General features: G+C 43.2%; 2 protein-coding genes across 2 annotated transcripts; one reads left to right on the forward strand and one right to left on the reverse strand.

Moving 5' to 3' along the window:
- The first annotated feature begins 3,630 nt into the window (after positions 1-3,630).
- Got1 (glutamic-oxaloacetic transaminase 1) lies at positions 3,631-24,816 on the forward strand. The gene is made up of 9 exons (XM_051199695.1): positions 3,631-3,810; positions 12,029-12,210; positions 17,842-17,965; positions 18,387-18,499; positions 18,770-18,874; positions 20,617-20,767; positions 20,855-21,020; positions 22,108-22,250; positions 24,034-24,816. Exons 1-9 carry the CDS (start codon positions 3,693-3,695, stop codon positions 24,171-24,173), a joined length of 1,242 nt encoding a protein of 413 aa, XP_051055652.1. The 5' UTR covers positions 3,631-3,692; the 3' UTR covers positions 24,174-24,816.
- A 5,208-nt stretch (positions 24,817-30,024) lies between these two features.
- Cnnm1 (cyclin and CBS domain divalent metal cation transport mediator 1) lies at positions 30,025-86,095 on the reverse strand. Its single transcript, XM_051199811.1, has 12 exons — positions 84,422-86,095; positions 58,431-58,574; positions 55,614-55,754; positions 54,127-54,296; positions 52,319-52,418; positions 51,693-51,740; positions 47,702-47,764; positions 39,836-39,999; positions 33,571-33,754; positions 33,279-33,428; positions 31,226-31,327; positions 30,025-30,109 (listed from the first exon to the last, which is right to left on the reverse strand). The coding sequence occupies exons 1-12, from the start codon at positions 85,992-85,994 to the stop codon at positions 30,030-30,032; spliced, it is 2,919 nt and encodes a 972-aa protein (XP_051055768.1). The 5' UTR covers positions 85,995-86,095; the 3' UTR covers positions 30,025-30,029.
- Between the last annotated feature and the right edge of the window lie 58,084 nt (positions 86,096-144,179).

A 144,179-nucleotide genomic window follows, 5' to 3' on the forward strand; every position in this document is an offset into this window, starting at 1 on the left:
AAGAGAATCAGGTTACCATCCCAGGACCCAAACCCCTTAGGAGGTTTGTGTTTATTTCACCCACCATTTGGCCACACAGCGACTTTTGAATCTATCTTCTCTCTCTCTCTCTTTAAAGAAATATGTGTTCAGCATCAAACTCAACTTGTAAATGATATCCTTCCCTTCATGAGAGCATACATACACCCAAATATAACCACCCGAAGTGTTTGGTGCTTGAGGGAGAAGGATGATCAACTCCTCTGCCCCAACTTGTTCCTAAGTTTAGACATCCTAGGTGCTTCGGGTTAAGACTAAGTAAAACAAGCAGGTGTGGATTAGCGTAGAGGTCCGGGTAGTTGCCAGTGATGCTCTGCAACCATATTGCTAGCCCTGGAGGTTTCAGATTACTACAAGAATATATCTAAAGGAAAGGAATTCATTCCAGATGCAGCTTCCCATGTGGCTTCCCACCTCCTCTTTTACACTTTTTTTTTTTTTTTTTTTTTTTTTTTTTTAGAGAAGAGATGGGGGTCAGGGTGGGAGCAGGAAGGACTGCCTTGAACATCTTTAGAACCTTGCCAGGAGGCGATGCAACTCCCAGCCTCCCACTTCTCACCTCAGCTGCCCTTTCCCTGGCCACTCTGCTGGCTGCCTTACCTCATTGCCTGGCTCTGCTCTTCATAACCCTTCTGCTTGAATTATTTCTTCAGCAAGGAGGCAGTGTTGAGTCAATTCTAAGTCAAAGTGTTAAAATTAGCAATGACCTGGAAGGCATTTTGTTTATTTCAAGTTTGGTATTTAATTAGAGGGTAGCTTACAAGGCTCAAAGACAGAAGAGTTCTGAACAGAATCTCCAAGACTCACATTACTGAGGGCGGGGGGAATGAACATTTCAATCCTACATAACATAGACTTCCTCACCTCTCCAATCCCTTAAAATCCAGATATAATGGGCAGGAACTAAAACTGCACACAAAGCTTTCTTTGTCCCTATCAGTCTCAGTTAGGGTTACTATTGCTATGATGAAACATCATGACCAGAAGCAAGCTGGGGAGGAAAGGGTTTATTTGGCTTAAATGTCTACACTGTCCATCATTGAAGGAAGCCAGGACAGGAACACAGCAGGGCAGGAACCTGGATGCAGGAGCTGCTGCAGAGGCCATGGGTGGGGCTGCTTACTGGCTTGATCTTCATGGCATGCTCAACCTGCTTTCTTCTAGAATCCAGGACCACCTGCCCAGAGATGGCCCCACCCACAATGGGCTGGACCCGCCTTCATCAATTGCTCATTAAGAAAATACCCTGCAGGCTTGCCTACAGTCTACTCTTACAGAGGCATTTTCTTAATTGAGGTCCCCTCCTTGCAGGTGACTTCAGCTTATATCAAGTTAACATAAAACTATCCAGTACACTGTCACCACAGTTTTGACCGTGGAACTGTTTAGGCCATCAATAAATATTTATCTGGGAGATGACTCAGTTGGAAAAGAGCTTGCTGTACAAGGAGGAAGTGAGTTTGGATCCCCAGCACCCATGAACAAGTCAAGAGTGATAGCATGCTTGTTACTCCTGTGTTGAGGAGTGGAGGCAGGCAAGTCTCTGAGCTCATTGACCATTCAATCTAATAGAATTTTTGAGTTCTAGGTCCAGTGAGAGACCCTGTTTCAAATAACAAGGTGGAGAGCAACAGAGGAAGACTCAGTTCATCTCTGCTGTTCATCTCTGGTCCCCACACCTGTGCACACAGGTGCATATTCACCCCCACATATGTGCTGCTTTGTACCTAACAGAATGGACACACACACTCAGAACGAACAGAGAGGGAGGGAGAGAGAGAGAGGAGAGAGAGGAAGAGAGAGAGAGGGACAGAGAGAGGAGAAAGAGGAAGAGAGAGAGAGGAGAGGAGAGGAGAGGAGAGAGAAATATTTACTTGATCTTAGCCACACTGACAGTGTTTAGGTAACCTAGGATTGCTTTTCTCTCTGGGAATGACGCAGGGAGTGACCATGACATTGTTGGCTAATGCTGTGAGGACCACACTTGCAAATCAAATTCTAGGACGGCCAGGCTGCAGAAACACGCCCCCTCCACAGTTGCCCTCAGGCTGTGATTTTTGGAAGCACTAAAAGTACATGACGGCTGTTGGACCTTCAGGGTTAGCTTGTGACTGTTAGAGGGGAACAGTGAAACTCTGTGGGCAGTTCCCTTAAAAAATAAGGTGATGTTTTTAAAAGAAGAAGACAGAAAAGGCCAACAGCTACTGCTTAAAGTTTGTAGGCTTGTGTTTATCCTCTGGATGAAAAACTCATGTGAAGATTTATCATGCACTCCTAAGGAAGCCATGATATTGTTTTCTCACGAAATACCAAGGAACTGGCTCCTTCCATCATTCGTTGAATATTTAGTGTAAGAAATGGAGGGAGGCTTTCCAGATCCCAGGCAAAGAGGCCTATCATTTACAGGGGGTGTGGATGGTGTGCACTAACAAAGCTAGTATTTAGAGGGCACTTACTGTATGCAACTAAACACTTTATGTGTATTAACTCACATAATCCCCACAACAACCCCGAGGAAAACATCATTCTCTCCACTTTACACAGCAGGAACAGGCCTGCCTAAGTTGCTAAGTGGCAGCCAGTCTCCAAACCTAACTTTCCTGGCTCCAGAGCTGGGTTCCTACTCATCAGAACATTTCTAAAATTGTAACATCAACAACAAAACACCCGACACATACGAAAGAGAGATTTCTAACCAGACTGAGAGCTAAGGCAAGGTTTTATGGCGGGCTGACAGATGTGAATCTGTGTGGAGAAAGGATGTGGGCAGGAATAGTCTCGGGGAAGCAGCCTGTCAAAAAGAAGCAGCAGTTTGGGTATCAGCCAATCGATGACAGCACACGTAGGAGGGTAGCTACAGACGAGGCCTCGCCAAATCCTTGAAGGTCCTTGAGGACTAGGCACCCCTCTCCGTGAGTAATCCGGGAGTAAAATTCTCAAACTACATCATCCCTTACTTTCTGCAGAGCCTCCCTTGCCAGCGATCAAGGCAAACAGCACTCCCAGGTTTCTTTTCGGGGAAATACTGGGTGGAGATGGTCAAGGTCACCCGCGCTTGAGTACAGCGTGTCCAGGCTGACCACTCGAGTTCTGCGCACCAATGCCGGGGACTTGGCTGTCAGCCCAGCCTGGCCAGATCAGGAACGTGCGCACTGCCGGGGCCCGGCGGGGACAATCACCTGCTCAGCGGGTACAGGGACACCTGTCCTCTGCAATTCCCACGGGCCGGACACCGCTCCAGGTCTCCAGGCCCCAGAAGGTCAAGGAGTCTGTCCTCTGGGGACTCAAGCCACTCGCAACATCCTCATCACCGCAAGGAATAAAAGCCTTAGCGATTGGAACAAGCTCTGCCAATCATTCTCATCCCCGCCCACACCTCCTCCGGTGTAACTCTCACTGGTTGCATCATGCGAGCCTCCGATAAGATTCTCTTCTTGAATTGGCCAACAGAGACTTGTCACGCCTAATCCATCTTTGTCGGAAGGTTGTGATTGGCTAAGCGCGTTGCCAAGTTCCGGACGCGGCTCGGCCATTGGAAGCCGCGGGCTGACCCCGCCCGCCCGTGAAGGTGAGCGTCTCCTCCGGTCATCACACTCAGCACCGCAGCGAGCAGCTCCCGGCTCGCGCTCGAGGTCTGGGCAGGTTCCGTCACAATGGCGCGTCCGTCACTCTTTGCCCAGGTTCCGCAGGCCCCTCCAGTTCTGGTCTTTAAGCTCACTGCGGACTTCCGGGAGGACCCAGATCCCCGCAAGGTTAACCTCGGCGTGGGAGGTAAGGATGCCAGCAGCTTGGGGGACCGTGGGAGGAGCCGAGGCTTAGTTTGGTGCCTCCCTGAGAGGGGGCCGCGGGAGAGAAGGCTGGGGCCACGAGGTCACTCACCAACCTACCCATTTTGCAGATGGTCATACGGAGTCCTTGGAAAGAGGTGGTGTGTTCAAGGTCACGCAGAACAGGTGTAGCATGTAGGACAAACCGCAGAATAGGTAGAGCATATAGGACACAAACGTAGCTTTTCTGTTTCTCCATCCTGTATTCTTTATAGTACACGTTACAAAGCAACAACACGGCCAGGGATTTTAAGGAGAGAGAAGTCTGGTAGCTTTGGGGTCGCGGTCAGCCGGGAAATGGGAAGAAAGCTGTTAGCCTAAAAGAGCCGCTGTCAGGGCTGAGTGAGCAGGAGGTACCAGTTAGGAAGCCGGTCAAACCACGTGGTCCCTGGAAGAGATAAGCTTGCTTTGTTTTCAGAGTGGAGCAGATGAGGTGCACCCCAGCTCAGGGCCCACACATCTGGGTCTTCACTTCCTGATTGTTTTCCTGGAACCAGTTTAGCCTTCTGCTAAGGAGGTTTGTGTTGGAAAGTGTCTGAAACTCCTTTTAACTGGAGCCTCCGGCGACTTTATTCTGTCGCTTTGATGTGGGAAGCTCCACGGAGCTTGGTTTACATTTGTCATATACAGAGGCCAGTCAAGGAGAGAAAAGTGAGTAGGACAAGGAACTGAAGGCGCTAGAAGGTTTGAAAGGAAGTTTGTAGCCGAGGGTGATGTGAAGGGGATTCAGAATCGAGATTCCTATAGGAAATTGTATGAAACCCTTCTCTCTCTCTCTCTCTCTCTCTCTCTCTCTCTCTCTCACACACACACACACACACACACACACACACATACACACATACCAAAAAAATAGGAGAGGGGCCAGAGAAAAGCTTAAAGTGCTGTTTTATTGATGGTGGGTGATGATGCATGGGCATAAATGATATACATTATCTCAACTTTTATGTATGTTTAAAACTTTTCAAAATAAAGCATTAAAAAGTCAGTGTTAGTTGTTCCTCCAATGGAGGGAACTATGGTTTTTTTTTTTAAACAGCCAGCAGAACAGGAGAAGTACTATTTATACTGTTTGTCTTGCATAAAAACCCAAAAAGCTCTCTATTTAAATCCAGTGGGAAAGCTCCAAGTGTTTCTTTACATCCTTATGTAGAAGAGCTGATGAGGTTGACTGCCTTGGCCCATCTTACAGGGTTTTTGCAGAGACTAAACGCCATCATAGGCTTTGACTGAGGTTTTGGTGTATAAGCAGGAGTTACATAACAGTAGCTATTTCTGTTGTTTTGGCATTTCTTTTAGTGGGTCTCTTAAAAAGAAGCTGAATAAAAATTAGCCTACCAACTGAAAAAAGGAAACAATTTATGACACTGGTTCAGAAATACAATACTCACGCACACACGAACCTCCCTGCTCTGGTTCTAGTCCAGACAGCCCGAATCAGTCTTCAGCTTGGGTACCCATCTCAGCAGCGACATGCCTTTTTCCAGGAACCTAAGAACGTGAGCAATGAGCTGTGCGTGTAAGTGCGCTGTCTGCCCACGGCAGTTCTGGGAGTTGTTTTCTCTCCCGTTTGCAGGGAAGGAGTCTGAAGCCCCGAAGAAAGTTTAGTTTGACCCCTACGAGTGAAACCTGGGTCTCTAGCCAGGTCTCAGGCTCCAGGGTCTCTGGCCTCTTCTCTGCTTGGGATACTTTCAGCTGGCCTGGGGGTAGTCAGTAACCTGCAGAGAGAAGAGGCAGGAGCCTTGAGTGCCCTGCCCCTGTGTGGTCGAATGAGGGTTATTTAATGCCCTTGAAGCCGAGGTAGAATGAAGTATCAGTACTGAATGACCATAACAATCTATCAAAAGTCAACTCCAAGATTGCCCAGCATGCTCTGTGAGTCTGTTAATAGGGTAATTCTACAGTGTGGGGTAATTGTATTGACCCCATCAATTGACCATAGAATAGAACGTGAAATGTGATATACTAATGAAAGGTGTTGGGTATAAACCTATTTGGTGTGGGTGATAGATGGCAGCTAGGAGTCTAATCACAACAGAGGAATAAATGGTCTTGTTCTATATTTATATATCCTGTTTACTTACACACATACATACCCCAGAATACTCTTTGTAAATGAGAGTAATTTCTGACTGAGAGTGATGCGTTCTCCCAAGGTCAAAGGTAGTGGACACAGCTTCCCCCCCCCCCCCAACCCCTCAGTTCTATCGATGCTGGACAGTTTTAGAAGGAACTGCTACTATAATCCCGTGAGCTGCTTCCCACTTACAGTTTCCTCAGAGACTTTTCCTCTTGCTGGGTAGATTTCAATAGTTTTCTTGTCATTAAACAGAGCAGTGTGCCATTTTCTTCACTGTTAAGCACAATGCTTACAGAGTTGATGGACTTAGTGTTTCTCAAAGCCTCTGACTGTAGAGCCATTAAGGACAGGGAGACGGAATTCCAACCAGAAGCAAAATTTCTTGTTTGTTTCTGTGTGTGTGTATTGTAAGGTTATATATTCATGTGGAGGCCAGCTGTTGACATGAGTGTCTTGCACTATTATCTATTTTTTCTTTTGGGACAGTGTTTCTCACTGAACCCAATTCTCACTGATGGCGTGACCAGCTAGCCAGAGAGCTCAGGGAATTGCCTGTCTTTGTGGTAGGCACTCAGTAGACTGAGCCATCTCTCCAGCCTCCAATCCAATCCTCCCTTTTTTTTTTTTTTAAAAAATGTGAACTTATCCTTCTTTTGATCTAGCTCGTTCAGTTATTTTCAGTGTGGCTTCTCTGTCTCCAGATGTTAATTGTTGGTTAGCTGAGCTGTATTAAGTGTTCCTCAGAGCCCAGGGGTGGAGAAGGGTCTCAGAGGCATATGTGCATGGGCTCTTGGGTGTGGATAGGTGAGGGAATTGGAACCATTAGGAGGAGATGTGGGTGATAGTTGGACCATTGAACTCCGTTCTTCTTTCTCCCAAGCATAACTGCTGGCCCTGCTGGCCCTGCTGGCCCTGGGTGTCCACCCTGACGCTCACTCAGGCAGAAAGACCATGGTCCATAGAGCAGGGCTCAGCTGGACGCTGATAAGAAGGCCTCGATAAAGTGCTGTGGGCTCAGAGCTTGGCGATATCCTTGGGCATCACCTAAAAATCAAAAAGAAAGGAATCAAGCTTCTGTTGTACTCAGTAGAGTCAGCCTAACTCTTCTTATCTTTGGCAAATAGGTTCTGGCCCCTGTCTCCTGATTCCTAATACCCATCTATTTTGTGGTTTGTTAAAATAATTAAATGAGAAGAAAGAAATGTATTTAGCAAATCCTTGTTATTACCGGGCCTTCAGATTCCACTAGTGTCTGTAATTATGAGAGCTTTCCATCTTGGATCTCCCGGACTAGTGCCCTTCTTATTCCCCACCTTGTCTGGCTCCATCAGCTCCCTACCCCCCACCCACTGGCTATCTGGACTGGATGGGCCCTGGGACCACCAGCCACCCTTTTACTGGCCCCACCTGTGTGTGCTTGGGCTTTGGGTTCTAGTTTTGCTTCCCCAGAAGTCCGTCTGGGTTGCTTCCCTTGTCTTTATCCCCCTTTCCACTGCCGTATTTCATGGCTTCCTTATTGGGAGCCTCCTGACTTAGCCGGAGTCTCTTTTCCTGGTGTCACACAGACGATTCTATTAAAATGTCACTGGTTTTGGATGTTCCAGTTAGAACAGGAGATCCTTGAAAGAAACTCCCCAGACTGTGAACTCCCTGCTGACCCTCCACAGAGCCTCCTCCCACAGCTGGAAAATGCAGAGCCTCAAATGCCTGTGTCTTCCTGTTCTGGGGACCTTGCAGAGTTGTCCCTCGGATTGGAATGTCCCTCTTCCCTCGTCTACCTTTTAAACCCTTCTTTACTCACCTTTCACACTTCTACCTCCAGAGGATCTTCCCTGACCCGTTGGGGAGAATTTAGGTCTAGTGTGCTGTTGTTTCCTAGAAAATAGAGGCAATCTCGGTGTAGCCTTTGCTAGCCAGAGCCTGGTCTCAACAGTGAGTGCTTGTTGAATGATGAGAGGGTGAGCAGCAGGAACAAAACAGGATGGGAATAAGAACTCCCCAAGTGAGCCTGCTGGCGGTGACGCACGCCTTTAATCCCAGCACTTGGGAGGCAGAGGCAGGTAGATCTCTGAGTTCGAGACCAACCTGATCTATAAGAGCTAGTTCCAGGACAGGCTCCAAAGCTACACAGGAAACTCTGTCTCACCCTCTCACCCACCCAAAAGATTCCCAGGGGAGAGGAACAGTGAACAGTGGCTATCCATAATGCTTGCCTTCCTTGTTCCAGTCCTTTAGGAGTGGTATACAGTCTTGCTTCACTGAGATAAGCAGCACACTCGGGTGTGTCTGGAACTGAACCTGGGAGAAATTGGGCAAAGAGGAGGGAGCCGCTGGAGCCGCTGGATTGGGCAATTCACCTTTTCTCACAGTAAACAGCATCACTGCATAACTCCCCTCTCAAGCATTGCAGGTTGATTTCTTTATGGTTTTAGAGTATGTAGCAATGTCAAGAACAGCAGTATAGGGGGTTGGAGAGATGGCTCAGTGGTTAAGAGCACTGACTGCTCTTCCAGGGGACCTAGGTTCAATTCCCAATACCACATGGTGGCTCACAACTGTCTATAGCTCCAGTTCCAGGGGATCTGATACCTTCATCCCAATGCGCATAAAGTAAAGGTTAAATAAATTGTAAAAAGAAAAAAAGCTCCCATCTGTTTCTTAAAACAAAAAACAAAAACAAAACAGCAGTATAATGGCTTTTTCTTTCTCCTACATGTTTTACATTAACTTAGGAATGACATTATCATTAACATTAACACATAGCATATCTGTGTTATCTTGTGTGAAGTACCCAGTCGCAGATCTGAAGTTAGAAGCCTGACTTCTAAAAATGCTCACATTTGGTGAGTCTAGATGGTATCTTTTCTGTGGTCCAGACGTGCATCCGTTCCGTGACTCCTGGAGCCCTCTTTGAAATGGCCTTGAGCAGTGGGGCTCCCACAAGAGACTGTCTTTTCATAATTGCCTTCATACATACCATACAGTTTGTTCAACTCTTCTCCGTGGGACTGATGTAAGTTCCACATTTCCCAACATTATATGGCTTTTCAAAGGATGAAGATTTAGTAGTATTGAGGACATTCACAGTGATGGCAACCCTCCTAAAATCAAGTCCCCCAGAGACTTCCAGGACTATTTGACAGTGATAGCCTTGGGATCTGGCTAGGTGAACTGAGCCAAGAATAGCCCTTCCTCAGAGGTAGGTATTTTTTGTATGTCTTTCTTTTTACTTTAGCCAAAAAGTGAACAAGCAACTATTATCATCAGTAGCCATTTTGATGGGTGATGTATCTTTGTCTCCATTCCATCCTTTTCACCTGCCTACTTCCCAAAAGCCCCTCTCTGCATACAGCTCCAGGCTTTCCCCATGACATACAACAAATATAGCTTCTTGCATTTCGTAATATACAGTGTACTACACACTGTTCTGTCCCATGCTTTTCCCCCTTGGCGAGCTCTTCATATTTGTGCACAGAAAGCATCTTTGTCCTAACTGCTGAATAAACCAGATTTTCTTTGCCAGTCTCACGTCGAACATCCAAGTTGTTTATAATCATAGGATAATGCTGAAACAATGCTTCACGGACCACCTCATACATCTCACGTGCTGACAGTACATCTGTAAGATGCAGGTTTGAAAGGGATGTGTGTGCATTTGGACGGATACTTCCAAGTTGCTCTGCACAGCTCTCCAAGACGACCATTAATTTACATTTGAACCAGCAGTGTCCGCTTCCCCACAGCCTCACCAAGTAAATTTCCAGTATGAATGTGTACTTTGTGTCTCACGGTTATTTTCATTTGCATTTCTCTTACTTTAAATGCAGCTGGAATTTTTTTCTTATGTTTGAGCCATTTACAGCATCACCATGTGGTGAGATAGTACTCTTTCCTATGTATGAATTATTAATTTTAACCATGATTTCAATTATCTGCTGTTAGAGACATTGTGTTGAGTATTCCTATATCACTAGCATGAGCATATTCATAGAAAATACTTCTAAATGTAAAACTACTAAGCCAAAATGTGTACAACAAACAAAATACTTCATAAATTATGAGCCCACTTCAAGTTGTATGACTATTTTCTATTTGGTCAGCTGACTACATTTTCCAAATATGTGACATCTGTCAACCTGAGAAATGTGTCAGTGCTTAATAGAAATGTGATTGGGTTCCAATCTGTGTCACCCATTTACCTACCGACAGCCTCTGGGTTGGTGAAGCAATCTCAGAGTATGACTAATAGCATTCAGATAGCCAAACTAACTTCCTTCATCAAATATAAGAAGTCTACTTAATCAGGAGGGACCCAGTTTTTACCATTCAGAACAGTTACTGATGATAAATATGCTCAAGTGGGAAAAAAGCCACATATTGGGAAGCCCTGTGATGATGATCCATATTTTATAAAAGGATATGCACACTGACAATAAAGATGACAAGGTTGTGTGTTCCTGCTCCTGTAAGGACTAAGGTTTTTTCGCCCGCCGCAGGTCTTGTCCTGCCACCGCGCCAGCCCCAAATAACGCACAGAGACTCTGTATTGATGTAATGCTGTTGGCCAGTTACTTGTTTCTTATCGGCTAGCTCTGTCTTAAGTATTAACCCATTTCTGTTAATCTAATATTTCCATGTGCTCTTACCGGAGAGCCCGCTGGCATCCTGCTCTCTCCAGACTCTCCATCTTGACTCTCCATTTTCTCTTTCCTCCTTGTTTCCTAGTCCCACCTATCTTGCTTTCCTATTGGCCAACAGTGCTTTATTCATTAACCAGTATAAAAAACATATTTACAAAATGACATCTCCCATCATGCTCCTGTACTGGAATGCTGGGATTGGGGGGGGGTTCATGGTGTTGTTATTGTGGACTCTTTGGCTCACCTAAACTTTTTACAGTTAGTGTGTGTTGTCCAGTAAGTAAGATACCCTAAAACGTGAGTTTCTATTTTTCTTAAAGACAGGGGCTGATGGGGGGCAGAAATTAACAAGATAAAATGCAGTCAGGATCACTGTTAGAATTTGGTCTCACCTCAGGTGTAGGGTTCTTGGATGACTTACACATTGGAGTAGAGAAGAAAGTGACCCCTGTGGGCAGTCAGCTCAGAGAGATTATTGGCGAGGGTCAAGGCCAAAGCAGCTGCCTGCCGAAGCTGCAAGCTGCTGTAACTTTTTTAGAGTAGTGTAGCAGGGAAATTGGAAGTAGGAAACATCAAAGTAGCCTAAGAATATGCTAAACACTAAAATGGTGAAGAAATACATAGAAATTGACTACGATTGAATGCCGTGAAATAGAGAAAACTAGGTCAGTACAAGGCAATGTGAGGCAGCTGGTGTGTATGAACAGTGAAAATGGTAAACACTGGCAGATTTCAAAATACACAGAGAGGACAAAGATGGTAAGTGGGTCCTTGGTCATTGTGTAACCGGCCACTGAACACAGGCACAGGACATTGGCTTCTTGTGTGACATGCTTCTTCATCGTTGGGACAACCGGAGGAGGCAAATGTTCTTTGATTTTTCTCCTTCTTTCTCCGTGTCTGTGTTTGGAGGCACAGAGATTTTGTGAAGTAGTTCCAAGCCACACGCCTCCAACCTTTGACACTGCAGTGTAACATTGCCATTGTCTACAAACCTGTTGGGTCATGTCATGTTCATAGCTATCCTGAGACACATGCAGGGTGTGGACACACCTGACCTAGACTTTTCTGGAACTCCGTTGGAGGCATGCTTATAGAAACTGATTGCACACTTGGTATCTGCAGCATTCGGAGAGGGCTTCAGTTCATAGACATCTGCCTCCCTCCCTTGAGCAGTGTCTGTGATGTTCCAGTTTCATCTCAGTATTCTAACTCCGGAGATCACATTACAAGCTGTGTGATCTGCAAGGGGATAAAGCAGGCTGCCCTGTGTGCCCAGCACTAACCCAGGGCTCGACTCAGCAAGTGAATGCATTTTGTGTTTTTGTCTCTGCTCTGCTTTGGCTGGAAGGCAGTGGAACTTTCTCTGTTTGCGGTTCCGAACTCTCTGGCCTGGATGGTGCCTGAGATTCATGCATGTTTCTCTCTTTTTCCATGCTCAGCGTACCGCACAGATGATGCTCAGCCCTGGGTTTTGCCAGTGGTGAGGAAGGTAGAACAGAAGATTGCTAATGACAACAGCCTCAACCACGAGTACCTGCCCATCCTAGGCCTAGCGGAGTTTCGGAGCAGCGCTTCTCGCCTCGTACTTGGGGACAACAGCCCAGCCCTCAGGGAGAATCGGGTGAGTTTGGAGCATGGATAGTTCCTGTTCAGGAACCATGTTTAGAAAAAAAATAAATTGAAAATTCAATTTGTTTGAAGGTGTCAACATTTATGTCTTGAGAGTTGTCAGAAAATATGTTATTTTGTTATTTATGTCTTTGAAGGCAAACTGACCTCTTTCTAATCTTATTTATTTACTTCTTTTGTGTGCATCCATGCCTGATGCCCAATGAGGCTAGAAAAGGGCATTGGATTCCCCTGGGTCTTCAGTTGTAGATGGTTGTGAACCGCCATATGGGTACTGGGAATCGAACCCAGGTCCTCTGGAAGAGCAGCCAGTGCTCTAAAGGCCTGAGCCATCTCCAGCCCAGCAAAAACAGTTTCAATTAGTGTGAGCAGATAATATGGCCTTATCTAGAGCTCAGCTTCACTTGCTCGGTTTGCCCAGTATATATCATCAGGCAGCTGCTGGCTTTGAAGTAGTTACTGGAGATGCCCAGCAAAGGGAAGTTAATGGCATCTGAAGAGTCCAGGGTGTGTAGACTCATCTCTTTGTCTCTGCCACTGCTTTTGGGCAGAGGCAAGCCATTTACCTACTCGATTTCTGTATCTTCAGTTTAGAAAGAAAATAGTTTGCAGCTCATAATCCCATAAGGAGTTCTTGGTAGGGGCTTTCTCTGAAATTACATGCAAAACTTTTGTTTATTTCTGGGGGAAAGTCTCCTTAATTTTAACCAGATTCTCCAGAAGTTGTGTGTGACCCCCCTCTCCCCCCCCCCTTCAGCATTCAAGAACCAGAATCCCTGCCCTGTCTTATGTTTGGTAATTCTTCCAGCCTTTTCCTCAGTAGCTCTCATCTAACTGCCCGTGTTACAACTACAGACAAGGAAGAATAGTGTTAGAAGCAGACCCTGTGAGATAGGATGCACATGGAAGGAAGTGGTGGTGGAGAGATTGGAGGGAGAGGGAGACCCCCGAGGCTGCAGATGGGACTTGAGCTAATTTTGAAGGATGTGTATACATGACGCTCACCCCTTGTAGTATATTCATTAGTGTTACCTGCAAGTTTGTAAACTGGACCCTGTGAACCCCATGCCGAGCCATTGTGACCAGAATCTTGGAGGGGCACTTCAGCCCTCCTTTCTCCCCACAACCCCAATGGGATTATTTTTTAAAATGTACCTCCCCCCCAACTAACTCCACCCAGGGTCGAAAACCACAAAGTAGAGGAGATAACAAATCAGCAGTACTGCCCTTGGGCCAGGAGTGTGGGGAGTGGCCCAGGGACAGAGGTGGCCAGAAGCAAGTCTGGGTTCTATGGAGACTTGCCTAAAGACTAAAGTTTATGCAGGGGTTACCTAATGAAAGTGTTGTGGGAGAAGTTAACCTGGCTGGCTGGGTGGGAAAGGTGAGAGCAATAGTCCAGTCAGGTGTTGTGTAATTGAAACCGGCCTCCCTTGTCACCTTCCAGGCCATGCAGGCCATGGTTCACACATGAAAAGACCACATTGTGGAGTCATGTGAGGTGTCCCTCACCTGGTGTTTACAGCAGGTTTTCCCTCTCCAGGTGCCCTGATAAGCTGAGCCGCAGGTGAAGTTAAGGTCGCACACAGGCATTCCTACAGGTGTCTTGAAGCAGGGGGGCTCTGGTACCCAGGTCACCGATTAGATAAGTAATCAATCAAAGTTTGGACTAGGTGTCTATGGAAGGCTTTGACTTGCCCCAGGGGACTGAAAGTGTGGGATATGAGTGTTGGGGGCAAAGGGCATGGAGAAGCTGCCCTGAACAAAGGGTAGCATGGAGAAGCTGCCCTGAACATCTAGTGTTTCCCCAGACAGAAAGTGGACGGTCTTTTAAAACATATATAATAGTTTTATTAATCCTTTGAGAATTTCATGCATTGAATTTTGTTCATACTCACCCCTAATTCTTTCAGATCCACCCCCCCAACTTTGTGCCTTTGCTTTTTTAAAAAAAATACACTGAGTCCAGTCTGTGTTGTCCCTGTACTCGTGGATGTAAGGCCACCCATTGAAGCATGGGGCCGACTGTGCTACCCACCAGTGGCCACAGGCTGAAGAAAAACTGACCTTTTCTTCCTCCAGAAGCCATCAGCTCTCAGTAGCTCCTCAGTTAGGGCTCATGAACTCCTTCCCACCCCATGCTAGAGTGTTGACTGGCGTGGTCTTATGTGTGACCACAGCCGCTGTGAGTGCATGTCTGCAGGGGTCCTGTCATGTCCAGAACATACTGTTTTGCACCCATCCTCTCCAACCTCTGACTCCTTTCTTACCCACCTCCTCAGCAGTCCCTGAGCCTGATGTGTGTGTGCGTGCATGCGTGCGTGTGTGTGTTACAGGTGTCCTATTTGTGGCTGAACACGCCACTGACATTTACCCTCTGCAATTTGACCAGCTTTAGGCGATCTTAATGAGGTTTGAAAGTGAACAGCTGGGTGTCTGTCTCTGCATGTGCTATAGATTAATTATTTGGGCTGTTGCTGGCAGATGAGAGGCCATGTTGGGGAGTTGGGGGGCCGCTTCCTCTAGGAGGTCTGCATTCTCACATGGCTACTTTCTTGGCAGGGTTCTTCTGACCATGGATCTGGCTTTTGACCTCCTCTAAGACTATGAGGACCTGGGCTGGGGCATACATCGTGTTTTGATTTCAGGACAAACTGAAATATCAGTCTTTATGGCATCACATACATAGCGTTCCTGTTCTGGGATGCTTCCCAGCAGCTGCTTTGCCCTAGGTACCGGCTGCTCCTGAGCGCTGAGCCTCTGTCCTGGAAGTTCGCTCCGTGCCTGGGCAATGTCCTTTCGGCTCCTGCAGAGTCTTGCAATAGCCTCACTGACCTTCTGGCCTCCAGTCCCCTTTCCATGACAGTGCCTTTTCACACTGCAGTCAGAGAGACCTGTCCCTCAGCCCCACGGCCTGAGAACCCTTGCCTGGCCTTTCGCTCTGTTAGAGTGCCCTTCTGGCTTCCCCAACTCTCTGGTCCCCACCTCTTAAGACCTTCAAGACCTGATCAAGGGTCACTTCTGTGCTGAATCATTCACTTTCTCAGGTGTGGCCCGTTCCTCATGTTCTCAAATTACGATAGTGTGACAGTTGGCTGTCTGGAAATAGCAGAACCCACCGTGTTATAACTATAATGTCTCATTTAAAAAAACTATCCTTATTTTCTCTGTGTGAGTGTTTTGCCTGCATGTATGTGTGAGCCACCCATGTGCCGCCTGGTACCCATGGAGGTCAGAGGAGTGTTTCAGATGGCTGTGAGCCAACCATGTGTGTGCAGGGAACTGAAACCGGGTCCTGGGTCCCGTGCAAGGGCAGCGACTGCTGAGCTGTGTCTCCAGCACCCTGTAGTGTCTACTTTTATGAGGCCTTTTCTCGGACAATGTGTGATCCTGGCCGGGGATCGTGACTTACTTATTTACTTTGCACACATTCCACACTTAGCTCACGGGACTTCTGAGAGTCTCAGATGTTTGAGTTAGTCATTCACTCGCTTGTGAGAGGGGCCAGGTACTTTACTTTGCTAGTATCCGTCAGTAGACAGAGGAGGGGGAGGCATGCTAGCCATGGAGGAGGGAGTGAGGCTGGACAGATTTTTAACAGAGTGGACAGGACAGGATGATAGGATGAGGCATAGTGGAGACAAGACATGAAGAATGAGCCAGGAGTCAGATAGTGGCGGCGTCTTCCTTATACAACATCCCTTTCCAGGGTTAACATTAGCCCAGTTTCTAGGACTCTACCACTTCTTATTACTTTTCCGTTTTCAGACATTTCAGAAAATGTCCATTTTCATCTCTTGTAGAGCAATGTCAAAACAGGTAGGAGATGAGGAAGTTGTCTTGTCCAGTTGTAACCATTCGGTTTCTTGTTCTGGATACCCCCCTCTATCTGGAAACCCCTGTCTAGCTGCATACTCCTGTCTGGATCTCTCCTGCCTATCTGCATACCGCTGTCTGACTGGGTACCCTGTCTATCTAGATACCCCTGTCTTTCTGTCTGGATACCCTTGTCTTTCTGTTTGGATAACCCTGCCATGTATCAACTTGAGTTCAGGGGACTAATTCCATGAATTGTCTGAACTTACTTCCTTGGATATTAATGACTTTCCCTTGTACCAAATACATAGTACTTTCTTGGCCAAAAATTAGTTCCAACAATGACCAAATTGCTACTTTATTTATTCATAAAAAGCAGTTTCTGTTAATTACTGATTTTAGATTAGCTTAGTTTTCCCTGGAACTATCTCATGTTTAATTTTCAGAGCATGATGATTTGCGAGTTTGGTATTTTACATGCCATGTACGTCATGAGTGGGTATATGTTTTTAAGGACCATTTCCTGTGTACCTGTGCTCTAACACTGTTTGCTTCTGGAACAGGAGGGAGGGCTGGGCTAATGTCAGGCTCCCCACTACCTTTGCTGTCTTTTAGCATTAGTGGCAGCTTAGTGTCCCCTCCCCCCCACCCGCCATCCCCAGACAGGGTTTCTCTGTGCAGCCCTGGCTGTCCTGGAACTCTCTGTAGACCAGGCTGGCCTCAAAATCAGAGATCACTGCCTCTGCCTCCCAAGTGCCGGGATTAAACGCATGCAGCAGCACCACCAGACTCTTTCTCTCTCTTTTTAATTACATGGTGCTGGGGATTGAACCCCAGCCCTCTACATGCTAGGCAAGTGCCTTACAACTAACTAAACCGCGGCCCCAGCCACCTCCTTCTGTTTACAGAGTTTTTTCCACGTGATCCTTTTTCCCCCTCCCTCTTGTAGATATATTAGGTGACATCTAATTTATGTCATTTCTTTACTGAGGGAGTTATGTTGAAGCCTCATTAGAATCTGAAGGGTCAAATCAAAGAGATAGATGGACTGACTGACATACAGAAACAGAGTGACCCGACCCATGGCGGGGAGTCCTCATTTGTGCCCATTCCAGCCAGCTGCCTGTCCTTTTGTGAGCCATTTATTTCTCTCAATCTGTCTCCTCGTTTGTCAGCTGGGGACACAGAATTTACTTTGTAGGATATGTGAGGACCATATAAGACCCTGTATTTTTGTGAGTGGTAAAAGCAGGCTTTTTAGTATTGCCTGTGTTAGGACTCTTTAAGCTGAGAGGGAACTGGGTAAGAGGAGAAGAGTCTGCCTTTGTTTGGGAGAACGCATTTCCAGGGGTTAATAAACTGTATTCTGCAGCTCAATGGTGTCAAGGGCCAGCTGGACATACGTTTCCAGGGTAACTGCTGGAAGGGGTGATCCTGAGGCGCATGGGTGCTGTGAACAGAGAAGTTCCCGTCCAAGGCACTCACTGACGAGGCCTAGGTCCTCCTCCTCTCTGAGTTCAGGACAGAAGTTCTCCTGGAGTCAGAACTATGAGCTTGATCCTGGTCACCCTGCTCACTGGCTGGTGATAGAGTAGGGGCTTCATCTCTTACCTTTCTGTCTCTGTTTCCCTTACTTGTGAACATGAGCGGACAATAGGCTCTTGGGTAATTGTTGGAAGTTTTGATGAGCTTATACATTAGGGGGTCCTCAAAGAACAGGCACAAAGTAATTCCTTTCTATTGTCTTACTTGTGTGAATATTAGCTGATGTCACCATTGTTAATCTGTGACCTCAAATCTTCTCTTTCAGGTGGGAGGTGTGCAGTCTTTGGGAGGAACAGGAGCACTTCGAATCGGGGCTGATTTCTTAGGGCGATGGTACAATGGCGTAGACAACAAGAACACACCCATCTATGTGTCGTCGCCAACCTGGGGTGAGCCTGTTAGCTGTCGGAGAGGATAGCAGAGCAGCTGGGAGGGCTGGCCTCAGGACACTCGGTGACGGCTTGGAAATTGTAATCTGTATGTGGAAGGCAGCTTCAGGGAATTTTTTGGCACGGGGTTATAACAGCATCCGGAGAAAGCTGCTGCTCACATTTCAGCCAGGAACTCCTTTCCCAAGGTTCTCCATAGTCTTGCATTTTAGCCTATGCCGAGAGCTTCCAACAGGAGGTGGCACCGTAGTTCTTGTAACTGGTTTAACTTGTTCCTGGTACTCTAACTCAGTAGCTAGCTAGCCTCCACAAGGCCTGTGGAAGCTGGGCCTGAGGGCCTGAGGCTCACCTGTGTTCCTTCTGATTATGCCATCACCTCGTGTTTGTAAAAGCTCCTAACTTTTGTCCCTTTGCTTTTCAGAGAACCATAATGCTGTGTTTTCTGCGGCTGGTTTCAAAGATATCCGGTCCTATCGGTACTGGGACGCAGAGAAGAGAGGCCTTGATCTCCAAGGTTTCCTGAATGACATGGAGGTGGGTGGTAGAGAACAACAGTAGAGAATTCCCGTGGGGTCAGGAGCAGCAGGGAAAGAAAGTGTGTGGACTAGTCCATAAGTGAGAGGCTGAGGCTTGTTCGCCAAGTCAGATCGTGCATCAGAAATGGCATGTAAGAGTGATTGCGTAAGACAGAGGTGTGCAAGGCTGAGGCTGTGGTTGCTGTTGGCCCTTTTGTGGGGACCCATGTTCTGCTGACCATCTGAGTCCCCTGCTGTGTCAGAGCTGATGTGGCTTTCCTTTCCTCAGAATGCTCCTGAGTTCTCCATCTTTGTCCTCCATGCCTGTGCTCACAACCCAACTGGGACCGACCCGACCCCTGAGCAATGGAAGCAGATCGCTGCTGTCATGAAGGTAGCTGCTCTCCCAGAGCGTCTCTGTTACATAGGGTGCAGGGCATAGTTTTATTTAGTCACTATACTTAAGTATTTAAAAGCACAGCCTGCTTATTGAAGAATCTGGAAAATGGAGAGAAGTCCAAAGAAGAAAATAGATAATAACTGTAAATCCTGTTACCCCAATAGACAATACTAGTGTTTTGGTGGGTGGAATATTAGGGTTTGCATGGTCTTTAAAATGTACATATGTTTCACAAAGATGGAATCATTTTGTAAATATTATTTCACAGCATTTCCCCCTTCTGTTTCTTTATTTACACGCCATTTAATGTTTTTTTTTTTTTTTTTTTATGGCATCAGTTTTCATAGCCATCTGATCCTTTCGTGGATATGGCATCTTGGGGATTGAGTAAATCGGTTGAGGAATGCTTTGATTTAGTTCAGATTTCTTGAACTAATTTATTTACACAGTAAAACTTGATCTCTTTAGGATTGCTTTCCAGATGAGAATTTCTAGCTCAAAGTGTATATTTTTCGTCAGTGTGTTTATGGGATGCTTATGGGATATTTACCTGACAACTGTAGGTTTTAGGTACCACTGGGGGCTGGTAGTGAACAAAGCAGGCGTAGTCCCATGCTCTGAAGAGCACATAGCCTGTTTGGGAAGAACAGTATAGTCTTAGAGCAATTGTGATGCTTTGAGATGCTACATGGTGAGTTCTGTGGAGTGCACAGCTCAGATTTTATTGCTAGTGATAGGCTAAAGCCTTTCTGGAAAAAGCGGTCTCCATGCTGAATCTTGGAAGAAAAGCGATGAGAAGACATTGTCTGATGGGAACTGATGGAAAGCTGGTAGAGGGGGAACATGGCCACAGCCTCGCCCAGGCACATAGTGTGTCCATTTAAGGAAGTGAAGGACATTTTCATTACTGCCTGGGGTTCTGGAGGGCCAAGGGGGAGGCTAAAAGTGATGTGTCTAGTGAGTAAATAGGGCTGACCCATAAGATCACCTTGATAACACCGTGTGGAATAGGTCAGAGGGGTGGTAGATGAGATAGGCAGGAGCCATGTGATGTCAGACTGTTTGGAACCCAGCTCCCTACAAGACAGCTGGGAGAGAACTGAGTTGTCAGTGTCTGAGAGGGTGTTACTAGGAACCGGGGATGTAGGCGCAGTGGAGGGACAGGGTTGCCTCAGGAGACTGGGCTGCCAGGGATCGGTGCTAACATGAGGGGGATGGGCTGCAGGGTTTGAGTAAAGGTACACCTGGGCTTCTGGTTTGGACAGTTCAGGTGAAGCAAGAGGTCTGTCCACTCAGCGTCAAAGGGGCAGGTTCAACATGGGGGACTCTGAGGAGAAGAGAGCCATTAGAGTGGAGAGCCTGCCTCATCTTGAGCAGCTGGTCGGGTAGCACTGAGTCCAGGAGGCCCTGAGGTTGCCAGACCTCAGTTAGCTGATCATCCCAGGAATTTGTGCAGAATTCGTGCACGAACACAGGACAGCATCTCCAAGCTTCAGAAACGAGCCTGCTGGCAAAGCTGGGAACTTTTGAGAAGGAAGGTTGACAAATGGTTGCTGCTTGCTGTTCGGTAAAACCAATTAGATGCAAAGTGGCAGGTGGCTAAATGAATGCACAGACAAGAAATATGACAGTTCAGGGTAGAGGTCCATTCCAGGTGCCAAGTGGGGAAGGAAGGGCCAGTATGGGAGGCTGCCTGCAGAGGACGTCCCGCCCTGACTTGCTTTCCTTCCTCGCAGCGGCGTTTTCTGTTCCCCTTCTTTGACTCAGCCTATCAGGGCTTTGCATCTGGAGACCTAGAGAAAGATGCGTGGGCTATTCGCTATTTTGTATCTGAAGGCTTCGAGCTCTTCTGTGCCCAGTCCTTCTCCAAGAACTTCGGGCTCTACAGTGAGTGCTTCCCAGAGTCGCTGCCCTGCCTCCCTGCCCCCTCAATACTGCCTCAGCAGCTAAGCCCAGTTCTTCTCTTCTCCTTAGACGAGAGAGTCGGGAATCTGACCGTGGTGGGAAAAGAATCCGACAGCATCCTGCGGGTCCTTTCCCAGATGGAGAAGATCGTGAGAATCACTTGGTCTAACCCCCCTGCCCAGGGAGCGCGGATCGTGGCCTCTACCCTCTCTGACCCTGAGCTCTTCAAGGAGTGGTAAGGGGCTTGGATCCTGCTGTGTGAGTGAGGGAGTGCAGAGCTGAGTTGTTCTGCTGCATTTGCCTAGGCTTTGTCCTTTTGCCAATGGAGAGGCAAACCCTGCTAACCTCTCTGCAATTCAGGTATTCCATGAAGTGGGACTGGTACCCATGTCACATGTGTGTGCTAGCACAGCATCTGAGATGTGGAGTAGCCCTGCGACGATGTCAGGTTCTCACTCACTATCCAGTCTTCCTTTTGTAAAGCTGGAGGACAGCGATTCCCTGAAGAGTAGACTGTCTGACTTCAAGGCAGTGTGTCCATTTTGGAGCTCCCCCTTTTCTTCCGGTGCAGATAGCTTACACATCTTTGCTTATAGACTGTGTCTTAGCTTTTAGCCTAGACTCAGTAGAAAAGGCTAGTAATAATAAGGAATAAAGGAGTGGAGCCATTGTAACATTTCACTTTAACAATCTTAAGAAATCTTCTTGAATTTTCCACTTAATGTTTTCTGACCATGGTTAACCAAAGGTAATTGAGGCCGCAGGAAGAGCTAAGGGTGAAGACCTGTATTTTATCTTATTTGAGAGGACCTTGGCTTTCATGTAATGGCTAGTGGCTCAATTAGGCCTACTGGAGTGCAGGATCCTCCTGGTACCAGCACCCCAGTGAAGCCTGAAAGGCCGTTAGTGTGCTACAGCTGGAGTGCCGCATTGCTCACTGGACTCCCTCAGTCCGCACGTCCTTGCCGATGCTTGCTTGTGACTGTGTCCCTGGCTGTTCATTCATCTGTCCGGGAACACGGGTACCATAGTACACAGGCTGTGATCCCATGTTAAGCTTACAGTTTAAACTGCAGAACGTTTTGCATTTTATGTATTTGTTTTGGGTACAGGGGTCCCTCGATGTGGCTCTAGCTGGCCTGGAACTGTAGACCAGGCTGGCCTTGAGCTCACAGAGATCCTCCTGCCTCAGCCTCCCGAGTGCTGGGACTAAAGGTGTGTGCCACTACCGCCTGGCTAAATTAGAGTTTTTAAACCCATGTATTTCTGTGAACTGTCTTCATCTGTGTGAATGGGTGTTGATACCAGTGTCCCTGCCTCAGGACAGGTAATGTGAAGACAATGGCTGACCGGATTCTGACCATGAGATCTGAACTTAGAGCACGATTAGAGGCCCTCAAGACTCCAGGGACCTGGTCGCATATCACTGAGCAGATTGGAATGTTCAGCTTTACTGGGTTGAACCGTAAGTGGCCCCCAACCCCCTGAACACATGTATGCACTGGGATGGAACGTTTCTTAGCCTGCTGTTGCCAATTGGTCAGATGCCCTTTTGGATCAGAACAAGTTAGGTTTTCTCAGTTGTATCTCCTGAGCTTCTTGAATCTCAAGACCATCATTGTGGTCTGCTCTCTCAACCCATGGTTTTGGTATTTTCATTTTTAGGGTTAGAAAACAGCTCAAAATTAGCTGAGAAATAACAGGATTTGTAACTTGGATCTTTTATTTATAACCAGCTTCTCATAAATTGTCAAGAGCCTTTGACTTTAATTATTTATCACAAATACTACATATGATTCCTTAGGTGCCAAAATTCTTTTGTTTTGTTTGTTTGCTGGTTTTTTCGAGACAGGGTTTCTCTATAGCCTGGGCTGTCCTGAAACTCACTTTGTAGACCACACTGGCATTGAACTCGTCCTCCTGGTGGCTCTAGTGAGGATGTGTGCTAGTCTGAAATGGGCTGAGGAGAACAAACGAACTAAAGGAGATAATTAGGAAGGTGTGAGAGACTGCTTGAACCAGGTTGTGTTGAAATGAGGCTGCTCCACAAAGTGTAATGGTTAGGTGTAGGTGTCCTCATGTGAGATAGAGAGCTCGTTGGTTGAGAATTCATCTTTGTGCAGTCGCAAAGATAGGGATGTGGAAATGAGCATCCGGGTGCCATCCCCTAAAAGCTCATAAGAAGAGATAACCTCCCTCCCCCCAAGATAGCTTTATTCAATGACTATTCAGTATAGGAAAATGGTTTTATTGTAACTTGGAAAGTGGTAGGAATAGACTGAACCTAACTGTCCTTAGCATTTGACATCATTCATTGTTTTTAAGTAACAGTTTTTTCTTCTCTGTGGTGGTACACAGCCTTTAATTCCTTCACTTGGGTGGCAGAAGAGGGGGCTCTACCTTTCCCATGCCCCATCTGTGAAATGGGGATGATAAGGTTATCAAGAATACCGAAATGTTTAGAAGAATACTGCCAACCATGTTGGGTTTGCCCAGCAACTAGTGTGATTTTATTATTCTAGTCTGTGTCATTAATGTGCTAATTAAGCAAAAACCTGCAAGGATTCTGTCACAGTTTTACAGTACCACAAAATCACTGTAATGATTGTAGAATGGAGGAAGTATAGGCGTGCCCTTCCTCTTTCTTGTACTTTTCTGAAAACGTGGAATCCCTTCCGCGGCTGGGGAGGCTGAGAAGTGAATGGGGATCTGATGGTCTAGGTCACGGGGTCTCGGTAGTCTCTTCTCAGCCTATTGGTCCATTCACATGTCAATTACCAGTACATCCTGATGGGCTCCCGCCAAATGTGTAGTGATCTGAAATGGCTGACTGGAGGTTGTTAGATGCTCAGGTCTAAGCAGCCACACTGGGGAGACACAAAGCGGACTTTGTGTAATCAGTTTTCCCTATCAGTGTACTTAATGTCTGATGGTTATTTTCAGTGGGAGGGGCTTATGCTTGATGGTTATTCTCAGTGGGAGGGCTGTCTAATGTGCAAGGTCTGGTCAGGAGGTAGTCCCAGATTCATAGCTAACCTTCCATGGTAGCCATATTGTGAACATCCTGAAGACTGAACATGAAGTACTGACAAGTCTTTCCAGGCTCTAATAAGTAGTCTTGTATTTGTTGGTTGGACAAAAGGACAAAGTAGCTCCTTTTGTTTAGCTTGTTTGTGTTAATGAGGGTAGGTCGCAACTGTCCTGTGGTCTCTGAATGTCACCATACTGCTCTCCTGTCTTCTTTACAGCCCAGCAGGTTGAATATCTGGTCAACGAGAAGCACATCTATCTCCTGCCGAGCGGCCGGATCAACATGTGTGGCTTGACCACCAAAAACCTAGATTATGTTGCTACCTCCATCCATGAAGCCGTCACCAAAATCCAGTGAAGAAACTCCACGTAGTCCACGCCACCAAAGCGGCTCTTTGTCATGTCTTTCCTGCCTGCGCAAACCTAGGTGTACTTGTCCTGGATTAGAGATGGCTGTGGTGAGGCGGCTGCTGTTTAGCTGGCCCCGCATGAAGAAGACATTTCTTGAAATGAACCAGGGTGGGGATCAGAGCCTTTTGGAAGCCAGAGAAAATCAGTTATTTAAGAATAAAAAGTACTTTGCTAAGAGATTAGTTACCTTGCTTTCCTCTAGTCTCCTGCAGGGGCTCTGCCCAGGGAGCCATGGGCTCCTGCTTGTTGTTTGACTGTACGAAGTCCAGTCCCAAAGATCAAGTTGTCTGTGGAGCCAGGTGTGACTGTGGGTGTTGGCTGGGGCATTGAACTCATCATCTGCACCCAGAGTCTCTTGTCTCCCTGATCTTGCTGCATGGTTGTGTCCCCAGTCTGAGGCATTAGTTTTTAAAGGCAACTGTGGCAAATATTTACATCATGACACACAAATGGCTATACATATTTAACTGAAATAAAAGTCCCACTAAATGGTATTTGCTCTTGTGATGTGTAGGACAAATTGTGATATTTTCTTAGTCTATTCTGTTGTGTTTTGTGTTGTTTAAAAAATAAAGATGCTGATCAAGGCACGTGGAATCGAGCTTGTGTTCCATTAATGAGTTGTGACCCATATTTTAGAATGAAGGCTGTAGAAGGATTCACTCATGGCTAAAGGAAAAACGAAACCAAACCGAATGTGTTCGTGAAAAAGAAAGTTCTGGTGGAATCATGGCTGTGAATCCATGTTATTTTTGCTGGTTTATCATCCAGAGGCCAGCCATTTTCTTAAGAAACTAGGATGAGGTCACATTTAGAGTAATTCTAGAATACCAGCCCTTCCAGTAACAGCTGAATCACCTCCTGGCATATTGGAAAAATTAGTGTTTCATAAACACATCACAGTTTCCAGAGAGTCCAGGACTCTGCCAGCTATGGTTGTGGAAAATTGGTAAGGTTGTGTCTTAGTTTAAGCAACAGAGTTACTACTTGGGAGTTTCAAAGTATTTCAAAGCGATTTCAGTATTTCTTGGGCCTCCGGGAGGTATAAAATCCTGTAGTTTTGAAGACCATTGGCTCCTGGAAGTCGCCAGGTCCAACCCCCCTCCCCTAGTGAAACCGTCTGCTTCATGTCCCAGACTTATCCCTTTCATCTGGGTGTGGGGAGAAATTCTTTCCAAGCTTAGCAAGGCATTCTCTTCTGCTCATAGGGCTTTGAGTTTAAAAAGATCTTTTACCTTGAGCCAGGGTCTGCTTTATTCCCCCATCCCTCTCAGGCTCAGTCCATTGGTACTGACACGGTGGCCTCCTACCTCTTGAAAGCAAGCAGTGGTTATTTCTGGTTTTGCTTTCCTGTGCAAAGTCCTCTACCTCTGTCAGCATCATTGCACAGATCCCTCTGCTGGCACTTACCCCGATGGTGCCCTGGGCTGGTCCATGTGGATGAAGGACAGGTTAGGGGTTGGCTTGCCATTTCTTTGTTTCCTTTTGTACTTTTTGTTACCATTTGTTCTTCCAACTTTAAGATGTTGCCATGAGTAGAATGAGGTTCCTGATGTTCTCCCTAGGTGTAGTTTAAGCCATCGGATGACAGTACCTTCACTAGGGTCAGACTTGGTTGTTGGGAGCAAAAGAATCCTGAGTTGTCAGGAGGGATGACCCCGGGGGTTGATTGCTTGTGGCTCTTGCAGAGGACCAGGGTTTGGTCCCCAGCACCTACATGGTGTCTCACAACTGCCTGCAAGTCCAGTTCAAGGGCATCCAATATCCTCTTCCGGCTTCTCTCTCTCTCTCTCTCTCTCTCTCTCTCTCTCTCTATATATATATATATATATATATATGTGTGTGTGTGTGTGTGTGTGTGTGTGTGTATGTATATATACATATATACACATACATATATGTAAATATTTTGTTTGATCACCTGATCCAAAAATATCCTACATTAACTTTTACTAGGATGTATTTATTTATTTATTTTGGTTAGGGAAAGGTAATTTTTTCTCTAGGTGAAGTGCTAAAACCATTAAAAATAAGGCAACAGCTTCAAGTACCTCTACCAAATGTGCTGAAGCTGTTTTTAGTAGGAAAAGAAAAAATCAAATGAGGATTTGGCCATAATAGTGGGTCCTACACTGTGTCTGGGGCTCTGTGCATGTTTGGGGAAAGCTGTGGGACCTCTCAGACATGGATACATGGTGGACTTCAGAGGTAGGATTAGTATCACACATCCTGTCTGTTCACAAACAGGGCACTCAGACTTGCTAGTTCCTGGCCGGGCAACCTTAAGAAGTTACCCAATTTCTCAGGCACTCTCCACAATGAGCTAATGGATCCTCATTACAACACTTAGTAGGAAAGCCCAGAGCAAAACAATTGTTACTGTATTAGGAAAGGATAGGCTGTATCGAGTCTCCAAGAGGAATCTTTAACTGTTCTGCACAGCTCACTGATGGCGCTGTTACACACCTTCCCAGCTGCTTGACTGTTCCAGCCTCCAGAGCTGGCTCACAGCTGGCCTGCTCCCCTGTCCTTGCCTCTTGCCTTTGCTTAGAAACTGCTGGAAGGATGCCATCACCACTTCTTCCCAGAGGGTCTGCAGAAAGCTGCTGCTGTGAGCAGCAGAGTCTCCGGCAGGTCTGGGTCTGGCCTCCAAGATCCTGAACTTCGCTCGCAGTCATGGTTGAGCAGGCAGCGGCCCTTCTCATTACCTGCTTAGTACCCATCTGCCTCCATTTACACCCAGGCTCGTGTGTTACTTCCCACTTCTGCCATCCATTCCCGTAAAATCTGACCTATCTGACCTCCCACAGTGAAATAACGGAACTTTCCTGTATCCTTCCTGAGGTGGTATTTTGTTCATGATCTAACAAATAAAACTTGGCTGAAGATCAGAGTACAGAGCTAGCCACATTAGTTAGCCATAGAAGCCAGGCAGTGGTGGTACATCTTTAATCCCAGTACTCGGGAGACAGAGACAGATGAATCTCTGTGAGTGTAAGACCATCCTGGGCTACACAGATTGACCTGGTCTAAAAGGGAAAGCCAGGTGGTGGTGGTTCACACTTTAGTCCCAGTACTTGGGAGTCTTGAGCTTTAATCCTAGCGCTAAGGAGGTGGAGATTGGAAGGGATATGGCTGGGCACAGAGAGGAATATAAGGTGGGAGGAGACAGGAGCTCATTGCATTCAGTCTGAGCACTCATCTGGGCATTCAGTCTGAGGGTTCATGGGCACAGGGTCCCTTCAGTCTCAGGTTTTGTAGAGACAGCGGTCAGTCTGAGGATTCGTAGGGACAGGATCGCCCATTCAGCCTGAGGGTTCGGTAGAGGTAAGAACTAGTGGCTGCTGCTCTTTGATCTTCAGCATTAACCCTGATATCTGACTCTGGGTTTTTATTATTAAGACTGATTAGAATTCCCACCCCACCTTACCCCAGCCCACACCTGCATCCACTGGAGTTGTCCCGGGAGCAGGGCCACAGGGGAGAAGTTCACACCTGTGCATTGCCCAGCACACACCTCCGATGAAACCACATCAGAACTCCTTCACACCTGTGCATTGCCCAGCACACACCTCCGATGAAACCACATCAGAACTCCAACATTCCACGGGCAATTAAAATGGCCACTGTCCAGGAAACACGTTTTCATTTTATTTAAAAATTATTTACAATTTATTGAGCCTTCATAAATGCTTTATTTTAAAATCTTGCTTTTTAAATTTATTTTAACCTGAAGAAAATGTGAGGGTTTGGGAGATGGGGGCAGGGGTGGTGACAGGCTCCTTAGAGGTTCTGCAGTGGGGAGTGTATAATGCAATAGCAGTAGTCTGGGCCTGGTGCCCTAAGGGACAATGAGAGGGAGCTGTGTTTGTCCAGCAGGCTCCCTTGCCAATTCTTGCTCCGAACTTGTCACTTTCTGGCCTAGGTCTGAGACACCCAGCACTGAGTGCCGGCCCCGTCTATTCTGACCAGGTAGAAACAGGCAGAGTGGTGGCTAGACACGTGCATGGCTGAGCCTCAGGCCAGCCAGGCTAGGCAAGGGGTATGTGAAGTCAGTGACACACACAGAAGAGGCATCCCTGGCTCCAATCTTCCCTCTCATGGGCTGAGGCCCTCTTGGCAACGCCAACTGTGGCTTGGTAGATGTAGGCGTTATGTGGGATATAGGCTGTACCATCCTGTGTGGTGTGCCAAGGATTTCCGAGGGCTGTCTTGATGGGTGCCTACCTTCCCCCACTGACGAGAATGCCTGACCACCTATAACTATACACCATTCTCAAAGTGCCCAATATTTACTCTGCATTGCAGAAATGCCGGGCTGAAAGTTACACGATTTAAACCTACTGAACGCCTTGTGGGTCTGGGAACTTTGAGAATAGCAAGAAAACTTCAAGTCTCTGGGACACACACAACACTAAGTTCCGACAGTTTCAAGGGCATCATAGGCCCTCTGAAGTCAAACTATGACTCCCCTGGGGTAATGGCCCCAGGTTAACAACCCCTGAGTTAAATAAAGTTCCTGTGGGTGAGCATTTTCCTTTGAGACGAAAATGACATAGAGGAATTATCAGCTGTCCACCTGCCTGTGACTGAGTGGGGGAGGGGAAAGGCGGCTTGGGAATGGCTTGTTGATGCGGCAGGCAGAATTGCATCTCTGGGTACTGACTGGAGGTGTATAAGGGGTGGGAAAAATCAGAAACTCAAATTCAAACTCCAACTTGATTTACTTTTTCCCTTAGGCTGGCGGTTTCCCAATACCTACATTATTTTTAGGAGTAGATATTCACGGTCGTTCTGCCATCTTGTGGTTGTGATTGGAATTGCATTTGCCTCAAAGCCCAGGACTAAAAGCCCAGGATCTGGTAGGTTTTTGGAATACTTAGCTGACCAGCAAGGGATATAGTAAGAGGCTGACAGTCTGGGGTGGGGGTGGAGGGTGTGAAAAAGAAAAGTGAGCATTCAACATTCCTGTGTCAAGTACATTGAAGTTCCGTGATAGCACGGAGCATCCTTCCTGGCTGACCTGGGCACTCTTTGGTTTACCATGGCTAAACTCACTGTAACAACCGTAAGTTTTTTTTTTTTTTCCCTGCTTTGATTTTCACGTAAAACCTGAAGTTCCATGTCTGGCTCACAACTTGGTCTCCAAGCTCCCTGATCCTCCTCTTGGGAAGCAGGGTCATTGACAGATGTATTACTGGAAACCCAAACACACACGCCCTTGGGTGATACAGTGACTCAAGGCTTCCTCGCTTGCCCCTCCAGGCACTGACAGTGAGTCACACACCTTGAAGTTCTGGTAGAAGAATCCTTGTCCATTCCTGGAACCGACCTTCACCTTCTCAGCTGCCCCTCTAGACTCTAATACTCTTCTACCTGCACCACCTCCCGACCTCCTGAGCTAATGCTAAGCATACACTACGGTGGAAAGTGCATCAGGTTTGTTCTGGAAGAAAGGATGGTGAATTCCAGGACATGGGTCTTCTGTGACCCAGGGACACCAAAGAATAAAGGATATCACCGGGAGCCTCAGAGTGGCACTGGCAGTTGGGGTCATCTCCCTGCCAGTCCTGCACTATGCTATGGACAAGACCATTTCTAGCATCTTCCATTACAGGCATCTCCTTCTGTGTCAAACTGCAGGCAACTGGGAAAGCTTGCCGAACTGACTGAGAGGGGTTTAAGATGGAGGGCAGAATGTTCTGTCACCTGTGGGAGGCCGTGGGGGAAGAAAGTGATGGGAGGGTGAGTCTTTCCCCAAAGCCTTGGAATCTCACACCCAGACAACGAGGTCTTCCCCTCATCATGTGATCAGAGGTGTTAAATTGGAGTTTTCCTCAGAGGCTCTCTCTCCGTCCGCTGACCTCTTCCTTTTCCGACCACCTGAAACACAGGTTGTGGGCATCAGTCTGTAGCTAGGGAGGATGTTCTCAGTGGGCAGGCGACTCCTCTCTTCAACCAGAGACAGAGCCCGGCTTTGGAACTGGTGCTCCATGGTGCTGACATCAGCACATTTACACCATGAAGCACTTCCCCCAAAGAGGAGCCTCTTGGAAAACCACAATCCCAGGGAGTCACCTGTGACAGAGTTCAATGGAAGGGACTCCGTAGGCCCTAAAATGCCTTCACTCCCTTCTCTGAAGAGCCTCAGCTCAAGTGACTGCCAGACACCCCAAAAGAGTACCAGTTGCCCAGTCTTTGATGTCCCATGGGCCGGAGTTGTTGGGTAGAGCTGGGAGCCATTCCTAAGGGCTGTGGTTCAGAGCATCTCTTGCCCACTCTTGCTCAAATGTCAGTGTCCTCAAAGATGGAAGACACCTGCTTGCAGTACTGCAGTTTTCAGAGAACATTTACATCCTCTCTCTGACCTCTGTCTAAGGACAGTGCTCTCTTTACTCTCCGGAACATTTACTGTGTGTGTGTGTGTGTGTGTGTGTGTGTGTGTGTGTGTGTGTGTGTGTGTGGTTGTGTGGGAGCCATGATATTCATGTGGAGGCCAGACCACTACTTGTGAGTCAGTCTTCTTCTCATCATGGGTGGGTCCTGGGAATCAAACTCAGGTCCTCAGGCTTGGCAGCAAGCATCTATCCACCGAGCCATCTCAGTGACCCTTGCTTTCCTTTCTATGGAGTCTCCTGGACACAGAGTTTTTCTTCAAAGGGCTATGTAGTGAACATTATGGGTTTTATAGCCTCTAAGGTCTCTGTTGTGACTGTTTAACCATGCCATTGGGGCCACATAAAACAAAATCCAAAGACCTCTACCTTTAAAACACAGGAGAAGGAAGGAGGTCCGGTTCCGCCTCAGGGCATGCCTGTGGACTCCTGTCCCCAGATCACCAATGGAAAGGGACAGATTTGAACAGTATCACAGGTGTGGCACTGGCTCAGGCCCTGTTGTGGGTCTCCAGAGTTGTGACTCCTTAGGGAGTTACAAGGCTTCCCCTGGGAGAAAGACCCTAACCTGCTGCGCCCACTACTTGGTTGGAGAGATACTCACTCAAGGTTCTCAGCAGCTTCTTGCCCATGGTCTCCTCACTGTCACTGCTGCAAGGGCTGGCCTCCGGCCCCAGCTGGATGCTACAGCATTCGGCCTCGGGAGCTGAAAGGAGAGCAAACTCAGGCCTCCAACCTAAATGCCAGGACCAGGCAGGGGTATTTGGGGGGATGCCGCTCTGAGTGACAGGGCGGAAGGGTAGGACCTCTCAGTGAGTGACAGTGTCCAACAGTGTGTGTGTGTGTGTGTATGGTGTGTGTGTGTATGGTGTGTGTGTGTGTGTGTATGGTGTGTGTGTGTATGGTGTGTGTATGGTGTGTGTCTGTGTGTGTGTGAGAGAGTGTGTGTCCTGAAGGGTGTTGTCTATTAGTTACTGAACTGCATTTGTTTACTGCCACAAAAGGAAGAGACAACAAGAGCTGCAATCCGACAGTCTACTCTAAGTTAGAAATAATTCTCTCTCCTCAAATGCCATCTGGCAAGAATGGAGAACATACTCTATGCTCTGGCTAGTCTGTGCCCTGGATGTCACTTTCTTTCACCTGTAGAACCTAGGACTCAGAAACAACTGGACACATTGCCCTGGCTTCCTAGACTCTCGGAGCCCAGGAAGGGTCCAGGCTCAGAGGCAGGGTGGTGTGGGAAACTGACCTGCACCCAAAGCCCTGGTGTGGAGTCCATTTCTAACATGGTCATTGGGTGTGGGTGAGCTGTTTCCTCTCTGTCAACCTCATGGGTCCTCACACTAAGAGGTAAACTAGATGGTCTTCAAAGTCTACCCATCTCCACCCCCACTCCTTCACTCCATCTCCTAACTACATGCTTTGGTGGAACTACTAAATTTGGTGTGTGGGGGAGAAAACAATCTCATGATTTTAGTTCAAATCCTGGACTGGTGACTGTGCTTTCTGGGTTTGGCATGTGTTGTCTCACCGACCTAACAGACTCAGGAGCCTTTTCAGATCTTTGCTTTGTACACTTGGTGTAGAATGGGGCAGGTCTGAAACCCTGGGGGAGGAATTACTGGCCTGGTGGGTAGGTGTATGGTGTGCCCAAATATTGGAGCTGTCCACCTTAGTGAGGAAAACTGAATCTCATAGCTGCGGGGACACAGGGAGCTTTGAACATCTCCACTGTCAAGACAGAGGTACCCCGTGCCTCAAATGAAGGGATCTAAGAATGCAGGGGACGTTCCAGAGACTTTGCCTGCTCTGTGGACCAGAGGAAGTGCAGAGTAGGGGTGATGGATGATGACCGTTCTCCTTTATCTTTATCATCTCTTCCCCCTCTTCCTCTTCCTCTTTTTCTTTTTGGCTACTCTGGCTATCCCGGAACTCATTCTATAGACCAGGTTGGCCTTGAACTCAGACATCTGCCTCCTGAGTGATGGGACTAACGGTGTGCACCACCACCTGGCACAAAGGTGCATCTTGATGCCAGAGTACATCATGCTCTACTTATCTACAGGGTAGCTCTAATATTTATGAGTGACACCAGGCACTGGTGTGTCCTCTATATGTATTACCTCACTACTTTATGATATAACTACCATTATTCATATTCATTAACTCATTCAAGGAAGCTTGCCTATTAAGATAAGAAAACTGAATCTTTGAGTAATTTACTTAAGATTGCATAGTTTCTAAAACCCAGTGAGGTGGTGCATGCCTGTAATCCCAACACTTGGAAGATGGAGGCAGAAAGCTCCAAAGTTCAAGGTCATCCTCTGCTACAACAAAGTGGGGTCGAGGCTAGCCTGGACTACACGAGACCCTGTGTTAAAAAAAAAAAAAAGAATCTGAATTGAGGGGCTAGGGTCTGAATCCAGGCAGAAATAGCTCTTACTACTGATCAAGTTTTCCTGGAAAGATGAATTAGAAGGGCCAGATACATGATAGGTGCTTGGTAAATGCTGACAGCCCCCCTCTCTCCCTCCCCGTGTATGTGTGTTTGAGCCCACACATGCTAGGGTCCCAGGGTCCCCCAAGCCAGCTTGTTCTGAACCATGATTGTGTCCAAGAGTGGTGGCTCTTATTCCTCTGGACCCAGCTCTGACCTGCTGTTGTGGGAGCCGCCGCAGGGGATGGAGAGAGTTGCTGTGTCTTGGGCTCCTCGAAGCTGGTCATTTCTTCCTGGGGGAAGGCCATCTCCTCCATCCTCAGGTACACGACCTCGCCGGGACTTCTCAGACCATCCGAGCGGCTGCCTGGGGAGGACAGTGAGGACGTTACCGCTGTGCCTCGGAGGAGACCTGGGGCTCTGTGAGGCACAAGATTGCTGCTGGGCAGAAGAGGAGGAGTAAGGGAGGACTGCTCATGCCCCACAGCAGCCTAACCCATCTGACTCACACGGCAAGCTGGTCCTGTTGCTCAGGAGTGTGAGGACTGGGTCATCCTTTGGAGTCTGGGGTGTGCCCCGGGTGGTGGGGGCCTTGGTGGAGTCCCCATCAGTGAAGGCTTCCATGTCTGGGGACTGGGGTGAGCTGTCCATGTGGCAGGCTGTGAGTGCGTTCTGGTACTGCTGTCGTGTGATCTGGAAGGAAGGGGAGAGAGGCTCAGGGGAGCTATGTAGACACTCGGTCACAAGCAGCTCTACTGGGATGCTTTGGAATTCCTGGTCTGAGGCCTGATGTCACCAAGCAGGAATCCTACCCAAGCTGCATTAAGCCCAGCAGGGGAGGGACAATGAAGGGTCTCTTACTTGCAGACCACCGAGTCCCACCATTCAGTTTTACTGGCTTTAGGCTTGGAAGAGTATTTGGAAGATCCCACATGGGCCTGTTCTATGTTGCCGCAGCAAAATATCTGAGCCTTGTACTTTATAGAAAAGAGGTTTATTTGGCTCAAGACCCTGGTGGCCGGAAAGTATAACCAGCATGGAGCTGGCACTTGGTGAGAGCTTCCCTGGCTGTATCACATGCCACAAGAGCATAAAGGGAAAAAGCTGACGGTAGCAAGGGCTAGACACATAGGCCAACCTTGTTTGACAACAACCGGATTTCACAAAAACCCATCCAATTCCAGAAAAATGATACTAATCCCCTTCGAGGTGATTCTCCCCCCCCCCCCAACCTACTCATGTTCCTCTAGGTTCTACCTCTGGAATATTCACCTCATAGTACCATTACATTGGGGACTTTGTTAACTTTTAGGGACATGCTCAAACCGTATCCAAACCAAAGGATGCGGGCTAGACAGAACTGATTCTCACACCTCAGTATCAGACCTGAAGGGTTTGTTACACCCAGGTTTCAGGGCCCAGTTCAGAATGTTTCTAATCTACTGGCTCAGGATCTGAAGCAGAAGTGACATTGTGGCACCTGGGGGCCCACTGACTAAGACCTATGATGGGAGATGTCATTCTGTAAATATGTTTCTCTTATTGGTTAATGAATAAAACACTGTTGGCCAATAGGAAAGCAAGATAGGCGGGACTAGGAGAAAAGGAGGAAAGAGGAAGGAGTAGGGAGGAGATCCAAGATGGAGGACGGAGGGAGAAGAACGCCAGCCCCTCTCTCCAGTAAGATAAGAGCATGTGGAAGTACTTAGATTAATAGAAATGGGTTAATAATTAAGACAGAGCTAGCTGATAAGAAACTAGTAACTGGTCAACAGAATTATATCTAATACAGCATCTCTGTGTATTATTTGGGGCTGGCAAGGCTGTGGGACCAGACTGGCCAGGCAAAAAACCTTACTCTTAACAGACCTAGTTAATATGAGGCATAGGTTCTGCTCAGTGTCAGTTCCCCCCACCCCCAAAGGACACAGACTTTGGTAGTTTTCAGGTGGAACCCTAACCTTTTCAAAGATTCAACAGAGCCAACGCTCTTGCTGAGAATGCCTCATGCCCCAGCCTCTCCCTTCCCTCACTGAGCTATCTGGCCATACTCCATGTAGAAATTTTTCTATATGACATTTGATAAATCCCAAGAGAGCAGTTGATCCTCCCATAGCTGTGTTCTTTAAAGAATTATCTTTATCTTATTCTTCATTAACATTTAATTTACAGTGTGTGTGTGTGTGTGTGTGTGTGTGTGTGTGTGTGTGTGGGTGTGGGCATGTGTATGCATGCTCTGGTTCTTTCCCAATCTTTAAAGATCTGGACATCCTTCAGATAATATAGGCCTATAATAATGCCACATAGCTTAGTGCTTGCACTACTTATTGTTAGTCAATTTATTCTCTTTTAACTATTTGCGAAGTTGTCTTATATAGAACATTTTACATGTTTACATCTTGAATTTTTTTTATGTGTCTGAGTGTTTTGCTTGTATGTATGTTTGTGTAGCATGTGTTTCTGGTGCCCAAGAAGTCCAGAACCAGGGTGGTGGATACCCTGGAACTGGAGTTACAGATGGTTTTAAACTATCATGTGGGTGCTGGGAATTGAACCCAGGTTGTCTGGGAGAGCAGCCAGTGCTCTTAACCACTGAGCCATCTCTCCAGCCCCCATATTTGTATCATATATATTTAACACACTGCATAGTAGCCAAAGAACATTGATAATGTTCAAGAAATGCATCCTGATTGGCTGACAAAGCTAAGCAAACTAATTTTCAAGTCTTAGGAGTAACTTGAGTTTAGGTTGTTTTTTCATACGTTGGCCAGTTAATAATGTACGAATCTCCTAAATTATTATCTTGAAATTAACAAAAGGTAAGCTTTCCCTTTTGGGCATTGTGACAAGTCAACCTTTAGGCTATGGATGGTTCTTGTCATTTCATGAACTTGTGATTTGGGGATGGTTTATTAGCCTTCAAAACACGATCCTGCAATTTAGGGATTTTACCACTAGATGGTGATGGAGATCTTGGTCAAAGTCATACAGCCCCCACAGCAAGGTACCCACCAAACATTCTTAGCTTAACAATGATGCCTATAGGACAGATGGACAGACAGACACACTCACACACACATATACACACACACCAAACAAAATAAAAAAAACAAAACAAAACCACCAACTAACCAAAAACCAAAACAAAATTCACAAGGATTGGGTAGCTTCATAATGTATTAATGTCTATGAATGAATCACGGCTTTGTTTAAAACCTTTTCCAGAAACTACCTATCTCGTCTTAAACTTGTCTGGAAACCATATTTCTCTTGAACTTAATAATTTGGAACTTTAGTTGATTGGACAAGGCGGGTCATGGGGGACCTTCCCTGCAGCCTGTGGAAGCACTTCTCCAAGAATGCATGCTCCCTTTAGGTCCACAGGGACAAATGTCTCAGAACACTTGCTGGGGTGTTTGGGGCTCCAGGTTCGATTCTTAGAACTACAAAGTCAACAAGAAAGCACAGAGATTCTCCAGGTTAGAGAGAAGGCCAGAGCTGGGCGAGGAAGGTGGGAAGTTGCCTTAGCGCATCCCTGAGCATCTTCTGAACCTGGAGGAGGTGGTTTTTCTCACATTTTAAGAAAGATCTTACATTAGACAGCAAAGGAGAAAAACAACCCTAACACATTTGTCTTGAATTTGAAAACTTCCTCCTCAGTAGAGCTAAGAGTTTTCTGAAGCCACCGGTTTAAAGAGAGTTTGACTAATGCTTTAAGCAGACATCCTTCTCAATTTTAAAACATTCAGGTGGAAAAAAAAAGGACTAAATTTGGTGTGTCCTGGCAGCTTGGGCAAGATCACGATCCTCTAATGTGACAAAAAGAACATACGGTTCTCAGTTCTCCTTGAGAACTGGCCTTGGATTCAGGTTCCACCTCCCTCTGTCTCAGGTTGGGAAAGTTTTCCTTGTGATTTGTAGAAAGTTCCCTCTTCTTGGGTCTAGGAATGGGGACGAATTTTAGGAAAACCTTCACAAATTCTCTCTATCCAAGGTCCTCTTCTCAGTACATTCCTCTGAGGAGCTGCCATGTCCGCATTTGATTGTCCTTTCCAATCTCAATCAGGACAAGGACCACTCCTCCAACCCTTCAGCTCCCACAGCTGCTGACTTAAACTCGATGGGAAGATGTCATTCACTCCAAAGTAGCAAACCAAACTCTATACTGATTTTTTTTTAACTTCATCTATAAATGGTGCCACAGGATGCCCGAAACCTAACATGCTAAAAACCTAATCCCCTAGGAGAAGGCATTGAGGGGAAGGGTTTCCAGAGTGGATTAGGAGGGGGTTGGGTCTTAAGGGCAGTAGGTGCTGTGATTATTCTTCCATGAGGGCTTGCCTCCTTTCTCTGCTGTCTAAGGACACAAAGGTGTCGGGGAAGTACACCCTCAACACACACTGGATCTCCTGGCCCCTGACCTTGGGCTTGCCAGACTGAAGTAGTGTAAGGTGTACGCACTATGGTAATTTGTGACAGCATGAATTAGCTTCCCCTTTTCCCATCTATGTTTTAAAATCAAGAAGGCGGCCAATTAAATGCCCTTTAAACCTGTGTCTTCAGGAAACTATTAATTCTACTTAACAGCCCCCCCCCCAGTTGCTGTGGCAATGTGCTAGAAATAGAATCCAAATCCCACATGCTGCCCCAGAGGGCCCAGGGCCTCTGCTCAGGAAGCCCCATTCCTGTCTGACAGCAGTGCCTGCCTCTGCTCTTCACAGGCCAGTGCTCAGATCCCCGACACCCCCAGCACTGAGGCTTCTATTCTGAGCTCCCTCCCTCCCTCCCTCCCTCCCTCCCTCCCTCCCTCCCTCCCTCCCTCCCTCCCTCCCTCCCTCCCTCAGCAAGTGTCCTTCCCTCGGCTCTCTCTGATGGCCACGTCAGAAGCAGCCGCCTCACCCCTCTGCCCTGTCTCTCTTTATGCCACGGCTCTGTCGTCACCACTAGACCTTACCTGGTTTATGACGTGCAAACCTGTCTCCCTCACCCCTTGCTATTGGCCTGTAGCTCTAGAAAAGCACAGGGCCTCATCGATAGTAAGCACCAAGCAGACAGTGGTGAGGTGGCTGACAAACTGTGTCCTGAAATTGTGATACTACAAACCACCGGCGCTAGCACACCGACCCCTGTTCCAACTCTCCTACCTTTCCCTAGGAGAAAGATCTGTATTAGCACTGAAAGGTATTTCAGTGTAAGCCACGGGGAGTGAGGTGAGCCTCTCGGCTCGCAGGCCCGTTAGATGGCCAGCCACACCCATGAGCAGTCCTCAGCTAGGCTGTGGTTGCTTCTCCCTGAGCTAACTTTCCACAACTCTCCCTGAAGCCCAGTGATCCCAGGGCTTGGACTCCAGCAGCAGACAGAAGAGTCAGCTCTGAATCGTGACTCTATCATTTTTTTTTTCAGCCAGACGAATCTTGCACTCAAGCCTCCAAGTCATGTGTACGGTGGGAAGGGCAGTCACACCTATCTCAGAGGGCAGCCATGAGATTTGCCTAGGCGAGTCAGGTAAGGGGCTCACAGTAAGGAGCCCCGCAGAGAGCTCTCTACCTAGCAGTCCTGATCCTGCCCTGCCTTGGCGTTCTGTTGCCAAGAAGAGCCATCATGACCATGGCAACTCTTAGAGCGTAAAGGTTTTAATTGGGGCTGGCTTATAATTTCAGGTTTGGTCTATTGTCCTCATGGAGGGAAGCATGGTGGCGTGCAGGTGCTGGAGAAGGAGCTGAGAGCTCTACATCCAGATCCACAGGCGGCAGAAGTGAATGCCACATAGGCCTGGCTTGAGCATCTGAGACCTCAGAGCCCACCCGGAAGTGATCCATTTCCTCCAACAAGGCCACACCTACTCCAGCAAGGCCACACCTCTGCATGGACCAAGCATTCAAGCACCTGTCTGTGGGGACCCTTCCTATTCCAACAACCACATGGCCCATCTGGCAAGTTCTGCCCCTTTAGCTGGCTACTTATACTGGCTATCGCTAACCTATCTGCAGAGTCCTGGCACGGAAAACCAGCCAGCACACCGCAGAAGTAATCAGTGTTTTGGGCAGAAGGAAATGACCTTCCCTCTGTGTGATTTCAGTGGCTGGCAGTTACCAAGTGTTTCACTGGACGGGATAAGTGGGGCTCTAGCTGAGGTCTCAGAGCCAGGTCTATAATGGTTTCCTGGATGTCAGAAAGAAAAGAAAAAAAAAATCAACTAGAGGGAGGGAGAAGATTTACAGGACTCCCGGGCACTGCTACCCCAAGAAAGATCTGAAGAGACACCAGCCTTTCTCCTCAGTGCTTCTGTCCATGCTACAACTCAGGGTGGTGCTTCGGGGACCCATTTTAACATTATGGCTTAGGAATACTATCACGTAAGTCAATATATGTCATCACGATCTTTCTGTTTGCTTGGCTGACTGACCTTGAGATAAATGACTAGACTCACTCTGTCGCCAATGGCAGGGGTCCAAAAGAGACAGTTCTGCCTAGAACTGCATCTCTATCTCAGGCAAGCTCACCTCCCTTTAATCTGTGCTCTCAGGCAAACTCGCCTCCCTTTAATCTGTGCCTTAGTGTGTCCACCTGAAATAAAGGACTGGGAGTCTTGACTGTGACAGATGGCAAACATCAACAACAATGACAATAAGCAGAAACCATCACGCCTACTAAAAGCAGGGCTTTGTACAGTCAGGGAGGAATTGCCACTCAGCCCTATCCAGGGACAGGAGAATGGACCGTGCATAAAGCTCTGTCCCGCACCCCAGCTAGCTGTCCTCCTGGAGGAGTTACCTTCACAAACTGCACATCGCTGAGGATGTGCACCGAGTAGTCGGGAGTGTAGAGGTTATTGCTGCTGCTGTACAGCTGTGTGTTGCTGCCGCCAAAGTCACTGCGCTCTCGGTTCGGAGACTCAGAGCGATTCAGGCCGCTGCAGCGAGAGGGGGACCGGTTTACTGCAGATGGTGAGGAAGAGTGGGGGGAGCGAGAGAAGGAATGGCAGGTGGGGGAAGGGGAGGAAGGAGGAAGAGAGAAAAAGATGCTGTTTACAGAGGTCCCATGCCACTACCAGGCAGCGGTGGTAATGCAAGGGCAGGGGCCCACAACCCCACTAGAGCCCAAGAAGGGTGTGGCTCGTTGGTGTTGCCTCCTGCCGGGCTTTGCCTGACCTAGGGCAGAGGCCTTAGGTGGTGGGCAGAGGTGGGAGGCTGTCTTGGCTCTGGTCTTCAAGTTAGATGCAGGAGCCCCCCCCCATACACAAGGATAGCTATGTACGTGGTGTATAGTAGTGACCTCTCTATTGGAGCAAGACACTGTAGGCAGTGCACTGACAAACTCCTTAAGAAAGACCAAGTTCTTAGGTCTGTCTTCACAATCCCTTGTCACTTCGCCATGGTCATATTTTAGGGGGGGCGGGCTAAGGGCTAACACAGTCTGTCTCAACAGTGGCAGGCCCTGGATCAAGAGCGTAAACAGAGATCCACAAGCCACAAGGATAAATAGTTACGAGTTGTACAGCATGTTAATACAAAGTTAAAATGTTTTACCCTTGCCTTTCACAACTGTTTCTACCAACCTGTAAAGCAAGGTTCAACTCCTTAAGTTCTGTGGCAGAAACAAGGCTGTGTGGGGTGAGCTCTGGGTTTAAGGCTTCTGGACTCAGTATCTTTCAGGGATGCTTGGTTGTTGAACTCTAGGACTCTGCGTATTTGAGATGTGTAGCAGGACCTAACTCCCTTTGACTCCATGAATGTCTTGTCTCACCCAGACATGCAACACTGAGAAGAGTCAGTGGTCCCTAAAAACGTGGGTCATGGAAAGGCTCATTCTAACCTAAATGAAGCCCGGAAAAACCTGCAGACTTTCTGCCAAAGACATAAATGACTCCATAGTGCCTTTAAATTCAGTAAAGACTATGCCATTTGGTTTTAAATGGACATGAACTATCTTCCCTAGGACCAGTAAGGATGGGGAAGCTGAAGGTTATCAGAAGCATTGTCTCAACCATGGGACAACCCTAAGGAGAGAATACAAAGCCTTTTTTATCCCTCTGTTTTCCAACTTATACGACTACATGTCTTCCCCAGAGGCTAAGGAGGCTGTAAGCTACTTCAGAGAGCTCAAGTGAAGACTCCAGTTCTTCAAAGTTTTTTTTTCAGGGTGAAAATTCTGGATGTAATCCTGCCTCCTGAGAAGATGCTGGTGTCAGTCAGGCTGTCTGACTAGCACCTACTGGCATGAGTCACAGAGTTGGGTGATTTGTCTGTTTGCCAAGCCATTACAGCTTCGGAAACCATGGAGCAGACATTAAAGTAAACATAGCTTGGGCCACTTTCTCTCTAGAACCACAAGGACCGCTGCTCTCCTATGTGTAGAATGGAGGACCCCGCTTTTATCCTAGTTGTCTGTGCGAATGCCATTTACCCCCAGAAACCCAGGAGTTAGCCCTGACTCCTCTACTCCACAACAAGTCCTGCCATTGGCCATTAACCCAAATGGCCCTGTGCTCTCTCTCTCTTTCTAATCAAGGACAGTTACTATCACCATTGCTTGGGCCACAATCTGATCTCCTCACTCTTAACCTCAAACCCAGCCTTCCATCTCCCAATAGATGCCTAAAACTCCAACAGTACAAATCAAACTTCTATGCTGTGTTTCCCTACACATACATACATATGATAAACTTTAAATTACAAATAAGAGACCACCCACCACTATGTATTAACTGATATAGCAATATACACTTTAATATAAAATTGTTTATACATTACAAATTACCTATCTCCTAAATTTTCAATTTAATATTTATGGACCTTGATTGTCAGTGGTGAACGTCTGAGACCCATTTCCATAAATTCATTTCTGATTTCTCTCTGAATAAGCCCGGACTCCTTGCTGATCCCAGCTCCCTGGCTGATTTCCTCTTGGTCCCGCCTCTCCTCTCTTGGGCTTGGGGCCTCCTTGGTACCCCAGGCACTTGTGTGTCTCCCTGAGACGATGCCAGTCCCTTGGTTCTCAGCCCCGCTTCCTTCTCAAACCCTAGCTGTCACTGGAGAGGCTCACTTCTCTGAAGACCCCACCTGGGCACCCTGAGAAGACCCCCCATGTTCACTGTTGCTACCCATCTCCAGTTCCTTAGAAAGTTCTTTCCACCAAAACGAATCACACATTCGTAGATCTGCTTAACTCTAAATTTCAGCGAGAGTAGAGACCTCGCACCATTGACTGTGAGTTTTAAGACCGTGATCTTGAGCCCTTGAAAACAAAGTGATGAGTTCTGGCTTGGCTAAATCTGTTTGTAGCGATTCAGGGTGGCAGCTGGCTAAGAACGCCAGCGCTTTCTCTAGGGTAGATGTGGGAATAGCAGGTAGTCTCGCTGGAGGGCAGCTTCTTTGGCATATGATCAGGGTCTGGAAAGCTGAACTCAACAGGTCGTGGCTTCCACTCAGTTTGGGTACAACTCAGGGAAGAAGATGTGAGCTCTCTTGTGGCTTTAGCTACCCTGAGACTGCATACAGCATTGTCCGGTTTTCCGGACCAGACAGGGTCTTCACAGCCCACAGCTTCTGCCCTGAATCCTTATCTTAGGTCATGCTTCTATATATATTTGAAAAGGATGACAGGTAAACTGACCTACCTTATCTACTGAACTTTTCCCATCTACAGAAGCTTCTGCCTGAGTCATTTCCATTCCTTGTCTGGAACAGAGGCAACCACGACGTCCTAGTTCCCCCACAAAGCCCTTGCCATACATTAACATCCAGGATTAGGAGGTCACCCTGCTTCACTCAGGGATTCATGTGTCAAACACACTTACATACTTTGCTGTTGTGTTGTAAGGAGGAACATAGTTTTGATTTTTTAAAGTAAATACACCATTGTATCGTTACTTATAAAATCCCAAAGATTTTCAACACCAAAAAAATACAATTGTCTTGTAAAAGGAGTTTTTAAGAGCAAAAAGAACCCTCATTTCGTGACAAAGAAAGTCCCAGCTCATCCGAATGTCGTGCAAGATGGATGTTTTAGTGTCCAAAGGCCTGACATTCCTCAATAGGTAGGATGCTGATGACTAGGCACTTCAGTAATTATGCACACACATTCTGAGGCTTCGGAGCGAGGGGAATGGAAACGGAAATGCTTTTAATAAAAAAGAGAAGAAATCAGTAACAGACGAGTGTCCCAGCAGCATGGCAAACTAGTTCAAGTTGTCTAATTCCCCTTGGCATTTCCTAAGAGCACAGAGGCACAGCTTGGGGGATGAAGCAACGTGGAAAATCCTCAGTGCATCACGAGGAGGTCTGCAAGGGACAGATCAAACAGCAGTACACAACACTGCTGACCATGGCTCCCCCCCAATGGGCGTGGTCAGTGCCACAGAAGGACTATCTCACTACCAACAGGAGGCAGTCCAAACCAAGTGGCCAACGTGCCTTCGGCCTGCTTTTGGCATGATATCATACCACGTAGCTGGCTCTGGGGGTTCTGGGTGGAAGGGAGCGCCATTTTCTACTCAGCTTCACTAACTGCTCTGGAAGACTGTGGTAGACTCCTGTCCTGAAGCCAGTGTGTGGTCACTCTGCAAGAGCTGTCTGTCCTGGTCAGCAGCTCAGTGTAACTGGGGTTGGCGGTGGGGGAAGATATTGCAGTAAAACTGAGGGAGAATGGGAGGTGGAGGAAGGTATGGATGGAGATTTTACATAGTAACCGATGCTGGAAAGAATCCTCTTCATTCTGTCCTACTATACAGGAGCCTTGAAGATCGCCACCCAGTTCTGGAACTTACCCACCTTTATCTAGGGAGCCCTCACACCCCTATTCAGGGAGCAAAACTCAAAATTCACAAGTATAATGCTTGACTCCCCTTGGGAGCATGAAGATTTGGGGAGCAGAAGGGCTCTGTGCCTCCCTGTCTACATCTTTTGGATCATCAGAGAGGGCTGAGGGGAACGGCTTCGTTTGGTCATGGTTACTACCACAGGCCATCTGTATTCCCCAAATTGGGTGGGAGTGGGGCTTAATTACACAGGCCTATAAGAGTACCAATTAAGATTATTAAAATTCATCATTCTTTGGTAGTTTTTTTTCTTTTTTAACATCAGAAAACCAAATGCCAAGAGCCAGCCCTCCATGAAGCCCCATGTGAACCCTGCAAGTCAGACCCAGCTACGATCCCAGATGAACTTGCTCACGTTTCAAGGGGTCTTAATGGTTCCCAAATGTTTACTGCATAAGAGCCAACCCCAAGGAACATTTCCACTTGCCACATTGTACAAAGCTGAAAGATTATTTTTAGGGACTCCTTGCATATTCTGGGAGAAAAAGCCATCGCCTTTGATCCGAAAGCACATTACGGACAGCCAATTGAAGCCTTGATGTCTCCCCTTTCTCGGTGTTCTTGTGGACTTTGGGAGGATTGCCATGGGGAAGTCAATACTATCTCCATCAGGAGAAGAATGAACGGATGAACGATGACTGCGGTGGGGCCAATGAGAAGTTTCAGTTTTAAACAAAAGCACCTGCAAAGTCAGCTAATTGCACTGTACTCTGGAGGTGATCCATGGACCACTAAGCTCCCTTACTCCAAACTCAAAGAAATGCCCTATGGATAATGATTTGCAATCACATGCTCAATATTGCTGAAATATTTGGTACAAGGACTCTTGGACTCAGTCCAGTGTGAGTCCCATATTCATTAGTGTGGCTAATGCAGACACACTGAAACCCTCTAGGGGGCGCAAAATACCTACATATGGAGATGTAGGAACTGTCCCAGGCACGAGAAAGAGGGATCTAGGGACCTGGATTCCTCATCCCTCTGCCTAATTACTACACAAAAGGGACTGACCAAATGGCTTAATTTCTGGGAGTCTGTTTCCCTAGAGTAATTTCTACCCATCTCCAAAAGTGGCTGTGGGGAGTATGATAATGTGATTCCTTTTTTAGAACTTTTTTCTTAACTCTTTGTTTGTTGTTTGTTTTTAAGACAGGGTTTCACTGGTTAGCTCTGGCTATCCTGGAACTTGCTTTGTAGACAGGCTGGGCTTGAACTCACAGAGATCTACCTGCCTCTGCCTCCTGAGTGCTGGGATTAAAGGTGTGTGCCACCACTGCCCAGCCTTCTTAACTTTTAAAATTTACTTTTATATGTACAAGTGTTTTGCCTACATGTATATACATACATGCACCATACAGACTACCTGGTACACATGCAGGCCAGAAGAGGGCACTGGATCTCCAGTACTTGGAGTTACAGAGGGTTGTGAACTGCTATGTGGGTACTGGGAACTCAATCTGAGTCCTCTGCAAGAGCGGCCAGTGCTCTTAATTTTAATTTTTGATCTCTCTTTCTAGTACTCTGGTTTGTTTTTAAACTTGTCAGTTTCTAGGGTTTATCTTTTTCCCTATGCAAAACAGGTTAAGGCTTTATATATATATATGTATATATATGTGTGTGTGTGTGTGTGTGCATACTTATACATATATATGTGTATACTTATACATATATATATACATATATACTTACACATATATATTATATTATATTGTATTTTTTGGAGCAGAAATCAAGACTGGGATAAGAAGCAATGCAAGGCTTCTTTGCTAAAACTGGACAGAAACAAGAATGCCATAGGCAATGCTGTCGTGTAGAGGAGTCCTGAGAGCGTCACCCAGTCATCATGGAGACTAGCGGGCTGTCGTGTAGAGTCCTGAGAGCGTCACCCAGTTATCCTGGAGACTAGCGGGCTGTCGTGTAGAGTCCTGAGAACGTCACCCAGTTATCATGGAGACTAGCGGGCTGTCGTGTAGAGTCCTGAGAACGTCACCCAGTTATCATGGAGACTAGCGGGCTGTCGTGTAGAGTCCTGAGAACGTCACCCAGTTATCATGGAGACTAGCGGGCTGTCGTGTAGAGTACTGAGAACGTCACCCAGTTATCATGGAGACTAGCGGTTGTCTCAAAACAGGGACCGACAACAAGAATGGAGGAAAGGGCTGAGGGAAAAGGCGCTGGCTACTTGATTTCTCTTGTTGCATCTGTGACTGGTCCACCCCGCAGAGCTGAAGCAAGACTGGAAAAGGATGGTCTTGTTTTCAACTCATTTACTGGTGGTTTCCTGTTGGATTGAACATCCATAGTCATGGAGAATGGGGGAAGGTGGAAAGAACCCTCTGGGGCATGCATGAGCCACAGTAAGACAAGTCTCTGCCTCTGGTGGGAGAAGGGCCACACAGCCAGCGAGTCTGTTTACTCTCCGAGACTGAGCTACATGAAGGTTTTCATAAGAACTATCAGTGAACTACTGCTATCCCTTACACAGGGAAATTATGACTAACTGGGTTGTCTGGCTAGCTGAGGGTTAATTAAAAAGAAAAATACATGCCTGCTTTGATTCTTCTGGTTTAAAATCTTGTAAAAATATGCACACCCTCCCCGCTTTCTGTAGCATATTCACAATGCACGCTTGGCATTCTCCAAGATTTGAAGGTCCGTGATGTGGTCATTTCTAATTTTGCTGGCATGTGGGGTTAGACCACGTAGCTGGTGTGGATACCAGATTGGCATCTCACATGGACTGTTCTAGCCTGTAGCCATTGGGAAGGCATGAACTCTCACAAAGGGAGATGAGCTTTGTTTCTTAGTGGAAAATTACCATCCACAGAGAGAGAAAACTCTGGTGAAATTTGAGAAGGTGGTTAACTTGTCTTGAACAGATAAACATGGGAACCAGATGGTTCTGGATTGAAAAACATGATTTGGGAGAGAAGTTAAAGTAACTATGTTTGAAGCTATGAATATGGGATCTGAGGTCTCAGGGCATGGTCTTTCCGATGTAGAAGGTCAACCAACCAGGACCAGACATAACTGAGTCTTGGATCACAGAGGATGTGGTGGGTGTGGGTAAGGAGACATAGATGAAGAAACCACAGGCAACTGGACTTTTTAGCTGCAGGAAATTTTAACTAATGCATTCCTGCTTTGGTCCTCACTCCATGGTACAAAGAGATCAACCTCTAAAGATAGAAGCAATATAAAAACAGCTACTTAATTATTCAGATTTATTGTACTCAACTCAGTCTTTGGGTTATTGAGCTCTCTATTAGGCTTTACTCAGTTCAGAACAAAATCACCAAATTGTTATTTCATTAACAGGAGGAGTTACATGTAACAAAAAGCTATGTGGCCATTTTTACATACCTGCTCATACATGCCTTTGTATGAGCAGGACCACAGGAAATGCAACTATCAGTCAGTAGATCCACTAGGAAGAGGGGGATGGGTGAGTGGTTAACGGCAGCAGGAAAAGAGGTGGTAGGAACGTAGGACACTCTTCCATCATTTCCTCCTCCTTCCCTCCTGCACTTTTTATCCCTCCACCCTGTAGAGTCAAATTATTTGGAAGACCTCAGCCTACTTAACACCTCAACCATTATTCAATGTATATACACAGATATGTTCTGTCAGGAAAACTCCCAACTAAAGCTGCTGAACCAGCCCGCCGTGAAATGAGTATTATTTGTGCAATGCACTATGCCTTAGTCACTGGAGTCCCTGTGGGTAGAGACCAGTTCTCATGCAGGACAGTGAGGGAGATCAAATGCCTCCTGCTAACCCGACTGGATCTATAGAGACCCGAGATACCCATGCATGTTTACCTGGGGAGCCTGCCAGGGAGTCCCCTCTGCTGAAGGCGAAGGTACGAGACACAGAGACGGGCACTAAAAAGTCAGGGGCCAAGGATATGTGAGTAGCAAAGGGGAAGATAAACACAAAAGAAGAGAGACAAAGAGCAAAATGGGTGAGACAGTCTGTTCCTGGTTCTTCACAATATCACATTGCATGGCAAAAAATAAAACTTGTTTCAGAAAACACAGGAGTTGCATGTTTATGAAGTCACCCCAGAGAGACAAAATAACATGAACTTGACTGAAGGTCTCCTGAAAGGATATGGGATAATCTCAGTGGCAATCGCAGATGCTTCTGACTAGCACAGCCAGTGCCCTTGGAGGGAACACATAAGCAGCTTTCTCTCTGAGGTGCCCACCTTGAGCTAGCAAGTGTGCTAGAGGCCAGTACTGTCCCCTGCCCTCTGCTCTCCCAGCTGTCTCATGTCGCCCTGTTCCTACAGAAGAGCCCTTGGGTAGACATTCAGAGGCCAGGAAGCCAGGTGCATGCTGGGAGGGCATCTACTGGGAGGCTGGGTCCTGCCTAGGCTCCCAGGTGATGCTCTACTGTGGGCACAGTGCTGGTGAGGAGCTGAGCACTGCTAGAGGCTGGGGGCAAAGGCCGGGCAGGTTTCTAGAAGCTCAACTGTGAATAAAGCAAATCCCAGGTACTTTGTAGAAATCACAAGCATTCTGAAGCACCTCTCTTTCTTTCCTTCTCTTTTCTCTCTCCCTTTCTTTTTCCCCCGGGGTCAGAAATGGCAGTAGCCATCATTTAGGCCTCAGAAGAGCAGACTGTGCAGGACTCCAGTTCTTTCCTGGTGTTAACCCTGCTGCACTACACAGGATGTGTGTGTGCGTGTGTGTGTGTGTGTGTGTGTGTGTGTGTGTGTGTGTGTGTGTGTGTGTCTGTCTGTCTGTCTGTCTGCCTGCCTGTCTGACCATTCTCAGAGTCCCTTCCCAGGACCCAAGTGAAACTGATCTGCAAGCTGAAGGCACACGGAAACAGGGAGCTTCTGCAGTTTTCTCTTCCCTGATCTGAAATTACTTATCCTTGCAGGCGAAGAGGAGGGTTGTTCGTTTAATCTGTCCAATAACCATTAGTACTGCCATAGGATGTTAATGAGTGTCTGAACTGGCCTCTGTTCTGAGACACACTGGTCTCAGTTCTGCGAAGCAGATGGCAGGCTTGTTCTCCCTCTGCATACCTCTGTGTGGCCCTGTTCTACCTGAGCTCATGTGAGGTTCCTCAAGAAAACTGGGCTCCCTCATCATGGGCTCCCAGAATCCTGGCAATCAACATCAAGATAAAGAGTAGAGTGTGAGCCTGGCACGGATGCTTGCCTTTAATTCCAACATTCGGGAGACAGAGGTACACAGATCTTTGTGAATTTTGGTCTACATAGCAAGTTCTAGGCTAATCAGGCTACATACTGAAACCCTGTCTCAAAAAGGGGGTGGTGGTGGATGGAGTGTGGATTGTGCCCCACTCAGATACACCTGGGAGAATTCTTTGTAACTTCAGGTTCACCTCTGAGGTCACAGGTGTCCCCGCAAATACACAGTCTTACTTTCTACCTCAACGAGTGAGAAAACCGCACCCCTGCTAGTTCAAGGCCCTGCAAGAGTTCACTGCCCTGTGGTTTGGGCTCACTCTCCAGCTGCATGCAATGCTCTTGGTCAGTAAAACGTGGAGCTCGGAGCCCCTGAACGTGACTTCAGCATCAACGTAGGGAGCACCCGTGGGGTGTGGGTGACTTAGCAGTTGGTCCGCCCTTCTCTGGAAGAACTTGATGGATGGTGGACAGCAACTCTTTCCCACTCCTGACCAATGGTGTTATCTTTCCTGGATATGTATAAAGGCTCAGAAGCATGGGAGGGGACAGAGAATTTAATGCTTCCTTTAATTAGTTAAATTGAATATAAAGTATAATGATTCATGGATATGAAGATGCCATGATAAAACCCATTATTTTCTACGCTAACTTAAAACAAAATTAATAAAATAGCTGGGTGGTGGTGACACTCGCCTTTAATACCAGCACTTGGGAGGCAAAGAGGCAGGCAGATCTCTGTGAGTTCAAGGCCAGCCTGGTCTACAGAGTGAGTTCTAGGACAGCCAGGACTGTTACACAAAGAAACCCTGTCTTGAAAAACCAAAAACATTTAATAAAACATGAAAAAAAAAAAGACCCTATTGCAAGATTATTCTTTTTTTCCACTGATTAAAGCAAATGATTTTTGATAGAACTAGAATCAGAGGAAGCCAGATAGTATCTTTTTACTTGAAATTGTTTTTTATATTTATTGATGTGTGTGTGTGTGTGTGTGTGTGTGTGTGTGTGTGTGTGTGTGTAGGTGAGCTGGTGTGCCACGTATGAGAGTGAAAGTCAGTGATCTCCTTTTCCAGGGGCCCTGGAACCAAACTCAGCCATAAGACTCAGCAGTAAGTGCCTCCCTGCTGAGCCTTTCTGCTGGCCCTCTTCTTTAAGAAAGTCATATGAGGTAGGGAGGGAGAGGGTGGGGATGGGGAGATGTATGAAGCTCTCATTTTCTTATCTCACAGTTCTTTCTGGAGTCAGCATTTCTAGGCAGCATCATAGAGTGCTAAGAGCATCTCTACTGTGATGCATGGGCAACTCCTTCTGAGAACGAAGGGTTCCCTGGCCCTGGAAACTCTCTCACCTGTTCACCTCCCTATGCTGAGTACTGATGCTTTCTCTCTCAGATCTCCCTACTCAAGTTCTATATCCCTGTGGGTAGAACAGATACTTAAGACTTCATTTCAGCCAGCTGGTGAGCCAGGAAGCAAAATGACATGGTAAGTTATTCTATCATGTCCATATAGCAATAGCATTCTGGAACAGGGATCTAAAATTCTACCCATTGTGCTGTGGGAAATAATCATGACACAGGAGTGATCCTATCCAGGTAAGTCATCAACTGGCTGGGTGATATGGAACAAATTACTTCTTTGACTTTTCTTATTAAAAATTTAACTGATAAATTTATTTATCTATTTTTGTGGTGCTGGAATTTGAACTCAGGGCCTTGTCCATGCTAGATAACTATTTGACCACTGCTCTGTATGCCCAACCCCATTTTCTCATTCTGAAGCAGCATGTACCTTGCTCTGTCCTTTGAATATCAAGCTCCAAAGTCCTCTGATAAATTCCAATAAGAAACACTATGCAAAATCCTTTTTATGATTAAAAGAAATATCCTATTTGATATTAAAGTGGCCACCACAGTGCACAATTTAACCAGTGAATCTAAATGACACCTAGAGAAAACTTTCTGCGACACACATCACAATAGAAGCCATGCCTTCTACATACAAACACACCAAGTCTGCACAGAAAACAGCAAGAAGGTACAGCACAGAAGGCCAGCTCAAGCCAGCTGGCAGCCCTGTGCCAGCCCCCATCCCCAGGCAGCATGCACGGCCAGCTGGCAGCCACGTTGGCACCAACAGAGAGGTTGTAAGTAAGGAACTAGCAGCAGCTAAGTAGCAGATTGCACCAGCCTTGATTTATAACACTGAATGTCACAGTCACCTTTCCCTGAGAACAAATGTCACAGACGAAATCATAGCACTCCAGGTAAAGGGCAGAGGCGATTACCACTACAGTGAAGGGAAGACTGAACCACCAGCAGAGCACACAGAGCAAATGCCAGCATGCCCCAGCAGGTGGTAACTCACTGTGCCCCCTGCCCGCCACACCGCACACCTATCCCCCAGACTCCCATTCATCATGTGGGTGTGAACAGAGAAGCCACAGCATTCCAGACACACACGACCTAAGCCTCCGTGCTCTGTGGGTACCTGGTGGGAGGCAGTGTTCTGGCAGAGCATTACAAAGAGGCTGCCAGCATTTGTGTCAGCCCAGCCCATGTTCAAATAGCTTGGTTCGGGTTCCCCAAGTGGGCTGAGGCAGGGCCATGGCGGGGAAGACGAGGAAGGGGTTTGAGAGATACATACGAAAGACAGAGGATCCAGCCAGACTTCCAACCTTCCGCACGTCATTATCTAAGGACAGAAGGATGCAGTGGGTTTCAGAAGTAATTCAGAAAACATAACTTCTTATGGGGATCTCTACTTCCACTCCACCCCAGCACCAATTAACCCTGCAGAAATCAGGCATCAAACAGGAGGGTAGCGAAGAGGGGTAAGAAGTGAAGCAGCTTGTCTTTTCAATACACTCTCCCTTCTCAACACTTGCTACATGATTTCCTTTTTCCTTCCAACTCAGTTTTCCTCCTTTTTTTTTTTGAGACAGGGTTTCTCTGTGTAGCTTTGGAGCCTGTCCTGGAGCTAGCTTTGTAGACCAGGCTGGCCTTGAACTCCCAGAGATCCATCTGCCTCTGCCTCCCAAATGTTGGGATTAAAGGCGCCAACACCACCTGGTTACTTCTTATTTTTTAAACTAAGCAAAATCTGAAGGAAACATTATTTTTACGTTCATTTGGCATGAAGGAAACCAGATCCAAGGAAGTTAAAGAGCTTATTTGGAGGGTCTTTTAAGGAGCCAGGCAAAGAGTCGCGACTTGAGCCTTGGGAGATCTCATTGCTTCCCCTGAGCAGCTGGGGCTTGGGAACTGGAGTACCTGAGCAAGCAGTGGTCATGATGGCAGGAACACCATAGTAGGTAAAGGCTCCGTTCTCAAAGCGAAGGCCTTCCTTACCAACCTCCACTTCCACTCTACCCTGGAGAAAGAAGGGGCATAAGCAGTGTACCAAGGCTGTGGCGAGCATTTCCAGGTCTTGTATCCACTCAGACCCTATGTACTTTTCTATGCATGACAAGTGGACTTGCATTCTCGCAGGGCAGTGTCAAGTCTACCTTGATTTATGTTACAGAACAGAACCCTCCACATTAGAAGCCCTTTGCAGTAAGTTCACTGCGTAAGTTCACTGCTTCAGCAATCCTAGAGTAGCACCCGGGCACGGATGACCAAGCTTTCTGGACGCTCCATAGTGGTCTTTCTAGAACACAGGTCTACAGCACCAGCTAAGCCAGAGTTCTGTGAGCAGCTTCAATGACTTAGTGTCACATGAGACCATTTCCAAGTGTGGATGAGACAGACTCTGACCTTGAACCCATCATCTGTGACGGTGATTATCACTATGAGAGCGTATAGCTACATCTGTGCATCTGACTCGGTTATGTACACCGCGTAGATGCTCACTGTCAGTCCTACAGCTCCACCAAACATGTAACGTTTTTATGTCCAGTTGATGGATGCATTGATCTAGGCTCAGGAGAAGGCTAGAACAATGAAATCTTAAAGGCAAATCTTTCTAATTCCTGAGCCCACCTTCTTTCCACCACATTTTGTTCCCTTCAGCTCTTTATTTGAAAACGTTTGTTAAGCATTGCATGTGTCCTTGAATTACATGAACAATGTAACAGGAACCATCTCTAACAGTGAAGAAAGTGACCCCATTTTTTTTGGGAAGAACAACCATTTTATTGAGGTTATTTGGAACTATATATTTGAGACAAATCACTGTGTCTGGGAGGACATGCTGAAGTGGATTGTAACAAACAGAGGCTACTTCTAACTTAATGTAACTTTTACTTAGATCTTAAACCAGTCACTCTGCTGAGAACAGACACGGAGCCAGTTGACAGAGCTCACGGTGGGGGCCAGGACTTGATGGTTACTTCCATTTAATTAATTAATTTTGAGATGGAATCTTGCCAAGTGGCTCTGCACACCCTAAACCCAGTATGTATACTGACCTAAAACTCACAGCTATCCTCCTGCCTCTGCTTCTTGAGTGCTGGGTTACAGGCATGTGAAACCATGCCTAGCTTTGATACATAGTTAATATAGGCCTGTTCAGATATCTAGGGCAGGCAAGTATCTTTATGAAAGTCCTGGGGAGGTGATTATTTATTTCAGTCATTGCCTCCCTTCCTAATCCCCTTCAGAGAGAGCTGTTTCAGGAAGCCACACAGAATGAAGTGTGGCACAGTGAATGGACGTGTTCCATGTGCTCCAGGAAGCAGAGTGAGGACCAGTATGGATGCCAGAGATGCTGAGATGAACATAGGTTTTTAACAAGAACCATCTATATCCCAGGAGGCAGTAGGGGACACCCAAGCAGATACCAGGAACTATCAGGGCCCTTTTCATTCAGAAGCAGAATGCCTTACTGAACATACACGCTTCTCACTGTCTCCCAAACATACATGCTTGAACGCTCACATGGAAGACTACTGAAGAAACTTTGGCTCCCAGGATATCACTTGTTCATGCTTGGACCCTTCCTGTATGTAATGCAGGATGCCTACTCTACTTGCCTTGTTCTCTAGGCATCTTGCACTGAGGGACAGCCATAGCCAATCCCCTTCACCCTTCAGATGCCCTCCTCTTGCCCTTGGAAGTTCCCTGACCTTGCCACTCACCTGTAAAAGCAGCACGAAATAGTCCACAGGGCGGCTGCGCTGGTAGAGGTAATGCTCTGGGGCCTTCTTATTCCTCTCATCAAACTTCAGCTCCTGGATCACATTGGGATGTTTCAGTAGCCGGAGCAGGATCTTCTCGGAAAGGTACAGAGACTTAAAGGGTTCCACTTCTAGAAGGCAGCAGGGGTGGGGGTGGATGTCAGCACTCCATGCCTCCCCCCCCCACTCCAGCAGCAAAAGCTGGAGGAGGCAAGGGCAGCAACCGGGCTTTCATCTACAACAAGCCGGCCAAGTAGGCTGGGGTTCTGCAACTTCCTTGTATTGAGGAATTTTAGTTCCCAGTGTGCATCCTGGAGCCTTCCCTACCAATGCCTTCTGGGAGTGACCGTGGCTTCACTGGCATCTCAGGAAAAACAGGTCACCATTTGGGAAATGTCAGTATTGCTATGAATTTCCTCCTTGTTTTTAGTTAGAGTTGGACCTAGACAACTAAGCCATAGACACAACAAAGTCTTTAATTTTACAGTAGAGTGCCACACTGGGGAGTGAGTCTGGTTTATTTGGATAACATCCACCTGCTGGGTGAAATGAAATGCCAAGTTAATGGAGACTGGTAATTACTTCAATATTAAGTTGTCAATAATGTAAAATATCATTTATCATACTTAACTATTAATAGATATTGTATATTGATACTTGCAGTATAATACTAAGAAGGTAAAGCTGCTTTGCTTTGGGAAATTGGTTTGTGATGAGAAGAAATTTGTATTCATAACAAGATTATATGTTGAAAACTCTGTGTTGGAGGCTCTATCCTATAGTTGCCTACTTTTCAGGACCTGGAACAGTGCTAGCTAGCTAGCCCTCATTATATCCCCCATAGATAAATACTATATTAGTAAAATGGAACTTAGTGATGGATTGATCATCCTAGGTCATCATATTAATTAGGGGTGAATGACGTCAGAGGTCAAAGGCAAATGCTACCCTTTTCACAAAAAGGAGCTTAATCCTTCACTTGCTTTTCTTTTAAAGGTACCAGGCTTCCCAATCCAGTTGTCTATTTTATGAACTCATAGTTCACAAACCTCTATGACTCCTGGAGGGGGCCGAAACCCAGGGGCTTGCTGCTTGGTAGGACAATGCTTTTCCCGCTGGGACAAATGCTCCAGCACACCCCAATTCCAGCAGGATGGAGGATGATGGCCTTAGGCTCCAGCGAGGAAGTAAGAAGAGGAAATGGAAGCACCCACAGTGGTTTCCTTAGCCCTTTTCTGGCAGAAAGGAGACCACTCACTTCCTCTCCACAACACGGCGAGGGAGGGAGCTGGGAGCTTACCAGGTCACACTGTCTTCCTCAAACAATGGTTCTCAGTGCCAGGGGCACACAGGAATGGGGATGGAGGGTACAAAAATATGTGATGTCTGGTGCTAACTTAGATTCTGCTAGCAGTGCTAGGGTAGGGAGTGGGTGGGGCAGGTCCTACCTGTGGCCATGAAGCGGTGTGTGGCCAGCAGCAGCTGTGGCGAGATCTTCACTCTGATCTCAGAGTCTGAAAGCTTGAAGAGAGAGAAGTCATGCCGCCTCCTCTCCCGGTGCGGGACCCTCTGCTTTTTCCGATTGTCAGCTATAGGGGCACAGGGGAGAGTTGACACTGAGAATCACTGTTGGTCTTTGGAGGCTTACCCAGATTCTTTGGGACCCCACCCATTCTGCAGTGCCAACTGTAGAAGGCAAGGTCAGCTCTCTCCCAGTAGGAGACAGGCAGGCAGCAGATGGTTCTGTGTTTGTGCGTAGGTGGTAGATGAAAAGGGGCTGCCCTGGGCAGGGGCGGGGGTGGGGGTCCTAAGCCCAGAGTTCTAGGGCTGACTCCCTTACCTGACAGCTGTGCGAACTCTCTACACATTAGCATTTTTGATTGTTTTAATCCATACAAGAGAGCTATGATATTTAGTAGCTTTTCTACCTGTGCAGTCAATGCAAGATCTCAGTAGGCACCCATACATGGCAGCGTTTGTGCAAAGTCATACAAACATGAAGTGCTCGTATTCTGGGCGTTAAGGGGTTTGGGGTGTCTACCTCTGTCTTCTCCCGTCCCTTTGAGCTGGGTTCCACAGTCACTTTCCTGTGGGCTTAAGCCATGTGGTACCTAAGGTATGTCACTCTGTGACCACTCATAACTCCCCTGCTTCTCCCTAGACCCAGAATCAAGGGAAACGGAAGGGAAAAGAAGGGGGAAGGCGTAAGAATGCACGCATACTTTCTAACGGCAGGCTCTTCAGATGGGGACCCAGGCAGAGCCTGGAATCTCGGATCTTGTACACTGGGTATGCGCCTATTCACAGAGAAATTACTTTCTCCAGTTTATTATTAACTTGCTGTTCAGAAGGAAAGGTCTACATATGTCTACACATGTAGAGACACACGTTTTTGTACATATATACATGCACATGTGTACACATATTCATAGATTTTTTGTAAGTGGAGGAGGAAGTGTTTACTTTGACCACTTCTGTTTCCCAAGAGTGTTTAAAAAAGAAAAAAAGAAAGAAATCGCTAACCCACCTCACCTGCACTGAGGGGAGGGGGGAAAGATGTGTTTCTGTTCTCAAACTCTGCCTGGAAACCAACAGGGCTTCAGGGGGCTTGTAGTACAACAGGTACACTAGGGACCAATGGACTGTGTCCTCACGGCAGGGGACCAGGTCCCCAGAATCCAGCTTCCTTGTCTCATGTCCCTCTCTTCTTTAGGAGCAGGCTTCTTTCAGGCCTTCCTTTGGATTTTCTCCCATCTTCCAAACTTGAAGCTCTCGAAGCCTCTACGAAGCACCCGACTCCTGCTTCTTTACAGGGATGGGAACCCCTGGCCCTTCCTTCTAGAAAGCCTCATCTGGAAAATGAGCACTGGGTAGAGATTTAGGATCCGTTTTCTGTGCTCTCACTAGTGAGAAGCCTTCTGGCTTACATGACAAACTTGCTTCTGTGTCTATCAGCATGTCACTAAGCTTTCCTAGTGGAGACGTTCCTATGACCTCTCCATTTATCACTCTTATTTTAACAGTGGGTATTTAAATCCATGTCCCAGGAAGAGACGGCTCCTTTAGCTTGCTGCCAGCTACTAACACTTTACTGTAAAGGTCTTCATCACTTTACATTTAGAAATTTAGAGATACTGGGGGATTCTAGAGCAGGAGTGGTGGCCAGGGAGAAGGAAGGGAGCCTGGAATGGGAGGGATTCTTTCTGAGCTCTGCCTTGTTTGAAAATGCTCAGTACAGCATTGTCAGGTCCCTGAAGGGAGGTGCTGTGGCACTCAGCTTATTATGTTAAAGGCTGGCTCATTTTTTTTTTCTTTTTTTCTTTTTTTTTGGCCTAAAGGTGTCACTGCCATATGGTATCAAAGCTTTTTTTGCTGTGAGGAACCAGTTTCTGGAAGACTGCTCTGGCAAACTGAGGTGGCTCATCTCAGATGAGTTATCCCTGGGAAGGGCAGAGGATGGCTACCTTAGGAGATGAAAGTCTGAGGAGGAAACATTTCCTGGGCAGAGATTCCCATGGACTTAGATAACATTCCAGTTCCATAGACAAAGCAAGCCCTTGTGTGGCTGGCAAGCAAAACTATGATAAGGCTCACATGCCCCAAACTCTCACTCTGCAGAGGCCAGTTCATTTTGTTCCTAGTGGGTTTGGGGAGAGGAAAAGCCCAGAGGCTGAAACAATAGGAGCCACACAGGGACCTGATCCAGGGGGCAGGAGGGAATGGGAGACTTGGGGTGGTGGTGGGGGGTCGGGGAGGGGGGAGGGGGACGGGAGTCCGTGGTGCTAAAAGGGACAAGACCAATATCCAACAAGGAGGATTGAATACATTTTTGGCTTGGGCAAAGGGCAATGCCATGACAGTGTTTATTGCTCACTGGTGGTTGGGTGTAAGTGGAGCTCGGGGGCAGGGAGTTGGGTTCTGCAATAGGTAAATAAAGAACCAACACGGGAACCCCTCTTCTTGGGCACACTGTATTTCCCGTAGTCATTTTTTTTTTTTCTTTTGAAGGCTAGGCTATCTTTTCCCAGTTATGCCTGTGTTCAGCCAAGTTCCCTTCTGATAACATTTTGCCAGCATGTTCTCAGTGACTCAGGATGACCTGAACCAGGGTGTCTTGCCATGCTAGCACTGGGTAGAGGTGGATGACACACACCCGTACACAGACTTGCCTTGATGTCCTTTCAAACCTTTCAAACCAATGCTCTCCTGGGAGTATCACAGGAAAGGCAGAGGACCCGGGAGAATAGCCCAGGGCACACACTTACTGTAGAGGTCAGTTTCATCTAGGATCTCTGACTTGATGATCTCTTCTATGATGTCCTCCAGCGTGACAATGCCCATCACTTCATAGAAAGGGTCCCCTTCACCTTCATTGTTCACCCTCTGGACAATGGCCAGGTGAGATTTTCCTGGAGAACAAATGGAACTGCTGTTAGCATCTGTATCATTTTCAGAGATTTCTGTTTGTGAGAAAACAATACAAAGTTGCTGTCTGACCAGGATCAGGACTGAACTCACCCTAGAGCCATCTGAAAATAGGAAATTTGGGTGCAAGCTCTTAAAAACAGAAGCCTGGTACTTAGATGAAATACAGTTGTGTATTGCTCAATGACAGGGATGGGTTATTAGGTTACAATGAAACTGTTAGCCAGTGTCACTGTGTGAATGCTGAGTAAGTTTGTGCTGGCTAGTTTTTGTCAACTTGACACAACCTAGAGTCATCAGAGAGAAGGTAGCCTTAAGTGAGAAAATGCCTCTATGAGATCAAGCTGTAGGCAAACCTGTAGGACATATTCTTAATTAGTGATTGATGAGTTAGGAACCAGCCCATTGTAGTTGGTGCCATCTCCAGGGTTGGAAGTCCCTGGTTTTAACAAAGCAGGCTGAGCAAGCCAGTAAGCAGCACCCTTCCATGGCCTTTGCATCTGAGGTTCCTGCCCCGAGTTCCTGTCTGGCTTCCCATCATGGAATGTGATATGTAAGTCAAACAAACCCTTTTCCTCAACTTGCTTTTGGTCATGGTGTTTCATCACAGCAATAAAAACTCTAAGGTAGCATTAATGCAAACTAAGATGGTTATGACATCACCAGGTGACAATTTCATGGGAAGACCATTATCCATTGTTTATTGTTGGCCAGAACATCACCACGTGGCACTTGAATATATTTTATAACTTTATTTGGTGCATAGGTAGGACACATTTATAGGGTACAGTGTGATATTTGAGACCATTTATATAATGTATAATGGTCAGATCAGGGTAATTACCATGTCTACCAGCTCAACTCTCATCGTGTCTTGCATTAGGTCTGTATGTCCTAGCTGTTTTGAAATGTATGGTTAACTGTTGTCAAGAGGGATTCTGTACTGTGTTCTGAACCATTAGAAAAAACTGTCTACCACACCACAGCACCAGCTAACCACCCTCTATCTCTCCTCACCATCACCCACTTCTCCTTGCTTCTGAAAACCCTCTATATCCATGTTTCCTTTTAGGGAAGCTGTCTAACATATTTACATGCATATTCACATGCATGGTTTTTTCTTTCTCTGAACTTTCACACACTGACAAGCTGGAGGAGACTGAATAATCTAATTGAAAGAGCAAGACTGGGAAGGATTAGAAGTCAGTCTCCCTGCTTAAGTCATACCAGTCACTGCTTTTGGGCAGCCTTCAATGAGTTACCATTTCTCACATGGAATCAGGGACTAGTAAAGTGTGGTGCTTAGAAAACAAGGCTGTCCCCAGGCACACCTTTAATCCCAGCACTCGAGAGGCAGAGACAGGTGGGTCTCTGTGAATTTGAGGCCAGCCTGGTCTACAAAGCGAGTTCCAGGACAACCTCCAAAGCTACAAAGAGAAACCCTGTCTAAAAAAAAAAACAAAACAAAAAACCAAAAAACTAAAACCACAAGGCTGCCAGATTCCTGCAACTGCCTCTCTCTAAGGATGTGGCTAATACATCCTGCCCCTGAATCGGTCGGGGTGTGTGTGTGTGTGTGTGTGTGTGACTACTTGAACCAGTAACATTTAGAGGTGTCCTGGGGCTGGATGATAAAAGGCAATGACTTCTGCTGTAGAAAGCCTGTGAGGAGCCTGCTGACTATCCCGAGGCCACCACGGTGAGAAGCCATGATGAGAGTGGGCACTACATTCAGTTGATACAACCTTTCTTGTCTTCTCTAGCAGTGGCCTGGGCAGTATGGACAGCAGAGAGAAGCCATTCCTGCTGTATCTTTCTTAGGGCCTGGTTCATAGAAGCCATTAGCATAATAAAATAGGGACTATTTTCTACTTGTTTTGGGGGTGTCTTGTTAGCAATAATAGAAACAGAATAACCAGTGCGCAGGAAGTGGCCGCACAGCTGGTGGATATGCCAAAGGTTTTGTATGCTGTAATACTGCACGGACAGATGGTGTTTCACCTTGGTTTCAACTTGGTTGGACTGAGAGGTGTCTAGGAGGTTATTAAAGCACACGCCTGGGTATATCCATGAAGACATTTCCATTAAGGACAACAGAAGAAGGAAGATCCACTCTGAATGACTGTGGCCCCACAAACACGCCTTAGCCCAGATGGGATAGCAGGGAAACAAGGAGAGAGCCTGCATCCACAACCATTCTTTCTCTGCTTCCTGGCCACCATGATGTGAGCTGCTCTTTCTTCCAACCACCAAGCCTCTCCACAGAGAAAGGATGAAACCATGAACTAAATAAAGCCTTTGCTGTTTAAGTTGTTTATACCAGGAACTTGTCACAGACATAACAGTCTGACTAGCATTGCAGGTGTTTTGTTTTTATTTCTTAATGACTTAACAGCTGCTAATGCTTATTGAGCTCCTACTACATGCCAAACACTGTTTGAAACGCTTGACACAAGTCAAGATATTTAATCCTTAAAAAAGTCCCCAGACGAGTAGCAGCATTACACTCATTTCTCAAAGTGAGGCACAGATTGGGTTAGTGATAGGCCTCAGCCTAAAAGCACAGCCTAAAAGCAGCAGAGTTGGACTGCTGGCTTCAGTCCTAATCCGAGGCCTTCTGTTTCCCCCTTTTCTCCCAGTAGAATTAGATCTAGGGTTCACATGTGCTAGGTGAGTACTCTATGTTGAGCTCTATCCCCAAACCCCATTATCTTGAGGATATATACATATATATGTATATATATAATGTATATATATATATATATATATATGTATATATATATATACATTATATATATACATATATATGTATATATAAAATTTATAATACTGTATACAATTAGAACACGGTGTTGAGTACTAACAGAGTGCTGACTGACGGGGTAACTTAGCATTTGTACCTGCCCACTTTGTATGTAATCTCCTTACTTCCCATACTTCTCTGCTCCCTTCTCCCTCCCAGTGATTTCTCTTTCCCTTGCTGTGTCTTCAGTTCTGAGATGAACTGAAAACACAGCAACTATCATTTTGCAATTTTTCTGGAATTTTTGATAAGATGAGAGCAAGGGTGTGTTGTAACTACTTTCTAAAATTTGGAGGGGCTGATTTAGTCTTAGAATTTACCTCATGTTAAAAAGACTTCATGTGCCAGGCAGTGGTCATGCACACCTGTAATCCCAGCACCTGAGAGGGATAGGTGGATGGATCTCTGTGAGGTCGAAGCCATTCTGGTCTACAGAGAGAGTTCCAGACAGCCAGAGCTGTTACACAGAGAAACCCTGTCTTAAAACAACAACAAAACCAACCAACCAACCAAACAAAAACCCACAATATTTTCCCCAGACATCATCTTCATAGACAATTCAGAGGCCTATTTTGATTGTAAACATTTGTGTGTGTGTGTGTGTGTGTGTGTGTGTGTGTGTGTGTGTGTGTGTAAGAGAGAGTATAAATGGAAGTTTCTGTCCAATCTGGTCCTATAGCTGTTCAGTCCCAAATAAACATACAGAGGCTTATATTGATTATGAACGTTTTGGCCTATTGCTCAGGCTTCTTATTAGCTAGTTCTCTCTTAATTATTAAGCCATTTCTGTTCATCTGTGTGTCTCCACATGGTCTTGGCTTACAGGTGACGCCAGGGTCTGTTCTCCCTTGGCAGCTGCATGGTGTCTCTCTCAAGACTCACTCTTTGCTTTCATCTTCCCAGAGTTCTCCAAGTCTGGTACTCCTGTCTATACTTCCTGCCCGGCTACATCCCGCCTGTCCATTGGCCAAAACAGCTTTATTCATCAACAAATGAAAGAAACATATATTCACAGCATACAGAAGGACATCCTCCATCGAGAGGAGGGGCATCTTTACTTACTTATCTAAAGTTTCCACATCTTGGCTACTTAATTGATGTCGCAGTCAACATGGGGGTTAGCTATCTTTTGGAGGTCCAAACTCAGTATTTAACAAAAATTTATTTTGAGACAAGGGTTCACCAAGTTACCCAGGCTGGCCTTGTGATGTACCTGCCTTCTAAGAAGCTGAGATTATGGGCTTTTGCTAATAGGCCTGGCTGAAGTATTTTCTAACAGCCCTCCATCATGTCAGTCTGTCTCCTTTTATAGTATAGACACATTTCCTGTTTCTAGAACACAAACCCAAGTGTTTTTTTTTTTTTTCTTTCTTTCTTTTCTTAGCTACAGGACCTTTATAAGGAGAATATCTGAGGTACTGATTCAGATGAGCTAGTCTTGAAAAAGACCCCAAAGCAGCTTTTGCTTGCTTACTGTTAAGTGTCATTCAAGAACAAAAAGAGCCGGGTGGTGGTGGTGCACCCTTTTAATCCCAGCACTCGGGAGGCAGAGGCAGGGGGATCTCTGTGAGTTCAAGGCCAGCCTGGTCTACACAGCTAGTTCCAGGACAGGCTCCAAAAGCAATACAGAGAAACTCTGTCTTAAAAAAAAAAAAAGAATAAAAAGAGGTGGTCAGTTTTCCAGAAAATTAAATAACTATCATTCCGTTTTCCTGTTGTTGTGACAATACACCTGACAAAAACCATTTAAGGGACAAAGGGTCCATTTCCCCTCACAGTCTGAGGTTCCAGCCCATTAAGGTGGGGAAGTAACAGCAGGGACCTTGGGGGCAACTGTATCTTTGGTGAAGAAGCAAAGAAAGGTGCCTGCTGCATTAACTCACTTTCCCTTTGTACAGGTTAGAGTCCCAGCCTGGAGAATGGTGCCGCCCATAGGTGTCTCTGCCCACTCCCATCAATCCAATCAAGATAAACCCTCACAGGGAACCCTAGAGGCTCATCTCCCAGGTAATCCTAGATTTCATCAAATGGCAACTGGGATTAACCATCACTGCTATTAACCACCATATAGACACTGCTTGGGATTATAAATGGAAATGAAATTTGAATTCATAGGTGGTATTTTTGCCACCTATGAATGGTCTCTAAAATTTTCCTACCTTCTCCCTAACCTTTGACCTACGTCTACACTTCTAGATTTGCCATAGTCATGTTCAAGAACTCTCCGTGTGATGGTTAATATTGAATGTCAACTTGACAGGGTCTAGGTTCACCTGAAACACCATTTCGGTAGTCTGTGAGAGATTACCTAGATAGGTTCATAGAGATGGGAAGACCCACTCTGATTACTGACTAAATAAAACAGTGAAAGGAGCTGAGTACCAGCATTTAGCACTTTCTGTTTCTCAACTGAGAAGCCAATGTGGCCAAATGCACTAAGCTCCTCAGTCAAGGCTCCCCTCCATGGTGGACACATATATATCTTGGAATTGTGAGCCAAAGGAAACCCTCCCTTCTTTAAGTTGCTCTTGTCAGCCATTTTGTCACAGCAACAGAAAAAGTAACTAATTTAGGTGACATACAGTAATTAACACAGTACTTGTGGAATGTAGTCCAATTCGTTTGGTGAAATCAAGACTGTACATTGATTTTCCCAATATTCAATCTGCTCTGCTACATGCCATCAGCAGTCTACCCTCTGGGCATTCCAGACAAAAACCATCTCCTAAGTTTCTGCCCAGTACCCATCCTAAGAGCTCACAGTGTGGGCTTCCCCTACCCCATCTCTGTTGACCCTTCAGGTTGCAGCTTCAAGAGAAGAAATCCCAGACTGACCGACCCCATTTTGAATTAGAAACCATCTTCTGCTGCCTACGGCTCTGAAGTCTTTGGCCCTATTGTGGTTTTCTGCTTCTTGTAACTAGTGACTCATGTGTCCTACATTAGTATAACTTTCTCAGAGGGTGAGCTCCTTCAGGACAAAGAGTCACATCTTTAAATAAGTTCTTTCACCTATAAATAAATATTTTAGGAACTGAACTAGGCTGAAGATCAAATACAAACACAAAGCTAGTATGGCAGATGTTACCAAGAACCTTTACTTTCTGGTAGTATACTATAGATTTAAATTAAGATTCCAACCCTGCCTCAGTGCTATAGAAAGTTATCCTATGAAACAACTGTATTCTACCCAACTGGTCTGAGTGGTATATAGCTTAAATTAGATTATGCTAATTGTTAGGATGTGTGCAATTTAAAGATTAAAAAAAACTTCCAGCGCATTTTTCTTAAACTTATGGCACCTGTTCTAACTTTTCTACTAACATGTGCTAGCAGATGCCAAAACAAATGCCTAGGATCATGGAAAAATCTAGGAAAACTGGTTTCTTAAAATTGTTTTCTATAATTGGATGTCTTTTGTGCTGGGGAACTCAGAATGCATACAATACAGCCACACTTTCCACAGTTGATGTGGTTGGTTCACATGCTAGAATTAAATAAACAGAGTTTACTGTTTTAAAAATAACTTCTATATAATGGACATCCAAAGTTGTCCTCTGACTTCTACACACATGCCATAGTTTCCATTCACAGGAAGATATGCATAGCCACCCCAGTACCTGAGGATCATGGAGGGCTTTTAAGCTATTCAAGATACTGAGACATAGTATCTTTTTAGAAACATTTTACAACCATTCTCTGTCCTCTGAGATACTCTTCAGAGTTGTGGATATGATTGTGTATGTGCTATCTCTATATAAAAAGTTACAATGAAGCCCATCTTTTTGAACAATTAATAAACACAAAGAAAAAGGCAAAAATTTCACTTCACAGCAGTAGAAATCAACAAATGAAGGAAGCAGCCTCTCTTAGGGACAGACTGGGGTAGGAGATGGGATGACCATCATAAAACCCAGTTTTGAGCTAATACAACAGGGCTGTGTCCATGGTAAACACATCCAAGGTCCTTCCTCCCTTACAAATGTCAGAGCCCCATCTCTACATGCCCCTTCTTTCTAGCTCCCATGAGGGAGAATTGTAGGTGGTCTCCTATATAGTTAATCTGTAGACATGGAGAAGTTACTCAGCCCCTTCCTTCCTGGCATAATAACCTATGAATATTTCTCATTTACTGTTAGGACAATGGTTATTATTACTATTAGAGAATCCACTATTTGTCATATACACTGTAGGTGCCAGGCATTGGATATACATCATTTTACAATGACCTGTCTCTTTAATATATGAAGAAATATTACATCTCATGGAAAGACAACTCAATTAAAAATCACAAATCCTTTGAACAGGTACATCTCCAAAGAATATATATAATCAATAATCATGATAATTAGGGAAATTCAAATCTACTGGGAATGATATATCACTATGTACCTACTAGGATGGCTATAAGAAAAAACAAATTACAATTGTTGGAGAGGATATGGAAATCAGGGATCCTCTATCACTGTTGCAGTACTCTGGAAGTTTTTTAAAAAAACTAAGCATAAATTACCACATGGTCCAGCAATTCCACTCCAACACAAATAAAAATGTGTGGCCAACTATTAATTATAGCCCAAAAGTATCAACAACCCACATTTCTAAACAAATAAGATATGGTAAATCTACATAATGGAATATTGTTTGGTCCCAAAAAAGAATGAAGTTATAAGACAGATAAGCTTTGAAAACAGTGAGTCTAAGGAGCCAGGCACAAATGGCTACTTGCTATATGATTCCATTCATGAGAAATTTTCAAAATAGGAAAACCTGGAGGAAATAAATTGGTGACTGCTAGAAGTGGTAGAAAGAAGAAAATGGAATTGCTACTCAGTTCAAGATCTCTTCCTAGATGAGGAAGTGTTCTGGAGTTAGATGGAATAGATGCCTGCACAATCATGTGGGTATACTAAAAACATAAATTATACATTTAAAGGAATAAATTTTATGATATGTGAATTATATCTCTATGAAAATTTCTTTTGAAGAAATCCAGCTGAATAAAAAGCCCCAATAACTCATGGTTGAAAGAACAGGAAGTTAGGCTCAAAGCTACAACCACATTGAAGGTGTGTGGCAGAAGTGGGTTCATGGGGGAACGTATTGATGTTGAAGGGTAATAGAGGCTTGGGCAGGGGCACCGTGTTGGTGAGCGCTGTTGACAGCACTTTGTCATTTAGTGCTCTGGGATGTGGTGACCAAAAGTGGACATAAATGAGGTCATCAGAGGTGAGAGGCAGGAAAGGAAACCACTTCTGTTCGCTGCAGATGGGGGAATGATGAACAGGAACAAGGGCTTGGTCACAGATGGCAGGGGGAGAGTTTGAAAACAGTGATTAAGCTGGACCTCAGGAGGGTCATTTCTGTTATCAGAGGCCCCATTGGGCCTCAGAGATGACTAAAGAGTGCTTAAAACTCACAGACTGGGGGCAAGTTTGGAGTAACAGGGCTCTAATAGCCTAATATGTCATTTTTTTCTCAACAAATGTTGGTCTTCAACCTGTATTATTTCTACGTCAGTGGGTTGATGCTGTATTTGAAAGACTGGCTTACATCTGCAAGTTTGTCAAGGGGCTTTCTAGAAGAGCCTTGGAATGGTTGAGATGCTCTTGAGAATTTCATGAATTTCCTAAGGAGTGAGAAATGACTTTATAGGCCCCCAGCTTGCTTTCGAACCCACTAAGGCACATGTGTCCTATGTATACTCTTTAACAAGTTAGTTCCCCTTTCAACTTTCATTATAAAGTCCCCCTCTCACATGGTGGCCATATTCCTAGGGCAGGCAGTGTTCTTTTAGAATCATGACTGCTGACAAGACACCATGTGCAGAACAGCAAAGCCATGCCGAGAAGCAGCTGTGCAGGAGCACATTAAGCTGAATGATCTGCTCCACACACCCTTGGCCATCCATGTTCAAAGCAGTGGGGCCTGGCACAATTACCCCCTCCATTTCTAAAAATAGCCAATGTAACCATCTTTAACTCAGCTAAGACCATGGGCCTACTGTAGCTCATTATGACACATCAGAGGCAAGAGCAATCCTTCAGTCAGAAAGCTCCAATGCTAGTTACTACCTTTGAAGCATTTTTTACATGTCCCTTGAGCATATGACTGTGACGTGGATGGAAAACCTCTAAGCTGAGTTGGAAGGTAAAGAAACAGTGGGTTTTATGCTAATTCACGTCCCTACCTCTCTCTCCCTTCCCCCTTATCCCCCCTCCCCCCTGTGTGTACGTACATGGGTATGTATGCACACGGAGGTCACAGTGAGTGTCTTTCTCTATTCTTGACTGCTTTATTCTTTTGAGATAAGGTCTTTCACTGAACCTGGATTTACCAATTTAGTAAGACTAGGTACCAGCCTCATGAATCCTCTTCTCTCCACCACAGCTACACACAGCTTTTCATATAGGTGATGGAGATCCAAATTCAGGTTCGCGTGGTCGGGTAGCAAGAATTTTACCAACTGAGTCATCTCCCCAGCCCTGCCAATGCTATCTATCTATCCATCCATCCATCCATCCATCCATCCATCCATCCATCTATCTATCTATCATCTATCTATTATCCATCCATTATCTATCATCTATCCATCCATCTATCATCTAGCTATCTGTCTGTCTGTCTATCATCTATCTATCCATCCACTTATTATCTGTCTGTCTGTCTGAGACAGAATTTCATTATGTAGCCCTGGTTGGCTTGACACTCACTCTGTAGATCAGACTGGCCTCGAACTGACAGAGATATGTCTCTTCTCCAATGGGTTGTCTTAACTTTCTTAAAACAAAGTCTACATCTGTCCCTGGATTATAAAAAAGTACATTTTACTCTAGGTTCACTGGTATCCTACTTCTAAACTGGTAGTAAAGAATTTTACCCCTACACTGATGGCTTGGCTCATTGACACTTGTCCTTTCTTGATTTCTAGAAGCTCTGGGCTCCTTTATCCATCTAGATGTTTGTTTCCCTGAATTCTCCTTCCTCTCTCTCATTTATCATCTCTAGAACCAATGAGGCCCACATCCTAAAGAGACACAAAGTAGAGACTATGCACCTATACCTTGAGCCTTACTTGGAACACAGCACCAGAGTGGTGGTGTTGAAGCTGGAGAAATAAACCTTAATGAAGCAGAAGGAGCTTAAATCACACATCTCTAAGATTAAGTGGGATTTATGGTGATCTGTCTTCTCTCCATTAAAAAGTACCATAGGTAAGACCCCTTAGCTCCCAGTGCTTGGAACCCTTTCATCTCACTAAGTGGCTTTCCTGATTGGCTTTGCATTAGAATTACTCCTAAAGCTTTAAACACATCCCACACTCAGGACCCCACAGCCAGACATCCTAGCTCCAGGGCTGCTCACACGCAAAGACCATGACATCAATACTCAAATGTCCCCCCCCCCCCGTGATCTCTGCTTGCCCAAAGTTGAAAACTATTATTTTTGTTTATAGAAACCATGTTCCAAGTTTGGTTTCTGGGCCAGCAGCATCAGTGTCACTGAACAAGTTATGAGGTACTGCCCCAGACCCCCTGAATCAGAATCCCCGTGGTTCAATAAGCTTTATAGGTTATTTTAATACATGTCCAAACACCAATTCATGGGGAAGATTTGCATCACTATAGCCATTTGTCTGGGCCATGAAGAAGGGAGGTAAGTGTTGAGATGCCTAGCAAGCCCCATCTGCTTTGAGGTGCTGAGTCTTCACAGGAAGAGACAACCTTTCAGAAACAAAGAATAGCTGAGGAAAGCATCCTCTCACATGTCACAAAGCAGGAAGTAGTTTGTGATGTTAATGTTGGGCTTAGGAAGACATCTTTTGTGGCACTTACACTATCACCGCATTTACCATCTTGAAGTGTTACCCTCTTAGGCTCTTGATATGTTGGAGGTTAATTAAATTCCCCACTACTGTAAGGCAACCAGGGCCCCACCCTCCAGAAATTCAAGTTGTACTCCTAATATTAGGTGTTGGCAATTCTTTGTATGAGTTTCTACCGTCACCTGGCATCAACATTCAAAGTACAGCAGATCCCATCGACAGTCAACTACTTACTAAGACAGTACATTTAAAGGCTGATTGTCAACTGGGGACAATTTTCCATACACCCTAACCCCCAGATAACATTTGGCAATGCCTAAAGACAAGTCGGTTGTTAAAACCTGAGGTTATAATTTAGTGAGTAGAACCAAGGATGAAGCTAAATATCCTATAATGCACACGAAAGCTCCTTTAATACCAACAAAGCCTTATTCTGCCCCAGAATTCAATACTGTAAAGTTTGGAAGGCCTGCTTTAAAGAGACTGCAAGTTGGGTAATTAAAGAAACATTACATGTTTGTATTGGAAAAAGTTGACATAGCCTTGAAGGGCTTGAACTGAAGAGACACTAACCACTGGAACACTTGGCTCTGGCAGGCCTAGCCCTGTTCCTTAATTCCCTCTGCTTTGCTAAAAACTATTAGATTACATTCCTAAAGGTAGCCACCAAGGTCTCTTCCCTTATATGGCCACTTCCTCCTCCTGAGGCTGAATACCAAGGTCCAGCTATCAGGGTATTAGAGTCCAGCAACCATAATCCCCCTTTGATTTACCTAATTACTACTAAAAATATATGACCGCATCCTAGCCCATTCTAACACTGCCCTCCCCTTTTTCTCTTAAACATTATACCTGCAAGGTCATTTGCTGCTGTTTTTCTGCCTGCGTCAGAAAGCAACCTCTTTAACTTTTCTTCTCTGCCTAATAAAGGGTCTCTGAGAAAACAGATGTTTGGGTGGGTTTTGTGCCTAATCTGGGGGTCTGAGATAGAGCCCCCAATATTCAGGGTAGGGTTCTCTGCTCTGCTATAGATGGTTTAGGCTCGACCCTCAGAGAGCTTTTGTGAGCCTTGCTAACATACTTCCTCTGCCAAGAGAAATCAGCCAATAATTGATTTGGTTCCTCATTGTTTCAAAAATAGCCACAGCACTTTGGTAAGGAGAAAATAGGAGCTGGGGGAGGGTGTATTGCTTGGTAATAGCGAGCAGAAATAGGAAAGCAGCAGTCACTTTACGGTTTCTGCTTCGCTCGTGACCTTCACCTGGTGAAATGCAGAGGTTTCCATTAGGCTCTTTCCAGTATCCCCACAGTGTTCAGGACCAGCACTTTGTGACTTGCTGCCACTGTGAATGTTCTGTAGAGCAACAGCATGGCCATTAACTGGGTGCTTGTTCTGGGACCCCCCACTTCCGGTGTACAGAGTCAGGATATTGGGGGTGAGGTGGAGTTCAGAAAATCTAAAAGAACGAACCCTGAAGAATACTTTTGTTCTTGCCACTCAGTGTGTGGTGCTTAGCTCAGAAGGCTGGCAGCACCTGGAGACTCATTTCAAGCTCCAGAAGCTCAGGACCCGCCCCAGTCCCCAGAGGTAGAATCTGAATTCCACCGAGACCTCTAGGTGGTTCTTGCACACATTTGAGTATGAGAGAAACTGGTCCGAACTAACCCTAGGCCTGACCCTAACCTAGACTCTTGACTGTCAGGGACCATGTACCTCACACACACAATAGAGATTTAAAACAGATGCTGACAACATCATGGTCATCATGAGTAAAAACGAGTCTGCTCTGAAGAGATTTTTACAAATGTAAAAACTCTGCAACTATGAAGGAGTATAATTGCTATTTTTATTATTTTCCTTCCAAGGCTTCAGTTTTTGCTATGTTAAAATTAAAGGCTGGGGAGGCATGGTGGTGCATGCCTGTAAATCCAGCACTTAGAAGGCTGAGGCACAGAGATTTGGAATTCAAGGTCAATCTGGGCAACTCAATGAAACCCAGTCTCAAACAAAACAAAACAAAAACCAAACAACCCAAATAAAGTTTAAAAATGAAAAGATAGGATCAAAGGCCTTTTTCTAAAATATTATACTAAGTCTAAATAATCTCAGGCTGCCTTTTTTTGATGAGACTATTTTTAAGAATGTTAATTATTGATTGCTTAATTAGGGGAGGGAGGGACATGGGTGTGCATGTACCATGGTGCAATTAAAGGTGTAGAATCGAAGGACAGTTTGTAGGAGTTGGGTCTCATCTTCCACCCTGTGGATCCTCGGGACGGACCTCAGAACATTAGGTTTGGTGGCAGGCACCTTTACATGCTGAGACTTCTTACTGACCCCAGAAATGTAATTGTGTCAACAATTACAGCCTCTGTATTAACTGTGAGCTCTGGACACCTAATGTTTTTTATCTTAATATTGGAGCACCCCACAGGGATGAGATAAGGAAGAGCCACTGTGCCACAGGCTATCATTTCCATGTATCACTCATTAATCTTCTAAAAATCTGGAAGACAACACAGAAATATTCCCCCTAATCCTACACCAGCCACACTGACTTGAGGAAATAATACTCTTTTCTCTTCCCGGTTAAAAATAACAAGGGACTGCAGCCACATTTTGAAGTCAACATCTTATTCTAGAGAAATAAGTATAATCAACACCTTTGTCACACTTGCACACACCAATCTCTTGAGCAACTAAAAGGCAATTATAAAAAAGCCAACTGTGTCATCCAGAGTACCATGGTAACCAACATCACCAGGGCATGAAAAAACAGTTGTTAGTCACTAGAATCAAAGCCAGTTGGCAATCTGGCTTGCTAAGCAACACTACAAAAATAGCGGAGTAAGGGTTCATTATCGGAGGTCTGACGCTGCATAGCTCGGAATCTGGCTCCAGAAGGAACTATTCCAGGTCTCTCCATCAACCTGAATACGAGGCTCACTTTCATCATCTAATTGATCACTTGTTTAACCAGCGTTTATCAAAGCTTGTTGCATCTGAGGCAGACAATTTGATAACATTCATGTTTACTTGGGGTTTCAGCTGAATAGAAAAGCTGTGAGATGATGGACAGATCGAGGGCAGTTCTGCCAGGAGTGTGGTGGAGCAGGATTTGCCTGACACAGACTCAAAGAGAACTAACAGCTGACAACCAAGGACAGAGAAAACTCTGAGTAGACAGAGAGAGCTAGTTACAATACAGCATAAAATAACTATATTCTCATGACCATGATCCTGCATCATCAAGAAAAAGATGGAGTTATATTTAGGATCCTTAGTTAAGGCAAGAGTGGGTACAAGTGATTTTAGAATTACCACCATCAAAATGACAAATCATACTGTTTTGGCATTCATGAGGAATAAAAATTACATGTGACAAATACTTCATTCTTCCTAGTTTCTGATTTTTGGTAGAAGATATTCAGGCTTATGAGAATTGCTTTAGCACCATTAAGATGTATTGCCGGATCTGTTCTGCCTTTTCTCTTTCTAGCTCAGACTCCTGCCTCACTCAGCTGGAATGCCTTTTTCTTTCATAATTGCTGATCACAGTTCTTTCAAGGCCAAGGTAAAATTGTATTTCCTGAGAGAAATTTTCTCAGATCACCCAAGAACTTATTGCTCCTTTCTCTTTTCACCCACAGATGCCCTTGCCTGTACCCCAGGCTGCTTCAACCAAGACCCTTTCTCCCTTTGTGTTCCCACATTTGCATCTCTGTCTGTCTGCCTGGCCCCAGTGCTATGGGGAATGGTACTGAACTGAGCTGCCACAGGGAGGCAGAGGGAAGGCTGATTTCCTTAACCAGTGTAACACAACCCAGAGGAAACCTTGAATGTTGCTACTCCCTTCCCCATTCAGAGCCTTTGCAGATTTGCTTCCTTCTTCTGGGGGCCTCTTGCTTGGAGAAACTATTTCCCATCCTCTAGGGTTCAGTTTAAAGATCTGGGGAGTAAGGAGTATTGATGGGAGATGTCATTATGTATATATGTTTCTCATACTAGTTTAATGAATAGAGCACTGTTGGCCAATAGGAAAACAAGAGAGGAGGGACTAGGAGACAGGAGGAAAGAGGAAATAGTAAGGAGGAGTCAAGATGGAGAGACTGGGGAGACCAGACCCCAGCCCCAATTAAATGGGGTTGGTTATAAATAGTTAATGATCACAGCCAATATCTTTTTAAAGGTAAAAAGGGGATTATGGTATAGATATGAATACTTTGTTTTGGAATGGATTTTCATTTATTGATTACTTTGTTTTGGAATGGATTTTCATTTATTGATACAATTTAAGGTCAATTTTGTGATATGCATATTTCTCCTTTTGTTTAATATTGTGTTCACATAGCTCATTTAGAAATGTAATGTATAATTTAATACAGATTTTAGATAGTTACCAATGATAGTCAAAGCTTAGAGTTAAGTTAATTAGGTTTTTCAAGATACACAGAGATATATTTGAGATAGATAGGAATTCTTCAAACCTTTCAAAGACCTACAGAATATGGCATTTAAAATGGTTTAGGGATTTTCTTGACAGTGAGACATAACTGCTCCTGGCAACACCACCTGCATCAAAAAGGAAGAGGGACCTTGAAGAAAGGAGTTATGAAGTTTGCTCCCAATATGGCAAGACTAGCCATTTGGACAAGATACTGCTCTTGTCTGGACTGTTTGACTTTATGCTGTATAAATTGGACATTCGGGACCCACAGAAACATGACTGCTGATTCAAGGTGGACATTGCTACAGAGTTCCTGCTTCATGGAAGAGTCTGCCAGACAGTCTGCAGGACACAAAGAAAAGTGACTAATAAACTGCCAATACAAGAAGGCAGTTTAAAGTTTCCTACTTTGCTGAAGAGTCTGCCAGACACACTATGGCCTATGGACTGAAGATAGAAGATTACAAAAAACCTTCAAGTGACTGACAAGGCAAGATGTCTCTGTCATTTCTAGAGTTTATATACTATCCTTCTGTGGTCTTTAATGGAGTTGAAGACAGATTGTTATGGTTATAGTTTTCCTTAGATAGGCTTAAAGATGTTACATATAGGACTTTAGACACACAAAGATAAAATAGATGATGGAATATTTTCTTCAAATCTTACTAAATGTTAATGGACTAAATATTGTTAACTGTGATTCTTATTTGATAACTGTTTTGTTATGTATTTTGCTATGTTAAGGTCAAAACCCTTCTTTTTATTTAGACAGAAAAGAGGAGATGATGGTAGATGTCATTATGTATATATGTGTCTCATACTGGTTTAATGAATAAAGCACTGTTGGCCAATAGGAAAGCAAGATAGGCGGGACTAGGAGACAAGGAGGAAAGAGGAAGTAGTAAGGAGGAGTCAAGATGGAAGACAGAAAGAATAGAACGCTGGTGACCTCTCTCTCCAGTAAGATAAGACCGCGTGGAGATTAATAGAAATGGATTAATACTTAAGACAGAGCTAGCCGATAAGAAACAAGTAACTGGCCAACAGAATTATATCTAATACAGAGTCTCAGTGTGTTAATTGGGGCTGGTGTGGTGGCGGGACAAGACCAGTGGCGGGAGGAAAAAAACCATACTCCTTACAGAGTCTGCTCTTACTGACAAACTAGCTGAGGTTGCTTGCCATATTCTTTTTGTTCAAATTACATCTCATTTTGTAATAGTTTGTCAGCCAGTGTTCTGTGTGTTTAACTCCAAGCCCCAAACACCCACAATGACATTTACCTGGTTACTATGTCCCCAAGCAGAACAAAGCCCCACCAGTACATGGAAGCTATGCAGGAAAGAATGGAAAGGAATCTCAGTTTGATAAGGAACATGAACTAGAAAATGAGAGGATTGAAGATTCAGGGTTCTTAAGAGTCTGTCTAGAGAATACCAGGACAGCATGCAGATCCTTCTCTTAGAAACCCAAAGGCTTTGAAAGATGCTAAAAGCACGGACACATACATCTGGGGGGTTAAAACATGGAACTGAGGTGAGCTACAACAACACACAGTATCTTTCCAATAAGAGAGAACCCAGGAGAGATGATAAAAAGAAGAAATCAAATTTAACTGCAGCCTGTGGGATTTAGATTAGATAAAAAGACAGCCTGACAAAGAAGGCTGGCATGGCCTGGAAAGGAAGGCGAAATCTAAAAAAAGAAAGCACTAGGAATTAGAATTCTACTCAGCTTCTTCAATGTTCCTCTGGGCTCGGATTATGTTGTTATCTATTTCCTTTGCCAGACTAGTTTGGGGGGCAGCATGGGCAGGGGGAATACTGCAGAAAAACATTATACTGACTACACTGAAAAATATTAAGACAGAAAAAATAAACCTACAATGTTATCATCTTGCATAGTTATTTTCATCTTTCTTGTTTCCCTTTACTTTCTCCCTGTGCACGGCAGGGAGAAACAGTAGACTCTGCTTTGTCTACTGTTTGTTCTGGTGATTTAAAGATTCACAGTTCATTCTGAACCTCATTAATTATTCCGCAATAAATATAAATGCTAACACATTTAATAACACCTTACATTTAATTTTACCAGTGCACTTTAATACTAGAACTCAGTGTCACCAATGGAGGCATTAGTGTTTTGATGGGCTTCTGTGGAATTTTTTCCCACTGAAGTATCTCACATCAGAATTTGGGGAATGATCTAAAACATTGACTTTTCAATTATTCATCAGTGAGTAGGTTACAATCCACAAGTGGACAGGGATGTGTTCTGGTTGATTGGAAATACTTTAGGCAAAGACCCTGTGAAGGAAGGCTCAAGATTGAAGAGGTTACCTTGCAGTCCTGTAATGGAATGTCACCACCATATTCCCAGGGCATAGTAAAGTACCCGGCTTCAGAGTTCAAAAAAGGGTTTGAATGAATCAGTGGATGAACAAAGACTGTGTATAAAATAGCAACAGGCCATTTTATAGCCAGGCAGAGTAAACACAGCATAGGTGGGTTGAGATGCAAAGAGCATGCTAGTATTTGGCAATATATCATTTAACAGAGTTAACCATCAACACTATCAACCCACGGGCTTTGACTTTTGTTCCTTTTCTGTGTCTACACAAGGTTAGTTTTCTCTTAAAATAGTCTATTAGAAGCCAGTGGTGGTGGTGCACGCCTTTATTTAATTCTAGCATTCAGGAGGCAGGGGCAGGCAGATCTCTGTGAGTTCGAGGCCAGCCTGGTCTACAGAGTGAGTTCCAGGATAGCCAAGGCTTCACAGAGACCCTATTTCGAATAACAAAACAAAACAAAACAAGTCTATAATGGAGTAAACTTTACATTGAGTACAATAAACCTCAGTGTCCATATTATAAACCAGGCTTGCCAGCCGGGCCTTGGTGGCATATACCTTTAATCCCAGAACTCAGGAGGCAGAGGCAGGTAGATCTCTGTGAGTTCAAGTCCAGACTGGTCTACAAGACCTAGTTCCAGGACAGGCTCCAAAGCAATACAGAGAAACCCTGTCTCAGAAAACAAACAAACAAACACCCCAAACCAACGCCCCCAATGAAAACAAAAACCAGGCTTCCCAAATTACAGTCCTCAATCTTGAGAAAACTGTAGTGAAAATAATATATGACAATCACTCTAGGGATTATGCTAGAACATTAGATTTGTAGATCATAGCAGGCTGTCTTTTCCCTTTATTTTCTTTTTAAACATTTAATGCAGTGATTATATGCAGTCCATAGTTGATACAGTGTTAAGAATTATCTCATAAGAGGCTGGAAACGTGGTTCAGCATTTAGAGGTGTGTGCTCTTGCAGAGGACCTGCTCCCTGCACCCTTACTGGGTTGCTGATAACTCCTGTACTTGCAGTTCCAGGGTACCTGACACTCTCTTCTGACATCATGTGCACTGACACGGCACACATACAGACAAGCAGGGAGACACACATATGCAGAAAATAGAAGTAAATCTTAAAAGAGTTATTTCATAATAATGGGATTCTTTTTAGATGTTTTCACACTTCTGCTTCTTATTGCTTTATGTCTAATTTTTCTATATGAAGTATAGAAATCTATAAACTTCAGTACAATTTTTATGAAAGCAAAATACACTATTTAATCAGTTGCTCTGTCTTCTATGTTCTTATTGCATCCTTACATTTCTATTATAGCATTTTATCTTAATGGTTTTTGCATAGGTTGGTCTTGCACACATATTTATATATTGATCTATGACTCATGACTTGTAATGTCACAGGAAGTCATGGTTAAAGACAAGTTAGACTGCTCTCTAGCTTGCAAAGAAGGATGGAATATTACTCTTGGATTTAGGCTTCTGGGAGTAGATTTTGTAATTCATATACCTGGTCTATGTAGTCTAGACTGGCCTAGAACTTGAGATCCTGCCTCTACTTCTGAGTGACTACAGGTCTGCATTGCTTTGTCTAAGAACAACATTTTGAATATTTAAAACAATTGTGACAGTTGTTTCTAAAGAGATAGAAAAACAATATAGGCACTATTTTTCCTCTACTATTTAAAGTTTAATATGCCCTGCTCTATAGACCAGGGCTATTTATGTTAAAGACAATTAAAGATTCATTTACTGGAGCTCTACAGAACTCATCTATTACAATAAATATTATAGCTTAGCTCTGCAGTTATCCATTCAGTCTTTCAAAAATCATTTATAATGTACTAAGCCAGACATGATGGTGAATGTCTGTAACCTCAGAATGCAGAAGGCTGAAACAGGAAGATTCTGCATTTATATTGTTCAACAAACAACTCTTATGATGAGCTGGGGAGGTAGCTCAGTTGGTAACATGCTTGCTTTGTAAGCATGATGACCTCAATTCTACCCCAAGGACCTACTTAAATAGCTAGGTCCACAGAAAACAATAAGTACAGTGACCCACACTTGTAATGCCATTGCTAGGGGGCAGAGGCAGAGGCAGAGGCAGAGGCAGAGGCAGAGGCAGAGGCAGAGGCAGAGGCAGAGGCAGAGGCAGAGGCAGAGGCAGAGGCAGAGGAAGAGGAAGAGGCAGAGGCAGAGGCAGAGGCAGAGGCAGAGGAATCCCCATGGGTTAGCTAGCCTAGCTTAACTGGCAAGTTTCAGGCCAATGAGAGATACTGTCCTCAAAATAAGGTGGACAGTGTTCTCAAGGAATGACACCCAAATTTGTACACACACACACACACACACACACACACACACACACACACACACACACTTATATAACTGAGGTTTATAAGAGATGCTTCCAGAAAGGGTGGTCCCTAACCTGAGTATTAAAAAGGAAGTTGGAATGGGCTCCCAAAGCCCGTTCCTATACTAGGGATAAATACTGACCCACTACCAGAGGTCCCATAGACTGCCCAGTCCTCCTAACAGACACATTCAGGGGGTCTGGGTTGGTCCTATGCTGGTTTCCCAGCTATCAGACTGGGGTCCATGAGCTCCCCCTTTGTTCAGGTCAGCTGTTTCTGTGGGTTTCTCCAGCCTGGTCTCGACCCCTTTGCTCATCACTCCTTCCTCTCTGCAACTGGATTCCAGGAGTTAGGCTCAGTGTTTAGCTGTGGGTGTCTGTTTCTATTTCCAGCAACTACTGGATGAAGGCTTTAGGATGATATTCTCTCAGCCTAGACACATGGCCTAGGCCCTGCTCCAAATGATATGACAGACTTTGAAGATTCCCCATGGAAGGCCTCACTCTCCCTGGGGAGCAGAAAGGGGATGGGATAGGGTTGGGAGGGGAACAGAGGAGGGTGAGGGAACTGGGATTGACATGTAAAACAAGCTTGTTGCAAATTTAAATAAAAAATATTATATAAAAAAGAGGGAGTTGGTTATGGATTAGTCAAGACATGCATATGCAGGCCATCATATTCTCATACAGTATGAAAAGGGGAAGATAAGATTTCATCCAGGTGGGGGTGGCACACACCTTTAATCCCAGCACTCAGGAGGCAGAGGCAGGTAGATCTCTGTGAGTTCGAGACCAGCCTGGTCTACAAGAGCTAGTTCCAGGCCACTGAGAAATCCTGTCTCATCCCCCCCCCCAAAAAAAAAGATTTCATAGTACCATATGTCTATTGGATCCATTTAGGAAGGGGAAAAAAAGACAAGATCTCCTGAGTATATTGGGAGAGTCAGGGGCATGGGGGAGAGTGGAAGAGAAGAGGGGAGGAGACAAAGGGAGTGGGAAAATGTATAGCTCAATAAAAATAAGTTAAAAAAAGATTTCATAGCACTATGCTGCTTTGGGATTCAAGGTTGTGGGCACCTAAAGCTGTGGCAGAGAGTGGGGAGTGCTGGGGCTGTACAGGTGGTCAGCCAGCAGTCACCAGGGTACCCACAGCCCCATCTCTGTTTAGACTGTACTCTTTGGATGGCAGAGGATGCCAAAGGGATTTTAAGCAGAGGATGAAAATCTAGAGGTTATTTTAGTGACACTAGAGAGGACAGACTGTAGGGGAACAATGATTTGAAGAAGCATAACTTCTTAGGAGACATTTTCACATCTGAGTAATAGCTAACCACAGCTAACACAGCACTTGTGATGGTTGCTAAATAAGCATCACAATATAATAGTCTTAATATTCTCTATAACCTTATAAATGAATACTATCATCATCTCCATTGTAGAGCTAATGAGACAGACACAGATAAGCAATTTGGTCAAGATCAATACCAAGCCAGTACCAACATCATGCTTTTGCTATGAATCTCAGCCTCGTTTGTTTAATGTCCATCTCTCTATTAGACTTTAAGCCTCCATATAGACAAGAAGTCATATTGGCAGTGTTCACCATGTCTACACCCTCTTTACAAAGTTCTTACTTGTTTTATAAAGTCAACGAATCATCTACATGGAAGAAATAGTGGGGTAAATCATGTAGGGTCAAGGGTCTGGATGCAACGCTGATAATCGATATTTTCCTAAGGAGAGACCAGAGTTTTCTTGCTCTCTCTTCACTAAGGACAGGCCATGTGCTGACATAGGAAGAGGCAGACAGATGCAAGCCAGGAAGAGAACCTGCGTCAGGAACTGTACTAGCCAGGACCTTGAGCTGGGACTCCTACCATCTAGTACAGTGGGAAGAGGGATTTCTGTTGTTTAGACCACCACAGTCTATAGTGTTTGGGTATGGCAGCTCCCAAGGAACAAACCAAGACGAAGGTTAATATGACAAGGATGGGTAAATAATGGAGAGGTTTCTACCTCAGCATGCTGCAGAGACCATGATGTCTCTACTGGAGGAAAAGGAGATATTTGCAGTGGTCAGTACACAACCCCAGTTACTTTGTTTTTAGGGTTCGCCTTCACTCCAACACAGAAATAGGAAATTTATGTATGACTACTTACTCAGTCATTGTTTACTTATAATTACACAGCAGTCTCTGTGCTCATTCTGGGAAAAGTGTTAAGAGTCATTCTCTGCTCAAGGGACTCAGGCCTGTGGGAAGAGATACCATTCCCTTTGTGAAGGTGGCATCCAACTGGAAAGGCATCCTTTTCCCTACCCCTAAGGACTTGTAATCAACCGATTAGGTCAGGGGTAGTAGCCTGCATGGTCATGTGATCCACATTTGAATCTGAGTTATACAGGCTCAGTGGTGATCTGGGTCTTTAGGGTCAGCCCTTGTAACTAGAATCAGATAAGGTAGGTAGAATCCTAACATGGAATAGGCATGTTAGTAGTTACTACAATGATTAAAGATAGAGTCCTAATCCAAAGAGACCAAAGTCATAGTCAGGAAAAAAAAAAAAAAAAAAAAAAAAAAAAGCCAGGTTTTACCACCACACTAGGCAGCAGAAATTCCAGGTTAGAGGGACAATATTAGAGTAGTGGAGTCAAAGTGGCAGACAACAGGCATTGGGTATCTACAAACCTATTTCAATCATAGTTTGGTTATCACTTACAAGAAGTTGAGTAAGCCATGCTATCGATCTAACTTAAGTTGTTTCATCTACAAAGTGAAGTTAATAATACCTACCCAGGAGGGCTGTTCTGAATATAAAAAGGGCTTGGCGTGGTGCCTGGCAGAATTGTCACTCAATTAATGGCAACTGTTGCTCCTATTAATATAATCATTTTCCTCTTTCACCTCCTAAGGGACATTTTTTTAGATGGTTGAGTTACTTGAGATTTGATGAAGCGAGGGGAATGGAAGAGCTATTAAAGACTAGCTTAAATGTTATTTTTAAATTTAAAGAAAAGCAGTTTAACTTGGCTTGCTTCTCTTAACATGTGGTGCAAGCATAAGTCACATAAGTTGGCCACTGTTCTGTGGCTTAAAGCCTGCATATAACCTCCTTGTTAACAAACCCTTGTCTCCTACCCAAAGTAGGTCTACCAAGCATTGTTAATAAGGGTTCTCTGAGGGTATTTAATTCCTTTCCAATTTTAATATAAACTTGAGTCATCCAAGGACTAGTTAAAATGCAGATTTTCATCCAGTCAGTTTATAGTAGGGCATGAAATTCTGCATTGCCAATAAGCTTCCATGTGAGACTCATGCTTTGGGTTGAAGGATGGCATCCCAAGAAGTGGAAAGGCTCCGGGAAGACATACAAATACATTTTGTTGGTCTAGTGCTTGTCACTGCCCACTTCTCCTTAATGCTCTACCTAATAACAGACTATTAATAGAATATGAGCAAGCTTGTTTCAGACCAGACTTGAAATTCTGTCTATGGACTCATTTTAAATCAATATCAACTATTTTGGACAACTTTTCCTGAAACACAGTTTGCTTCTAAAGATAGCTCTTATTAGCCTTATATACTCCATAAACTGCTAACTTCCTGAAGGTAGTCTTGCCTTCACTGTTCCTAAAACTGTATATCAACAGATGGGTGGAAGAAATCACAGAGTCTCATTAAAAACATTTCTAAACTAAAAATTCCAGTACATTTAGCGGGCTACCACCCCTTGAGTCTTTATTCAGAGGTATCCTAAAGACCTACCCTCCCAAAACATTACAGGCTATTGCCACTGCTCTGGTTGCCCTTTAGAATTTGATGGTATGACCTTATTGCTGAAGACACCATATACTTTGGTCACAAGTTATGGAGGAATCAAGTTGGTAATGCCTAGACGGCTTCCTTGCAGGTTCCTTTCAGAATATGGAAGGTGCTATGTAGATTGCTGGAGGAAAAAAAGTCATCAACAGTCTGACCCAGCTGTGAACCCTGTGAACTAAAATAAAAATATTGCCTTGTTATGGCAAGATATACCCATGACTGTAATAGTGGCATGAATGTTAATGGGGGTAACACACTGCTTTCTGATTGGACTTAAGGCCTGCATCACCCGAGGAAACATGTCTGGTACTAGAAATCCGGTCAGGAACCCACAGTTGGAGAGCTCACAGGCCCTGGTGGGGGAGAGAAAACCTACCACTAATTCTTCTGCTAAATGAACTTAGTATCAAACTGCCCTCTAAATTTGTATCTCTACCCATAGATTATAGTAGCTCTCAGAGCTTGTCAGAAAAGTTTCTTTGTACAATGGATGGTGGTTGATATAGAAACTTAACAACTGGTCCAAGCACAGAGAATGGGTGTTAGTGGAGTGCTCAGCCATAAATGGGACATCTACGTCATCTGCCTTAAAGTTCATGGACCATCACAGAAGAGGGGGCAGTCATACTGTAAAACCTAGGAGTTGGGAGGACTAGAGTGAAATGGTGTCTCCTGGACATGACAGGACCACTGCACTCATCAATTTGCAGCAGCTGTGTTTGCCTGCACATGACCTGCGCAAGATCAAGCCTGTCAACACACTCTCACTTAGATGGGGGTGGTTCATACGTCTCCACCTTAAACTTGGGAGCTACAGACAATTGATGGTTTGGGGGGCAGGAAGAGTCAGTTTTTTTCAGAATGTAGCCTCTGGCAGGTTGACTGTACTCTTGTGGATAAGGGGAAAAAGATGGCAAGATGTCAGGAGAGTAGGTAGGTAGGTGGGGTGGATCCAGGAGGAGTTAAGAGGAAGAATGATGGTGAATATGATCATATTGTATTATACAAAATAACCAGAGAATTAATAAAAATATTTTCAAAAACATCTTCTGGCACTATATGACAATGAGACACTTTCTCCAACTAACTGGAGTTGCATTTACCAGAAACTTAAGTCTTGGTAAGTCTCGGGGAAAACCACAAGTGGGAGACAATGAGAGAGACTATGACAAGCTGTAAGCTAAGCAGAGTGGAAGAGGCCGGGGGCTCAGCCAACTATGAGGGAGACTGGGAAACGTAAGACCGTGCTTTGAAAATTCTCAATGGTGACCCCTGGAAATAGATTTGATTAAAACCAGTTCTGGGTCAGATCTGGTAAATAAGGGTCAGGGCAAACACAAGGCCAAGGGAGCCAACTCTAAAGTATCCAGATTGACTTTTCTTGAGTGAATTTGTACTTGGGCCCAGAAGGCAGTCTCCAAAGACAAACCTCATACACGAAGTCAACCATCATATAGCTTGCTATGGCGCCACGTTTCCAGCTAGTAGGGATGGGAAGACGGTGATGGTGTTGAAAGAAACCCATTCATTTGGGTGGAAGCATTTTGGGGTCTTGACTCGGAAGAAGTATTTCTCTAAGTCCCCACCTTCTTTACTGTGAGGAGCAAGAGTCCCTGGATGTACAAAGACCCGACTGCTTTAGAAAACTCTCAGTCCCTAACCCGGCTGCCATTTTGTGTGTGAGATGAATGGCTGCTAGTAAGTTAAAGAGAAGAATGTCTAAGGGGCCTGGGGTTTGTTCAGCCTCATTCAAAGGGCAGAACTGGGAGGCTCTGGAGACTTGGGTTTCTGTTCCCTATGTGTAAGACACTGCAGCTGGAGCTGTCCAGCAACAGCATTCGCTGTCTTAGGAAATGGTGAGCTTACATACAGCTCTAGCAGTTTGAAGCAGAGGCTACCGGATTCTGTAGAGGCAACCCTGTAGTGAGCAATACCTGGCGCCTGGTAGACCGCAGTAAGAATTACAGGTGGGAGAGAATGGATGAGGAATATTTTAGCTGGTGAGCCAAGTGGAGTGGAAGAGGCCTGGGGCTCAGCCAGCTGCAAGGGAAGCAGCAGAGCGTGAGCTATCTAGGGAGCCAATAACAGGCCTTCCTGGAGTTTCTGGCTGGCAGATCAGAGGTATTGCTTTGGGTACCTGAGGCCTCTCGTGGTTGTGAAAGGCAGTATCTTTGAAGGGGGGGTAGGAGCTGGGGAAGGATAAAGACCACTGCTCACCCTTCTTAAACTCCTCCAGCACCGTGTCCAGCCGGGTGTCATTGAAGACGCAATGCAGGGGCCGGTTGTAGAAGCGGGTGACTGTGAGCAGCGGGGTACAGTCGTCCGGGTCCACAAAGGCCAAGTCTTTGACGAACAGAATGTCTACAATGTTGTGCCTCTGGTCTCCCTCATACACCGGGATGCGCGTGTAGCCACTGCGGAGGATCTCGGACACAGTGGCGAAGTCAAGCACAGCGTCGGAGCGCAACATGAAGCAGTCCCCAAGGGGGGTGAGCACCTCTTCCACCACCTTGGTGCGCAGCTCCAGCGCGCCCTGGATGATGTTGAGCTCTTCCTTCACCAGGTCGCTGTAAGGGTCGGCGGCCCGCAGCGTCTCCAGCAGTTTCTCCCTGGTGTAGAAGGTGCTGATCTCCTGGCGCAGCGCCCAGTCCAGGAGGCGGCCCAGCGGGTAGCACACCGGGAAGGCGGCAGCCATGAGGAGCCGGGTCAGGCACACACTGTGCGAGGCGATGGCCAACCCGTGCCGCGAACACACCGAGTAGGGACAGATCTCGGCTCCCAGGAACACCGCCCCGGTGCACACGAGAGCGGGCAGCCACGGGAAGTGAACCCCCGCCTCGCCATAGTCCTCCCCGGGGCCCCCGACGCCCGGCGGCAGCGAGGCGTACAGCCAGCCCGCCAGCGCGGCATTGGCACCGGCTTGGCCCAGGAGCAGGGTGCAGAGCAGATGGGTCCCCCTGCCGCGCACGGCCTGCACGCGGCGCGCCTGCTCCTGCTCGGCGGCCGAGCCACTGTTCCGCAGCACCCGTAACTCCACCGGGTCCAGCGAGAGCAGGCTCAGGCGCAGGCCGCTGAACAGGGCGGACAGGGCCAGCAGCAGGAGCGCCCCGAGCGCTCGCAGCCACGCGGGCGGCAGCAGGTCCCCACCCGGGCCGTAGAGGCGCGGGCGGACGCGCAGCAGGAAGCCGCCGGCCGCGCCGTGGTGGTGCCAAGCGCGCCCGTCCCAGGCGCACAGCGAAAAGAGCTTCCCGCCGCCGCCCGCGCCGCCGCGCTCCGCCTCACCCTTACGCAGCTCCCGCACCCGCACCTGGACCAGGGCCGAGCCCGCCACGCCCCCGGGGCGCAGGGGCCCCAGGACCTCCACGTCCGATGCCCAATCGCTCTGCTCGCGGCAGCGCTGCGGTCCCGGGGGACGCGTGGGGACCGCGCTGGGCGCCACGCCGCCCGCACCCGGGGGCTCCTCGATGAACACGAGCCGCGGGGCCCAGTCGCCCGTGCCGTTCTCCCCCGGGGCCAGGGAGGGTGCAGGCACAGGCGCGGCGGGGGCCGCCGGCCCAGGCTGGAAGTAGACCCGCAGGAGGAAGCTGGTGCCTTCGGCCGCACGCAGGGTACCCCCCTCCAGGGACACGCGGCCTCCAGCAGTGTCTTCGGGCCGCAGACCCAGCAGCCAGGCAGCAGCGGCCGGGGGCCGAGGTGACAAGGAGAAGAAGAGCAGGAGCACGGCGCCCCGGCTGCAGCAGTCCCGGAGCCTGACACCCAGCGCTGCTGCCGCCGCGGCCGCCGCCGCCATCCTGCACCCGGCGCGGTTGCACGTGATACTGCAGCAAGCCGAGTGTGAGCTGGAGGGAGGAGGAGCTGGAGCTGGGAATCCGGCCCCAGGCAGGTCACCACGTGTGCTCCCCTTGCGCGCGTGGGCTGGAGGCGGGGGTGGAGGGGGGCAGAAGGGGGTGGTTAGAATCTGCCTGGGAGGGGTCCCCTGCCGGAGGCTGGAGATGGGCACTAATTGTCACAGTGCCTAGCCTGGACATACTTAAGTATATCTGTGCAGTAGCCCTGGGAAGGCTTGATTTGGAGGCCTCCTACATGTTCCTCCCCTTTAAACTCCCCTCATTCCGCTCACTGACCTTATGCGAACTACTAACGGGCAGTAATTCTGAACTGAAGGCTCTCTGCTTTATATTTGACCCAGGAAGTTCCCCAGCGTTTCTCCTGTCACCTGTCATCTTCCTTCTAATTAAAAGATACTCTTGTGGTTAGCCCTGAATCTGTGAAAAAATTTGGTCTTAATTCTAGCTAGCCTTTCATATTATAAAAATCCCCAAATTAGAGTTCAACTCCTGATTAAGACACTAGCGTTCATCAATGAATTGAAACACATTAGGTTACCTTCCGTTATGGAACAGGGTACTACTATGCATCCAGGAAAAGATTATGCAAGATCCAATGTATATGGAAGGTTCAGAACAATGATGCAATATACCACTCTTTTGTTAAAAAGTACTCACGAATGGATTTTCTGCATGCCAATATCAGGCTTCAGAGGAAATGATACACAAGAAATGTAGTAACAGGATTCGCCTCTTGATGTATAGATTAACAAGAAGTTACAAAAAAAAAAATAATACACAGAAGTAGCTCTACTTTTCACTCGGTTCCTTCCATGGTTTACATCCAAAGCAGGAAACTGACATTGGTGTGAAATTCATACCACTTTGTCATATCTAAATTTATGTAACCACCACCAACCCCCACCATAGTAAAGAAAGACACACACCTTCCCCTTTCCCCAGCAAGATCTGGAGATTTTCCCACCGAATCGCTCATGTTATTTGGATCCACCATCTGCTAGTATTGCTTTATTTTTATGCCTCATTTCTTAAATGTATGTAGCAAAATTCACTTTTTTTGGTGTTATACTGCTATATACGTTTCATTGTGTTTTGAGAGTGGGTTTCATGTAGCACAGGCCAAACTCATCGAACTGCTCCAAATGACCTTGAGCTCTGGACTCCAGGGTTCACATGTGCACCGCTGCACTCGGCAATGCTGTGCACACACACGGATGGATGCAATGTCATGTACCAATCACAACAAGCAGTAGTTCCATAAGTGAACTGAGGGTGGAGCTAGCTTGCCTAGTTGTAGTAGGCCCTGGGTCCCACCTGAACCTGCACCGAGTGGGTGGTTCCACCCTTTTCCTTTTTATCTGTAGTTTTGTTTTCCAGAATGTCATATGAATATAAGTACTCAGGGTCTGGGAGCTGCCACCACTTACTCTGCATACTTAAAATCCATCCAATGGATGGGCTTACCAATAGCCCATCCATCTGAGGATGAGTATACTTCATTATGTGAGTAAGTCACAATTTGTTCACCTGGTTAAGGAATAATTGAATTATTTCCCGTTTTAGCAATTCTAATAAAGAGCTGTAGACATTTGTTAGAAGTTCATTCCTTAAGTGACTACACCATAGGGTTGTGCAACATTTAATTAAATAATTCTTTATTCTGAAGTCACATTTTGTGTATGTGTGTGTGTGTGTGTTACCCACCTTGCTTTGTTTTGTTTTGTTTTTGAGGCTAGGTTTCTCACGGGCTTGCCTAATTCTGCTAGGCTGGCTGGTCAGCATGCCTTTGGAATTCTCCTATCTCCATTTCCCCAGCACTGGGATGCCAAGTAAATGACACCAGGCCCTTCTTTTTAATCTGGGTTCTGGGGATCTTATTCAAGCCTCATGTTGCTTAGCAAGTACCTTTCTAACTGAGTTCTTTCCACCTCCTGAAGTCACATTTTTAAGTTTCATTTTTATATTACTTATTTTGATGCTGAGGATTAAACTCAGGGGCTCTTGAGTGCTAAGCAGCTGGTCTACGACAGCTCTGGTTTTATTTCCAGTTGATGAATCATAATTGACACAGGTATGGATATGGAATGATCACATTAAGGTCATTGGCACCTGCCACCTCAAATGTCTTTGTAGAAGTGGAAACACTTGAAATCCTCTCTTAGTGATTTCGAGGTGTTCAGTATATTGGCTGTAATCAGCTTGCTGTACCATGCTCCACCAGGCCCATCCCTCCCATCTAGCTGTCATTTTGTAACCACTGAACACTCTCTCCCTTTAGAGGTCAGCCTCCTCAGTACTACTGATAAACACCGCTCTACTCCGCTCCCAGGGGTTTGACTTTTTCTTTAGATTGCATATGTGGTTTTTAGATTCGGTATGATTCTATTTGTGTACTTGTCCATGTATATGCATATGGGTAGGTGGAGGTCAGATCTTCAGGAACTGGAATTATAGACAGCTGTGAGCTGCTCTACCGAGGCGGGGGTGGGGGTGGGGGAGACTGAACTCTGGTCCTCTGCAAGAGCAGTAAGTTCTCTTAGCTGCTGAGCCATCTCTCCAACCTCTCACTTCCCTCTTCTAATTGGGCCCCACTACCCATTAGTCATGGGACTGTTTAAAATAACCCAATTGGAGTCTCATCTTTTTCAACTATGATGAGGACTATAAGGGATGATGTACTTGGTGCAGCCTAAGTCCCAACACCAGATAACAGATTTTATAATTAGGGATATTAACTCCTTTTTTTGTAGTTTAAAAAATAATAAAAAAGGTCAAAATGCATGGGATGCCCATCTACAATACCACCTTTACACCCAACGAAGTCTCAGGGAAGCTCACAGAAGAGGGAAGGAAAGACTGTAAAAGTCAAAGGACCAGGAGCCTGTTTTGAGTATCCTATATCCTATATCCTGTATATGACAGGGAAGCCGCACACATGACATCTCAGCAACATGGTTGTCTAAACAAAACCTGCAAAATGATACCATCAACTGACATGTCATTGTATATGGGGGATACCTCACAAGGCCCTACCCTTAGATGAATAGCAGTAGACAATGGCTGTTGAGAGAGAAAGAACCCATATTCCCCAAGAATGAGCTGCCTGATAGGTTAGTCAATCCCTACCCATTAGCTCTAAACACATATACACATGAGCAACATTGGACAACTGCAGCAAGTTGTAGTTATAGATCTATTTGTTTACACACATAATGATAATAACTAAAGAAAAAGAGGCCACGAATCTGAGAGGGAGCAGGCTGGGCATGGGGATGGCCATAGGAGGGGTTGGTGGAAGGAGGTGGGGATGGTGTTAATAAGTCCACATATATGAAATTTAAAAAGTAACATAAAAGGAAATAGAAGACAAAATATTTTCCCAGTTCCTCAAATTCATAAACTCGTCTATTTCCATCTTGTTTTTTTTTTTTTTCTTGTGAGTGTGTGTGTAGTTATTTCCTAAGCTTTCTATGTGGTCCCAAAGTTACACATCCTCACTGAAATCTCTCATGTCTCTCCAGGCAGATTTTTTTCCTTCTCATCTGCAACTTCTAACATGAAGCCACTAGTTTGTTGTAAGGGTTCTTGCACCTCTATTAGGCCAAGAACTTGATCATCATGAGAGCATCACTTAACAGCTTTTATTAAGCTGTAGATGCTCACGAGAGCCCTGTGAAGCAGAAATAATTATGTCCACTTTACAGGGTAGATTAAATGGCTAGTCAGACATTTTTGGAACTCTGTACTTTTTATTGCTCCTTCCACCTTGTGGAACGGAGCAGTTAAATAAATAAATAAATAAATATATAAATGAATGAATGAATGAATAAATAAATAAATTTGCCCCAAATATTAGATAAGGTATTTAAAGCCTAAATTTCTCATTGAAAAAGGATCATGCTTCATGATAATAAAAATTGAATGCAAAAGAGCATAAATAAAATAAGTTATAAAACAACCAGAAATAAATATGTACCACATTCTTTTAAAAATTACTACATAGATAAATAAGAAAACCACACACACTTGAGCTCCCTGCACTTTCTAGTTATATGCAAAATATGCCCCTGCTTCTGCTGGTTAACATATCAACATCTTTTCCTCTGGTGTCACTGAAAATTCTTCCAAAAATAATAATACTTCTCCTGCCCTTCCCTTTCCCTGCTCTCAAGTTCTTCACATATGCCTCAGGCATATACGAAGGGTGGATTTTCTACCTAGCTACATCTTAGCTCCTCATAAAAGTAACTTTATAATGAGAATAAAGGGAAAGGGAGGGGGAATAAGAATCTTCATGTTCTCAATTACATCAGATCTATAAACAAGTGGTAGACTTAGAAAATCAATTAGTTTTCTGAGCTCAGTGCCTCATGTGTGAAATGAGTTTTCAGATCTCCACCCCTTCATGAATCAGAGAATAAGGGCTAATGAACCCCAGGTGAAGATAAGCTAGAGACACTGAGTACTTTTCCTTTTGCTGAACATGAGGGCCTGGAAAAGTACTGGGTTTCCAGAGTGCTGCTGTAGCTGCAAGGATTTCTGGGGACAGGTTCAGCTAGTGTGATTGTCCAAAGGAAGAGCTGGCAAAAATAGCTTCCAGAAACCAAATGTTCACTCTCTTCCTAGTTTATAAGACAACAGTCCCACACTTCTTAGAGAGAAGGAGGACATAATATTTACCTCCAATGTCATGAATGTGCTTTTTCAGAATATACTTAGCAGAATGCTTTGCCTTCTGCCATTGCTTGTTCATAATGAAAATGTGTTAACTGACAAAGTGTCATGTTCTGGTCTCGATGTTAACACCATCCTTGCTACACTAGAGGTTATATTATATCAGAAAGACAAGCATGAGTGGAAACTGCTTACTTACTGAATTAAGGAAATCTTCAAAATACACGAGGCTGTGTAATTTCCAGGCCATCTAGAGAGAAGAGTCTAGAAAATGATGTCTCAAAATGAGAGGTAGAGAAAATAGAAGTTTATACATTTGGACAACAAGAAAATTATTAGATTATTAGATTCTACATATAAGAAAAAAATGTTATATTTGTCTTTCTGTATCTAGTTTACTTTATTTCACATGATAATCTTCAGTCATATGCATTGTATTGCAAGATTGTTTTCTTCCTTATGGGTACATATACATTTTATTTACCTATTCATCAACTAATGGACTGATTCTATACCTGGCTGTTGTGAACAGTGACACACACACACACACACACACACACACACACACACACACACACGGATTTCAGGTATTTCTATGATATGCTAACTTAGATTCCTTTGAGTATATATTCAGATTTCCATTTGACTATACATTTATATTCCCACCAGAGATGCATATACCCTTGTTGTAGAATATTAGTTAAGTATGTGTTGCATTTGTTTATGCTATGTGACTTTTATTTAATGATGCAAAGATGTGTTGCATTCTTTTATGTTGCATTTATTTAACTCTATGAAGCTGTGTTACTCTGCCTGTCTAAAACACCCGATTTGTTTAATAAAGAGTTGAATAGTTAATAGCAAGGCAGGAGAAAGGATAGGTGGGTGTGGCAGGCAGAGAAAATAAATAGGAGAAAAAAATCTGAGGAGAAAGGATCAAGGAGTGAGGGCAAAGGAGGAAAGGAGGATGCCAGAGACCAGCCACCCAGCCACCCAGCCACCCAGCCACCCAGCCACCCAGCCACCCAGCCACCCAGCCACCCAGCCACCCAGCCACCCAGCCACCCAGCCACCCAGCCACCCAGCCACCCAGCTACCCAGCCACCCAGCCACCCAGCTAGACATGGAATAAGAAGGAAATAAAATATATACAGAACAGAGAAAGGTAAAAACCCAGATGCAAAAGGTAGTTGGGATAATTTAAGTTAAGAAAAGTTGGCTAGAAATAAGCCAAGCTAAGGCTAGACATTCATAACTAAGAATAAGTTTCCGAGTCTCCGTGTGTGTGTGTGTGTGTGTGTGTGTGTGTGTGTGTGTGTGTGTGTGTGTGGTTTTTTGGGGGGGGGTTGGGTATAGGCTCCCCCAAAGAGCAAAGAACCAACTATACCCTACTACCTTCCCCTCCAAGTGCCCTTAGCACCATTTGTCACTTGATTTCTTGATGATAGACATTCTTACAGGGATGAGATGGAATCTTAATGTACTTTTGATCTGTATTTCCCGGATGCATGCCCACAATGTAAAAAGTTAGTAAGATAGGATGACTCAGCAGCAAGACTGCCTTCTGTCAAGTCGGAAGACCCAAGTTCAAACTCTGGAATCAGCATGGTGGAAGGAGGGACTTGACTCCTGACAGTTGTCCTCTGAACTTATACGTAAGCCATTGCTTAAGTACACACACACACACACACACACACACACACACACACACACACACTGAGTGGCACACATACAAAATAAGGGAGGAAGGAATAAATGAATGCAAAGAAAAAATTTAAAGTTAGGAATATGGTATGGTAATTCCAGGCAACATTGACAGAGGCTTACTATGTATTAGGTATAAAGTAACATTTAATGTTCAGAAAAATCTTTGGTGGTAGGCATCATTACAATTTCAATTTGTAGTGAGGACATTCAGATACAGAGTGATTAAATATTTAGTTGTTCAAGATTTATTCGACACACACAGTATTTTATACTATGTTACAACTATCTACTATACATTTGTTCAATGACAATGACATATATAATTTTATGTGGTTGTACTTACAACTTCTCTCTAATTTTAGTGTTCCCTCTTTTCTTTTCTTTCTTCCCTCCCTTTTTTGCTCCTTCTATCCTTTCTTCTCATTCTTTTTTCTTATTCAACATTTCTAGAAACAGTACCTAATAAATAGAAGAAAGATCCCTCAACAATTCTTTTCTAGCTACATCCTGTTCACAAATATGTTAATGAGATTCTCAGATGACTTTTAAAGAAGACGTGCTGCAGAACCTAGGACAAGCCAAAGAAATTTAAGCATTAGCAATATGGCAAAGAGAATGACACTGAACTTGGAAAAATGTCAAGTACAGGTACTTGGGGGAAAGTAACTGCAAAGAAAAATGTTTAGATGGAGGGCAACACCTGCAAAGTAGCAATGGCTGCAGAGACCCAAGGGTGATGCTGAGCAGCACATCAGATACACAGTTGCCGTGTAATGTGAGAAAATGTGACACTGGCCTCTTGTCGTAAAGCAGGGGAATAATGGCTCTTTCTGTCTGACCGTAGTGACAGATAGTGCCTGGGATGCTGCTTTTAGTTTTGGACACCTCATTAGGAGAAAAATTGTTGATTAGCATTTGGAAGCAAGAAACAAGAACCACTGGAAGTATTTATTAGACACGACTTACCCATTCAAATCCAGTGATGCAGAGGGATAAAGGAATATAGCTCTGTGTTTAGCATGTGTGGCTGAAAAACCGAAGTCTCTTCTTTTTTAATTTAGTGTAGAATCACTGGTTTTGAGGCTGGGAGGGACTTTGGAGTGACTTTTTCTGACCTGAAGGTTCCTAGGCTAAAATTTTGTTAGCAGGGCATGTTGTTTTTTTGACTATACAGACATTTAGAAAGTTTTTTAAAACATGGATTCAATTATATTAATAATAATCTGTTTTTAAAACTTCAGTAGTTTCCTATGGCATTTAAATAAATTCATCCATTCATCTATCAGGGACTCACAAGGTCATGCTGAATGTGGCCTTTAACTGAATCTCAACTTTAGCTTCTACCGCTCGACTCCAAGCATTCCAGTCTTTATCCATACATGCTTTCTTACTGTTTCTAGAACCTTCCAAGCTCCTCCTCCTAGACCAGTCTCTAGTTTTATGGGTTCCTTCCCATCTTTCTTCATGCACTGAGCATCTTATTTCCAGTCTCCATTCCCGTCCCATAATTCTGTGTATAGTACCATCACAATGTGTAGTTATTTATTACTTTTTCTCTAGTAGAGTATAAATTCCAGGAGAGAAAAGACCTTTCTTACCTCACTAATTCCTGATTCCAGGGCTTAGCATGTGTCATAGTTGGTATTCTTACAATATTCCTGTCTTTATTCACTGTTTCTTATAAACCAACCCATTACTCACAGAAATCCTATGGACTAGCACTGTCTTGGCTCCTCATAACTAGCTGTGGTATATAGAAAATAGGACGTAGAGGTAGGATTAAGTCTAGACAGAATGAGTTGCCCAGGGGTCCAAAGCTCAACTGTAAAATTATATGCTATCTTTCCCCCAGGGAAGAATTCAGGCAAAGAATTCCCCTCCTATTGGGGAAATTTGGGAGATTTGAGGACATCATAGCAATGGGGACCAGAATAGGATGTAGAACACTGGAAGGAATAAGAGTTGTGCTTTGTATGATACAGTTGTGGGAGAGGCATGAAAAACGAGGTTTGTGTTTCCTGGTTTATTAGGAAGTGGGCAATTGGGCTGGTGTATAGAGGTTGGTAGCAGACACCTTATATGAGGTTATTTATCAGAAGTCAAAACATGGCCTTAATAACTGTTTTGGAGTGAGAATTGAGAAATACTTGTTTAACTAGGAGAAACAGACTAACTACAGTATTTCCAAAATTGAGACTTAAAAAGAAAATGTGGGAATTGAACCCAAATCTTGAGCATGCTACATATGTGAGCTGCCACTGAGCCACAACTTTGGTCTTTCCAAGGCCTTTCTTTATTGAACATTAAATGATTCTGTGTCTATTATCTGTGGAAGCAAGGGTAAGGGAGTCAAGGACAACCCTGTTATAAAACCAGAAAGGTGTATTTTGATGAAGGAGCCAGCAGGGATAACACCTCTGTTTGCATGCTGTCTGTTGCTGTGCAGAACAAGTTTGTAAATACCTGTCAAAACTGAAAGGGTTTCAGCAAAAAAGGCTGGATGTTATATTGAAATTATTTGTATAAACTACTGTTATTAGTGTAGGTGAATATTATCACTAATAACCTTTTATTTGATTTGGCAATAATGAAAACATATTTTTAAGGATTTTTTGTTAGTTCACCAATAGTGGCCTTGGCTTCTTCAAATTTAATTTCCCTGTATCTAGTCCTTTTAAAAATTTATGGCGTCTATTATTATTATTACCATTACTATTGTGATAATTTCCAGAGTACTATTTATAAAACATAGACTCAATATCCTGTTTCGAACCTCCCACCCACTGGTTTTCTATTGTTTAAAGGATGAAACATAAATTGCTTTCCAGGGCCAATCAAAGTCCTTCACAAGTTGCTTCCTCTAGCATTTTGTTTTATTTGTTTGGTATAAGTGGCAGAACTGAGACTTGATGATCTGAGAATAAGCTACGTCCAGAGCCAATATTATTTTTTCAAAAGCATTTTTATGTGTGTTGAGGGTTTTGCCTGCATGCATGTATGCATACTTCACGATGTAGTGCCCATGGAAGTCAGAAGGGTGCTTCGGATTCCCTGGAACTGGAGTTATAAATGGTTGTGAGTCAGCATGTGTGTGCTGGGAACCGAGAGCTGATCCTCTGCAAGAGCAGCCAGTTCTCTTATCCACTGAGCCATCTCTCCAGCTCCAGAGCAACCCCTCCCCAGACAGGGTTTCCTGTGTAGCCCTGGTTGTCCTTGAACTCATCCTGTAGACCAGGATGGCCTATCTCTGCCTCCTGAGTGCCACCAGGATTAAAGCTGTGCACCACCATTACCTGGTGCCAATAATCTTAACTATTTTCCCTCCATTGCCTGAGGATTCAGCCATCTCGAACACTTTGTTCAGTTTCTTCTATGAGTTCCATGCTCTCTTGTTTTCAAATTTTGCTACATATTGCTGCCTCTGATTGCATTTTCCCTCCATTGATCACCCTCTTGATTAAAAATCACCTCCCTTAATTTGAATATTAACAATAGACAGTTTTTAGGATCTTTATTCCACTTTTCTTTTAGAAACATACTCCATTTGTTTTAAAGGTTTGATAAGTAAGTTAACTTTCATTTCTCTCTAAACATGGCAATGATTTCTTGCACTTATCCATGGAACTCACGTAAAAACAAAAATAGTCTTTCAAAAATTAAAAACAAAAAGGACTTCCACAATCCTTCAGATCTCATCTTGGTAGTTTCTTCAAAATATTTTCAGTGGTTTCCCTCAGGTTGAAACTGAAATCCTGTGCTTTATATTACAATAGATCCTGTACCTCCTGGCATCTACCATTCATTATATAATTACTTCCAACTTTCAATTTATGGTGTATTTTGATGAAGAAACCAGTTTTGTGGAAGTGAAAAGTGATACACATGTTCATTAGGAAGATTTATCCTTTCTTTCTTTCTTTCTTTCTTTCCTTTTTGAGAAGGGTCTTGCTATGTTGCCCATGCTGGTCTTGAACTTATGCCTTTGCCTCAGTCTGCCAAGTGCATACACTCACCATGTTTGGTTAGCACACTTGGAATTTTAATTTTAATGGGCTAGCAATAAGTGATATTTCAGAAGGACAGTTGTTTAGGGGATGTGGAAAACTTTTGATTTTCATTCTTTTGTTGGCAGACACATAGGAATTTTAGCATAACTAGGCAGGCCACCTGCAAAAGTATGAAACTTCCTTTTCTGAGAAACAAGACTGAAATGGGTATCAAACTATATCTTAAGTCCACATGAACTATTATAAACCTCTTTATAATCTATGTGCACATAAGAATCCCTTTGAGAAGCTTATCTCTCCTAGCTCTCCTGTCTGCATCGGTAAGCCTGTACAGAATGAACTTAAATGTTTCTTCATCAAGAACAAAAACAATCTATCAGCATATACTTTATAACATCCATGATGTGGGTAGACGAGGTAGCTTCACAGCCCTGAAATCACATATCCAGCCACAACTGGGGCATTTCTCTGCTTTTCTTTCCCACTCTTACACTTCAGCTTGATTCCAACAGCCACTTGTGTTTCTGCTTAACCAATAAACTCATTGGCTCACTTTGTGAATTAGCTACTTTTCTATTGCTGTGGCAAAACACCATGTTCAAGGCAATTTATAGAGAGATATTTACTTTGGCATTATGGTTCCAGAGGGTTAGAGTCCATGGTAGCGGAGTGACGGCATGTCAGCAGGGGCAGGAAGCTGAAGGCTTAGCTTACATCTTGAACGACAAGCATAAATCAAAGAGAGAAATTTGGGAATGGTGCATGGCTTTGAAACCTCAGCACCTTTCCCTAGTGACATACTTCATCCAGCAAGGTCACACTTCTTAAACCTATCCCAAAAGTGCCACTAACTGGGGACCAAGTATTCATAGCCTCAGACTGTGGGGGACATTATCATTCAAATCACATCCTGACCCTCCTGAGACCCCTTTCTGTGGAGGCTATGGAGGCCACATGTGCACCCTAGAGAAGGCCACCAAAGGCTCTGAGGTGTACTCTGCAAGATGGACTTCAGGTGTTACTGAGTTGTATTCCTTGCTAGTGGTGACAGCGTGATGGTCTTCCATGCTGTTCAACCACTCCATTATGACTGTTCTATGTTGCTAAACTGATATTCCACAGACTGAGTATATTAATTAAACACATTCCACTCTACAGAATTTTCAATGTATATGGGTTAACAGAGACATAACCTGAAAGTCTTCGGGGCAGGACTGAATTGGAAATGCCAGTTTATTTCTCTATTTTCCTAACAAGGCTTTGGATCCTGCCCCTTCGGGGACCCACCACCGTATTTATCCTCAGCAACAGAATATGTACAAACAAAGAGACTCAAATCTTGTGACTGGGGTCTTCTACTCCATGGAGACTACAGGAACTGAGCCTTGTCTCCTCCCGTTTGACTCTGTGGGGGCCATGCAAAGCCCTGATTTACCACCAGACTTCACCCAAATGAGAGACAGGAGTTGGGGACGGGGCCAGGTTGGTTCTGGGCTGCTTTGCTCCTGGCGTTCCCCTCTGAGGCCTTCCGCTGCGGGGCTGTTTAGGCTGTGGTGCGGACAGTGAGGTCAGAGGGGAGAGACAGCGTCCAGAGCAGCGCTGGTTCAGGCAGCAGCCGGTGGACCGCCCCGCATCCATCAAGTCCATCTTCTGCAGCTGCGGGGCATGCCGGGAGTTCCCTGGCAGGGCCTCGTGTGTGCGCGCGCGCATGCGCAGCTCGCTTCTGGAGGCACGTGTTGGGCCTTTGCCCTGACTCGGTGACCGGAGCTGGTGTGCATGACAGCTGGCAAAGCTGGTGCAGGCACGGGGCCACCGGGCTGAAGCCCCGGGGGAGAGTGGCCCTGCCCTGTGCGCACGCCGTGGGGGCCACGGCTCCTGTGCCAGGCTGGGCCTCTGAGGAGAAAGCCCAGGGCGGATGCCCCAGGGAGAAAACGCCATCCTTTTCCTCGTCTGGCAGTTGGGCCACTGGGAGAGGAGCCCGAGGGGTGCCCTCTGGGAGGGACACAGCAGCAGGTGGCCGGAAGGTAGGTGAGGACTACCGGCTTCCAGGAGCCTCGGGAGCTGGGAACTGGTCACAAACTGGTACTATAAAGTCACTGTAGAAGTAGCTACAGCCCAAGCCTTTTCCCGAGCCCGGACAGATTAATTCCGTGTTTGCTCGCCTTCACCATCCCATTCCTTCCTCCTGTCCTTTGTCACCCCAAAGTCTCCTTCCTTATCGTCTCCTTCACCGCAGGAATTCTTTTTTCAGTCATGTTATGTGCTTGTGCGTGCATGTCTCTCTCCGTGTAGGTGTGTCACACTATGCTCTGGAGGTCAGAGAAAAATGGAAGGGTCAGTTCTTTCCTTCCACCATGTATGTGGGTGGTGTGTGTGGAACTGGGGTCACCAGGGTTTGTTGGCAACATGCCAACCATCTTGTTGGTTCTAAACAAGAAATTCTTAACATTCGGATCCTGGTGGTCTGTGAGCGACATTGGGCATAATAAATAACATATTTAATACTGTATCACTAATTAAGGATATGTTGAGATGGGACCTTGCTGTGTGGCTTTGAATCCCTAAGATCAAAAGACTATGTGGAACTGCAGGCACTCTATACTGTGCTAATTTTCCCGTGGATGTTTTGAGGAGGAAATGGCTGTGGGTTGGGGTCACTCAAGTTCCCGATCACATAGCTGGTAAAATTCTACTGGTTTCTTTATTTGCCCAGTGGTAAGTCTGGATTCTTAGCTTCAGGTGAAAATGTGAAGAAAAATGTAATAGATGTTAGTATCGTCTCCAGGGGTTTCTCTCTTACTGATCTTACTCAAGGCTCTTGGTCCCACCAAGGGCTTGTATCTGTGTATCAATAGATTCTAAACTTCTACTTTATTTTTTTTTTAATTTTATATATCGATCCCAGTTCCCTCTCTCTCCCTCTCTCCCTCTTTTTCTCTCTCCCACCCTCCCGTGCTCCCCGACCACCCTCCCCTCTCATTACCCCCCCCCACTCCACAGGGAGGGTGATGCCTTCCGGAGGGATCATCTAAATCTGTTAATTCATTTGGAGTAGGGTCTAGGCCCTCTCTCCTACCTCTAGGTTAAGGGAGGAGTAACCCTCTATGGGGAACGGGCTCCCAAAGTCCTTTTGTGCACCAGGGATACATCCTGGTTCCACTGTCAGAGGTCCTTTAGGCTGCCCAGGCCTTCTAACTGAGAACCATGTTCAAGGGGTCTGAGTCAGTCCCATGCTGGATTCCCAGCTATCAGTCTGGGGGCCCATTAGCTCCTCCTTGTTCAGGTCAGCTGTCTCTGTGTGTTTCTGTAGCCTGGTCTTGTCCTCCTTCTCTGCATCTGGATTCTAGTTCAGCTCAATGTTTAGCTGTAGGTGTCTGCTTCTGTTTCCATCAGCTACTAGATGAGGACTCTATGATGCATAAGTTAGTCATCAATCTCATTATCAGAGAAGGGCATTTATGGTAGCCTTTCCACTGTTGCTCAAGTTGTTAGTTGGGGTCAGTCTTGTAGGTCTCTGGACATTTCTCTAGGGTCAGTTTTCTCTTCAAACCTATAATGGATCCCTCTTCATGGCACATATCTCTCTCTCTCTCTCTCTCTCTCTCTCTCTCTCTCTCTCTCTCTCTCTCCTTTCATCTGTTCCTCCCCTGACTCAATCTTCCTAGTCCCTCGTGATTTCCTCTCCTCCCCTTCTCTTTCTCCTAGCTCCCTCTCCCACTCACTGCTCCCCCATTCCCAATATGCTCAGGAGATCTTGTTCCTTTCTTTCCCCTTCTGTTAGGGACCTTGTATGAATCTCTTGGATTCTTCCTTGTATCTGGAAGTGTGACTTATAGGCTGGTGATCCTTTACTCTATGTCAAAAACCCATATATATGAGTGAGTACATACCATGTTCCTCTTTTTTTGTGACTGGGTTACCTTATTCAGAGTGGTTTCTTCAAGTTCCATCCATTTGCCTGCGAACTTCAAGATTCCATTGTTATTTTCTGCAGAGTAGTATTCCATTGTGTAAATGTGCCACATCTTCTTTATCCATTCTTCAGTTGAGGGGCATCTAGGTTGCATCCATATTCTTGCTATTACAAATAATGCTGCTACAAACATAGTTGAACAGATGTCTTTGTTGCATGGATGTGGATCATTTGGGTATATGCCTAAGAGTGGGATTGCTGGGTCCTGTGGTAGACTGATTCCCATTTTCCTGAGGAACCGCCATACTGATCTCCAAAATAGCTGTACAAGTTTGTACTCTCACCAGCAGTGGAGGAGTGTCCCCCTTTCTCCACATCCTCTCCAGCATAAGTTGTCATTGGTGTTTCTAATTTTAGCCATTCTGGCAGGAGTAAGATGGTATCACAGAGTTGCCTTGATTTGCATTTCTCTGATAGCTAAGGATGTTGAGCACTTTCTTAAGTGTCTTTCAGCCTTTTTGATTTCCTCTATTGAGAATTCTCTCTTCAGTTCTGTACCCCATTTTTAATAGGGTTATTTGGTGTTTTGGTGACTAGTTTCTTTGGAGGTCAGCCCTCCATCAGATGTAGGATTGGTGAAGATCTTTTCCCACTCTGTGGGCTGCTGTTTGGTCTTGTCAACTGTGTCCTGTGCCTTACAGAAGCTTCTCAGTTTTAGGTGGTCCCATTTATTAATTGTCTATCTCAGTGTCTGTGCTACTAGAGTTATGTTCAGGAAGTGGTCTTCTGTACCAGTTTGTTCAAGGGTACCTCCTACTTTCTCTTCTAAGAGGTTCAGTGTGGCTGGATTTATGTTCAGGTCTTTGATCCATTTGGACTTGAGTTTTGTGTGTGGTGATAGACATGGCTCTATCTGCAGTCTTCTACACAACATCATCCAGTTGTGCCAGCTCCATTTGTTGAAGATGCTTTCCTTTAGTCCTCCCATTGTATACTTTTAGTTTTTTTTTTTTTTTTGGTCAAAAATCAGGTATTTGTAAGTGTGTGGGTTAATATCAGGATTTTCTATTCAATTCCATTGGTCTACTTGTCTATTTTTGTGCCAATACCAGGATGTTTTCAGGATTATAGGTCTGTAGTAGAGCTTGAAGTCAGTAATGGTGATGCCTCCTGAAGTTCTTTTATTGTACAGGGTTGTTTTGGCTATCCTGGGTCTTTTGTTTTTCATTATAAAGTTGATTATTATCCTTTCTAGGTCAGTGAAGAATTGTGCTGGGATTTTAATGGGTTTACATGGAATCTGTAGGTTGCTTTTGGCAAGATCGCCATTTTTACTATTTATCCTACCTATCCAAGAGCACGGGAGAAAACTTCTCCTTTATATATGTCAAGTTTTGATTTCAGATTCCTGAAAATCCTTTGTGGGAGTTTGTAGTTGAGGTTTGACATATCACCATTCTGTCACTCCTCTAATTCCAGTTACAGGTCTCACCAACTAGCTCGTGCTCACAACTGGCAGGCGCTCTTAAAATTACTCTGGGTTCTGGATTTTTGCCTTATATTTCTTATTGCACTTGTGGTTTTCTGGTGGCTTTGAATATTGTTTGGCGTCTATCCAGCTTTAGTTATGAGTGCTGTGCATCTCTTTCAGATTACTTAGTTCTACATGGAGCTTTGTGCTTTTAGAAAAGGTCTTTTGGACCTTTTGGAAGATACTGTAAGCAAACTTTTGAAGCTCTACTTGCAACAGAAAGTAATTAAATAGACTACTGCAGTGTGAGAAATGTGTCATATGGTTAGGGTCCTGCAAAGACTAAGCCAAGGTTAAAGCTAGATTTGGAGAGTAGGGGGACACTCTTTGGATGCAGCATTGTTTAAGATGATAACATAAATGTTACTTTGACCAATGCCCCAAATTTGGAAATCGTATCAAGCTGCTTTCCCAATTATTTTTTTTTACTTCAACCATCTTATTTATCATTAGGCTAACCATAGGATTAATTTATATCCCCATTTATAGATGAGGACAGATCTTTCTTGAGGTGATGAAGTTTCTTTCAGGTTTTTGTAATAAAAATTTTCAGTTTTAGTTTAGTATCCGTAAATACAATTTAACATATATTTAATAAGTTATTGTATAGATAAACCATGCCACTATTCTGGTCTTCTGAAAAGCCATATAATATGGCAGCTAAAAACACAGATTCTAGATTATCTGTGTTCTTATCCTGGTTCTTCTATTATTTAGCTGTATAACTTTAAACAACTTCAAATTTCCCATTTCATTTAAGCATTTTTTGTGCACATGCATATATGATGTATGTACATTTTCACGTGAGGGCTTGTGCACATGTGTACGTGGAAGCCAAGAGGCTGACATCTAGTGTCTCTTGGATTGTTCTTCACCTTACTTTTTATTTTGTTTTTTAGATTTAGTGTGTGTGTGTGTGTGTGTGTGTGTGTGTGTGTGTGTGTGTTCAGGGAGGGGTTGTATATGTGAGTGCAAGTGCCTACTGATACCAGGAGATAAAGTTAGATTCCCCCAAAGGTGGAGTTATGGGTGACTGTGAGTCTGTGACATGGATGCTGGAAACTGAATTCTGGTCAGAAATATGTTTTAAAATCTATCTGTCTGTCCGTCCGTCCATCCATCCATCCATCCATCCATCCATCCATCTATCTATCTATACATGCACCATGCATCCATGCCTGAGTGTATTGCTTGTATGTAAATGCACCATGTGGATACAGCACCTACAGAGTCCAGTAGAGGGCAGTCAGATTCCCTGGAACTGGAGTTATAGCTGACCAATGCTCTCCAAGGAGCTGCCCAGCTCCATTCCCTCTTCTGCCTGTATGGATTATAGACACATTCTGCAGTGCCAGGACTTAGTACATTTGTGCTAGTGGTCTGGACTCAGGCCCTCATGTTTGAGTGGTAAGCAGTTTACAAACTGAGGGATCTCCTTAGCTCCAGTTTCTCCATTTTTAAATGGAGAAGATAGTGGTTATGTGATGAGAGGGCTGAGAGAATTGACAAATGAATATTGTCTAATAGAAAGCAACCTCTATTTGAATAAAAGCTGTATAACTGTCAATATTCTACTGATAAATATTTAGGTTATACCATTATTTATAATGGCATAACAGATGTCTATGTTCATAAGGATTTTGTAGGACTTAGACTACTTATCAGTGATTATTAGTGTTAACTGTTAACTTGACAGAATGGAGAATCACTTGGGAGATGGGTCTCTGGGCATGCCTGTGGGGACTGACTTGATTCTATAAGTTGAATGGGAGGCCCATCCACTCTGGGTGGTACTAATCCCAAGGCCCAAGATCCTGGATTGTACAGAGAAAGGAAACTGAGTAACACTATGCATTTGTTGCTGTCTTTTTCCTGGCAGCCTATATGACCATTTGCTTCAATTTCCTGTTTCCTTGATTTTTCTCACTATAGTGAACTGTGCCCTTGGACGTGAGCCCAGATAAGTAAACCCTTTCTGTCTTAAGTTGCTTTCTTTCTTAATAACTTAGAAATTTTAATTAAAATACAATTATTTAATTTCTCCCTTCCCTTTCTTCCCTCCAACCCCTCCCATGTTCTCTCCCTTACTGCTTTTCAAATTCATGACCTCTTTATTTCTTTAAAATTATTTCCTTTTTTTTGAAATTATAATTACATCATTGCCTTCTTCCCCTTCCTCCATCAAAACCCTCCCATATACCCCTCCTTGTTTGCTTTCATTCATTTACTGTTTTTACATATATATCTAGATATAAGTACATCGTTAAATACATAAACACAATCTGCTCAGTCTGTATGATGTTACTTCTATGCATGTTTTCAGGGATGACCATTTGGCACTGGGTAACCAATTGATGTACTCTTCCCAATATGAAATACTATTTTTTGTTCTCCAAATTCCTTCCATAAACAATTATTTATTTTTATGTTATGTGCATTGGTGTTTTACCTGCATGTATTTCTGTATGAAGGTGTCAGATCTCTTGGAACTGGAGTCACAGAGATTTGTGAGCTGCCGTAAGGGTCCTCTAGAAGAGCAGCAAGTGCTCTCAGTCACTGAGCTATTTCTCTACTCCAACTCAGCATCCTTTAGTTGCTGTAGTTGTTTGTATAAGATTGAGGCCTCCTGGGCTGTCTGTGTTATCATATCTATTGTTGTTCTTGTTCAATTCCTCTGGATCTTAACAGTCTTTCCACAAAGGACCCCTGAGCCTTTGGTGTGAGAGGCTGTATTGTAGATGTATCAGTTGGGGCTGGGTTCCACAACTCTCCATTTTGATTGGTTGTAGTTTTCTTTATTTGTCTCTGTAAAGGAAAATTTCCTTGATGAGGGGTGAGGACTACACTTACTTATCTGTGGGTATTGTAACATGAATAAATAAAAGACCCAGAGATTGATACTGGGGTTCAAACTTCAAGCTGATGAACAGAAAAGCAATGTAGTGGGCCACTAGCTCTTACCACTACCTCAGGCTGACTGGGCTAATCCTGCTGCCTCTCCTCAGCGTAGCTGGGGAATCCTGAGACTTCAGTGTTTTCCTAACCTCAATGTGACTGCAGAATGAATCTCTCATACTGAGACTTGCTCCTGTCTTATGTACCTCTCATGAGTCCTTGGATTAAAGGTGTGAGCTATAATTGTCTTTTAGATTGATTCAATCTTGTGTAGATCTGGGCGACCTTGGACTCACAGAGATCCGTCTGTCTCTTAATTCCAAGGACGAAAGGTGTGTACATCATCTCCCAGCTCTGGCTGCTGGGATTAAAGTCATGTGCCTAGCATCTATCAAAGAAGTTTGAACAGAGTGTGGTGGATCACACCTGTAATTGAAGTGTTTGGGAGGCTGTGATATAGGAGGATCACCTTGAATGGGAGGCTAGCCTGGATTACAGAGTGAGTTCTAGGTCAGCCTATGCTAGTGTAAGATCCTGTCTAAAGAATAAACAAACCCAAAATAGAAGTTTAAAAGGTGTGACTCTAAATTTGTTCTGACCAAAAAGATAGTTAATTTTGAACACTTCAAATGTGGCTTGAGTGAATTGGGATGTGCAACTACAATGGATTCAGACTTATAAGAAAAAAGAATGGGACACACCTTTAATCCCAGCACTTGAGAGGCAGAGGTACGTAGAATGCTGTGACTTCAAGGCCAGTCTGGTCTACAGAGTGAGCTCCAGGACAGGCAGTGTAACAGCCAGGCTAAAAAAGAAAAAAACAATGGAAAACATAAATTATTTTTATATTTGGATTAATTACATGTTGAAATAATACTTTGGCCATATTATACCCAATAAAACATATTACTAAAATAATTATTATTTTTAATATGACTGCAGTGGAGAAGGGGAAGTGGGAAGAAAGGTCCACCCCTAAGATGCTATTTGCAATCAATATCTTCTGGGAGAGAGAAAGCCAGTTTTCTGGGTATATCAAGGAAACTCCAGGGCAGACCTCATGATCAATACAAAATGGAATCTGTGGTTTTTTTGTGTGTTTTTTTGGTTATGGTTTGACTTTTTTCTTTTGGTCTTTTTACCTTCTTTTGATATCCAGAATTTATTATCCTCTCTCTCTCCCCCCTCTCTCTCTCTCTCTCTCTCTCTCTCTCTCTCTCTCTCTCTCTCTCTCTCTCTCTCTCTCTCTCTCCCTCCCTCTTTCTCTCTGTCTGTCTCAATAGGTAAAGAACATGAAGTTTGGGGAGTTGGGGAGGATCTGGGAGGACTTGAAGGAGGGGAAATATGACCAAAACATTGAATAGAAAACTGAAAAGAATGGTTAGTAGAGAGTTTAAAATTAATATCTGGGCTGTTATTTGTGGCACTTACATTTATTTTGGTTAATTTCATGGAAGCAGGGCTGTCTTACATGTTTCTGTATGTGTACTGTCTAGCACAGGACCAAGAGTGTAGTAAGCATTCTCCTAATGCTTGTTTAATCATGTGTATGAGTTTTAATATTTTGAGAATCTCGTTCTAGGTTTAGTAGAGTGACAAACACACACAGCAGGCAGTGAAGACATACTTATTACATCCAGGTGTGGTGGCATATGCCATTTTAGTTGCAGCACTTGGGATGCAGAGGCAGGAAGATCTCTGAATTCAAGGCCAGATAGTTTACAAAGCAAGTTCTAGAATAGCTAGGGCTGTTACATGGAGAAACTCTGTCTCAAAAAACCAAAAACCAAAACAACAACAATAAAAATACCCATATTTATTAGATTAATGAATAAAAGAAAAATGCTTTCTCGTGGAAATTTCCAGCCAACTTTCTGTCTACTTCCTTTGTTCTTAGCCAGTCCCCAATGGCTTTCAGACACTTCCAGTGTAATATGGCTGGCTATTTGCCTCTTTCTTTTCTTTCTGTCTTCTTTTTAGTTTCTTCTTTCTAATCCCTTTCCCTCTAAACTCTTTTATTTTTTGAACTTCTTCATACCAACAACGGTGTGTAGACTCTGGCAACCTTTTATTTTCCCAAAGATATTTTTGATTTCCAGGTTTTCGTTATTCCATGTAATTTCCATTAAATTCCACTGAAGAACGGAATTTGACAGTGACTGAGTAGGTCTTTTTTTTAGTGGACCTTCCTATAATGTAATATACTTGACAGATTGGAGCCCTTACAGGCTATTGCCTTTCATAACCAAGTATTACATAGTGAGAGCTAGAGTAAGCATGCAAGCCATGAAGTAAAGCCCACACACACAGACAGACAGTTTGAAAAGCAGCATGGTAATCTCAGCCCTAAGAATAGGAGTTTTTGGGGAAACATCTCTTTCATTTATTTATTTATTTATATTTCACATATGGATCCCAGTTCCCTCTCCCTCCCTCTCTCCCTCCCTCCTCCCTTCCTCTCTACCCCCCTCACATGCACCCCGACCACCCTCCCCTCCCATTCCCTCCCACTCCACATGTAAGGTGATGCCATCTAGGAGGGGTCATCTAAATCTGTCAAGTCATTTGGAGTAGGGACTAGGCCTTCTCTCCTGTCTCTAGGTTAAGGGAGTATCCCTCCATGAGGGTTGTGCCTGCAAGGTCCTTTTGGGCACCAGGAATACATCCTGGTTCCACTGTCTTAGGTCCCTTAGAGTGCTCAGGCCTTCTAGCTGAGACCCATGTTCAGGGGGTCTGAGTCAGTCCCATGCTGGATTCCCAGCTATCAGTCTTGTTCAGGTCAGCTGTCTCTATGTGTTTCTGCAGTGTGGTCTTGTCCTCCCTATCTGCATCTGGATTCTAGTTTGGCTCAATGTTTAGTTGTGGGTGTTTGCTTCTGTTTCCAAAAGGTACTAGATGAGGGCTCCATGATGGTGGATAAGTTAGTCATTGATCTCATTATCAGGGAAGGACATTTATGGTAGCCTTTCCACTGTTGCTCAAATTGTTAGTTGGAGTCAGTCTTGTAGGTTTCTGGACATTTCTTTAGGTTCAGATTTCTCTTCAAACCAATAATGGCTCCCTCTTTTGTGTTCTCTCTCTCTCTCTCTCTCTCTCTCTCTCTCTCTCTCTCTCTCTCTCTCTCGTCTTCTATTCCTCCCTTGACTCAATCTTCCTAGTCCCATGGGCTTTCCTCTCCTCCCCTTCTCTTTCTCCTAGTTCCCTCTCCACTCACTGTCCCCCACTCCCTATGTGCTCTGGAGAACTTGTCCCCTCCCCCTTCTGTGAGGGACCCTATATGAATCTCTTAGAATCCATCTTGTATCCTAGTTCCTCTGGCAGTGTGAATTATAGGATGGTGATCCATTGCTCTAGGTTGAAAATCCATATATGAGCGAGTGGGTTTGTGACTGGGTTACTTCATTCCGGATGGTTTCTTCAAGTGCCATCCACTTGCCTGCAAATTTCAAGATTCCATTGTTTTTTTCCACAGAGTGGTATTCCATTGTGTAGATGTGCTACATCTTCTTTATCCATTCTTCAGTTGAGGGGCATCTAGGTTGCTTCCAGGTTCTTGCTATTACAAATAATGCTGCTATGAACATAGTTGAGCACATGTCTTTGTTGCATGGATGTGGATCATTTGGGTATATGCCTAAGAGTGTGATTGCCAGGTCCTATGGTAAACTGATTCCCATTTTCCTGAGGCACTGCCATACTGATCTCCAAAATGGCTCTACAAGTTTGCACTCTCACCAGCAGTGGAGGAGTGTTCCCCTTTCTCCACATCCTCCCCAGCATAAGTTGTCATTGGTGTTTCTAATTTTAGCCATTCTGGCAGGAGTAAGATGGTATCTCAAAGTTGTTTTGATTTGCATTTCCCTGATGGCTAAGGATGTTGAGAACTTTCTTAAGTGTCTTTCAGCCTTTTTGGTTTCCTCTATTGAGAAGTCTCTCTTCAGTTCTGTGCCCCATTTTTAAACAGTGTTATTTGGTGTTGTGTTGACTAGTTTCTTGAGTTCTTTGTATTTTTTGGAGATCAGTCGTCCTTTGTTGGATGTAGGACTGGTGAAAATCTTTTCCCAGTCTGTGGGCTGCTGTTTGGTCTTGTCAACTGTGTCCTTTGCCTTACAGAAGTTTCTAAGTTTGAGGAGGTCTCATTTATTAATTGTCTATCTCAGTGTCTATGCTACTAGAGTTATGTTCAGGAAGCGGTCTCCTACACCAATTTGTTCAAGGGTACCTCCCACTTTCTCTTTTAAGAGGTTCAGTGTGGCTCAATTTATGTTCCTTTTAGACTTGAGTTTTGTACGTGGTGATAGACATGGCTCTATCTGCAGTATTCTACACACCATCATCCAATTGTGCCAGCACCATTGAAGATGCTTTCCTCTCCCCCATTGTAAACTTTTAGCTTTTTTTTTTGTCAAAAATCAGGTGTTTGTAAGTGTGTGGGTTAATATCAGGATTTTCTATTCAATTCCATTGGTCTACTTGTCTATTTTTGTGCCAATACCAGGCTGTTTTCAGGACTATAGCTCTATAGTAGAGCTTAAAGTCAGGAATGGTGATGCCTTCTGAAGTTCTTTTGTTGTATAGGGTTGTTTTGGCTATCCTGGGTCTTTTGCTTTTCCATATAAAGTTGATTATTATCCTTTCTAGGTCAGTGAAGAATTGTGCTGGGATTTTAATGGGGATTGCATTGAATCTGTAGATTGCTTTTGTCAAAATAGCCATTTTTACTATGTTTATCTTACCTATCCAAGATCATGGGAGATCTTTCTATTTTCTGGTATCTTCTTTAATAAGAATTTCTTATTATATAGAATTCACTTGTTTGGTAAGCATTACCCCAAGATACTTCATGTTGTTTGTGGCTATTGTAAAGGGTGATGTTTCTCTGATTTCTTTCTCAGCCCCTTTGTCGTCTGAATAAAGAAGGGCTATTGTTTTTTTTTTTTTTTAGTTTATCTTGTATCCTGCTAGTTTGCTGAAGATGTTTCTCAGCTGTAGGAGTTACCTGGTAGAGTTTTTTGGGTCGCTTATGTAAACTATCATATCATCTGCAAATAAAGTTTGATTTCTTCCTTTCCAATTTGGATCCCCTTGATCTCCTTTTGTTGTCTTATAGCTTTAGCTAGAACTTCAAGTACAATATTGAAGAGATGGAGAGAGAGGACAGCTTTGTCTTGTTCCTGACTTTAGAGGAATCGCCTTAAGCTTCTCTCCATTCAGTTTGATGTTGGCTGTTGGTTTACTGTATATTGCTCTTATTATGTTTAGGTATGTTCCTGTTATCCCTGATCTCTCCAAGACCTTTATCATTAAAGGGTGTTGAATTTTGTCAAAGGCTTTTTCAGCATCTAGGGAGGTGGTCATGTGGTTTTTCTTTTTCAATTTGTTTATATGGTGGAACACGTTGATGGATTTTCATATGTTAAACCATCCCTGCAACCCAGGGATGAAGCCTACTTTCTCTGATGTATTCTTGGATTCAGTTTGCCAGTATTTTATTGAGTATTTTTACATCAATGTTCATCAGGGATATTGGCCTGTAGTTTTCTTTCTTAGTTGTGTCTTAGTGTGGCTTGGGTACCAAGGTGATTGTAGCCACATGAAAAGAGTTTGGTAATGAACCTTCTGTTTCTATTGTGTGGAACAATTTGAGGAGTATTAGCTCTTCCCTGAATTTCTGGTAGAATTCTGCACTGAATTCTGGCCCTGGGCTTTTTTAGGATAGGAGGCTTTTGATGACTGCTTCTATTTCATTGGGGGTTATAGGGCTATTTAAATTGTTTGTGATAGTTTTGGTGATAGTTATCCAGAAATTTGTTCATTTCCTTTGAATTTTCAAATTTTGTGGAGTACAGGTTTTCAAAGTATGGCTTGAAAATTGTCTGGATTTCCTCTGTGTCCATTGTTATGTCCCCCTTTTCGTTCCTGGTTTTGTTAATTTGCATATTCTCTCTCTGCTTTTTCGTTAGTTTGAATAAAGGTTTGTCTATCTTGTTGATTTTCTCAAAAAACCAACTCTTTGTTGCATTGATTTTTTTTTTTTGTATTGTTTTCCTGGTTTCTATTTTACTGATTTCAGCCCTCAAATTGATTATTTCCTGGCATCTACTCCTCCAGGGTGAGTTTGCTTCTTTTTGTTCTAAGGCTTTCAGTTGTGCTATTAATACTCTAATGTGATTATGCTCTGTTTTTTTTTTTTTTTTTTCATATGGGCACTTAGTGCAATGAACTTCCCTTGTAACACTGCTTCCTAGGTGTCCTGTAAGTTTGGGTATGTTGTGTCCTCATTCTCGTTGAATTTTAGGAAGCCTTTAATTTCTTTTTTTATTTCTTCTTTGACCCAGGTATGGTGCAATTGTGCAATGTTAAGTTTCCATGAGTTTGTAGGGTTTCTGCAATTTGTGTGGTTGTTGAATTCCAATTTTAAAGCATGGTGGTCTGATAAGATACAAGGGACTATTCCAATTTTTTGTATCGGTTGAGGTTTGTTATGTTGCCCAGTATGTGTTTGATTTTAGAGAAGGTTCCATGTGGAGAAGAGAAGAAGGTATATTCTTTTGTATTTGGATGGAATGTTCTATAGATATGTGTTAAATCCAATTGAGACATAACATCTGTTAGTTCTTTTGTTTCTTTGTTCAGTTTGTGACTGGTGTTCCTGTCTAGTGGTGAGAGTGGGGTGTTGAAGTCTCCCACTACAAGTGTGTGAGATTTTTATGTGAGCTTTGAGTTTTAGTAGCATTTCTTTTACAAATGTGGGTGCCTTTGTATTTGGGGCATAGATGTTCAGAATTGAGACTTTGTGCTGATGAATTTCTCCTGTGATGAATATGAAAAGACCATTTCATCTCTTCTGATTAATTTTGGTTTGAAGTCTAACTTGTTAGATATTAGGATAGACACACCTGCTTGCTTCTTGGGTCCATTTGATTGGAAGATCTTTTTCCAGCCCTTCACCCTGAGGTAATGTCTATCTTTGAAGCTTAGATGTGTTTCTTGTATGCAGCAGAAGAACGGATTCTGTCTTCGTATCCATTTTGTTAGCCTGTGTCTTTTTATAGGCGAGTTAAGACCATTAATGTTGAGGGAGAGTAAGGACCATTGATTGTTAATGCTTGTTTCTTTTAGATTTGTTGTTGGCAGTGGTATTGTGAATATATTTGTCCTGCTTTACCCTTGGGTTCTGGTGAAGTGGGATTATCTATTGCCTATGTCTTTGTGAGCATAGTTAACTTCCTTGGTTGGAGTTTTCCTTCCTTGGGTTGGAGTTTTTCTTCCAGAACTTTCTGTAGGGCTGGATTTGTAGATACATATTGTGAAAATCTGGCTTTGTCATTAAATATCTTGTTTTCTCCATCTATAGTGATTGAGAGTTTTGCTGGGTATAGTAGCCTGGGCTGGCATCCACGGACTCTTTGTACTTGTAGAACATCTATCCAGGACCTTCTGGTCTTGAGAGTTTCCATGGAGAAGTCAGGTATAATTTTTATAGGTTTGCCTTTATATGTTACCTGGCCTTTTTCCTACGCTGCTCTTAATAGTCTACCATTATTCTGTATGTTAGGTGTTTTGATTATTATGTGTCAAGGGGTCTTTTTTTCTTTGGTCCAGTCTATTTGGTGTTCGGTATGCTTCTTGTACTTTCATGGGCATGTCCTTATTCAGATTGGGAAAGTTTTCCTCAGTGATTTTGTTGAATATGTTTTCTCCACTTTTGAGCTAGGTTTCTTCGCCTTCCTCTATGCTGATTATTTTTAGGTTTGGCCTTTTCACAGTGTCCCACATTTCCTGGATGTTTTGTGTTAAGGATATATTGGATTTACGATTTTCTTTGGTTGATGAATCTATTTCCTCTAATTTTATCTTCAGCGCCTGAGATTCTCTCTTCCATCTCTTGTATTCTGTTGGTTATTGCTTGTGTCTGTAGTTTCTGATCGTTTGCCCAGTTTCTCTATTTTCAGCATTTCTTCAGTTTGTGTTTTCTTTATTGTATCTATTTCAGTTTTCAAGTCTTGAACTGTTTCCTTAACCTGTTTAATTGTTTTTTCTTGGTTTTCTGTACTTTCTTTAAGAAATTTGTTCATTTACTCCAATTTTTTGTTTGTTTTTTCTTCCATTTCTTTAAGGGATTTTCTCACATAGTCGTTGAGGGCCTCTATCATTTTTATTATGATATTTTTTAAGTTGTTCTCTTCTGCTTCATCTGCTTTGGGGTGTTCAGATCTAGTTGGTATAGAGACCCTAGATTCTGGTGGTGTCATGCTTGTCTTTCTATTGTTAGGTGTTTTCTTGTATTGTTGTCTTCCCATCGCTTCTTCCAGTAGGTGTAGGTGGGATCTCTCTCTCTCTCTCTCTCTCTCTCTCTCTCTCTCTCTCTCTCTCTCTCTCTCTGGTACTCCCCAGGTGGGCTTAGGTGGGTCAGAAGTTTGATGTCAGTAGCTCTGGGTGGTCCAAGCTCTCTAGTAGGTCTCTCCTCAGGCAGGGGCCTGGCAATGGGGGTCAAAGTTTAGGCTCCAGCAGAAGACCAGTGATGGGGGTCAAAGATCTTTATCAGGATGTTCTGCACGTTGATAGGCAGATCTAGCCTGGGCCTGGCACTTACCAGCTGAGGCCTCTTTAGCAGAGGCCTGGAGATGGGGATCAAGCCTGGAGATGGGGGTCAAGGATCCAGTCTGCAGGGGCACAGGATGGCCCCGAGGGGATAGGTGGATCTCTGGGAAGGGCTCAGAACTCTAGTAGAGGACCGATGGTGTGGGGGGTCAGAGACCAGGCAGGTGGGAATTCCCGGTGGTCCCTCATGGATAGGCAGGTCTAGTGTGCTCAGAACAGCTCCAGGAATTTCCCTGAAGGTGGCAGGATTGTTGGCTCCACCCTCTGTCCCAGTGCTCAACCAGAGTAGTGGGACAGTGGGCAGGGTAGGGCAAGGGTAGGGGGAGGGCAGCCTCTTGGTAGGGGTGGGTGGGTGTGTATCAGAGCACCAGGAGCACTCTTGATGGAGACAGGACACAAGGTGAGCGAGATCTGGGGCCAATCCAGGGAGTTCCCAGGGAAGGGTGTTTGGGTGGGGATTCCACCCGGATTGGTTCCAGACTCACCTCTAGTAGAGGCCTGGCGATGGGGGTTCAAGACTGGGCTCGGGAAAACATCTCTTGAGGCTTTGGAGGAAGCAAGGAAACAGGACTACAGATGGTCACTGTGGCTCTTCCTGGTAACAGCATCTAGTGCTATTCCAACTATTATGAGAGAAGGCAGAAATGGATTATAGGAAGGCCCACTTTAAAAAGATCTATGAGCTAGGAGCTAAAGAAAACTTCAGGACAACAGGTCATATGTCTCAGGTTTTAACAATAACTCTATCACCCAGGGCTACTGGATGGGTTAGATGACACCTTTGACATTGTATGGGATAATCTCCTTTATCGTTAATATTTAACATTAATGTATTATTAGTTATTTGTCTTACTGTTGTGACAAAATACATGGAAAATGTAGTTTAGGAAAGGAAGGAAGGAAGCAAGAAAGGAAGGGTTACTTCGGGCTTGCACTTAGGGAGTACAGTCCATTGTGGTGGGGAAGTCACGGCGGGAGCTTGAGGCAGCTTGTTCCACCCCAGATGCAGTTAGGTTGTAGGCAGCAGTGAGTGAATTCTTGGTACCCAGCAGGATTCCTCTTTCTCATTCACCCAGGGGCCCCAACCCTTGGGGTGTCGCTGCCTACATTTCAAGTGAGTCTTTCCACTTCACTTTTCTTAGTCTAGAAAGTTTTTCACAGGAATATATCCTGTGGCATTTCTAAGTCCCATCAAACTGACAATGAACTTGATTAACTGTGAAGTTCATCAAAGCTTAGAGGAATGAATGGCTTCTCTTTACATAGCTTGTTTGCCGGAGCCTTGCACATGGTGATCACATGCTCTGCCACCAGCTATCTCCCTAGTGTCAGGACTTGTTTATTATGGCTGAGGATGTTCCATTGAATACATTTAATTTATCTATCATCTCACAATTGTTTTCACCTCTTGGCTATTGTGAACATTTATGTAGCAGTCTGTTTGAATCTCTGTTTTCAGTTATTTTGAGTATATAAAAGTGGAACTGTTGATCATATGTTCTACGTTTAACTTTTTGAGGAACTTACAAACTGTTTTCTATAACAGCATTTCTCTTTCCCATCAACAATGTATGAAGCTTATAACTGTTCTCTATCCCTGCCAGTATTTGATTTCTTCTCCATTGTTGCTATTATATACGTACTAATGGGTGTGAAGGGGTGACTCATTGTAGCCTTGATATTATATTTTCTAATTAATAATTTGAGCATCTTTTCACTTGTGTATTTGGCTTTTATATAATACTTTGGAGAAATGTTGAAAGTCTATTGTAGAATATTATTTTAAGATGTGTTACATTTGTTTATGCTGTGGAATATTTATTTAATGTTGTAAAGATGTGTTGTATTCCTTTATGTTGCATTTGTTTAACTCTGTAAAACTGTGTTACTTTGCCTGTTTACAACATCTAATTGATCTAATAATGAGCTGAATGGCCAATAGCAAGGCAGGAGAAAGGATAGGTGGGTGCAGAAAGAAAAAATAGGAGGAAAAATCTGGGAGGAGGAAGAACCAGGAGCCAGAGAAGGACTCCAGGGACCGACCACCTGGCCACACAGCAAACCATGGAGTAAGAAGTAAAGAAAGGAATGTAGGATAAGGATAAAAACCCAGAGGAAAAAGGTAGGCTGGAAAATTTAAGAAAATATAGCTAGATATAAATAAAGCTAAGGCTGGGTATTTATAAGTAATAATAAGTCTCCATGTGTGTATTTATTTGGTATCTGGGTGACAGGCCCCCAAAGAGCCAAAAGAGTAAAAAGTGTATAAAAATAACCAACAACAGGCTATCATTCTTTTAAACACTGGGTAGAGTTGTAAGAATTCTTTGACTATTCCAGACAGTGAACTCTTACTAGATATGTGATTTTCAAAGATGTTGTGCCATTCTTTAGGCTGTGATTTCACTTTCTTGCTAGCATGCAATTGTTTTTAATTGTAAATAAATACATTTTACTCATTTTCTTTTTCTTTTGCTTGTGTATTTAGGGTCATAATCAAGAAAGCATTGCCAAGTCAAAGGTTCTAAGAGTTCCCCATTATCTTTTTCTAAGAGATTTCTTTGAACTCCTACACTTAGGTTTTTTGATGAGTTTTAACTATTTTAAAAACTCTGTGGCATAACGTAAAGTCTGATGGTGTTGGGCTGAGTTTAGGACCTCATGTATGTTTGATAATTTGAACCACTGAGCTTTATTTTAGTTATTAGCTTCATTATTTCATGCAAGGCAGCTTTTTTATTAATTAAAATTTTAGTTTATTTTACATACTGACCACAGTTTTCCCTCCCCTTCCCTACCTTTCATCTACCCCTTCCCCCCCATCCACCCCTCCAACTCCTTTCACAAAGGGGCAGGTCTCCCATGTGTGTCAACAAAGTATGGCACATCAATCTGAGACAGGACCAAGCTTCTCTTTCTGCGACAAAGCCAGCTAGGTGGAGGGACAGGTCCTGATCTCAGTGCTAGGAGCCCCACAAACAGACCAAATTACACAGCTGTCACACACACACAGAGGTTCTAGGTCTGTCCCTTGTAGGCTCCCTAGCTGTTGGTCTATAGTGCATGAGCTCTCAGGAGCTCAGGTCAGCTGTCTCTGTGGCAAACCAGAGGGGAGATAATGAAAGGGGCACAATTTATAAAGCACTGTTGGAAAAACTTCTACTGGCATTGCATGGTTTTGGCACCTTTGTTGCAGATCAATTGACCATTTTATGGTTTAATTATGGAATATCCTCCATGGGCTTGAGTGTGAGTCTTGGTCCCCAGCTAGTGGCACAATTTTAGGAGGTTCTGGGAACTTTGGAAGGTGTGTTATCATCTTTCAACTGCTCTGATGAAAGGTATGGGAGAAAAAGTTGAAGTAATCAACTTGAAGTTGAAGGTAATTGAGGTTTGGAAATTCATGTGAATCTCAAATGTCCATTTTGTTTCCTTTCTATGTCTCTGAGGTCATTTGAAGCTTTAGTATATTGTAGGAATTACATAAAATGTAGGCATGTTTTTAAAAAAAAATAAAAAAAATGTAGGCATGTTTTTAAAAACATGCAGAAGACTTTAAAGCCCTTTATGTTCTTGATAAACTTCTCTTTTTATCCTATTCTTCCACACTACACCGTTTCATGTGCTGGTTCATTTACAGTGCATTCTATACATCCTCTTCACCCCCGCAGCTCTGGCCTAAGCAGGCCTACACCCTCTGTTGTGGTCAATCTGATTTTTCTTTTCTTTTCTTTTTTCTTTTTTGGCAAAGTACTTGAAAAGTGGAAAGGATTTTGAACAAATTCTACTCCAGAAAGGTGAAGAGACTTGTCCAAATTCATGCTAGTTAGTATCCTAGACTTGTGAGGCTTTGTATGCAGACAGCCCTACTCTAGTTTTTGGTTGCTAGAAGCAGTATGTGCAGAATATGCTGAGAGGCCTGTGGATCTCTTCTGACATCAGCTTTAAAATATGTACTTGTGTGAATTTTCATATACAGAGTATGGGATTTTTAAAGAAAGTCATGTCTGTTTTATTTACTCTGTGTAGTCCCTGACAGCAATATGCAAATATAGAATTTATTTAGTCTGCCTCCCCTGGTGACTTGCCAGTCTCTGAGTGGGGAGGAATACATTTTAAGTTTCCCATGAGTTTTGTTTGTCATAGTTTGATTTCCCATAATGAAAGAGTCCTGGGTTAGTCCCATATGGGACAAAGCTGGATATTATTAAATGCTTCTGTTTTCTATGTATTGGGCACTCACATTTACTTATGAGGTAACTCCATGCATTAAATTTGAAGTTGCCAAAACTTACCACTTAAAAACTGGGTTTGTGGCTGGTCTGATGACCAGGATACTCAACATAAAATTCTAGACTTTTACTAACAGTAAAAGATTAGAACATGGATTTTATTTACAAATTAGAAATCTTCCTTAGCTAAGTGTAGTCCCTTAGGCGAAGAATAAAATCCTCTTTTTTTTTCAGCTGAGAATCTAACTCTCTCACCTCTTTCTTTTGTGCCGATACAATCTCTGTCAGAATGTTCTTGAACTCAAACTCCAGAATAACCCATTCTTTCTGAACATAATCTTCTTGTAGCATTTTTATGAGATAGCTTATTAATATGCTTTTGCTTTCCATGGTATCAGGAAGGAATAATGCAGTTTTTTAGGAAAAGAGTAATTTTTTTTAATGCTTTCCTATTTGGTTCTGTTATCTATTTAAAAAAGATAATTGCTTAAGTCTGATGTTCCAAAATATTTATTTTTCTGATGTTAAATAAATATTCAGACAATTCATATGAATTTAATTACTAGGAAAGAAACATAGTTTTGTAAATTGCAGATTTACCACTTACTCAGCTGTGGTAGTTTGAAGTCTGGCTGATTTTTTTTTTTTTAAGAACATGGCCTCTTTTAAACATTTCTTGATTATTCTTTCTTTTCTCTCTTCATTGCACAATTTTCTCTTGGAATGACCTCTTGGTAGTGGCCAAATCTTTCTTTTATTGGCAACACTTTTATATAGTTTAACTGATTTAATCTCAACAATATACAAAATTTTTTTGGTTAATTCTTCTAATTTTACTTTGTATTGATTCTTTGTGGATTTTGCATCATGCATCTTGATCCCATTCATTTCCCTGTCCCTTCGAATGCACTCTCTGCCCTTGCAACCTCCTCACCTACCAACAAGCTAAAACAAAATAAAACTTAAAAGAAGAGAAAAATCTCATGAAAGCTATAATGTGACACAGTATGTCACACCGTATACCCTTTAGTCCATAGATCTTCCTATGCTAGTGTTCATTGCAATGAGTCATGGGTCTGGTTCAAGGCCTCTGGTTTCTGCTACACTATTGATATGGGGCCCTCACTGGGCTCTGCTTGGATATACTATTGTCCTGTGTCATGGAGATCCTGTGACTTTGAGTCTTCCTCTTCACATACCCCAGCAGCTCATAAATGGGGTGGATGTTGGGAATGGGCCAACTCCCAGCCATGGTTCTGGTCCTGAGTGGTGCTGGGTGGGTCAGCCCACCAGATGTCTCTCATCCTCACCACCGGGGGGAGTTCTCCGCACTGCCCTGCCTTGCTCACTCTATGCAGTAAGCAGCAGAGGGTGGACAAGTTCTCTTGCGCTCATGCCCACAGGGTCAGCTCACCCACACCAGCACCACCAGTGTCAGCTCGATTGTGTTGGCCAGATGAGGTGCAGGGGCAGCTGGTGAGAGGCAGGGCAGCTCTCTTGCTCCCCCACCTGCCACAGGTGATGGTGGGTGGGGCGGGGGAGATTCTATCCCTTGCCCATAGCACCATATGGCAGATGAGGGTCTGTCTCTCCTGTGCCCCTGTCCAAAGGGTCAGCTCCAGTGTGCTACTCAGGCAAGGTGCAGGGCCCACTCACCTTAATTCTGTAGCTGGTGAGGGGCTGGGTGCCTGACTCAGATGTGAGGGGAATCAGGGGGGCAATTTCCCTTGACCACATGGCAGACAAGGAGGTGGGACCAGTTCTCCTATCCTTGGGTACTCACGGCCTGCTCACCCATGCCCCTCCAACAGGGTCAGCTCTGTTATGCAACCCAGTGGAGATGCAGGACCCCCTGCGGCTAGGGAGGAGCAGGCCCAGTTCTCCCCAGTGTTGCATCCAGGGACATGGCTAACTCTGTCCAGCTCTAACCTCTTGGCAGTCAGTGGTAACAGGAGCCAGGAACATCACCACAGACCATGGCTATGGTAGGGTCACAGACCCAGACATGGGGCTTGGCAGCAGCCCAGACTGGGATATCACCATGGCCCCAGGCGGCAAGCAGGTCTTCCACCTCACTCCACTCCTCACCATCTGCACCTCTTTGGATCTGCCTTTCTCCACAGGACATGAACCATTCTGTCTTGCTTGTGATTAACCAAGTCTGTAAGTATTAAGCAGAAGTTCATGTTTTAAATTGCATGCTGTTCTGAGTAGCACAGTAAGTTCTAATGGTGTTCCTTCCACACAGGCCAGGAATCACCTCTCTGTCCAGCGTGTCTCTGCTGCATGTGCTACCCGCTCATTAGTCGCTTAGCCATCTGAGCTGCCATAATGTTTGTGGTGTAACAATGCTAGGTAATCATATTTTACTTAATAATGGCCTCAAAGTGCAAGTGTATTGATACCCACAGTTCAGACAAGTTCTGAAATGTTTCCTATAAGTGGCTTAACTTAATAAAGAAAGAAAATCATATGATGATGTTGGTGTGGTAAGAATGACTCTTTTGTACATAAAATTATGAAGGAGTAAAAGGGAAACTGAGTTTGCTTTGTATCACGAACTTCAAAATTTATTGCTGTAGTGTATTATAAGTGCTTAGTAAGATATCAAATTTATGTGTACACATGTAAAGAAAAGAGCACTGACGGGTCTTAGGACATTTTACCTGCAGATAAGTGATAGGGTTAACAGTTATTGGATTTGTTCTGAACATTTCTGCTAAGTACTTTTTTCCTTGATATAAGTTTTGAGTCAAAAAAAATAAATGTAAAAGTATTAAGTAAGATGTTGATTTGGTATAATAGTGCTGTCAAAATGCAGATCTGGAGAAATACAATTTTATTGTTTTAAAGTTAGTATTTAGTTTATTTAGGATCTTAGCAGTTTCTTTTCTTCTCTCATAATATGTTTATATTTCTTAAATGATTCAAATTGCTCTGTATCCCTTGAGTGTTTGAGTATGGTCATGTATATATTTGGGCTTTATAATATCATAAATTGTCTTTATATTATTTTACCTCCGGGAGATATCTTGATTTACATGAATGAGGGTAAACTGACTTTCAACAATGTCCCTTTGTGTTTTAAATATTTTCCCTGTAATTAGGTAAAAGCCCACAAGATGGCAGTCATTATCCATTTTCTCCTTCTTGTCCTAGTTCAGAATTGACCAGGTAATTTAAAGAGTATGACTGGATAATATAGGAGCATAATTTATTATTTGTATTCTAACTAGGTGGTAGAAATGCAAGTGGTTATAAGCAGATATTTCTACTTTATTTTATAATTACAAATATTTTCCAGTATTATAACAGAATAATATTTTTATATTTTATTATTCTTTCTGGTATCCAAGTTACTACCTGGTGTTTAATTCAACGTACTAGGCTGCTCCCAAAGAACTGAATAAAACCTCTGTGGCTTGAAACATGAATTTGCCTCTAAGTATTTGTGTCTTATCACATTTTAATAACCTTAGTAGAAAATAGAACTCAATATTGTTTCTTGCCTGTTGTTACTAATAGCAGCCTTTTGCCAGCTATGGGATTTTCAAGATTCTAAGAAAAGATTGAAAAGAAATAGCACTGAGTTTTAGAAAACTTTTAGAATGCATAAAAGACCGTTATAAATATAAGTTGAATGAGGCTGTGAATGTTTGAGGGCACCAGTGAAAAGGAATGACTAGCAACAACAACAACAACAAAAACAACAAAAACAACCACAAAAGGTTACTTGAGACATATGCATTGATAGGGATCAGTGTGTTCCACAAGGACCCAATCATGATAGATTAGTGTTCCCCTCATCCCTTCTGCCCAGACAGGGTTTCTTTGTGTAGTCCTGGCTATCCTGGAACTCTGTAGAACAGGGTGGCCTCAAACTTAGAGATCTGCCTGCCTCTGCCTTCTGAGTGCTGGGATTAAAGATGTGTGACACCAGGCTCCCATGGGGTTTGTGTGCTAACAAAATAATGATAGTTAGTGACAAATGGAATAGTTCTTGGCTGCAGGGTAAATATAACTTAGTAAAGAGAATGTTTAAGATGCAGTGAAGATAGTGTAGTTACTAAGTGAGCTATTACAATTGCTGTTCCAATGATCAATGTTATGTTACACTTTTTGACAAAACTAATGTTGAGTTTTGGAGAGACTAGGTTCTAGGTTTAATTGAATGACTTTTCCCTCTCTGGCTTTACAAGATTCCCAGATGAAGGATTCAATTAAATTGCTTTCTAGCTCCAATATTAAATGATTATTTTTTCATGAGACTAGAAAAAAGCACTCATGCAGAATTTTATCATAGTTTCAAAAGTTGTACATATGAGATAATTAAATCTGTTATGGGTGAGATATATTTCCAAGTTGAGCATTGTGTGTGTTTCTATACTATGCAAAGACTTGCTTGCCTGTTTATTCTGTGGAAATTGTGTGTGTGTGTGTGTGTGTGTGTGTAGGGGAAGAGTTTCTTTTCAGATAGCTGCCATGACATCTTGTTAGAGAATTTTGTTATTTGCATTTAGCCCCTTAAGAAAGCCTCAGACTTGAGCTTGCCTGTAAAGAGGTGTTTGTTGCCAAGCATTTCTGATGCAGGAGTTGAAAGCCCTCTCTCATTTCCATTTCCATTGGTTGACCAATTACAGTTCAGGACCTCCAAGCTTAGCTTGGCTTAATTGGCATTTGGCTAGTTTTTATTTATTCAAAAGTTACAGGTTATATGACTTAAGAATCCGTTTGCCTTTATCTTCTAAAAGGGCTTGGTTAAGATTATATCTTAAAAATCGTATCTCTGATAGCAGAAATAGTTACATAATTTTGTTGGCCAGAGCATCCTGGCTTCTGTTGCCGCCACCCCTCTTGTATTGTTCATTATTGTTTTAGTGGGTTCTGTTAGTTGATCATTTATGTGTCTCCTTCTCTGTCTACTCGCCATTCGTCCATTTGCCCGTTTCACATTGATTAAATTTCTACATGAAGCAAATTCAGTAGGGACATGTCTCCTTTGCTTTTCTTGGTAATGAATCCCATACCCACACCTCTTACCCCCCTCTGTTGGTGGAAAAGTTATGAAGGGTCTGATTTTTCCAAATTTTATTGCCTAGTTTTAGAATCCTATTTTCTTAGATTCTATTTTTCTTACTCTATCCTTTGCCAATTATGACATTTTGGCTAAAAACAGTCAGGAAGAGGGAGTTAACAGTCCATGATTTTTTTTTTAACATTAAAAACACCCCCTTTTTGTTGTATTTCCATAAGATCTCTAAGTAGAATTGTGTAGTGAGCCTCTATTACTCAGATTCAGTAATGAACAGTGCTTTGAGAATGCTTTGGCCATTTGTCTTCTCTTTAATGTCTTTTCCTAGACTATCTAAAACAGCCCCAATATGCAACTTTACTCATAAATATTTTAGAATGCATCTCTTAACTTATGAACTTGAAACACATATGAGTCAGAACAGCATGAGTTTTGTAGAAATTTTTATGACTTAGTTCTTGCTTACAGGAAACTTCCATAATGGGAAAGTTCTAAGAAATGAAGGAAAAGTTGGGACATGTGAACAGGGGTTTGGAGCTTTATCAGTGAAGGCCAGAGTTATTTGTTAAAGATTTACTATCCAGAACATGTAGTCAGATAATTTAAACCTCAATTCCATGCTGTCACTCTCTTACGGTCAACTTCATTCACAAGTAAATGCTCTTCTTGGACTTTTCAGCACTGGGCTAAGCCTTAAAGATGTTTGTCATATATCTAAAGATAAGGAGTTTTTAGTAATCAAATCACATAAAACTTGGCATTTTATTCTAGGCTATTTTAGTGGATGAATTAGGAAGTTTGTTTTTATCAAGTTAAAATAAACCCAGAATTTCTGTATTTTAGTTTTAAATTTTTTCTCTATTTTTGAGAATTTCATATATGTATAGAATGAAATATGACAATATACACTCCCATTTCCGTTTTGTCCTTTCAATACCTCCCATGGCCCTCCAGCATATCCCCCACCCCAAAGAGTGTGGTGGGGCTGCCAGAGCAGCAACTGAGGGGCCATGGGCCTAGGCGGCTGGGGAGGAGACACGCCGGAACGGAGGGACAGGGTTATGACCCTGCCACTGCGCATGTTTGGCTCCCCAGTGTCGGGTGGCCATATTGCAGCCTCTCAACTTCGTGCCCTTTTGTGTGTTTGTTTGCTGTTTTTTGATAACCCACTAAGTCAGTTAGTGCTGCCTATGTGTTTAGGGGTGTGGAGGCCATCCACCGGAGCATGGAAAACCTACCAGTGGCCACACCATAAAGAAAGAGTGGTTCTTTCTCCTCCAGCCAGTATCACCTGTCAGTAGCTCCACAGGAATGCATAGAATCTGGAGAGCTACTTCCCCATCTATGCTGGTGTGTTAGTTTGGGGTACTGTTACTATGATGAAACTCCATAACCAAAAACAAGTTGTATAGGAAAGAGTTTATTTGGCTTACACTTCTGCATCTATAGTCCATCACTCAAGGATGTCAGGACAGGAACTCAAATAGGGCAGAAACCTAGAGGCAGGAGACTATGTAGAGGCCATAGATGGGTGCTGCTTACTGGCTTGATCCCCATAGCTTCTCAGCCTGCTTTCTTATAGAACCCAGGACCATAGCCCGTAGGTGACACCACCCACAATGGTGGGCGGTATTAAGAAATGCCCTACAGTCTTGCCTATAGCCCCATATTATGCAAGAATTTTCTTAATTGAGGTTCTCTCACCTCAATAACTTTAACTTGTGTCAAGTTGACATAAAACTACCCAGCATAGCTGGAATTTAGTTAGCTTGATCATGTGTAGGTAGCCACAGCTTGAGTTATTGAGTGTGATAGTCATGTTTGGTAGCAAACACAACACTTTTCTTTTATCCTCTGGCTTACAGTTTTTCCATTTGCTGTACTAAGATGCTGAGATCTTCCCTGAGCCTTGAAATGGTGGTTCATAAAGATGTCTTATTTAGGGCTGAGAACTGACTCACTTTTTTTTTCTTTTTACCATTTTGACCAGTTTTGCATCCTCTATTGACTGTTGCTCCCTGAACTTTTTTGACAAAGGTTGAAAGCTTTTCAGACCTATGACTATAACATAACTATTTCCAAGGTAATTTCACAGCATTACCATTTACCATAATAATAACACTAGATTATTACACTAGTATACTATAGTACACTAGATTAAATGACCTTCCTAGCCATGGGCTTTTGACCTAAGTTACAGCATCTGGCATGAAATTCCAGCTGAAGCAGGCCTCAAATACAATCAGAATACTGTTAGTTACCCCATAGCAGTCATGTGACTATTATAGCAGTGGATGTATCTTGCCTGTCAGGTTGGTATTGTAGCATGCAGAATCTAGTGTTGGGTAAGAATATTGATGTCTTCTGCCCTCCAGCAGCTTGAATTGCACCTTCTGGCACTAGGACCATTAGCCAACAGGCAGGAAGCTTCCTGGTCTAGTTGAGGTGTTTTTTTTTTTTTGTTTGTTTGTTTGCTTTGTTTCTCTCTCTCTCTCTCTCTCTCTCTCTCTCTCTCTCTCTCTCTCTCTCTCTCTCTGTCCTATTGCCAAAATGTGTGGTGTTTTCAGCAATAAAGTCTTTAAAATTTACCATAAATTTTTCTTATTATTTTATGTATGGTTTGCTATTTATATGTTTGTGCACATGTACATGCTTGGTGTCTGCAGAAGTCAGAGGGAGATTGTTGGATTCCTTGCAACTGGAGTTATAGATAGTGAGCTGCCATGTGGGTTCTGGAACCCAAACCCAGGTCTTCTAGAAGAGCACCCAGTGCTCTTAATCAGGGCAACATCTCTCCAGCCCAGTAATAGGATCTTACTAACTTTGTATTTATTGTGGATAACCAAGGGTGATGACAATAGTTTGGGTTGTTTTGGAGACTTCTGGATCATCCTTGACCAATAACTTACATGGAGGTATATTCCAGCTTATGCTGCAATTTTCATTTACTCATCCTCTGGGAGTGACACTGTCCACCCAACCAGGGTAATTCTATTTGAACTTTACTTTTTAAAAGTTGTATTTGTAATTAGCTTACTATCTAGTGTCTTTTCTCCTTTTCATACACACTTAGTTTGAATTTTTCTTCATTTAAATTCAGAGTTACAAGAATTTTACTCAGCCTCATAGGTTTTTTTTCATTTTTGATATTAAATGTTTTTCTAATTATAGTTGCATTCATATATACATAGAACTTCAGTTCTCCTGGATAATGCACATTATAGACTGCCACATAAAAATATATTTGCTTTATTAACCTATATTATACATATAAGAGTTTAAGAATAATAATACCAAAATCATCACTAACATTAAGGAGTCATTAGAGATTTACAGTAATATTCAGATATGAAATCACTTGAAGTAATTTTTCCATGTGTGGTTAACTTCTTCCTGGACACATATTTAGGTTGCCTTGTTTCCTTTTCAATTTTAAGAGATATCTTAAAATACGTTTTCTTTTATATTTAAGTAAAAGTTTACATCAAAGAAGTCAAATCATAGAGCAAGCCTAACTTCCCTCGATAATATAATAGTCTACTTGTGCTGTAGTTTTCTTTTATTTGCCTCCTAATAGTAAGCATTATTGAAAGGAGTGGTAATCTTTGTCTTTCCTTCTCTCTCAGCATCTAATTTAAAGTACTATTTTTTTTACTTTAGTAAATCAATCAACGATATCTCTCTCTCTCTCTCTATATATATATATATACATATATATATACATATACATATACATATACATATATATATATATATATATATATATATATATATATATAATGTGTGTGTTGTTTCAATCATTGACTTAGTTTTTACTTGTGATACTGGGTCTACATTGTTAGAGAATATAGCTGTTACCTCCTGTGTTTTATTCCTTATAACTATTGTTTAGTCTTAGTTCTGTAAGTACATGTACAGCTAATGATTACAGTCAGTTCTCAAATAGAAATCTCGTCAGTCATTTGTGTTACATGGAGTTTGTTTTCTAACAGATTTCTCTGGAAGGCTTCCTGAGAACATTCTTTGAGCTATTATATTCCCCATTCCCTAACATTTTTCTTTCTAGCCTTTATACTTGAAAATCATCATTTTGGCTTCATATAAAATTCTTGTTTTACATTTTCAGCCTTTGGGTATCTCCAGCCTGTTGTTTTATTATTACCTAGAGTAAAATATTGGTGTTGAAAACTGATGATAAATTTGATTTTCACCCTTTTAAGTAACTTGGTCTTTTTGCCTGTGCCCAAAGGATATTTTTTTCTTTAAAAAATGAGATCCATTTTTATTAGTTTTAATTAGTGTTAGTGTTGTATGTGTGTGTAAATTGTGTGTGTGTGTGTGTGTGTGTGTGTGTGTGTATGGGTGTACTTCAGAGGTGGCAGGTGTCATGTGTCACTGGAGATGGAGTTATAGGTGTTGTGGTTTGTTTTGCCGGATATGGGTGTTGGGATCTGAACCTGTGTCTTTTTTAAGAACAGTGCATCTTGCACATGCACGTCTTAACTGCTGTTTCCAAATTTTCTGGCACTTCTTTTCTTTTTTATGCAACACTTTACTACAATAGATGTATCTGTGATTCACTGCGATACAACATTCTTTTAATACATAGTTTAATTTTTTTCTAGAAGAATTTTAAGTAGTCGTTTTAATAGCTCTCTTATCCACTACATTGATTTTCTTCCTTAGAAACTCCTATTATACTTATGTTAGATCTTTCTTCAGATTATGAGACTGATGCCATTCCTAATTCGCTTTATAAAGAGTCACCTGTATGTTAGATCTTTCTTAAGCCTATTTTTGATATGTGTTCATTTCTAGTTGTTTTTATCTTATTTTTGACTTTTTAAACGCATTTTCTCTTTTGAAAATCAATTTCTTTTAAGATTATTTAAAATATCTATTGAAACTCTTGGCAATTTCATACATATGTAAAGTACATTCTTATTACTAGAGTCTCCTATTGTCTATTATAGATAGACTTTTCTTTTTGGTCTGCCAGCTCTCTCTCTTTCTTACACACACACACACACACACACACACACACACACACACACACACAAGACTTGGAGAGTTATTATTAATTATGAATGCTTGTCATTAGCCTAGGCTTGTTTCTAATTACTGCTTATAATTTAAATTAACCCATATTTTAAAATCTACTTTCTTCCACATGCTTGTTACCTCATCTTCATTATTCCCATCCTGTTTATTCCATGCCTGGCTGGTGACTCCACATTTCTTCTCCTCCAGAGACCTCTCAGTCCCCAGAAATCCTACCTACCTTTTTGCCTAGCTATTGACTGTTTAGCTCTTTATTAAACCAATCATAGTGACACTCCTTTACACAGGGTAAAGGAATATTCCACAACATTTTGAGTGTCACACATAGTCGTTTTGAGTCATCAGGAGCATTGGCTCCACAATAATAGCATGGAGACTTATTTGTAAGGAGTACGGGTTTTTCCGCCTGCCGCCGAATCTTGTCCTGCCGTGCCAGCCCCAAATAACACACTGAGACTCTGTATTAGATATTATGCTGTTGGCCAGTTACTTGTTTCTTATAGGCTAGCTCTGTCTTAAGTATTAACCCATATGTATTTCCACGTGGTCTCCTTACCGGGGAGTGAGGCAGGTGTCTGGTCTCCCCGGTCTCTCCATGCTGACTCCTCCTTCCTCCTTTCTATTTCCTCCTTGTCTCCTAGTCCCTCCTATCTTCCTTTCCTATTGGCCAACAGTGCTTTATTCATTAACCAGTATGAGAAACATATACAGAATGACATCTCCCATCATCTCCTCTTTTCTGTCTAAATAAAAAGAAGGGTTTTAAGCTCAACAGAGCAAAATATATAACACAACAGTTATCAAATAAGAATCACAGTTAACAATATTTAGTTCATTAACATTTAGCAAGATTAAAAGAAACTATTTTATTATCTATCTTATATTTGTGAGTCTAAAGTCCTATATGTAACATATCTTTAAGCTTAACTAAGGAAAACTATAACCATAACTATCTGTCTTCAACTCCTTCAAAGACCACAGAAGGGTAGTATATAAACTCTAGAAATGACAGAGACATCTTGCATTGTCAGTCACCTAAAGTTCTTCTGTAATCTTCCATCTTCAGCCCATAGCCTATAGTGTGTCTGGCAGACTCTTCAGCAAAGTAGGAAACTTTAAACTGTCTTCTTGTATTGGCAGTTTGTCAGTCACTTTTCTCTGTGTCCTGCAGACTGTCTGGCAGACTCTTCCATGAAGCAGGGACTCTGTAGCAATGTCTATCTTGAATCAGCAGTCACTTTTCTGTGGGTCCTGCATGTCCAGTTTATACAGCATAAAGTCAAACAGTCCAGACAAGAGCAGTATCTTGTCCAAATGGTTAGTCTTGCCATATTGAAAGCAAACTTTATAATACCTTTCTTCAAGGTCCATCTTCCTTTCTGATGCAGGTGGTGTTGCCAGGAGCAGTTATGTCTCATTGTCAAGAAAAACCCTAAACCATTTTAAATGCCATATTCTATAGGTCTTTGAAAAGTTTAAAGACTGTTTACCTCAACTACATCTCAAATACATCTTGAAAACCAAATAACTTTACTCTAAGTTTGGCTATCATATGTAACTATCTATAATCTGTACTAATTTATACATTACATTTTTAAATGAGCTATATAAACACAATACCTAAACAAGAGGAGAAATATACATATCACAAAATTGACCTTAAATTGTATCAATAAATGAAAATTATTTTAAAACAAAGTATATCTATACCATCCCCCTTTTCCCTTTAAAAAGACTGGTTGTGGTCATTAATCATTTATAACCAAGCCCACTTAAATGAAAACAAACATTTATAAACAATATTTGGGAATTTGGGCGTCATTCTTTCCAAACTGCTTCCTGCTGGTAGGTGGCGCTGTCATGGGGGATCCTAAGAAGATGAAGAAATCCTGGCTGTAGTTGGCAAGGCTGGCTTGTCCCAACTGTTTTGAATGTTGAATCACCTGGGATGCTGTTTCAGGGGGTCTTGCTTGATCAAACCACATTAGTCTGGAAGGAATCCATATATATGTCCATTTAAATGAAAACAAACATTTATAGACAATATTTGGGAATCTGGGCGTTGTTCTTTCCAAACTACTTCCTGCTGGTAGGGGGCACTGTCAAGATGCAGAAATCCAGGCTGTAGTCTGTAAGGCACAGCTTTTTATTTTATGTGGAAACAAAAATAGAAATCCTTTTCCTCAGTAACCTGTCCTTGAACTTAAATTTCGAAGTCAGAGCATTTTTAAAATATATAAATTGAATTAATCCAGCAGCATTTGCTTTAACAGTTGCTGTTATTTCCTCAGCAAACGATTTAAAGAAAACAGAACAGCATATAGTATCCACACTCTTTTTGTGCTTCCCATCTTTAAGTGGCTTTTTTTATTACTCTATTTCTTTTACTTTTATTATTTCATTTTTTGAGACAGGGTTTCGCTGTGTAACTTTTATCTGCCCTGGAATTAACTCTGCATACCAAGTTTACTTTCAAATCACAGAGATCTGCTTGCCTCTGTCTCCCGAGTGCTGGGATTAAAGGCATGTGCCACCACACCTAGCGACACTCTGTCTTTTTAAAACATTTTATCCTGTTTCTTTTTCTCTCCCAAGCCTACGTATATTTTAAAACACACTGTAAACCTTTAGCGGTCTTTCTTAATGTTTATTTGTCTTTACTGTAAATCTTTATCTTTTTTCTGGCCACGAGTCTTTTATCTGGTAAACAACAACATTGCTAAAATGAAAGCCACAGCTGTATTAGCCGAGGTCTATCCAAGATGGCAGCGGCTACTTTTACCTCCAGAACTGAGGGTTGTGCTCACTGCCTTGGTCTATGCTACCATCCAGCAGCATGCTGCCAGCTTGGAGATGTGGTCACTGCCATTGCCAGCTCTCATACACACCAATAAATTGTTAGCAGCACTTCTTAAAAGCCATGCAGTTTTTTCTTTTTTTTTTTTTTGCCGCTTATGCTGAGTCAGGAAACCTCCGCGCAAATCTCTGTCTCTAGCAAAACATAGTTCAACTGAGAAAAATGCTACTACCAAGAAGTCTTACTTGTCTCTGTTCATTTGGTTCTAAAATCCCTTTTTAAGCTTTTATCAAGGTTTAAGTGAAAATTTGTGCCCCATGTTGGACACCATTTTGTTATGAGTAGGTTTTCCCTGCCAGCCTGGGCCCACTGCCATGCCAGCCCCCAAAAATACACAGAGACTCTGGCGAGGAGGATGGGAGATGTCATTCTGTAAATATGTTTCTCTTATTGGTTAATGAATCAAGCACTGTTGGCCAATAGGAAAGCAAGATAAGCGGGACTAGGAGACAAGGAGGAGAAAGGAGGTGGTAGGGAGGAGATCCAAGATGGAGGAAGGAGAGAGAACGCCAGCCCCTCTCTCCGGTAAGATAAGACCACATGGGAGTACTTAGATTAATAGAAATGGGTTAATATTTAAGACATAGCTAGCCAATAAGTATCACTAGTAACTGGCCAACAGAATTATAACTAATACAGTGTCTCTGTGTTAATTGGGGCTGGCGCAGCAGTGGAACCATACAGGCAGGGAAAAACCTACTCATAACATTACCCCCAAACAACAGGAGGAGAGGCTGTGTCATCTGGGCTACCAATTTTCATCGGTGTCTGGTCCCTTGGCTCTGAAACACAAACTTTCAAAGGTAATATACATATATGCATTAACACAAGTATGAAATCTGTGGTGTGCACAAGTCAGTTAAAGATAATTTTTTTTTTGTTTTATGTTTGAGCAGGTAAATGGCATCTGTCAACTTTGTAAGTCTGTTTGAACTGTATAGCCAAACTGCAATATAAATCTCTATCCATGCCATATGAAAAGATGGCATGTAATAATTCGTATGAGGACTCTGTAGTTAATATTTACTTACCTCCTTATCCCTACAATTCCTCTCTTTTAGTGTTTTAACAGTTTTGCTTTTATTGAATTTCATATTTTAAATGACAAAGCAACAGCTGATATAATTGAAGTTTTGCATAAGTTTATTTTTGAAATTATAATATAATTATGTAATTTTTCTCACTTTCCCTTTCCCTACTCCAACTTCTTCCATTAATCCTGGTTGCTGTCTCTCATATTCATGGTCTCTTTTTACTTTTTACTTGGTTTTACATATATATTACATATACATAATATACATTATATATTATATTATATTATATTCATACGTATATTCACAAATACATAAATACAACCTGCTCAATCTGTCTAATATTACACATACACATACACACACACACACACACACACACACACACACACACACTCAAGGCTGACTACAATTCTCTTTGAAGCATTTGTTTTCTTTTTGTTGTTGTTTTGAGATCCACTGAGTTTAACCAGGATCACCTGTGCTACCATGACTTTGGAACTGTCCATTGGAGCTTGGTGGGTTCACCAGAAGGTTCACAACTGAAGACATGACTTTCTTTTCTCCAGAATCCATTAGTAGCCAGTAGCTTGGCAGAGAAGAGCAGGTCCCAAGTCACCTTCTGGACCATCAGTTGATAGGCTCATTCTTGTGTAGACTCGCTGAATTAGAAATCATGGCAGCATTGGCTGTTCATAACCAGAAGACAGCATTTCACTCTAGCTTCTGTGTCTTAGATTTCATCCTCCTCCTCTTCCATTATGTTTCATGAACTTTAGGTCAGTATAAATATTTGCTCTGTTTAGGGCTGGTCACTCAAACATCATTTATTTTCTGCACCTTGAGCAGCTGTGTGTCTCTGCATCCACCACCATTCATTGTAATGAGTAACTTTTCTGATTGTAAGAGTGTCTTTTATGTTTTTCATTCACTCAGGTTTTTTTTTTTAATTTTTGGGTATGTGTGACATGTAAAGTAACATTATTTCATATGAAGATTAAAAGTTAAAACTAATACACTATGACTATATTGTTAAGTGATACAAGTTATACAATGACACTTATATAGCTCAGTTATGGCTTGGTTATGTATGTATACCAATAGTGTTTGGAGCTTGGTCCTTAGTGTGATGCTATTAGATATTGACAAGATTTTAATAATCATTGTGGGAGGTTGTTACTGAACCCTCCCAGTGCTGTGGCTTCTGGACTTGCCATGTGTTGCTTCTTACGTTACATAGTAGCATCTTGTTGCCAAGTACTACGAGGGGACACAGTATGGTTGTACAAGAGTCTCCTACTTTTAGGACTTGCAGGCAACAAAACTGTGAAATAAATTAGTGTTTCTTTTTGATAATTATAATTTTTCTTTACTCACTGGAACATGAGAAACCTACCATTGGGAACATCCTTAAAAAAAAAAAAAAAAAAAAAAAAAAGCGATTCTCCCACCCCAAGCTATCATCAGCCAGTTTAGGATGGAGCATGGAGAACACCTCCCCATCTACGCCAAAATGTTGACTGCCTTGATCTTTTTCTATTATATATTTTTTTTTTACTCTTGAGAATTGATATGTACATGATAAAACATGATCATATCCATTTCCCTTACCTCCTTCCAACTTCCCTGAAATTCCCCTAATAAGGCTCTTTCCAAAATTCTTGTCATCTAAGTCCCATCAGTGTTGCCCGTACATAGTGGCGGTGTGAATGACAATGGCACTCATAAGCTCATATATTTGAATATTTGGTCACTAGTTGGTGAAACTCTTTTTGAGAAGGATTAGGAAGTATGTCCTTGCATGAAGTGTGTCTCTGGGTGAGCTCTGAGCCTCAAAAGCCAATGTGCCAGGACCAGTTTCTCTCTTTGTGTCTGCTCTCTGTGGATGAGATGTAAGTTCTTAGCTACTGCTCTAGCACCATGCTTGCTGGACTGCTACCATGCTCCCCTCGTGACTCACCCCTGAAACTGTAAAGAAGCCCCCCCAATTAAATGCTTTCTTTTATAAGTTGTCCTGATTGTGGTGTTTCTTCACAGTAGTAGAACAGTAATTAAGACACAGGTATAAGGCCATCCACTGGAACTTGGGAAATACCAGTGGTGATATATTTTAAAAAAAAGAGTGATTCTCCTTTCCAGCAGCTATCAGCTGTTAGTAACTCCCGAGTAACTTACTGGAGAATACATTACTCATCTTTGCTGGTGTTTTGGCAGGGTTGATCTTGTGCAGGTGGGCACTGCTGTTGTGAGCAATGCCATGTCCAGATGACTGAGTTTCATAACTCGCTCCCATCCTCCATCTTTTATGTTCTTTCTGCCTCTTTCTCCAAGGTTTTCTGAGTCACCTAATTATTTTGGTTTCATTTCTAAGATCATTGTTTTCTTTTATTTCTAGTTATTTTCTGAGTTTTTTTGTTATCCTACTTTAGAGTTTTTATATTTAGGATTTATGACTTTTCATGTTATAATTTAAAAATATTACGGTGGAAGTATTCATAGTTTTCATGAACATCTTTTCTGACATGATTTTCTTATTTATGGGGATATTATCAATTTCTACTCTTTTTTCCATGGTGTTGGTTATGATTTTTTCTCTTCTTCATTTTTTAAAAAGATTTATTTATTTATTATACAGTGTTCTGCCTTCATGTATGTCTTGTATGCCAGGAGAAGGCACCAGATCTCAGTATAGATGGTTGAGAGCCACCATGTGGTTGCTAGGAATTGAACCCTGATCCTTTGGAAGAGCAGTTAGTGCTCTTAAGTGTTGAGCTATTTCTCCAGCCCACTCTTGTTCAGTTTTTTTTTTTTTTTCAAAATTAGTTTTCTGAAACTTTAGGAAGGAGTTGTGGGTTATATATATTTTTCTGACTTCACATCTCTAAACTCACATTTGTGATATGTGTGCATATAATTAAAAAGTGTGACCTATTGTTTTCTGAGATATGCTGATTTTGTTTCCTTCCTCAATTTTATCTGCTCTTTCTTTTCCTATGTACCATCCAATATCAAGTCTTTTCCTGAGAAAGAGTTTGGGGTTTTATTTGTTGAAGTTTGGGCTGTTTGAGTTTGTGTGCTCACAAAGTATAGACATTTATTTATGTATGATTTGTGTGTATGTGTGAGCAGACAGCTGTGTATACATAAGTTAGAAAACAGCTTATGGTACTTAGTTTTTTCCTTCCACTATGTTAGTCCCAGGGATTGAACTCAGGCTATTCAGCTTGGTGCTCAGTACCTTTGCCTCAGACTTCTCATGGCTACTGGAAACCATTCATAAATCAAGGTATGTAAACTTGTTCACTTTTTTCAAACATGCTTGCTGCTCGGTACAGAGGGTACATGAATACATGAGCATGTTTCATTGAGAATAACACTAGGGAAATGTCCAGAGACCTACCAGAATGACCCTTAGTAATATTGGAGAGGAGACCTTAAATGTCCTTCCCCAATAATGAAAATGATGACTATCTTATATGCCATCCTAGAACCCTCATCTAGTAGCTGATGGAAGCAGAAGGAGACACCCACAGCTGAACTCCTGAAATCCAGTTGCAGTAAGGGAGGGATGATGAGCAAAGGGGTCAAGAACAGGCTGGAGAAACACACAGAAACAGTTGATCTGAACAAAGGGGAGCTCATGGGTCCCAGACTGATAGCTACAAAACTAACATAGGACTGACTCAGATCCCCTGAACGTGGGTCTCAGTTAGGAGGCCTGGGAAGTCTATGGTACCTCTGACAATGGAATCAGGATGTATCTCTAGTGCAGGAACAGACTTCAGGAGCCCATTCCCAATAGAAGAATACATCCTTAGTCTAGAGACATTGGGGAGGGCCTAGGCTTTGATGATCCCTCCTGGAAGGCCTCACCCTCCCTGGGGAGTGGATGGGGGATGGGATGGGGGGCATCTGTGGGGAGAATGGGAAGATTGGAGGGAGAGGAAATTGGGATCAATATGTAAAATAAGAAAAAATTAAATAAAAAAGTTCATAGGGAAAATCAAGGGCTAGTTGCATGATGGCTCAATAATTAAAAGCATTTATTCTTGTGGAGGACCAGGCTTCTATTCCCAGCATCCACATGGCAGCTAACAACCCTCTGTGACTCCAGTCCTATGGTACTCAATGCCCTCTTCTGACCTCTGTGGTACCAAGCACACATGTGGAACAGACATGCATGTGGGCAAAACACTCAAACATGTGAAATAAATCTAAAATATTGATGGTTTGTAAAAAAAAAATTAAAGTTCATTTTTTTTGTGGGGGGGTGGGTGGGAAGGAATTAAATTTTGTTTTGTGAAAAATAAAGCTGGTGATGGTGGCATATTCTTTTAATCCCAGCACTCGGGAGGCAGAGGCAGGCAGATCTCTGAGTTTGAGGCCAGCCAGGGCTAAGAAACAAAAATGGTTATTTAAAAGTAAGAATCAGTTAGATTAAGGAAAGAAAGTTAATAAAAATTTTGGAAGACATGAACATTCATTTAGATGTTCATTAACTGTAATTAAATATATGGGCCCACTTACATGTTACATGGCTTAATTCAGAATATGCCAGTAATTAAAAATTTAGCCTTTGTAATGGCAGGTCTATCTAGATTGAATCCCTAATCTATTGCTTATTTGCAGTGAGTTATATTATGACTCTAATTCTTAGGTTTATTTTCCCCTCTATTTAAAATGAGGCAACTCATTTTCATATTCTAGAATTATTATAAGGATGAAATGAAGTAATACAACAAAATGCTTTCTACAGCATCTATTTGTAAATATATGTTTAAGGAAGTTGGTTCGTTAAGTGTTATTGCTGATTTGCATGGCTGAGATTTCTTACATGAGGTGATGAAAGACAAGCTTGAGCTTTTCCTTGGCAAAAGTGGTTTTAATTTGCTTGCATCCTTCCATGTGTATCCTTTATCTTTAATGCCATGACTTGTTTTTATTTTATCATACTTTTCTACAGTAGACACTGAAGAGATTTGATAAAAGTTTTGTCTTTACTAATGTAAATGTCATTTGTATGTTTAGATAGTTTGATCAGGGTTCTCAAGGATCATGTCCAATGTTATTTTCATCTGGCATACCCTCATCATCACTCAGGCTTTCAGACTGCCTATACCTAAGAGGTGCTGTTGCAAGGGTTGAGATTGTTGCTCCATGGCTCACTATTTTAACAAACATGTACAGGGATATCTGTAGGCAGTAATTTTTATGTTTATGAATGATCTATTCCAAATTTTGCAATTGCTTACTGATCTCAGTAACAGGAACCCTACGCTTTCATATTATTTGTGGTATTTGCCCAATCAACGTAGGCTTGGACTTTGGAATATTAGTCTACTAATGACATATTGGCATTACTTGTACCTTTCTTCCTTGTTCCCCTGGATTGTATGTTTTGTATTATAGGGAATACAAAAGTGAGTCTTACTGAGATTTTAAAGAACTTAAGATTATGTACTTAATTGCTAAAATTTAGGTAAATTTAACCAAAAGGATTAGAATGGTAATAGTTCTAGAGAGTCTTCTGAAATAATGGAGCTAGATTTTATTTAGCATCTGGGTGATGCTGATGCTGTTGAATCTGTGGACTTGCTTATATATGCAGTACACTATTACAACACATTTTATATCCTGTCTGCACTTTTTATGGAATCAGGGTTATGTGATGTCTTAGATTCTTCAAGTGTCTATGTTCTAAATGCAAATATCAAAGAAAATATCAAAGAAAATGATATAGGATTTAGTGTTTAGCCCCAGTTAGAATTAATATCAGGGGTAGTTTAGTCACTGAACTTTTCCGACATTGTTGTGTTTTTTATTTTTACACACACCCCAAAATTATTATAAGAATTCTGCTCCTACTTTGTAGGGAGTAAGGTTTTTCCGCCTGCTGCCTGGTCTTGTCCCACCGTCGCGCCAGCCCCAAATAATACACCGAGACTCTGTATTAGATACAATTCTGTTGGCCAGTTACTTGTTTCTTATCAGCTAGCTCTGTCTTAATTATTAACCCATTTCTATGTATTTTCACGTGGTCTTCTTAACCAGGGAGTGGGGCAGGCGTCTGGTCTCCCCGGTCTCTCCATCTTGCTTTCCTATTTGCCAACAGTGCTTTATTCATTAACCAGTATGAGGAACATATATACATAATGGCATCTCCCATCACTACTTTGTGCATAAAAGGGCATGCAGGAAATTTAAGCATCTTCCTTAAGGCTTTGTAATATATGGTAAAGCTGAAGTGAGTGTAAGACTAATCTCAAAGCTTCTTTACATACAGAAAGAAGCTATTTTCTAAGGAAATGAACACCATAGAGAATTTTTAAAATGAATTTCTTTCAGAAACCCTTAAGAGAGTTTATGTTTACATGGGAAACTAAGCTATGAAAGTATGTGTCCACATTTACATGTATAGCCCTGATCCTCTATTTTAAAGACAATTATCTTAAACCATAACTGATGATTTAGCCTCAGGAGGCTGAGGCAGGAGCACTATAAATTCAAGCATGAGTTGCAAAGTAAATTCAAGGACAACTTGTTAACTTAGTGAGACTGTCTCAAAAAGTAAAGAGAAAATTAGGGGTATGACTCAGTGGTAAAATGATTGTTTTGCAATTTTCAGGCCCTCTTTGTTCAATCCCAGTAACATAATAAAACGTGAAATATTGTAATTACTCCTTTACAAAACCATACCCCTGAACTAAATGATTTCTAAGATTACCTTAAGACCCAGTTATCCTACTCCAGATATGATTGTTTTGCTTTTACTTTTGAAAACAAATTGTGAAGTAGATTGTGGGGAGTTGGAAGAGAAGGGGTAATGGGGGATTTGAAACGTTTCCACCAGCAGATGGCACTATAATATTTCTACAGCCCTCAACCATTAACTAGTCCCAATCATAAAGTAGGTGAACTCTTACATAGACCCAGGGTGGCGGTGCACTCCTGTAATCTCAGCACTGGAGAGCCTGACATAAGCAGATTTTGAGTTTGGGACAGCTGAGGCTCTATAGCATGACTTTGTGTCAAACAAACCTACCCTCTTTAATTTGGAGTCCAATTATCTGAAAACTGTGAATTAAATAGGTTCAAATTATGTGACATCCTTGGTCATCCAAATTTTTCCTCTGGAACCAGAAAAAATAGCATTGTGGAGTGAGAGATTCAGGTTATGTTCAAGCTCCACTCTAAATCAGTGATTTGAGCTTTTTAAATTTTTTTATTTATGTACTTTATGTATGAGTGCTCTATCTGCATGTATCCCTGAATGCCAAAAGACAGCATAAGATGGTAGTAAGCTGCCATGTGGTTGCTGGGAATTGAACTCAGAACCTCTGGAAGAGCATCCAGAGCTCTTAACCTCTGAGCCGTCTCTTCAGCTCCAGATCAGTGATTTGTAACCTCCTCAGAAGATTTCAATATGCAGCTAGGGTTGAGAATCACTGTCCCAGAGTCTTAGTTTTGCTTGTTTGTTTTTTCTTTTTTTTGCCTGACACAGAAAATACTATTTTAAAGTAAACAGAAAACACCATTTTGTTACATTGGTTAGCTTTAATTAAATCAAATAGGGATTTAAGCTTTAAATATCTTGTGGAAATTACACACACTTAGAGTCATCAATGCTAAGTGTTTCTAAGTGATCAAAAGGATGAGGAGAACTGGAAGATTTTGGTTGCAGTTAAGTCTGCTAAGGCTAAACTTTTAACTTGCATTGAAACAAGGAAGTACTTGTATCTGCCTATCTGGGGACACAGCTACCCCAAAGAATTAGAAGAAAATTCTACTTCAGGCAGAAATAAAATACTCAAGTATGTATATATAAAAACTACAGTCTTATCATCCAATTTTGGCTGTTGAGGAGCAGACCAAAACAAGCACATAATGGTGTTTGAAAGAACAAAATGTACCCTTAACAGTGGGAACCAAAGCAAATGCAATTATAGTTAGTCAATTTTAGAGTCAACAAGCAACACTCTGCTGTAGGTAAATGTTTTGTTATGGGCCCAATTCCTCCATTTCAGGATTAGTACCTCATATATATTGAGATGAATAGATAAGGTTTATATGTTTCATTTTCTTAGACATTGTCTTCAGCATTGATACTCAAGAATTGTCTGACTAGGAAAGTAGTATGTATAACTAATCTTATACCTACTTGTGTAGTTAATGAAACTATGGAACACCTGAAAGGCAATCTAAATTTGTTCTTGGGGACACTAAATATTAAAACCCTCAGCTATTTTTAATAACAAACATGTCAAAATTATGATCTAGTTGTCAGTCAGAAGAGCAGACTGTGGTTTTAGTTTCATCAAGGAACAGCTTGACCTTTTGACTCCCTATTTTCTTACCTGAATTAAAAGACTAAATCCTGTCATCTAAGCATAAAATGAAATACAATACTTTTATTTATTACTGTAATATTTCAAAATCTTAGGCTTTAAGTGCATAGTTTCCTTCTGCCATGTCTGTGTAAACTACACTTACTTCCACAATGAAATCCAACATGGAGAAGAAAAATGACAAGTACTAAAGATACTGTGTTGTTCAATTCTTACAACACACGTGGAACGGGTGTACTTATACATCCATTGTTCAGGTGGGTTAATTGAAGCTTAATAAGAATGAATGACTTGTACAACAAAGGCCGTGGTAGAGACAGTAAATTGTGATTTATATTTAAATCAAAACCCCCAAATCCAAGCTTTTTCCAGTATGTGATAACTGTTTTTGGAAGCAAATGTGCTACAATGTAAAATAAGACTTCTTAAAAGTGGCGATGACTAACATGTGAACAACTTTGATCTGTTAGTTGGTTTTCCACATATAGAAGTCCTTCAAATAACTGTCATCCTCACCTCCTCACCTAACATGTCAAGGGCTCACAGACAATACTTACTAAACTATATTTATTATGGATATGATCTTCCCTGACCAAGTGTGCTGCTTGATGGCAGTGATGGGTTAAACACCATCCAGGCATATATCAGAAGATAGAGTAACCACAGTCACAGATGCCTGCTTCAGCTGTTCATAGAAAGTGTTTTCATCCCTTGATCTTCCAGATGCATAGTGTTCTTCCATGTATGGTTTGTGGTAATACTGTATGTGAGAGGTGAAATTTTGTCATAAAAACAGGGAATATCACTAGTCTCGTCTCTAGCCCTAGTGGCCATTTTGATAACTGGCATATTTCCACTTGTCTTTGAGGATGAAATAACATACTTTCTAACTGGCATTTACCTTTACCTGCCTATGTTTCTCTTCTAGTGGAAAACTGAGACAGACACGTAGAACCCACTTAATGTTGCTTTTTCTTCTTTAGATGTAAGCTGTTGCCTTATTTACTGACATCAGGTTATTATGAAGACAGTTATATGTATTAATTCTTACCTCTGCTATCAGTTAGGAGAGTATATTTATGAGAGGTATGGAAGACAATGAATAAAAACTGGAAACAAGTACCATAATTTTATATTAGAATTTACAAAGCAGCTTCCCCGTATATAAATGTATTCAATTACTGTTGCATGCATCATTGTTGTGTTAATTTTACATTTTAGATGGCTGAGGGTTAGAATAGTTTTAAAAAATTACTCAGTATCACAAAGCCAGATCCAGCAAATTTGGGACTTTAAATGTTTAAATGGAGGTCTTGCAACTCATAGTCCAAGGATCCCACCAACCACCATATACACTTGTAAGTAGAGTATGGTGATAAAGAACACAAAAAATAGGTTTTGAAGGGAACTGTCCCTGGGTGTGTTGCCATTTGTTAGTTATGTGCATGAGAAATTGACTATCATTTGAACCTTCATTTACACACACACACACACACACACACACACACACACACACACCTGTAGTAAGGAAATATTCTACCTCTCAGAACTATTCAAGGTTAACAAGATAATATGTATAGCCACTGAGCTCTGAGTACTCCCCACAGCCTCAGTAAGCAACCCTTACAGTTCACAAGTTCACAAGCACTAACAGTGCCATAATGAGTAGACTGCTGTATCCTTAAATTTTCTCTTACTGCTTATGATAGAAAGGCTCTTTTCTTGCTGTATGTATAATATTTTTCAGAAAAATGGAATAGGTATAGAGATAACTAATCCTTATTTAGTAGAAGGAAAAGGAGGTGGTGTTTATGAGCTAAAATTTGTGATAGACTGAAATTGAGGGGGAAAAAAATCACAGGGAAAGTGAGGGGAAAATAGGGTAGTCAAGGTGGCAATCATTAACATCATATAAATCTTGCTGTCATATCTATGTGATAAAACAGAATTGACCATAAACAGTAAATATCACTAGTCTCAGTATCAGTCCAAGTACTATGTTATGTACTGTTTATACTTCTCTGAGATAAAATTGTAAGAGTGGAAATATGGAATTTGTCCAATTCAAATACCTGCTTTTTGACATTTCTGTTTTTCTAGATTTTTTTTTGAAAGGTCTTTACTAGTAAAAGTAAAATGGTAGATATATGTCTGTTCTTTTCATTGACTAATATTGATTTCAAAATCCCAAAGCCTAGAAATTATGAAATAGTTAATCTTCAAGTTTTCTTATAGTTTTGGGAACTTAACCTCTTAGATATTAAAAGAAGCATACAGAGTATTAGTAGAGAATCAAACAGTGTTTCAAAGGAGACATTGTGATCTTTAATTGTCAACTTGAAGTCACTAGTATCAACTGGGGAGAGTGTCTCAAAGAGGAGTTTCTAGAACAGCTTGTCCTATGGGTTTGTTTGTGGATGCTATCTTGACATGTTAATTGATGTGGGAAGACCCCGCCTGAAAGTGGGTTTGGGTTTGGGTCCTGAGTTCTCTAAGACTAGAGAAAGCAATTTTGGCAATAAGCTTGCATCCATTCCTTTCTGCCCGCTCTTGACTGTGGATGTGACATGACTGGGTGTTTTGATGGACTGTAAGTTAGAGTTATGAATTGAAACAAATCTTTAAATCCTCAAGATGTTTTCTGTTCAGGTTTGTTGTCACTGTAACAAAAATGGAAGTAGTATGGAAATCAGTGTATTAGTTTTTAATAGTTGATAGTTTTGGACAGAGGTTCAGTTATTATTATGCAGGGAACTGTAATCTAAGACAGAAACGACATGGAGATTGTTGTCACCCAGCACAGAGAAAATATGCCAGAAGCATCAGCATAATATCTAGATTAGTAAAGAACTATCCACAGTATGTAGTTTAGGGGCAAATGAGAGTCAAGACAAAAGCTATGATGGCAAGAGAGATTATATACAAAGATTAGCTCTGAAAGTTTGAATCAAGATAGATCAAAGGCCTCCAAATCAGATCATCATGGAGTTAACTAAGGCTATCTGGAACTCTTTAAAATGTTACCAAATTGATTTCTTTCCCCTGATGCCCTGAGGCTGGATATAACTATTGAATTTCAGCGGGTAACCTAGAGATGGTGTTCATCAGCAATTAAGTAAGTTTGTTTTGTTGGTTTTGATTTTACCACTATATACAGGTTTTATGTAAACACTAAACATTAAATACTAGTTAAAGTAACTAGGCAACCAAAGTATTACATAACAGCAATCAGTAAAATTGCAAAAACTCACAATTTAACAGATGCTCAATATATTCAATATATCTTAGTTGAATGAATACCTTTGAAAGATATATTAATTATAGACATCTAACGGCTAAGTGGTTTATTTCATTGAAATGGATTTCCAGTGGTCTTAGTCAATATAGCTTCCACAATTCATTTACCTATAAGCCGGGGGTGTTTTGGTCTTTGGAAAGTTGAACTTTCTGTTAAGATATAGTTTATTTTAATTCTGAATATATAAAATAAACTAACAGCTTTTGACAATAAGTGCTTCCTGATGGAGATGGCCAGGAAAGTGTTAATAACTATGAAAACAAATCAGTGAACTTAAAATACAATTACTGTGACAAGTAAAATTCTTCTCGAGAGCAGCGTATGATCTCAGTGTGTTGGATTGGTTTGATTTACTATTATGTATGCCCTAGCTACTGACTCAAGAGTCTGGAGATAAAGGGAAGTCTTTTATCACCAGACTGTTGCCATTTCCAAGAGATGTCAGTACTCTTCAAAATTACAATAGTTTGTACCGGAACCTATGACTATCTCATCCTAACCTCGGGAGCATAAGTATGTCTTTAAGGACATAGGGGTATGAGAAAATTGAAGGAAGCAGGTGTTAAGGCTCGAGCCAGTATTTAACTCATGTTATAATGTAGTTTTAGAAACCATCTCTACGTGATCTATCTGACCTGGGATTTCTGATAGCTTCCTTCTAATTTAGTTATACCTTTAGAGGGTTCTCATAGCACTTCTCAGCTTAGTGCAGCATATCCTCTGCTTATATTAGCAGAGAATCCTCGGGAATGTTAGCTGAAGGTGATCTAGTCCAGTTCTACCCATGTTTGTTAATCCCTTCTGGTTGAAAGAAGGAAAGTTGGTTATTATAGTGTTTGCTGAGCTCTGATGCTGCCCACTGTGCATCCACCCTGGGTAGGGGATGGGATGGGGTGGAGAGTGGGGGTATTGGATCTATGTTCTGCATTCAACTGTCATC

Source organism: Phodopus roborovskii, unplaced genomic scaffold (assembly GCF_943737965.1).
Source record: "Phodopus roborovskii unplaced genomic scaffold, PHOROB, whole genome shotgun sequence".
Classification (NCBI taxonomy): domain Eukaryota; kingdom Metazoa; phylum Chordata; class Mammalia; order Rodentia; family Cricetidae; genus Phodopus; species Phodopus roborovskii.

Coding starts and splice junctions, on each gene's coding strand:
- Cnnm1 (XM_051199811.1), bottom strand. CDS start 85,994: ATGGCGGCGGCGGCCGCGGCGGCAGCAGCGCTGGGTGTCAGGCTCCGG. Junction 51,741..52,318: donor CATGACCACTGCTTGCTCAG/GTACTCCAGTTC, acceptor TTCTGTCCTTAG/ATAATGACGTGCGGAAGGTT. Junction 30,110..31,225: donor GAAGCTGCTGAGAACCTTGA/GTGAGTATCTCT, acceptor CCTGTGTTTCAG/GTGGTCGGAAAAGGAAGAGG.
- Got1 (XM_051199695.1), top strand. CDS start 3,693: ATGGCGCGTCCGTCACTCTTTGCCCAGGTTCCGCAGGCCCCTCCAGTT. Junction 17,966..18,386: donor TGTGTCGTCGCCAACCTGGG/GTGAGCCTGTTA, acceptor TTTGCTTTTCAG/AGAACCATAATGCTGTGTTT. Junction 20,768..20,854: donor CAAGAACTTCGGGCTCTACA/GTGAGTGCTTCC, acceptor TCTTCTCCTTAG/ACGAGAGAGTCGGGAATCTG.